Below are 131647 nucleotides of genomic sequence, written 5' to 3'. Positions count from 1 at the left end.
ACTATGGAAATAGGAGTTGGAGGTAAATTATATTCAGATCTCAAGGGCCAGGGAGGTTTCAATACCTGGTAGTGCAGATTTCATATCTAGTCTGGGAGGTGGGCAGTGGCAGTGAGAACCTTCTCTCAAAGAAGACTGCAGATTAAACTCTGTCTCCTGCTTTGCCCACTTGTTTCCATATTGTCTGTGGTGGCTTTGACTCAAGCAGAGTTGAATAGTTGTGATAGAGACTGGATCACCTGCAAAGATTTACTATCTAACCCCAAAAGCACCTCTGGCAACCCCTGACCTCGAGTATTAATGAGCCTTTCAGTGTGCAAAGAAAGGCCTGTATCCAGGTTGGGGGAAAGACAAACTTCTCAAGAAGAACATAGGTACAGAAGTCGCAGAAAGAGCGGGAAGGCCATGGGAAAGAGCGGCTCCAGCCCCCATGGCAGTCATGAGCACTTAAAATGTTTCCATGCGGGGCATCCAGTGATTAGGCTCGAACAAAGTTAACTGATTAACTTTTAAGAAAGATCAGAGAAAGGGCTGGTCTTGGCTAGAAACCTTGGCTCTACCACAGAGGAGCAATGATGGGAACTCTAGAGTGAAAACTGCAGAGGCCTAGAAAGGTGAGGACAGACAGAGGGCCTTTGAGAGCAGGAATAGGGTGGGGCTACAAATCTCTTGTTCATGTGCACCTTTGAGCATTCATGGGGGAAGTCTGATAGCAGTATTAGACATTCAAGAAAAAAACAGCTGGTTTACCAATGTAATGTGGTTAAAAGACGGTTCTCATCAGAATCCCTTCATTCTCTCCCCCCTCACCAAATCCCCTTGCCATCTGCTTAATTATTAACCCTTGGAAACTCAGCTTGAGAATTACTCCCCCCAGGCCTCTCCCAGGCACCAACTCTGCATCAGCATAGCCCCCATTCCAGACCGGTCAGGATGTCCTAGCTGTGGCACAGATGGTTATTTGCCACAGTGTTCCTTCTCCCCTTGTTCCTTGGCAGACCAAGTGGACACATGACCTCCCAGAATAAAAACTACATTTCCCAGCTGATATGGTTTGGATCTGTGTCCCCATTCAAATCTCATGTCAAACTACAATCCCTGATGTTGAAGGTAGGGCCTGGTGGGAAGTGATCGTGGGAGTGGATCCTTTGTGAATGGTTTAGCACCATCCCCTTGGTGCCGTTCTCGTGATAGAGTCCTCCCAAGACCTGTTTAAAAGTGTTTAGCACCACCCCTCGCTCTATCTTGCTCCCGCTCCCACCATGTGAGATGCCTCGCCCCGCCCCAACCCTTTGCCTTCTGCCATTACTGGAAGTTTCCTGAGGCCTCCCCAGAAGCAGAAGCTGCTATGCTTCCTGTACAGTCTGTGGAACCATGAGCCAATAAACCTCTATTACCCAGTCTCTGCTATTTCTTTACAGCAATGCAAGAACAGACTAATACATCAGCTTCCCTTTGTGTGGCCTGAAGACTTCATTCTGATCAACAGGAAGTAAGCAGTCGTGTTGCGTAACAACCCACAGCAAGCCTTACCAGACAGCTTGTGTGTGCCCTTTGTCCCTTCTCTTCTTCTGCTGTTTCAGAATATGAAAGTAGTAGCCAGAGCTCAAATCTCTATCTCTGTCCCTGGGTGGCATGCCAAGTAGCCACAACATGCAAGATGGATGTCTGGGTCCCTAAAGTGGCAGAGCTCCCATGCCTGGGGCTTACCTCTGGACTCCTGTGCCTAAGAAATGCCTCTCATTTAAACTACTGTTTTCCCCCATGAGGTGAAGCTATGTTTCTTTCTCCCGTTAGTACTACCACTCTAATTCCAACCAGAGAAGTACTACCACCCCAATTCCATCCTGAGAAGAGGGTGCTCAAAAAACAATCCCAGCACTTTGGGAAGCTGAGGCAGGAGGATCACTTGAGCCCAGAAGTTCAAGACCAGTCTGGGCAATATAGTGAGACCCTATCTCTACAAATTTTTAATTAGCTGGGCATGGTGGTACATGCCGGTAATTCAAGCTACTGGTGGGGAGGAGGTGAGGTGGGAGGATTATTTTAGCCCAGAGGCTGAGGCTACAGTGAGCCATGATTGTGCCACTGCACTCCAGCCTGGGTAACAGAACAAGACCCTGTCACAAAAAAAGAACAACAACAACAACAACAAAAAAAAAAAAAAAACATGGACAGCAATTACATCATGAAGCAGCTTCTATGCCCTCCAGCCACCTGCATTCCTGTTTTACTGATGTTCTAGGCTAAATATTACACAGGTTAGAATTTGGCATTAAGGAGATAGAGAATCCCAGAAAAACTTTAAAGCTACTCTTACCCCAAGGAAAAGGTTTTGAACACTGTATTTGATAACTTTCTCTTAAATTTTTAACATCACAATTGATATGGTTTGTATTTCTGTCCTTGCCCAAATCTCATGTCAAATTGCAATCCCCAATGTTGGAGGAGGGGGCTGGTGGGAGGTGATTGGGTCATGAGGGCGGATTTCCCCCTTGCTATTCTTGTTATAAACCTGGTTGTTTAAAAGTGTGTAGACCTCCCCAAGCTCTCTTCCTCCGGCTCTAGCTATATAAGACATGCCTGCTTCCCCGTCGCCTTCCACCAAGACTGTAAGTTTCCTGAGGCCTCCCAAGCTTCCTGCATGCTTCCTGTGCAGCCTGCAGAACTGTAAGTCAATTAAACCTCTTTTCTTTATAAATTACCCAGTCTCAGGTAGTTCTTCATAGCAATGTGAGAAAAGACTAACAACAATCAACTCATGGCTCTAACACAAAAAATATAGGTAAGTTCAAAATTAACATATTACCACATCCAACTTCTTTATTCTCGAGAAAACAAGAAAGTCCGAGATCAAAGGAAAGCACCCGTTTTTAGTTAAACCCTAATATCTTTCTCAGGGCTCACTGCAGTCTGGCCATATCTCAAGCAGGTCTGTCCCATGGCTTGGAACATAGACTTTTGCAGTGAAACTTTAAAAACATTACTTGAATTAAGATTACACAAAAAAACCTAAATTCTAAGTGAGCACAACTATCGCTGAGACCCTGAAATTTCAGGAAATAAACATGGTTCAAAACTCAAACTGTTCATCAAAATAATTACGCAGGTCAGCCACCACTGCAGAACCATCTCTGCTCAGAGGAATTGAGTCAGCAATGACCGATCTCATCATCTCTTCATTAGCACATAAGCGGTTCAACTTGGGATACGCAAGGAGTCTCTGCAGAGGTACGAAAAATTTATCTCCAACCCAGAAGGGTGTGGGAGAGTTCTCTATCTTGGCCTTTTCAACCTCTGTGAAGACTGGTCCAAAGCATGGGACAGGGGCCTTTGAGCCACCAATGTCTTTGGGCTTATCACCCTGTTCCCCAGCCTGTTCTTTCCGCCTTGGCAGGTGGCTCACTCTTAAGCTTTCCACTTGTTGGGACACCTCATTAACCAACACAAGTTTAAAGAACCTTTCCTGCTGTAAGCTCGGGTATGAGGTGGTAAAAACCTGAAGGGAAAAAACAAAACACTTATTATTATAAGTGTATAATAATATATATAAATTTTCAAAGCCATCAATAACTTTTTTGCCATGTAAGAATAAATGTACATATTGAATATATGTCAGATCCTACTAATCGTAAATGCCTCAATTATAATGGGAATCAAATCATTGACACATAGAAATTAACTATCTGATTTGCTTTCTAATGCTAATGCCCAATGTCTCCCAGCCAAGTTTCTACCAAGTCACATGTACCCAGTATTTCTACTTGATATTACAGGGGCAAGGGCAAAAAAAATGAAAAATGGTTCAGTTAAAAGGGAAAATGTGGGTAAGTGCAGTGGCTCACACCTGTAATCTCAGCATTTTAAGAAGGTGGGGCAGGAGGATTGCTTGAGGATGGAAGTTCAAGACCAGCCTGGGCAACATAGCGAGACCCTGTCTCTACGGGGAAAAAAAAAAAAAAAAAAGCTGAGCATGGTGATGCATGCCTGTAGTCCTAGCTACTTAGGAGGCTCAAGTGGGAGGATCGTTTATGCCCAGGAATTCAAGGTTACAGTGAGCCATGATTGTGCCAGTGCACTACAGCTTGGGTGACAGAACAAGAACCTGTCCCTAATTAAATAAATTTTTTAAAGATGGGGAGGATGTGTTTCTTCTTCTTCTCTCTTTAAACCAAAAGGGTCTGAGAAGTTTGTAGGCTCAAAGAGTAATGTCCTAAGCCAAGCTGGGGAGAAACTGCTGCTGGCTTTCCTTTTTACTACTGATAATCCTGACAGATTACAAAAAGAGGTTGCTCAACTATTGCTTTGAAGTATTCTGGGTGTTTTTTTGTAGAGATGGAGATCTCACTATGTTGTCCAGGCTGCACTAGAACTCCTGGGTTCAAGCAATCTTTCTACCTTGGCCTCCCAATGTGCTAGGATCACAGGTGTGAGCCACTGTACCCAGCTACTTTGAAGTATTCTAAGACTACCCCAGCAGATCATTCCCTTTAATATGCCTTGAAACACACCAAAAGGCCAGGCAGTCTCAAAGGACACCGTAGGCTAACTCGGACCGTAGTCATGGGGCCTGAAGAATTCTCCTGGAGTGAACCACAAAGCAAGGTCATTTACACTCATCTCTACTTTGGGGAGTCTTACTCCCCAAAAAAGTTCACCATCCTAATGTACCTCTAGCCCTGATAGATATCTCACAAAGAATACTCACAGCTTTAGGCCGGGCGTGGTAGCTCACGCTTGTAATCCCAGCACTTTGGGAGGCCGAGGCGGGCGGATCACGAGGTCAGGAGATCGAGACCATGGTGAAACCCCATCTCTACTAAAAATACAAAAAATTAGCCGGGCGTGGTGGCGGGCGCCTGTAGTCCCAGCTACTCGGAGAGGCTGAGGCAGGAGAATGGCGTGAACCCGGGAGGCGGAGCTTGCAGTGAGCCGACATTGTGCCACTGCACTCCAGCCTGGGCGACAGAGCGAGACTCCGTCTCAAAAAAAAAAAAAAAAAAAGAATACTCACAGCTTTATAAACATGCTGATCATGCTGCTCTGAAAGACATGATTCTGTTGCCTTTCCTCCATTTTTCCGGAAGATTCCTATCTGGGTACAGTATCCAACATTCTCAGCTCCAGCTGGTGGTTCCCCGACACCAGTAAACTCCACAGAGTAATCATAGCGATTTGCCACGTATAAAGCCCTGAAACCAAAACGAGGACAGCAATCATTTTTCTAAATGTAGAGCTACTGTTAAATAAGGAACCATTTCTGGTCAGCAGTAAAATAGAATGTGAAAAATACAATGAACATAAATACTTCTAAGTTACAAATTCCTAACCACCAGTGTATTTATTTCTAAGAGAAGTCAAGGCAAGGATATAGTGTCAGTTTCCAATTTACCCTAAGAATATGGAAGAGGAAAGGAACATTATGGGCAGAGTGTAGGGGTAGACAAGGAGGCCACAGGGGCTCAACCCAACTACCCATTTGGGTTTGCAATTACACCAGAAAACATGACTAAGCCTCAGGAGATACCCCGGGGAGGGGCATGAGGCTCATTCTCACTGTCCCAAACCTTCCCTCTGTTTTGTTCCTCATTTCCATGCCAGTACTACAGATGCCTTCACATAAAAGGTGCCCAGTGACCACACCCCCTTTCCACACTTGCCCAAATGCAATGGTTCCTTTGTGATCTTATTACATACTAAGTCACACATTGGAATCAATTTTATTGGAAGAAAGTACAAAACAATTTAGGTAATGTATGTATATTAATATTTATTTCCAAAGATTTTAAACTCCAACAGGATCCCAAATAAACAAAAACCCTTCTGAACTTACCAAGTCTGAAACTCCATTCTGGTCCACTCAAATTTATGATCTGAATCTCTTAAGGTCACTGATGGAAACAGGGGATTGAATTCAGAGTTTGGTGTGCTGATGACAATCATGGATGGAGACAGGTACCCAAATACCACTTCAGGAAATCTGGCCAGATCACCTGAATCCAAATGTTCTATTCTAAAATGGTTAATGACAAAGACATAATAAAATCTAGCTTCACTTGCACCTATTTTTCCAATTGATTTATTAAAAACAATTTCCATCTGTATATCGATTTCTCCCTTCTTTGAATATGTAATAATGCTTATATGACCTAAGAACAATTATTCGGGCCAGGCACAGTGGCTCACGCCTGTAATCCCAACACTTTAGGAGGCCAAGGTGGATGGATCACCCAAGGTCAAGAGTTAAAGACCAGCCCGGCCAACATGATGAAACCTTTTCTCTACTAAAAATACAATTTTGCTGGGTGTGGTGGTGCACGCCTGTAATCCCAGCTACTCAGGAGGCTGAGGCGGGAGAATCACTTGAACCCAGCGGGCAGAGGTTGCAGCAAGCCAAGATTGCACCATTGCTCTCCAGCCTGGGTGGCAAGCAAAACTCAGTCAAGAAAGATAGAAAAAGAAAGAAGAAAGGAAGGAAGGAAAGAAAGAAAAGAGATGAAAGAAAAGAAAGAGAGAAAAAGAGAGAGAGAGAAAGAGAAAGAGAGACAGACAGAAAGAGAGAGAGAGAAGAGAAGGGAAGGGAGGGGAGGGGAGGGGGGAAAAGAACAATTATTCATATATTCTCATCCTTTCCTACCCCCCAACTCCATCTATGATGCTCCCTTATCCAACTAAGGTCCTCTGTTGTGCTCTATGGCCTCATTATCAATACCTCTAAAAAAAAAAAGTCTCTGAGGTTATACCTCCCTGATATAATGCATCAAGGAGGACAAAATCACTTCTATGATATTCTTGTCAAAAATGCATGCCCTGAATCTGATAATGAGGAGACACTCAGATAGAAGGACACTCTAGAAAATAGCACATATTCTTCAGAAATATCAAGGGCAAATAGGACCAGGCAGAAAGGCTGCACAGACCTGCTTCAGATTAAAGGAGCCCAGGTAAACATGACAAATGCCTTGTGTGATCTTGGGCCATTTTAAATTATAGCTAAATTTTAAAATAGCTATAGAAAGACATTACTGAAACAAATGATGAATGCTGAATGTGGACTTGGATTAGGTAATCGTACTGTATCAATGTTCAATTTCCTGACAGAGTTACATGGTTATGGTAACAAGTCTTTGTTCTTAGAATATATATACCAAGGTATCTAGGGGTAACAGGACACAGTGTATCCAACCTACTCTGAGATGGTTCAGATAAAAAATACATGTAGAAAATTATATTTAGGGAAAAAGACAAAGTAAATAGGATCAAATATAAACAAGCAATAAATCTAGGTAAAGAACAGAGGCGAATTCCTTGGACCATTCCTGCAACTTCTGTAAATTTGCAATTATATAACAATTAAGTGTTACCAAAACAGGGTCTGACAAAGTCTGCTGCCATCCCATCTAAGTCAGTGTGTCCTAAGGAAACTAGACGTTGACAAAAATGCTTCACACAGGCCTGAGCTTCTATGCAATTCACAAGAAAATTGTGAGCCAGCCAGGCACAGTGGCTCACGCCTGTAATCCCAGCACTTTGGGAGGCCGAGGTGGGCAGATCACGAGGTCAGGGGTTCAAGACTAGCCTGGCCAACAGGGTGAAACCCCATCTCTACTAAAAATACAAAAAATTAGCCAGGTGTGGTGGCAGGTGCTTGTGATCCCAGCTGCTCGGGAGGCTGAGGCAAAAGAATCGCTTGAACCCAGGAGGCAGAGGTTGCAGTGAGCCGAGATCACGCCATTGCACTCCAGCCCGGGCGACAGTGCAAGAATCCGTCTCAAAAAAAAAAAAAAAAAGAAAATTAGGAGCCATATTGAGTAAGCTGTAGAGAGACAATCTCCTTCCCCAGGCTGCAAGGACATCCCCGTATCACCACTGGGCCTCTATTTCTCAGCAGGATGGTGATAGGCAGAAGCATCATGACTTTCCATCCAGTTACAGGGAGAAGCACTGAAGGTGAACTGATGACCTGTTTCACTAGTCAGTAACAGTCTCCAAGCTGTCAAATCTAGCCATTTCTTGAGTCTTCTTATTCTAGTTGGCTTCTTTGCATCACCAGCGCAAATACTACCTATCATAACCACAACTTGTGGTTACAAGATAATTAGAGGGAAAGTTATTGCTTTACCACACGCTAGAAAATAAGAAAAGCTGAAAATAAATGAGCTAAGTATTTATTTCAAGAAGTTAGGAAAACACGGCAAATGAAACTCAAAACGAGCAGATGCAAGGAAATACAGAAGACATTTTTTTTTTCTTTTTTGAGATAGAGTCTTGCTCTTGTCACCCAGGCTGGAGTGCAATAGCACGATTTCGGCTCACTGCAACCTCCACCTCCTGGGTTCAAGTGATTCTCCTGCCTCAGCCTCCTGAGTCCCTGGGATTACAGGGACTCACCACCACCCCTAGCTAATTTTTGTATTTTTAGTAGAGACGGGGTTTCGTCATGTTGGCCAGGTGATCTGACCTCAGGTGATCTGCCCACCTCAGCCTCCCAAAGTTCTGGGATTAGAGGCGTGAGCCACCATGCCCAGCTCAGAGGGAAATTTGTAAAAGCAAAACATACACACACTCTTAAACCTATGACCTACTCAGTAATCCCACTCACAAATGAAGTGAAATTTATCTTTGCACAAAACCTGTATGTGAATTTTTATAATCATTCTATCCATAATCACCCCAAGCTGGAAACAATCCAAATATCTTTAAATGGATAAAGAATGAAAGGTGGCACTTCCATACAATGGACTACTACTCAGAAATTATGAGGGACCAACTACTGACACACAGAAGAACTTAGATAACTCTCAAAGCCATCACAAAGTGAATGAAGATTGTCTCAAAGGTTACAAACTGTGGCCAGGCACAGTGGCTCACGCCTATAATCCCAGCACTTTGGGAAGCTGAGGTGGGTGGATCATGAGGTCAGGAGTTCAAGATCAGCCTGGCCAACATGGTGAAACCCTGTCTCTACTCAAAATACAAAAGTTAGCCAGGTGTGGTGGCACACTTCTGTAATCCCAGCTACTCGGGAGGCTGAGGCTGGAGAATGGCTTGAACCTGGGAGGCGGAGGTTGTGGTGAGCCAAGGTTGTGCCACTGCACTCCATGCACTCCAGCCTGGGCGATAGAAAGAGAATGAATCTCAAAAAAAAAAAAAAAAAAAGTTACAAACTGTATGATTCTATTGTCATATATTCTCAAAAGGACAAAACTATAGTGATGGAAAATAGAGGAAGATGACCGCAAAGGAGTAGTACAAAATAGGTGTTTGGGGTGATGGGCTGTTCTGTACCCTGACCATAGTAATGGGTACATTAAACTATCTGTGTTCAAATTTACACAACTATACCCCCTAAAAATCATCAACTTTACATGTTTTTTTTTAAGTCATTAAAAATAAAGTCAAAAAACAAAGTGGGGGTAAGTATCTGCTATGTGTATCATAGTTACCGGGCTAATTCCCCTAATGTAAAAAGAAAGCATATGAATTACTAAGAAAAATACTAACAATCCAATAAGAAAAATTAATAAAAAACACATAGTTCAGAGGAGTGCTCTGAACTCTGGAACAGGTGAAAATGTAATACAGGAAAAATATAAGTTGAAACTACACTGAGATTACTTTACTCCTATCAGACTGTCAAAGATCAAGTAGGATAAGACAATACTGGAAAAGTCACATGGTGAAGGGGTAGGAAAATAAACCCTCCTACATGAGCAACAGGCATGTGAATCAGTACAACTCCTAAGGAGGGCAGTTTGGCAAGGACTTCTGTGGTGGATGCTGCTAACTGTCCACCAAACTCTACTCTATTCTTCCTCCATAGTAAGAGTTGTCACAAGCATATGGCTGCCCAGTTACAGGATCCATTTCCAGCCTCCTTTGCAGCCAGGTGTGACCATAAGCCTAAGTTCTCACAGAGGGTGAATGGAAGAGATGTTTTCCCCTTCTGGGTCTTAAAATATTTAGCATACATGCCTCTGTGATTTTCCCCTCTCCTGTTAACTGGGAGAATATGTCTGTGACCCAGCTATGACCACAGATAGGTTTAACACTCCAGGGGACTGTAGAACAAGACACAGGAATTTGGTTCCTAGTGACTTCAAGGAGCCAAGCCACTGCCATTCATGGACCAGTCAGTGGTTGGTCCATAATGTGAATGTGAAATGGTGCAGCTGTTACAGAAATATAAAACAGTGTGGTAGTTCCTCAAAAAATTAAAAATAGAATTACCATATGATCCAGCATCTCCATTTCTGGATATATACCCAAAATAATTTAATATATATATATATATATACACCCAAATGGGTATTTGTATACCATGTTCAGAACAGCATTTTTTACAACAGCCAAAAAGTGGAAGCAACCCAAGTGTCTATCAACAGATAAATGCATAAACAGCCTATGGTATATACATATACCATGGATGATTCAGCCTTAAAAAGAAGGAATTTCTGACACATGCTACAGCATATGGGTGAACCTTGAAGACATTATGAGAGGTGGCATAAGCCAGTCACAAAAGGACAAATAATGCCTGATTCCACTGATAGAGACAGAAAATAGAACGGTGGCTACTGGGAGGCAGGAACTGGGAGTTGTTAGGTTGGTAATTGTTTTGGTTTTGCAAGACAAAAAGTTCTGTGGATGGATGGTATGGTGGCAGCACGACAATGTTAATGTATTTAATGCCACTGAACTGTACACTTAAAATGGCTGACATGGAAAATTCTGTTATGTGTATTTTACCACAATAAAAATAAAAATAATAGAAGAGGTACACGGGAAACTGAAAAACTAACTTTAAGGAGGACAAACTGGATATTTTTAAGTATGAATGATGAGACCAAAATACCTATGAGTAGATTTTCTCATTGCCAGTTGCTGTTCTAAACTTGATATATGGCTCTTTTGTTCTTCATTCAATTTTGTTTCTTGTAACTAATATGTTCCAGGCAATAGAAAATACAAAAAAATACAAAGTAAACTCTGCTTTGGAAGAGCAGTACATATTACTAAAAATTAGAAATCAGGCCAGGCACAGTGGCTCACGCCTGTAATCCCAGCACTTGGGGAGGCCAAGGCAGGCAGATCACATGAGGCCAGGAGTTGGAGACCAGTCTGGCCAACATAGCGAAACCTCATCTCTACTAAAAATACAAAAATTAGCTGGGCATGGTGGCATGTGCCTGTAATCCCAGCTACTCAGGTGACTGAGGCAAGAGAATCACTTGAACCTGGGAGGTGGAGGGTGCAGTGAGCCAAGATCGTGCCACTACACTCCAACCTGGGTGACAGAGTGAGACTCTGTCTCAAAATACATAAATACATACATACAAGCATAAATATATGCATAAATAAAAACGAGAAATCAACCTGAACACACAACCAGGCAAACTGACCACAGAGCAAGCCCCTTAACTATTCAAAGTCATTAAGAAGCACCTATCTTGAGTTCCTAAATATCAATCCCCATTTAAAGGAAACAGAGCTCCTTTGAGAAGTAAGGTATTCCAAGACCAGAGAAGGAAAATTAGGAGAGAGGCCTGGCACATCTGGGATGTCAGAGAGTACTCACAAAAATAAGAACTATCTCAAGACTCAGGAGCCAGCTCAATGGGGCCCCCGGTAGCCAACCCTGGGACAATTTGAAGAAGAAAATAAGTGCAGTAATAAATCACAAACCGTCAAAAAGTAAGAATTCATTAGTTCACTTACTGATAAATAAATAAGTGGGGAGAGGGAGGGCTCTTACTCCTGGTAAAATGCCAAGGGTTGACTGGTAAATGTCCAGAGGTAGTACTGGAATCACAGTAAACATCATTTGCCACCACTGTCATAAAGACTGAGTCAGACAAGAATCACTGATGACGCTAAATCTAGGGGGAAATACGAATGTGTGACAAAGTATCTGCATGGTCTCAGTATGTCTCCCTATTAGTCCTGAGAGAAAAAGGCAAAATCAAAACAGTAATTACACAGTGGAGCAAACACCTGGACCGGGGGGGCAGGAGAGGGGGAATCAAAATTAATATTATCAAGGAGGGACAGATGGACATTATGTGCTTCCAGATGGGAGGCCATGAGAAGGACCCAAATAACTTCTGTGGCATTCTGCAGTATTCCAAAGATGCAGAAGCTGAATCTAATCAATGAGAGCCCAAAATGAAAAAATATTCTTATTAAAAAACAGGGGACAGGGAACTGGTTACATAATACCCCTTGCCTTGGAAATAAGCTGAACTGTACATATTTATAGGATGCAGAGTGATAGTTTGATACATGTAGACAATGTGTAATGATCAAGTCACAGTAATGAGGATCTCCATCACCTCAAACATTTATCATTTCATGTTACAAACATTCAAAATCCTCTTCTAGCTCTTTGAAAATACACAACTGTTAACTATATTCACCCTACAGTGCTATAGAACAATAAAACGGTATCTAGCTGTAATTTTGTATCCATTAACCAATCACTCCCTATCCTCTCCTCCTTGCTACCCTTCCCAGCCAATAATAATTCTACTCCCTACTTAAATTTAAGCTAATTTTTTAGGCTCCCAGATATGAGAACATGTGGTATTTATCTTTCTATGCCTGACTTATTTCACTTAATGCCCTCCAGGTTCATCCATGACAATTTCATTCCTTTTTAGGGCTCAATAGTATTCCATTGTGCATATGTATCAGTTTTTTCTTTTTTTTTTGAGATGGAGTTTTGCTCGTTGCCCAGGCTGGAGTGCAATGGTGCGATCTTGGCTCACTGCAACCTCTGCCTCCCAGGTTCAAGTCATTCTCCTGCCTCAGCCTCCCAAGTAGCTGGGATTACAGGGGCCCACCATGACGCCCATCTAATTTTTTTGTATTTTTACTAGAGATGGGGTTTCACCATGTTGGCCAGGCTGGTCTTGAACTCCTGACCTCAGGTGATCCACCTGCCTCGGCCTCCCAAAGTGCTAGGATTACAGGCGTGAGCCACCATGCCCTGCCTAAATACCACATTTTCTCTATCCATTCATCTACTGATGGACATTTAGGTAGATTCCATATCCTGGCTACTATGCTGTAATAAACATTGGGGTGCAGATCTCTCTTCAATATAACTGATTTCTTTCCTTTGGATAAATACCCAGTAGTGGGATTGCTAGATCACATGGCAGTTCTATTTTCAGTTTTTTGAAAAACCTCCACACTGTTTTCCATAGCGGCTGTACTAATTTACATTCACACCAATTTATATGAGTTCCCTTTCTCTGCATCCTTGCCAGCATGTATTTTCTTTTTAATAACAGCCATTCTAAATGGGGTGAGATATCTCACTGCGCTTGAGTCGCACTTCCCTGAAGACTAGTGATGCTGAGCGTTTTTTCACCTACTTGTTAACCATCTGCATGTCTTTTGAGAAATATCTATTCAGGTCCTCTACCCACTTTTTAATTATTTGGGGTTTTTTTGCTGTTGAGATTCTTATATATTCTAGATATTAATCCCTTGATGAATACTTTGCAAATATTTTCTCCCATTCTATAGGTTCTGTTCACTCTATTCTTTGCTGCGCAGAAACCTTTCAGTTTCATATATTCCCATTTGTGTATTTGTTTGTAGCCTGTGCTTTTGTAGTCTGACTCAAAATCTTTGCCTAGACCAATGTCCTGAAGCATTTCCTGTTTTCTTCCAGTACTTTCATAGTTTTAGGTCTGCAATTAACTCTTTAATCCATCTTGAGTTGATGCTTGTATACAGTGAGAGATAGGAGTCTAATTTCATTCTGCATATGGATATGCAGTTTTCCCAGTACCATTTATTGAAGAGGTTGTCCTTTTGCCAATGTATGTTCTTGGTGTCTTTGTTGAAATCAGTTGGATGTAAATGCATGAATTTATTTCTGGGTTCTCTCTATTCTGTTCCATTGGTCTATGTCTCTGTTTTTATACCAGAACCACGATGTTTTTATTACTACTGCTTTGTAGTACATTTTCAAGTAGTGTGAGGCCTCCAACTTTTAAACTGAATTTTTTAGTAGAGGCAAAGGGCCATGTGTATACCCTTAATTGATTCAGAAAAAAAAATAACTCTAAAGGGAGATGGAAGAGGGGTGAACAGGAGAGCGAGGGTGCAATGTACAAATGATTTAAAAAGTGAGATGTTAACATCTGGATAAAGGGGGGTATAGGTATTCTTGGTACTACGTATTTATGGCAATTTATCTGTATACTTGAAATTTCTAAGTAAAATGTTGGAAAAGCAGAGTAAAAAGATATTCCCAACCAATGAGCAGTTTTCCTTACAATAATCAAGACCTAAATATTTAGGACACTAAGATCACTGAGACTTATTCAAGTTTTTCAAATGAACAGTTATATAGTGTATCAGTTTAAAACTTACAATTCAATACACGTTATCAAGTCAAATCCAAGCAAACGAGAGTCTCTCTCCACAACGGAGCCATGATACAATGTGATGGTCAAATTCAGATCCCGAGGTTTCAGGAAATCCCCCAAGAAAGGAGCTAACGAATCCCTGCAAAATAATTATTGAAGAAACTTTCTGAACACGATCTATTTGAAAATTCTCACCAGCTACAGAACTCAGATCCTCTGATAATTATCTTCTACCTCTATTGATATAAGTCTGACATGGTCTGTTTTCCTTGTCTTGATATATTAAACACCAGGTCATGGGGAAACTTCCTCTCACAGGGGGAAGTTACTGGCCAATGAAAAAAAGACTTTGAATATTTAATATTGTTATATTGTTTTCATTTGTAATACTTTTGGTTTTCCAGCTTACTTTGATTCAGTGATTTTGAGATTTTTGTTCTTTAGAAAAAGAATATTCTTGAAGCAATCTGTGGAAATCTAATGTATACATACTTATACACAAGAGACAGGAGAAATGCTATGGTTCAAAATGCAGGCGGTGACCTGGAGCCTTGGCCTCAGTGTTCTGGGGCATTTTAAATCATCTGCTATAAATTATCATAGTGTCCCCAGCATTAAAGTGATGAGATTTTGCTATCTGAATTTTAATTTGCAATGCTTTGACTATTATAATCATTTAATTGAGGCTATTCTTTAAGTTGGTAGCAATAAAATGCAGGTATTTTTAGTGTTATGGCAAAGCCTGATTATTCAGTGAGCTGAAGATCCCTAATAGCCTCAATCTTTTAAAACAAATATAAAATCAACACTTTCTCTAAACTCAATAATACCACTAGTTTTAGATTAATGCATAATTCTTTCAGAAACTAGGTATTACCCTCTCCATCGTAATTTATCCTCATTAATATCTACTCCAACAAGCAATTCAATGCATGGATTGACTTTTAGCAGCCTTAAGAGTGAAGTATCACCACATCCCAGGTCTGCAACCTGTAGATGAAACAGAATGTTATTTCAAAGACATTTATAGCCAGAGAAGTATGATCAAAAACTTTTTTTTTTGAGGAGAAGAGAGTATATCTCAGTAATAAAATAATAAAAGTATTATATGGAAGGATCTTTTTGGCAGAAGATTCTACACACGCGCACACACACACACACACACACACAAATTAACCTAAGACTTTATAAGCCCATAGGCAAATTTCTATTTGATCATAGTAAAATGGAAAGGTCCATTCCTATTCCAGAACAACTGTTATTGTCTATATTGAACTAATGAGAAACAATTACGTACACACAGTTTTCCCATTCAGGATCAGAATCCAGAGTCAAATATTCTCAGCATATTTCAGCAAATAAAGCTTTCTAAAACTTAGCTTTCACCCTTCACACATTTATTTGATTAAACAATTACCTCAAACCATCTGAAATTCCATACTGAACTCTGAGCTGCCAAAAAGCCAATTTTAGATGCTTTACCTGAATACACATGCCTAGATGGCTACAAAGATATAAACTGATACCTGCACCTTTGTGTGCAAGTGTAGAAACAGGAGTGGTGCAGTTAAGGGAAACCTGCACACACAGGAATCTTCACTGTCTTCAACATCAAGCAGAAAAGAAAGCTTTCATCTAGAAATTCACCTTACCCACATCTAATCTACATCCAATCCATTAGTATAGTAACCAGGTATGGATGGATGGATGTAGATTATTTGCAATTATGACTTTACTCTGAAGTTAACCGAGTAGGCTCATTATGATCTAATTTTCTTTTTGAGACACGATCTTGCTCTGTTGCCCAGGCTGGAGTGCAGGTGATAAAAGCTCACTGCAGCCTCAACCTCCTGGGCTCAAGGGATCCTCCCACCTCAGCCTCCTGAGTAGCTGAGACTATAGGCACGCACCACCATGCCCAGCTAATTTTATTTTTTGTAGACACAGGGTCTCACTCTGGTGCCAGGCTGGTCTCAAGCTATCCACCTGCCTCAGCCTTCCAAAGTGCCGGAATTAGAGGTGTAAACCATCGCACCCGGCCCATTATCATCTAATTTTAAAAGAACCACAATACCTGTGGCTACAATACCAGTTTGCCCAATATTCTAACTAAATGCTCTAGAAATACGGTACCTACAAGATCACATCCAACTACAAAATCTTAAGATTTTCTTCAAATTTGAACCTGACAATGCTGAATTCTATCTGAGCCCTGTGTTTCTGGCATCTGCTAAAGGAATCCACCTGTGCTTTGTATTCCAGGAAAGGGCTCACTGCAAAAAACCACCCTCCTCCATAAAACTTAGATAAGATTCCTTGTGTTTCCATTCTTTGCCTCAAATGATCATCATGAATACTTGTCCCCACTGATCAATGGGAAGAAAATTCCTTTTTTAACCATACTTTATTCAAACTTTCCTTCTTCCCCCAGGGCCCTGAACTTCTTCCCCCAGGCCCTGAACAGGGGCCTGAGGAAACAGACCCCTCCTTAAGGCTCCCCATTCTGCTGTCCTTTCAAATCACCCTTTCATCCCACCTCCCTAGTTTCTAGCTTTGTTCACTTCTCCAGTAAAAGAAAAACCCCTTTTGCTTAACTCTTGAGACACCTGCAGATCTTGTGGTTACGGCATTCTCCCTACTGCAATAACCCCTGTGAAAAGTCTCTCCATACTAATCCATTTGACAAAACACCTCATAAGACTAGTCTACTAGTCTTAATAATTAAATGTTTGGAAAGAGAAATACCTACCTTCTTAGGCTCATGTTGATCCACTAAATTTTTAACGAACTGGTACCGCTGTCTGTATAGTGGAGGTTTAAACTGAATTGCCGTCTCCCTAGGAACTTCTTCAAAATTACCATCAACCACACTACTGCACTGAAGTTCACAAACAAAAAAAGGTTCTAAATCATGCATGACTTCAGAAATTAAATAAGGGGCAAAAAAAAAAAAAAACTTTATTTCCCCCAATCACTTTGAAAAACACACTGGCCTTCACAAACCCTTTGTCCTAAAATCATTAGGTAGCACTGCATTTCCTCCACAGTTCATGTAAGCATCCTCTCATGCCTTTTAACAAGTGAGAATCTAGCTGTATGCTCCCTATAGCTTAGTTTCAGCTGAAGGGAACATTACTAATGAATGTATTCAATGAAAACAATTAGAAGACTCCTAACCATAAGGGACCTTTTGTGGAGTGAGTCGCCAAAGCCTGTGGTCCAAGTAGGCAGGAGGCTGGAAAATATTTATAATGACTGACGATATAGATATATATATATATATATATATTTTTTTTTCCCCCAAGATGGAGTCTTGCTCTGTCACCCAGGCTGGAGTGCAGTGGCGCGATCTGAGCTCACTGCAACCTCCGCCTCCCTCAATTCAAGCAATTCTCCTGTCTCAGCCTCCCGAGTAGCTGGGATTACATTACAGGCATGCAACACCATGCCTTGCTAATTTTTGTATTTAGTAGTGACGGGTTTCACCATGTTGGCCAGGCTCTTCTTGAACTCCTGACCTCGTGATCCACCTGCCTCGGCCTCCCAAAGTGCTGGGATTACAGGCATGGGCCACCACACCCGGCCAACACTCTCTTTTTAAGAGATAGGATCTCACTAGTCGCCCAGACTGGTTTAAAATTTCTAGGCTCATGCAATCCTCCTGCCTCTGCCTCCTGAGTAGTCGGGCATCTGTAGGAACATTCCACCATGCCAGCAAAAGACTCTCTCCCTGACCAAACTTTAGTCAGGTTCCTCTGAGCCATCTTCTTGAATAGACCTCAACTCTGGCCCCAATCCTATCTTTGGGCTGCCTAGCTCAGTTTTAATAAGAATACTTCTAAGTCAGTTTAGACAAAATCTTCTACCCCTGATATCTGATCACCCTATCTGGTCAAATTCTTCATCTTTGCAATGTTCTTATTGCAACAGTCCTCAATAAAGTCAAACTAATTTTTTCTTTAACATGACCCCAAGAAAAAACAGAATTTATAAGATTAATCTGTAATAGCTGTTACTATTCCTATACAGCAGTATTATAAAAGTAGTCCAAAGGGTATTTGATATCTGGTGTAGCACTGTCCAATAGATAAAATACAAGTAGGCAACTTTCTTGTAGCCCAAGAATTGGAATTATAATTGGAATTAGAATATTTAACCCAATATATTGAAAATTAATTTCTACATAAAATCAATATAAGAGATTTTAGATTCTTGTTTTTCACATTAAGTCTTCAAAATCCAGTGTGCTACATATTTTGTACTTCTGCATTTCAGTTCCAAAACTTTCATCAGAAATACTTGTCTGTATTGGATTTAAAAACTTTACATTTAAAATATACACTCACATACCCAAGTTATTCCAAACATACTTTTTTCCAATAATGTAATCAAATATCCATTTTTAAACTTAAAATTAAAAATGAAGTTATGATCCCAGGTGGTCAGCGCTGCAGTTAGCCGTGACTGGGCCAGTGCATTCCAGCCTGGGCAAAAGAGCAAGACCCTGTCTTAAAAAAAAAAAAAAAAGTTAAATTTCAGTTCCTCAGTTCCACTAGCCACATTTCAAGTGCCCACTTGCCATGTGTAGCTACTGGACAGTAGGGAGCTACACCTTAGATACTCCCAATGTGGTTTCCAAACCAGTGGCATCTTCACCTAGAAACTTTAGAAACACAAAAGCTTGGGCCTCACCCTAGACCTCCTTAAACAGAATCTGCAGCTTAACAAAATCCCCAGGTGATCCATATGCACGACCACATTGGGGAACACTACTTAGAGTGTTTTTAAAACAGATTTTGCTACTTTAACATCTAGTGATAAAAGTAAAAACATTTATTTTACTTACATACACAAAATGTGACTCTTTCATCTATGTATACCCTTGTTTACCTCAACCAACACCCCAGGAAATGCTAGGACCTAAATGTGATCAATTTTGCTTGCAATTATCTCACAATACATCCAGGTGATAATTCTTAAGAGTCAAATACGCAGCTAAAAAGGGTGGCATTACCTGTAGATTATTTTCTTCCATTTTGTTTCGAAGTTTTGTTGAAACAAAAATGAAGATTTATCCTTCAGGTTCTAGTTGAGAGAATCAGCACTGACTCAGCTGTAATAAATACAAAACCGTTTTTGTAAAGCGATGCCTGAAGGAAATAGCTGCCTAGCTCAGTAGGGAAGAACGAAAGCCTCTTTTTTTTTTTTTTTTTTTTTTTTTTTTTTTTTTTTTTTTTTTTTTTTGAGACGGAGTCTCGCTCTGTCGCCCAGGCTGGAGTGCCTCTTCTTACTCCTTACTACAGTATATAATTTAAATAGAACGCTTAAAAGTAAATAATGAATTCACCTCTGGATACTCAAAAAAAAAAAAAAAAAAAAAAACAGGAAAGCAGGACTCTAACAGATATTTATACACTGAAGTTCATAGCATTATTCACAGTAGCCCATCTGTGGATTAAATGTGGACTACCATTTAATCCACAGAATGTATCCAGTATTTTTTCAGACATTCACAAACAGGCTCAGAAAGTGTAACTTTTCACTACGTCAACCCCTACTAAGAGTGAAAACAGCCATCCTTTCCCTTTACTATCATGAATAGTTCAATTAGATACAAACGGAGCAATCTTAGGAGTTCTGCCCATTTCATTGCTAAGACCCTCAACTTCAAATTTTTTCAAAAATTTTTCCACACATCGTCAAAATGAAATTTCGAGGGGGAAAAAAGTGTCCTTGATAAACTAGAGATGCTCCAACATCTACCAATTCACTCACGAACTTGAATTTACATTTTGGTTCTCTATTGCACATGTGTCTCCAACAACTAGACTTTAGTCTGGAACCTAGGCAACATGCTAGTCACCAACTTGTATTACGAAACCCTGCTCACTGAAACCAACGCTTCTGTCTTTGCACGGGCCGTCGCTTCCATCACCTTGCGGTAAGACGCATGCCCAACCGAAAAAGCAAAGCTCGGCGCGGAGCCGCCGGCGTCCTCAACTCAGCACCGCCCTGACGCCCGCGCACGCACGGCCTCGCTGCGTGACGCTACCGCCGCGGCTACGCGGGCGCCCGCACCCGCGCTTGGGCCTCCCCGCGGGGCTCGCCAACCTCGTGCGCTCTCACGGTCGGCCCTGGGTCCCGGGAGCCTCATGGTGCGCCGAGCTCCGTCCCTCTAGGCTCTCGGCTCCAAGGCGTCGGTTTTGCGTCTCGTAACGGCTGCTGTGGCGCATGCCCGGAAGCCATTTTCAAGGTTCTCGTCCGAACCTTGGCGAGGACCCCTGCGCCCGCCGCGCCGTCCACCCCGCTAGCGTGCGGCTGCGACCCGGCACGGTACGGCAGTTGTTGGCGGAGGCCCCCAACTCCGAGCGCGTCCGCAGACCGCGAGCCGGAAGGCGGCTGTTGGGTTCGTGGCGCTCCCGAGGCGTGGCAAAGGCCTAAAAACGGTCCCGACCAGCGGAAGGCGGCAAGAGGAGCAGCAAGGCTCCACGCGAGGAGGCCGGCGGCTGGAGTCCCAGTCAGCCTCCGATTTCATCCCAGAGCAGTCCACGGGAGCCTTAAAGGAATGTAGGCTGGGTGAAGTTGGCCCAGTGACACCTGCGCTCAGAAAAACGTTCTTTCCGCTTCCAACGCCCCCCTCCCCCGCCACCCGACCCCCGAAATAGTTTTCCCCGAGTGTTGTGGATAGAACTGTCAGATCTCTTGGAAGAGTTATTGTATCCTGCCATCCTTCCCTCTGGAGACCCTACTTAATATATATAAGTATTTTCTTTCTTGTGTGTGATGGAAGAGTATTGGGGGGTGAGGGGAGGGACGAAGCTGCCTTCTTTAGGGAAAAAAGATTGACTTATATTTTAAAAGATGCAAAAGCTGGTGTTTTTGCTACTGAATTAATAGCCTATTAATATGCCATAAACGATGTATTGGAACTGTATTTTCGAACATTTAACACCTACTATATGCAAAGCACTATGCTAACAGCTTGAGGGTAACACAATGATAAATGACACCAATCTTGTTTTTGGTATTTTAAGGAGTCTAGTGTCATAGGTAAAGAAGTACATAACTAACAATAAGGTTCGAAAATTCAATTATAAGGCTCGGCGCCGTGGCTCCCGCCCGTAATCCCAGCACTTTGGGGGATCACTTGAGCCCAGGAGTGTGAGACCCCATCTCTACCAAAAAACAGAAATTAGCTGGGCATGGTGGCGCCTGCCTGTGGTCCCAACTGTTTGGGAGGCTGAGGCCAGAGGATCACTTGAGCCCAGGAGTCTGAGCCTGCAGTGAGCTATGATTGCACCACTGCACTCCAGTCTGGGCGACAGAACCAGACCATGTCTCAAAAAAAACTTGATAATTTCACATTACAGTTTGAGAGGTTCCTGTTGACTTGGGGAAACTAGTTTTAGCAGACTTCATTAAAGGAGTGTACACCTTACTACAGGATGTAATTTAAAATAGAATGTTTAAGAGTAAATAATAAATTCACTTCCGGGTATATACTCAAAGCAGAAATTCAAACAGGTATTTGTACACCAAAGTTCGTAACAGCATTATTCACAGTAGCCAAAATGTGGAAACAACCCGAATGTCCATTAAAGGATGAATAAACAAAATGTGACATACATACAATGGAATATTCAGCCTTTATTTTTCCAATCAGAGTTTCAGGAAAATCAACCTTTAAAAGGAGTGAAACTCTAACATTTGCTGCCACATGGATGAATCTTGATGACATTATGCTGAGTGATATATAATCAGTCACAGAAGGACAAATGCTGCATGATTCCATTTATATCAGGTACCTAGAGTAGCCAAATTCATAGAGACAAAGTAGAATGGTGGTTGCTATGGGCTGAGAGGAGGAGGGAATTGAGAGTTGTTTAATGGGTGATGGAGAAGTTTTGTAGATAGGGTGGTTGCACTGAATGCCACTGAACTTAAAAATTGTTAAAGTGGTTTTATGTATATTTAGCACAGTTTAAAAATTTTTAAGGAAAATGTAAAAGCTATTATCTATACAGCATTCCTGGATCTAGGGTTTTTGCCTCCCCTGCTGGTTAGCCCATTTATCAACTTGAACTCCTCATGTCGTTCCCTCTCCAGATTTGCCTATTTCATCATTCTCCTGGCCTCCTACTCTTATTAGAGTCTGAAAAGTCATCCTTGGCTCTGTCCACTTCTGTCCTTCCCACACTTGGACAATCACCAAATTTTGACCTCTTCAAGCTGTCATCTACCATCTGTTCCTTCCCACAGCTAATAGCTTAGCCTCTGTCATCTCATTTTGTCATTATAACTCATCTTTCCTTCGTACACAAGGTAAGTCCTACTGAGTTATAGACCATGTAACGTCTTTTAAGAGTGGATTTTAAGTCAAATAGGCCTTAAATCCTGATTTTACTATTACTGCATAACCTTTGGAAGTTGACATCCTCTCTGAGTGTTAGGGGTTTTTTTTAAGTTAAAAAATGAGAAATGATTACTTATTTGGTAAATGTGTATAGAGTATTTATTATGGATCAAGTACTGGTTTGAATTAAAAAGACAGATAAAGATCCTTTCATAGCTTTTACAGTCCAGCAGGTGTAGGTGTCTGGCACACAATAGGTAATCAAGAGTTATCCTGGGCTGAGTGAGGTGGCTCATGACTGTAATCCCAGCAGTTTGGGAGGCTGAGGCAGGAGGATGGCTTGAGGCCAGGAGTTCAAAACCAGCCTGGGCAACATAGCGAGACCTGTCTCTACAAAGAAAAAAACATTGTCTGGCCATGCTGGCAGGCGCCTGTACTCCTAGGTACTCAGGAGGCTGAGGCAGGAGGATTGCTTGAGCCTGGGAGTTTGAGGCTGCAGTGAGCTGTGATCATGTCACTGCACTCCCTGCACAACAGAGTGAGACCTTGCCTTAAAAAAAATTAATTTCAAAATTTAAAATTTTTTTTATATTTTAAAATGGAGTCTGGTTCTGTCACCCAGGCTGGAGTGCAGTGGCGTGATCTCGGCTCACTGCAACCTCCACTTCCCAGGTTCAAGCGATTCTCCTGCCTCAGCCTCATGAGCAGCTGGGATTACAGTCACGCACCACCATGCCCAGCTAATTTTTGTATTTTTAGTAGAGACAGGGTTTCACTATGTTGGCCAGGCTGGTCTCGAACTCCTGACCTTAAGTGATCTGCCCGCCTCGGCCTCCCAAAGTGGTGGGATTGCAGGCGTGAGCCATCGCGCCTGACTAAAAATTTTTTAAGTTATTCTGGATGCCAGCTTGAGCCTGATGCTTAACAGGATGGAATATTTGGAGGTCTTGAGAAGAGGGTGATTGTATATTCCATGTAAGAGGAATGTAAATAGTTTGTGTCTAGAAGGAAGATTGTTAACAGATTAAGATGCACGAATTCCTTCTCACCTATTGAGAGAAACGGGGTCTATTTCTTTTCCTTTTGAATCTGTATGGGTTTTGTGATTTCACCAATGAATAGAATACCTCTGCCAGTTTCTGGGCCTAGGACTTAAGAAACTGGCAGCTTCTACTTCCTATTTTTTAACGCATCCACTCTTGGAACCCAAATGACAATCTGTGAAGAAGACTAAGGGGCCCCACAGAGAGGCCCACATGGATAAAACTCAATCCCCCCTCACCCCCTATCCCAGGCTGTCAGCCAGCACCACCTTGTCTTGCCAGCCATGTGAGTGAGCCATGTTGGAAGTGAATCCTCCAGGCCCGGTGAGCCATTTAAACTGACTGAAGACAGCAGCTCTGTCAATGTGCACAGAGAGTGGGAAGTGCCTGAAAATTTACGTTTTCCTAGGTAGTGCTTTGCTAATGACTGACCGGTGTGGATGTGTAAAAGTCCAGTTCCGTGATCTCAGACTTCTGGCCTCCAGAACTGTAAGAAAATAATTTTTTGTTGTTTAAGCCATGTAGGCTGTGGCATTTTGTTACGGCCACCCAAGCTAACTGATAACACTGAATCATGTACATAACTGAATAACCACCTATGGAGCAATAAGAGCATATTTGGAGCATCTTCTCTACCAAGCAAGAAGCAAAAACGTTCTCACCTTATCAATATTCTACAAGTTAACCTCTAACTTCTCAGGGTTGTTAACTGTTTGGACTCTCTTGTTTGTAGGGAGTGACTCAGAGAAGTTACAATCCCCAAGACAGCCATATGCCTGTGAGACAGGCTTGATTCTCTGGCATGTTACTAAAATGTCAGCCATGTGCAGTGGCTCATGCCTGTAATCCCAGCTGTTTGGGAAGCTGAGGTGGGAGGATCGCTTGAGGCCAGGATTTTGAGACTAGCCTGGGCATGACCCTTGTTTCCAAAATTAAAAATAAATTTTTTTTAGAAAATGTTAAATACTGTGAAATAATCTATTTCCAAGTGTTGGATATTTTTTCTGCACAGTAGTGAAATTATTGCTGGCTGTCTTGGTGTAAGAATGGCCATTGAGCTGCCTCACATCCTGATGGGAAAGTGCAGGGCCAGAAGTTGAATCACACTATGAGTGTGTTTTATGGGCCAGCTCTGAACCTATGAGGGTAGCAAAGAAGAAATAAGATTTGAAATGCATGATTCCAAAAGAGTCTGGAAAATTCTTCCAGTTGTCAGACATGCAAAGTTGTAATTTCATATCCATAATTCTTTATGCTTTATCTTATAGCAAGCCCTGACATTGTATAAGCTTCAGGCCCCACAAAACCTGGATCTGCCCTGCCAAGATCAGCATCTAGAGGAAAACTACTTCCACAATAGCACAACCAATCTGATCATCCCTGCATCAGTCAGCATTCTCCAGAGAAACAGAGCCAACAGGATATGTGTATATATGTGAAGAAAGACTTATTTTAAGGAGTTGGCTCATGCAATTATGGAGGTGCAAGTCCAAAATCTGTAGGGCAGGCAGATGGGCAGACTGGAGACCCAGAAAAGAGTTGCAGTTCAAGTCCAAAGTCAGTTGGAAGAATTCCCTCTTGCTGGGTGGTGGTGAGACTGGGGAAGCAGGAGTAGATGGAAAGGGGAGGTGTCAGGCTTTGCTTTACCAAGGACTTCAACTGATTGGATGAGGCCCATTAACATTATGGAGGGAAACCTGCTTTGCTCAAAGTTTACTGATTTAAATATTAATCTCATCCACAAAAAAATAAATAACCTTCACAGAAACATTTAGAATATTTGACCAAATATCTAAGTCCCATGGCTCAGACAACTTAACACATAAAATTATCCATCACAATTCCTTTCTCCCAATATAGGTCGGCAGGGCCTTGGGCAGGCGGTAACCTCAGTCCTGGAGTCTACAGCAATACTCTCACACTTACCAGATGTAGTTCTGTGGGTCCAGGTCCCACTTCTCAAGACAGAATCTGATGGGCTAATTTCAACCAAGTCTCCTTTCGTAGTTTAGTCACATGTAAGGGTTAGAGAAAGGGTTGGGCTCACAAGGGACTTAGGGCTGCCTCTCTGGACTTGGGAGAGCAGGACTTCTCGGAGATAAATGGTTAGAGAGTAATATAATTTGGATATTTTTCCCCTATAAATCTCATGTTGAAATTTGATATTCAATGTTGAGGGCAGGTCTGAGACCTCCCTCCCTGCTTTTGCTCCCCCTCTCGCCATATGGCACAACTGCTCCCTTCACCTTCTGCTATGAATGGAAGCTTCCTGAGGCCTTCACCAAAAGCAGAGGCTAGTACCATGCTTCACGCATAGCCCGCAGAATCATGAGCCAAATAAACTACTTTTCTTTATAAATCATCCAGTTTCAGGTATTCGTTTATAGCAACACAAAATGGACTAATACAGAGAGGAAATATGTTGAGCACATTGAAGGCCCCAAAATATTGAGCTTTCTTTTTTAACCTATATAGTACTTTTCTTGCATCTCAGTTTTTTTTATCTATAGAATGAGGATTAATAAGACCTACCAACTTCAGGGGGTCATTCTGGTGAGATAAATGAAAAAATTTGTAAAGAAGTGTATAAATTTAACATTTTTTTTAAAACTAAAATGATCTCTAACACTAAATTGATAATCTGATCACAAAGATGGGGTAGATGAAATGAAGAGAAAAGGTTTCTGACATTTGTATACTTAGAAATGTATCCAGGCTGGGCATGGTGGCCCATACCTGTAATCTCAGCACTTTGAGAGGCCAACGCAGGAGGGTCATTTGAGGCCAGGAGTTTGAAACCAGCCTGGCCACATGACGAGACCCCATCTCTACAAAACATTTAAAAATTCGCCAGTGTGGTCGTCCATGCCTATAGTCCCAGCTACATGGGAGGCTGAGGTGAGAGAATGAATCACTTGAGCTCAGGATTTCAAGGCTGCAGTGAACTATGATCACACCACTGCACTCCAGCCTGGATAACTTGTGTCAGAAAAAAATAAAAATGAGAGAGAGGGAGGAAGAGAGACAGAGAAAAAGAAGGGAGGGAAGAAGGAAGGAAGAAAGGAAGGGAAGGGAGGGAGGGAAGAAGGAAGAAAAAGGAGGGGAAAGAAAGAAGGAAGGGAAGAAGGAAGAAAGGGAGGGAGGGGAGAAGAAATATGTATTCAGTCAGGGTTCTTAATTGCAAACAATGGAATTCACTCAGGCTGGTTTAAGTAGAAAATTAATTTTTTTTTTAGATGGAGTTTCACTCTTGTTGCCCAGGCTGGAGTGCAATGGTGAAATCTTGGCTCACTGAAGCCTGTGCCTCCCAGGTTCAAGCAGTTCTCCTCCCTCAGCCTCCCAATAGCTGGGATTACAGGCGCTTGCCACCACGCCCAGCTAATTGTTGTATTTTTAGTAGAGATGGGTTTAGCCATGTTGACCAGGCTGTTCTCAAACTCCTGACCTCAGGTGATCCACCCGCCTCAGCCTTCCAAAGTGCTGGGATTACAGGCATGAGCCACCACGCCCAGCCGAAAAGTAATTTATTATTGAACTCTCACCCAATCTCTTAGACAACTAAAGAACCCTACTCATTATTTTATTTTTTAAATTGAGATAATGTTTTGCTATGTTGCCCAGCCTGGTCTCAAACTCCTGAGATCAAGCAATCCTCATGCCTCAGCCTCTCAAGTAGCTGGGATTACATTACAGATGCATAGCACCATGACTGGCTTCTGAATCTAATTCTCAAATCCATGTATCCTAATGGATTCAGCCTAGGTTATTTCCAGCTTCAAGAGTCTTGGGTTGTAAAATGTTTTAGGTGGTGGGGATGGGGCTTCCATTTGGGTAAGATGAGTATCATTATGTGGGAAACTACTGAAATGTAGGGAGAGTGTTCAAGTCTACAAATAACAAATTTCTACCTCAGAAAAGTACACATTGAGCATCCCTAATTTGAAAAATACAAAATCTGAAACTTCTGAGCACCTGAAATGATGCCACAAGTGGAAAATTCCACACCTGACCTCATGTGATGGGTCACAGCCAAAATGCAGTTAAAACTTTGTTTCAAGGACAACATTATTTAAAATATTGTATAAGAAAGGGGAGTAAGATGGTGGAACAGAAGCTTACACTGTTTGCCCCCTGTCCGTTGGCAGGAACACCAAATTTTAACAACTATCTATACACAGAAAAGCACCATCACAAGAACCAAAACTCAGATGAGCTATCACAGTACCTGATTTTAACTTCCTATCACTGAAAAAGGCATTGAAGAGGGTCAGAGAGACAGTCCTGAACCGCCAACACCATGCCTCCCTCATCCCCTGACACAGAGAGTCTATGCACTTGGGGGAGGGAGAGCACAGTGACTGGGGGACTTTACATTGAACTCAGTGCTGCCCTGTCACAGTGGAGAGGACAGCAAGGCTGTGCTGGAATCAGGCAGTGCCTGCGCGTGGAAGGAACATTTGGACCACACCTAGCCAGCGGGGAATCACCCATCCCAGTGGTCAGAACTTGAGTTTTTTTGGCAAGCCTCGCCACTGCAAGTCAAAGTGCTCTGGGGTCCTAGTAAAGTTGAAAGGCAGTCTAGGACAAAAAGACTGCAATTCCTAGGCAATTCCTAATTGCTGGGCTGGGCTCTGAGCCAGTGGACTAGGATGGTATGTGACCTAGAGAGACACCAGGCAGGGTGGCTGAAGGAGTGCTTCCACAACCCCAGGCAGTGCAGTTCACAGTGGCAAAAGTGACTCTTTCCTTCTGCTTAAGGAGACGAGAGTGAAGAGTAAGGAGGACTTTGTCTTGCATACCAGCTCAGCTGCAATAGGATAGGGCACTGAACAGAGTCACAAGGCCCCCATTAAAGGCCCTCGCTCAAGGATGACATTTCTAGACATACCTTGGGCCAAAAGGGAACCCACTGCCTTGAAGGGAAGGGCCCAGTCCTGGCAGGATTCATCACCTGCTCACTAAAGAGCCCTTGGGCCCTGTATAACCAGCAATGATACCCAGGCAGTATGCCATGGGCCTTGGGCTCTGAGATGTGCTGACTTCAGGTGAGACACAGCACATTCCCAGCTCTGGTGGCTATGGTGACAGACTCCATCTGATTAAGAAAAGCAGAGGGAAAGGTAAAGGGGACTTTGTCTTGCCCCTTAGATACAAGCTTGGCCACAGTTGGGTAGAGCAACAAATAGGCTCTTCAGTTCCCAAGTCTAGACCTAGGCTCTTGGACAGCATTTCTGGACCTGCATTGGGCCAGAGGGGAGCCCACTGCCCTGAAAGGTGAGTCCCAGGCCTTTCAGCATTCACTACAGGCTGACTGAAGAGCCCTTGGGCTTTAAGTGAAAATCAAGAGTGGCCTGGCAGAACCCCGCTCTGGGCTGGTGGTGGCCACAGGCAGAGGCTCTTCTGCCTAAGTAAAGCGGACAGGGGAACAGGAAGGACTTTGTATTGTGGTTTCAGTGCCAGCTTAGCCACAGTAGACTAGAATATCAGATAAACGTATCAGATTTTTGACTCCAATCCCTGGCTCATCTCTGGACCTGCCTAGGGGAACTTGCTGCTCTGAAGGGAAGGATACAAACCTGCCTGGCTTTGCCACCTGCTGATTGTATAGCCCTAGGGCCTTAAGTGAACATAGGTAGTAGCCAGGTAGTGGTTACAGTAGGCCTTGGGCAAGACCCAGAGCTGTGCTGGCTTCAGGTCTGATCCAGTGCAGTCCCAGTGGTGGTGACCACAGGGGTGCTTGCATCACTACACCCCCAGTTTCAGGTGGTTCAGGACAGGGAGAGACTCTGGGAGAAAGTAAGGGAAGAGAACAAGAGTTTCTGCCTGGTAATCCAGAAAATTCTTCCAGATCTTATCAAAGACCACCAAGGCAGTACCTCTGTAAGTATGCAAGAAATACGGCTTTACTGGGCTTGGGACCCAAGTCCCTTCAAATACCTGGAAAGTCTTCTCAAGAAGGATGAGCACAAACAAGCCCAGACTGCAAATATTGCAATAGATACCTAACTCTTTAATGCCAGACACTGACAAACATCTACAAGCATCAAGATCATTCAGGAAAACATGACTTCACCAAACAAACTAAGGCACTAGGGACCAATTCTAGAGAGACAGGGATGTGTTAACCTTCAGACAGAAAATTCAAAATAGCTGTTTTGAGGAAACTCAAAGAAATTCAAGATGACACCGAGAAGGAATTATGAATTCTATCAAATAAATATAAGAGATTAAAATAATTTTTAAAAATCAAGCAGAAATTCTAGAGTTGAAAAGTGCAATTCACATACTGAAGAGTGCCTCAGTCTTTTAATAGTAGAATTGATCAAGTAGAAGAAAAAATTAGTGAGCTTGAAGACAGGATATTTGAAAATACACAAGACAAAATTTAAAAAATGAAGCATGTCTACAAGATCTAGAAAATAGCCTCAAAAAGGGAAATCTAAGGGTTAATGGCCTTAAAGAAGAGGTAGAGAAAGAGATAGGGGTAGAAAGTTTATTCAAAGCAATAGTATCAGAGAGCATCCCAAACCTAGAGAAAGTTATCAACATTCAAGTACAAGATTATAGAATACCAAGCAGATTTAACCCGAAGAAGACTACCTCAAGGCCTTTAATAATCAAATCCCAAAATTAAGGATAAAGAAAGGATTCTAAAAGCAGCAAGAGAAAAAAACCAACAAACATTGGAGCTCCAATACATCTGGCAGCAAGCAGACTTTTCAGTGGGAACCTCACAGGCCAAAAGAGAGTGGCATGACATATTTAAAATGCTGAAGGAAAAAACCTTTTACCCTAGAATAATATATTCAGCAAAAATATTCTTCAAGCATGAAGGAGAAAAAAAGACCTTCCCAGACAAACAAAAGCTGAGAGATTTCATCAATACCAGACCTGTCCTATGAGAAATGCTAAAGTGAATTCTTCAGTCTGAAAGAAAAGGATGTTAATGAGCAAGAGGAAACCACCTGAAGATACAAAACTCACTGGCAAGGGTAAGAACACAGAATAGTATAACACTAATTGTGTGTGTAAACTTCTCTTGACTTAAGTAGAAAGACTAAATAATGAACAAATAAAAAATAATAACTACAACAACTTTTCAAGACGTAGACAATACAATAAGACATAAAGAGGACCAAAGCTAAAAAGCAGGGGGATGAAGTCAAAGTGTAGAGTTTTTGTTAGTTTTTTGTGTGTGTTTGTTATGCAATCAGTGTTAACTTGTCATCAGTTTAAAATAATGGGTTATAAGAGTGTTTGCAAGCCTCACGGTAACCTCAAATCAAAAATCATACAACACATACACAAGAAATTAAATCATACCACCAGAGAAAATCACCTTCACTAAAAGAAAGACAGGAATAAAGGAAAAAAAAAGAGAAGACTGCAAAACAACCAGAAAACAAACAACAAAATAGCAGGAGTGAGTCCCTCCTCACCAATAATAACATTGAATGTAACTGGACTAAACTCTCCAATAAAAAGGCTGAATGGATGAAAAAAACAAGACCCACTGATCTGCTGCCTACGAGAAAGACACTTCATCTATAAAGATACACACAGACTGAAAATAAAAGGATCGAAAAGGATATTCCATGCCAATGGAAACCAAAACACAGCAGGAGTTGCTGTACTTATATCAGACAAAATATATTTCAAGATAAAAACTGTAAGGTGAGACAAAGAAGGTCAATATATAATGATAAAAGGGTCAATTCAGCAAGAGGATATAACCATTGTAAGCATACATGCACCCAACACTGGAGCACCCAGATATATAAAGCAAATATTATTAGAACTAAAGAGAAAGATAGACCTCAATAAGATAACAGCTGGAGACTCTAACACCCCACTTTCAGCATTGGACAAGTCTCCCTTACAGAAATTCAACAAAGAAACATTGGACTTAATCTGCCCTATAGAATGAATAGACATAATGGATATTTACAGAACATTTCATCCACTAGCTGCAGAATACACATTCTTCTCTTTAGCATATGGACCATTCTCAAGGATAGACCATATGTTAGGTCACAAAACAAATATTAAAACATTCAAAAAAATTGAAATAATTTCAAGCATTTTCTCTGACCACAAAGAAACGAAACTAGAAATCAATAACAAGAGGAATTTTGGAAACAATACAAACACATAGAAATTTAAACAATATGCTCCTGAATGACTAGTGGGTCAATGAAGAAATTAAGAAGGAAACTGAAAAACTTCTTGAAACAAATAATAGAAACACAATGGGCCGAGCGCAGTGGCTCATGTCTATAATCCCAGCACTTTGGGAGGCCGAGGAGGGCAGATCACAAGATTAGGTGATTGAGACCATCCTGGCTAACACGGTGAAACCCCGTCTCTACTAAAAATATAAAAAAAAAATTAGCCGGGTTTGGTGGTGGGTGCCTATAGTCCCAGCTACTCGGGAGGCTGAGGCAGGAGAGTGGCATGAACCTGGGAGGCAGAGCTTGCAGTGAGCCAAGATCGTGCCACTGCACTCCAGCCTGGGCAACAAAGTGAGACTCTGTCTCAAAAAAATAAAAATAAAAATAAAAATAGAAACACAACATACCCCAACCTATGGGATACAGTGAAAGCAGTACTAAGAAAAATTTATAGGTATAAAAGCCTACATCAAAAAAAAGGAAAAACTTCAAATAATAACCTAACAGTACATGCATCTAAAAGAACTAGGAAAGTAAGAGCAAACCAAACTGACAATTAGTAGAAGGAAAGAAATAGCAAAGATCAGAGCAGAAATAAGTGAATCTGAAATGAAGAAAACAAAAGATAAACTAAACCGAAAGTTGGGGTTTTTTTTTTTTTTTTGAAAAGATAAACAAAATTGGCAAACCTTTAGCCAGACTAACAGAAAAAAAGGGAGAAGACCCAAATAAATAAAATCACAGACAAAAAAGGAGACATTACCACTGAAACCACAGAAATTCAAAGGATCATTAGTGGCTACTATTAGCAACTATATGCCAATAAATTAGAGAGTCTAGAGGTATGGATAATTCCTAGACACAACTCACCAAGATTGAACCATGAAGAAATCCAAATCCTGAATAGATCAATAACAAGTAATGAGATCGAAGATGTAATAAAAAGTTTCCCAATAAAAGCCCAGGACCTGCTGGCTTCACTGCTGAATTCCACCAAATATTTGAAGAACTAATACTATGTACATTTTAAAATAACTAAGAGTATAAATGGATGGCTGGGCATGGTGGCTCATGCCTGTAATCCTAGCACTTTGAGAGGCCAAGGCGGGCAGATCACTTGAGGTCAGGAGTTCGAGATCAGCCTGGCCAATATGGCAACGCCCCATCTCTACTAAAAATACAAAAATTAGCCAGATGTGGTGGCGCACACCTGTAATTCCCGCTACTCGGGAGGCTGAGGCACAAGAATCACTTGAGCCCAGGAGGCAGAGGTTGCAATGAGCTGAGATCATGTCACTGCACTCCAGCCTGGGTGATGGAGTGAGACTCTGTCTCAATGAATAGATAAATAAATAAATAGTTTGTAATATAAAGGATAAATGCTTGAAGGGATAGATACCCCATTTTCCATAATGTGATTATTATGCATTACATGCCTGTGTCAAAATATCTCATGTACTCCATAAATATATATACCTTCTAGGTACTCATAAAAATTAAAAATTAAAAATTTTTTAAATGAAATATTGTATAAAATTGCCTTCAGGTTATGTGCACAAGGTGTATATGAAATACAAATGAATTTCATGTTTAGGTTTGGGTCCTAGCCCCAAGATATCTCATTATGTATATGCAAATATTTCAAAATCTGAAATCTAAAACACTTCTGGCACCAAAAATTTTAGATAAGGGATGCTTAACCTGTGTGCCTTCATGTCTCAAGCCACAAAATCCACAGGAAGAGTCCAGAAGAGCTGGATTACAGTCAATAATGACATAATTTTTAAAAATTAGTACTTTATTGTAACTTTTTAAATTTTAGAGATGGGGTCTGTATGTTGCTCAGGCTGGATTTGAACTCCTGGGCTAAATAATCCTCCTGCCTCAGCCTCCTGCGTAGCTGGGACTACAGGTGCATACTACCACACCCAGCTTTACGATAACTGACCTTTTGTAACCAACTACTCTGTGTACATTGTGGTACTAGATATTTTACATACATTAATCATTTAATCTTCATAAAAACTTGCAAGCTGAGTATCATTAATTCCTTTTTTCATTTAGAAATGGGATCTCACTATGTTGTCCAGGCTGGGGTGCAGTGGCTATTTGCAGTGTTTGTTTGTTTGTTGAGACAAGGTCTCACTCTGTCACCCAGGCTGGAGTGCAGTGGCACAATCTCGGCTTGCTGCAGCCTCAACCTCCCAGGCTCAAGCAATCCTCCCACCTCACCCTCCCAAGTAGCTGGAACTATAGGCGCACACCACTGTGCCCAGCTAATTTTGTTTATTTTTTGTAGAGATGGAGTCTCACTAGGTTGCCCAGGTTGGTCTCAAACTCCTGGACTCAATCAATCTTACCACCTTGGCCTCCCAAAGTGTTGGGATTATAGGCGTTAGCTACCATGCCTGGCCCTATTCACAGTCTTGATCATATCTGTTGACCTTAAGAAAGAAACAGAGTCAAAATTAATATGGAGAGTTTATTTGGGCCAAGGTTCAGGACAACTACCAAGGAAATACCTCCAAGAGGCTCAAGTTTTTTTTAAAGAAAAAAGGACAAATCAGGAGAGGGACAATTATAAAAGTTGTTTGCCAGGAATTTTCATTGGTATACAGAAATAACATTGACTGGTGATTGGCTATGCATTTTTTAACCATAGGGTATGAGTTATGGTGTCCAGAGTATGACTTCATTAGATTAATTTATGGCTATTGGTGTTGACACTCAGTCTGGAGTCCATATAGCAGGCAGATTACTTAGCTCAAAGTGGGGTGTGGGACATGACTTTCGATGGCTTTCTGGGTCTTATAATTTAAAGGGGCTTGCATTCCTCAGGTAAGTTTATTTTCTTTTTCCTAGAGTTTTTTCTACAGCTCAAACTCCTGGGCTCAAGTGATCCTCCCACTTCAGCCTCCCTAGTAGCTGGGACTACAGGCACGTGCCACTGCAGCCGGCTCCACTGATTCCATCTTACAAATGAGGAACTGAGATTTATAGTTACTCAAGATTATAAATTCCACAAGCACCAGAGCTGGACTGAGAGGTCAGGTCAGTTTGGCTCTCACCATGCTCTGGTTGGAGCTGGGAACTGATATTTTCTCCCTTGGTAAGGAAATACCCTCCAAGTGCTATGCACAATTTATATACAGGAGTGCAAAAAGGCTAGGGTTTTCAGGTTAGCTGATCTGACCCTCCCAACCTACACCTCTGCTACTTTTTACCTCTACTTTCTCTTTCATAAAACTTTTTTAGAATAAGGAAGAGTGAAGAACAATTACCTACAGTTGGTCCTCCATATCTGCAGGTTCTGCATCCACAGATTCAAATAACAGTGAATTGAAAATATTTGGGAAAGAAACAAGAAATAAGATACAACAGTCAAAATAATATATTTAAAAATACAGTATAATTATTTACAAAGTATTTATATTGCATTAAGTATTATAAGTAATCTAGAGATAAGGCTGGGATGGTGGCTCATGCCTGTAATCCCACACTTTGGGAGGCTGAGCTGGCAGATTGCTTGAGCCTAGGAGTTTAAGACCAGCCTGGGCAACATGGTGAAACCCCACCTTTACAAAAAATAAATAAGTAATCTAGAGATGATTTAAAGTATATGGGAGGTTATATGCAAATACTACATCATTTTATACAAGGGACTTGAGCATCTGAGGATTTTGGTATCCCGGCGGCGGGGGGAAACCTGGAACCAGTCCCCCAAGGATATCAAGGGATGACTGTACATAAGTGTTCCTTGCCTCTCAAAAACCTGCTCTTTCCTTTTTGTATTGCTGTAATAGGTTTTAACAATGATGCTTCAGGTCTGATATTGCCAGACATTGCCAGCAGGCTTTGGCTGTTGTTGCCATGGGTCACATGTCTTTCTGACCTAAGGAAAGGAAGTGCCCCCTTCCCAAAACAACAGATCCTTTCATCCTATTTTGGGTATATTAGATGTTAGGTGTTTGACGGGGCTTGAATTCAGAATCAACAAGACAGCTAACTCAGACAAATGGAGATTAAAATGGCATCTTTGTTACTGACAAAAGCTGGACTGGACGTGTTAACCCATTTCTTGTTTAGGAAAAAAAAAGTGCAACTCCGCTGCCAGTGCTCATTTCTCAGGGCAAACAGGAAATGGGTTAGGAAAAATTATCAGGCTGGGTACCGTGGCTCACACCTGTAATCCCAGCATTTTGGGAGGACAAGGTAGGAGGATTGCTTGAGTGCAGGAGTTTGAGACCAGTTTGGGCGACATAATGATACCCTGTCTTTACAAAAAATAAAAATAAAAAATTAGCCACGTATGGTGGTGCCAGCCTGTAGTCCCAGCTTCTTGGGAGGCTGAGGTGGGAGGATTGCTTGATCTTGGGAGGTCATGGCTACAGCAAGCTGTGATCACGCCACTGCACTTCAGCCTGGGCAACAGAGTGAGACCCTGTCTCAAAAAAAGAAAGAAAAAAATAATATCAAGCCTTAAAAATAAAGTAGGGGCCGGGCATGGTGGCTCACGCCTGTAATCCCAGCACTTTGGGAGGCCGAGGCGGGCGGATCACGAGGTCAGGAGATCGAGACCATCCTGGCTAACACGGTGAAACCCCGTCTCTACTAAAAATACAAAAAATTAGCTGGGCGTGGTGGCGTGTGCCTGTAGTCCCAGCTACTCTGGAGGCTGAGGCAGGAGAATGGTGTGAACCCGGGAGGCACACCTTGCAGTGAGCTGAGATGGTGCCACTGCACTCCAGCCTGGGCAACAGAGCAAGACTCTGTCTCAAAAATAAATAAATAAATAAATAAATAAATAAATAAATAAATAAATAAATAAAATAAAGTAAGATGACTGCATGTCCTTTCATTGTCAAACAATTTGAAAACCAATAGATAAATGTTTTTATCAGTCAATTCCTTTATCTCCACCTGAATAAGGTGCTTCAACTTTGTTAATGGTTAAGAAAAAAAATTGTAAAATTATGTGCCAGTTCTTCTCCAAGATTTCTTCAACAAGCTTATTTCAAGTTTCATTGCCTTTCTTGCTATGTTGACCTGCTTATATAAAGGCTCGGCAGCTAAATCACCAGCAAATTGCTTTCCCTTAGCCTCCCCAGTAGCTGGGACTACAGGCATGTGCCATCATGCCCAGCTTTTGAATATCTTTTCATATGCCTATTTGCCACCTGTGTATCTTCTTTGGTGAGGTGTTGTTTAGGTCTTTTCCCCAATTTTTAATTGAGTTCTTTTCTTATTGTTGAGTGTTAAGAGTTCTTTGTGGCCAGGCATGGTGGCTCATGCCTGTCATCCCAGCACTCTGGGAGGCCGAGGTGGGTGGATCACAAGGTCAAGAGATCGAGACCATCCTGGGAAGGTGAAACCCCATCTCTCCTAAAAATACAAAAATTAGTGGGGCGTGGTGGCGGGCATCTGTAGTCCCAGCTACTTGGGTGGCTGAGGCAGGAGAATCACTTGAACCTGGGAGGCAGAGGTTGCAGTGAGCCGAGATTGCACCACTGCACTCCAGCCTGGAGACAGAGCAAGACTCCATCTCAAAAAAAAAAAAAAAAAAAAGAGTTATTTGTATATTTTGAATAAAAGTCCTTTATTACATGTCTTTATGAAATATCTCTCAGCCATCTTTAAATTAATATCTGAATTTTTTCATCAAAAGTTTAAGTAGAAGACACAGAGATTGTTGAGGGAGTTCATTCCACCTTTGAGTCTTTACCCAGAGGAGCCCCGGTCCACGCGTGTGTGTGATATGATGAGGTTTCTCTTCAAATAATCTGATCAATCCTTTATTCATAATATACCCCCCACTTATTCCTTTTTCTCCTCTTTTCCTTTTTGCCTTTGTTAAATGCCCAGGCACGCCACAGTACTAGGCGTTATCAGTACCAGCTCACATTCCTTTCCTTATTTGGAAAGAGGACTAACTTCACAGCTCATTACAGACACCCCTTCCCTTCCTCTCTACTTTCTTTTACAGGCCCATCTTATCTCAAAAAATCCAATGTTTAGCCAACTGGCATTAGTTTAGATTGTACGACCCGACCCTGGCCAATGGGGAAAGGGTACAGGGGCAGGACTTGCATCAGGAATAAAGGCTCTCGTGCCCCTTTGTTCAGGTGTGCTCTCATGGCGACTGGCCAAGGAGGCACCCCTCTGCACAGAAGTAAAATTGTTTTGCCAAGAATCCTTTGTTCGAGTGTTCAATTTCCTTAGGATTTTAAGCGTTATTCCTAACACGTGGTTTAGATCCTGATCCCCCAGATTATGCTGTGTTTTAGGGAGGAATAATAACTGACTCTTGAGGGCCATGTGTGGAGGGTGCTTGGGGAGGTGTAGGAAGCTCTGAGAGATCCCTCAACATGGGGCGCTGAGGTTCCATAGTGGGATTAATGAGACGTTTAGAAGGTGGTGACCTGCTTTGTGTTCGCCTAGGGACTTTTCTGAAGAAAAGAGATCTATTTGATCCTAGACTTGGAAATGTTAAGTGTTACTAGTCCAGGCTCCTTTTTTTAGATGGTAGGAATAGCTGGTCCAGAGAGGGGATTTCCTGAAAGTTACATGCTAGTTTGGACAGATTTGGGGATGAGGACTCAGTGTTCTTTTCCCTGTATCCCTTAGTTGTAACCTGGAATAGCTAGGTCCAGACACAGGAACCTTCAAGTTTCAGATGGGAAATGGCCCTTGCATGGCCATTCCACTGCTCTATTCCCCTCAAATAAATAAGAGAAAGCCCACAGTTAGACTCACTACCTGTGAGTTTACTAACCCAGAGTCAGGCTGGCTGAGGCAAAAGGAAAGACCCCCATCTTTACAAAAAAACAAAAATAATTAGCTGGGCATAATAGCACATGCCTGTAGTCCCAGCTACTTGGGAGGCTGAGGTGGGAGGATAGTTCGAGCCCAGAAAGCGGAAGCTGCTGCACTCCAGCCTGGGCAAGACCCTGTCTCAAAAAATATATATATGTTTAATGATCTCTCAGTGGACAATTTGGTTAGGTCCTTCACCTATTTTATTGAAAGCAGCATATTGGAAACCACCAGACTTGCAAAAGGAAATTTTACCTGGTCTTTCCAACACCATTTTTTTAAAATGGCACTTTGGTACCTTGGGGTTTTTATACCTCAGGACAATGCACTAGATTTGGAAGAGTGAGATGTGTACCTTTCTTTTGCAGCATGGAAGAGGAGGAGGCAGGAAAAGAGAACCCATATTACATCATCACTTTTAGATACAAATATAGCATAGAAGTTGAGGACGTGGAAAGTGAAAAAGTGAATCCCTTAAAACAATCCGAATGTCCATGTATACAGGAGAACCTCACAAAACTATGTTATTGTACTACTTGTAAGTTATTTAAGAAATTTCTAAAGGGTAATATTGATTATGCTACGTTTTCTTAGTATACTGACTTGAGAAGTTAATCTTTTCTCCACTTCATAGCGCCTGCTTATTTTGCTTGCTCAGAACCTGGGTATGAACCTGAATGTTTCCTTCCCTATCTCATTCCATTCTTTCTGTTTTAGTGCCTACTGCTAACTGCTTGATTCTGTTCCCCATTCAAATTCCTACAAGGATCTGGAAACCCTAGAGGAATTCACAAGGGAGCTATATAACAGGTGACTGGCTAGCATATAGATTAGTGTCACAGGTGGTCCAACTGGCTGTGGTGAGAGAGCCAGGGTCGCTTGGTATAAATCATGGCCACATAAGTTTGCCCTGTCAATAGCACTGTGAATGAGACAATTTCACTTACAAGGAGCAATGGGCTTACAAAGGCCAAATAAAGAAGGCACCAGTCAGAACTCTTCAATCCTGACTTCATTTTGCAGCAAAAGCAATTAACAAAAGGATAAAAAAAGGTTTGGAATCCATTACCTAATCTCATCTGGGCCCGGGTGTGACAATCACCCATTCAGCCCAGTACTCTTTCTCTGATTAGACATACAAAGAATTGTCTTGTAAAAGATAGGCTGGGCCAGGTGCAGTGGCTCACACCTGTAATCCCAGCACTTTGGGAGGCCGAGGTGGATAGATCACCTGAGGTCAGGAGTTCGAGACCAGCCTGGCCAACATGGTGAAATCCCATCTCTACTAAAAATACAAAAAAATTAGCCAGGCTTGGTGGTGGGCGCCTGTAATCCCAGCTACTCGGGGGGCTGAGGCAAAAGAATCGCTTGAACCTGGGAGGCAGAGGTTGCAGTGAGCTGAGATCGCACCACTGCACTCCAGCCTGGGTGACGACAGCGAGACTCCGTCTCAAAAAAAAAAGGGCGGGGGGCTAGGTGCGGTAGCTCACACCTCTAATCCCAGCACTTTGGGAGGCTGAGGCAGGAGGGTCACTTGAGGCCAGAAGTTCGAGACCAGCCTGGCCAACATACTAAAACCCCATCTCTACTATAAATACAAAAACTAGCTGGGCCTGGTGACAGGGACCTGTAGTCCCAGCTACTCGGGAGGCTGAGGCAGGAGAATCACTTGAACCCAGGAAGTGGAGGTTGCGGTGAGCCAAGATCCCACCACTGCTCTCCAGCCTGGGTAACAGAGAGTAAGACTCCATCTCAAAAAAAAGATAGTGACAGTTATTCCCCCTTGTGTAATTTTTCCAAAGGTTTGAGATATAACCTCTGAATATTTCTTATTTCTTATCAGCAGCTTCAAATGAATCCAGTATCAACAAATTTATGACCCATCTGCTGAGCAGATCACTTCCATCTGTAACCCTGGCCATGCTACACAGTTGGCAGCCACACAAAAATGCCCCTGGCAAACGCTGTATCAGAATTTAGATTCCTCATGGGAATTAAAGTTAACTGTTAGATTTTTAAAAATAAGACTACTATAACATTTTCAAGGTGAATTTAAATAACTTCAATAATTTTCATGTAAAGTTTTCTAAAATATATAACCCCATTCCATAATCAAATGACCATAATTTAAATAATTCAGGTTCATTCTTATGTTATCTTACATTGTAATATTCCTCCCTTGAATAAAACTGCTGCACCTTTGAGACATATATCTTCTTTCCCCTGACATGGCTTTAACTGACTTCCTGGACTGTTCTCACATTCATTAAAGGCTTTGGATCAGTCTTACTTTCCAGCCACGTAGAACCAATAATTCTTTCATTTATTTGTTATCTCAATAAATAAATATTTACTTAGTACCTACTATATGTCAATCACTGTGTGCCTGGGGCCTGGAATGATTAGATGAAAGGCATAGACCCTTCCTCTGGTGGCCGGAGATGACAAACAGATATTCAGCCCCATTCTTCAGCAAGTATGCATTTGTATGAACCACTAGTTTTTATTTTTATTTTTTTTGAGACAGAGTCTCACTCTGTTGCCCAGGCTGGAGTGTAGTGGCACGACTTCAGCTCACTGCAACCTATGCCTTCCAGGTTCAAGAAATTCTCATGACTCAGCCTCCCAAGAAGCTGGGATTACAGGCATGAGCCACCACACCCGGCTAATTTTGGGGGTTTTTTTTGGTTTTTTTGTTTTTTTGGTTTTTTTTTTTGTAGAAGAGGGGTTTCACCATGTTGGCCAGGCTGGTCTCGAACTCCTGACCTCAAGTGATCCACCAGCCTTGGCCTCCCAAAGTGCTGGGATTACAGGCATGAGCCACCATGCCAGGCCACCACTGGTTTTTAATTTGTCCCTGAAAAAATAGCCAAGTGCCTTAATAGTGACAACCCATTCCAAACACATCATCTGTTCTTTCGTGCCTCAGAGCCTTTGCACAGGTTTGCCCTACCTAGAATATCTGTTCCCCTTTATTCACCTAGTTAACTCCAAGTAATTCTTAACTCTCAATTCATAACTCATCTGATTCAGTGTTTTGAAGTAATAACCAAGGAGATGGGTAGTTTTGTCCAACACCCTTGATTCTTCAACACAAACCACCAATTGCTTCAGATTTTTAGTTCTTGCGTAGTCAATGGCTTCTTATGTTACTCTAGATTTGCAGTTGTTCTGAACAATCAAATGTTCAGTTTCTGTTATTTTAGTTACACATGGTCATCATTTTAATCATTTATTCAAGAATGATACATGTTCACCGAGCACCAATACATATCAATATGCCAGGCTTTTTTTTTTTTTAATTGATGGAAATATAAAGGACCTAGAGTAACCAAAGAGACTTTTAAAAGGAAGAATCAAGTTGGAATACTTACTCTACCTGATTCCAGAACTTACTGTAAGCGATAGTAGTTAAGATGGTTTTGTATCAGTAAAAAGATAAACACAAAGATCGATGGAACACAGCCAGAAGTAGACCCACACATGGTAGGGTTGATTGATTTTTGACAAAGCGTTAAAGCAATTCCAAAGGGAAAGGAAAGTCTTTTCAACAAATTGTGCTGGATCAACTCAGGACCTGTGGGGGGAAAAAATGAACATCAACCCTACCTCACACCATAGGCAAAAATTAATTCAAACTGGATTTTTTGTAAAAATCCAAACTATGCCTTTTTAGAAAACATAGGAGAATATTACACTCTCCTGTCTGGTTGAGATTGATAGTTCTCAGAACACAAAAAGCAGGAATCACATAAACAAAACAAAAAATGGATAAATTGAACTTGATTAAAAAAAAAAAACTGCTCTTTGAAAGACATCATCAAGAAAATGAAAAGGCAACCCAGCACAGGGGCTCACACTTGTAATCCCAGCATTTGGGGAAGCTGAGAAGGAAGGATTGCTTGAGACCAGGAGTTTGGGACCAGCCTGGGCAACATAGTGAGATCCTGTCTCTACCAAAAAATATATAATTAGCTGCATATGGTGGCACATGCCTGTACTCCTAGTTACTCGGGAGGCTAAGGCAAGAGGATTGTGTGAGCCCAGGAGTTTGAGGTTACAGTGAGTTATGATCACACCACTGCTCTCCAGCCAGGGTGACAGAAAGAGACTCTGTCTCCAAAGAAAGAAAAAGAAGATAATTCAATAGCAAGACAAAGACTGTGCAAAAATACTTGAAACACATATATACACAGAAGACTTACATACAGATCATGTAACCAGCCCTTGCCACTCAACAATAAGACAAACAAAATAACAAAATGGGCAAATTATTTGAAGTTACTTCACAGCAGAAAATATATAAATGACAATAAGCACTTGAAAAAATGTTCAACATTAGTGGTAAGGGAAGTGTAAAGTCACAATGAGATACCACCTTATACCCATTACAATGGCTAAAAAAAAAGTTCTGTTTTCCTTTTTAGAGACAAGATTTCTCTGTCACCCAGACCGGAGTGCAGTGTTGGGATCATGGCTAACTGCAGCCTCAAACTCCTGGGCCCTAGTGATCCTCCCTCCTGTGCCCCTGAGTAGCTGGATCTAAGGCAAGCACCACTACACCTGGCTAGTTTTTTAATGTTTTTGTAGAGATGGGTATTGCTACGCTGGTCCGGGTGGTCTCAAATTCCTGGCTTCAAGGGATCCTCCCCCCTCAGCCTCCCAAAGCACTGGGATTACAGGTGTGAGCCGCTGCTCCCAGCCAGAATAGCTAAAATTAAAAATACATATATATATATATATATATGTATATAATGTGAAGTGTTGGTGAGGTTATGGAGCAACTGGAACTGTCATACACTGCTGGTGGGAATGAAAAATGTACAACCATCTCAGCAAACAGTTTGGCTATTTCGTAAGTGCTGGGTGAGGTGTCAGAGCCACAGCATTACAAAGTAGTCAACTCACAGGTTGGTAAGAATTTAGAGACAACAGTATAGGTTTAAAAAGGAAACTTCTATTAAATAGAATGCTGCAGAAGAGTGCAGTGGGGCGCCTCAGCAAGAGAGGACTGAGCGTGCAGGTGAATTTTTCCTTAGGGATATTTATGGACCTTAAAGAGGGAGCTTACGGGCAATTTGGACCATATTAGCCATGTAGGTCATGATGAGTGATTACATTTGTAGACATTCTGGTGCCTTAATGTCAGCAAGGGTCACACAATGAGTTTTGATATGCATGCATTCGAGAGATGCATAGAAATTCTAGTTACTTATAAATTTTGGGGAAAAAAAACTGGAACCAGATGCCTGTGTTAGATAACAGGGAAGTCTAATTACTTCTGAATTCCTCAGATAAGAAGTTTTTGTCTCCAGGGCCTGCTGGATGGTCATCAGGTAATTTTGCTCTGGTCATTTTTCCCTGACAAATATCTTGGTCAAATCTTGGACCCGTTATATTCCCCCATGCTCAAGTCAGCCTGCTGCATATCACGGTCTCAAGAAAGAGAAAATAGCATAGTGAAGAGGGGTGTCAAGTCTATCTGGCTACTTCCTGCTGAAAGAGGGCACTCCAGCCTGGGCGGCAGAGTGGGACTCTGTCTCAAAAAAAAAAAAAAAGTCCAGACAGTCTAGTCACAAATGTTCACAGCATTTTCAACAATTTGTGTTGTTTCTAATTTGGGGCTATTACAAATAAAAATGCTGTTCCCATCAATGATTAGATAAACAAAATAGTGATAAATCCATACTGATCAGTAATTAAAAACAAACACAACCTGCTGATACATGCAATCAGGAGGCAAAAAAAAAAAAAAAAGAACACTGTGTGGGGATAATGATTTCATTTATTTAAGATTTAAGAAAATGCAAACTAGTCTCTACTGACAGAAAGTGGTTGCTTCGGTATGAAGTTGGAAAGAGAGATGGATTACAAAGGCACAAGAAAACTTTTGGGAATGACAGAAGATTATGTTTATTGTAGTAGTGGTTTAATGGGTACACATATATGTCAAAACTGATCAAACCAAACTTACGGCTTTATATATGTGCAGTGTAGAGGTCTTCAACTTTAACTGAATAAAGTTTTTTTTTAAAATGGGGATAAAAATAACATCTTCAGCCTGTTGTAGGGATTCATTGAATATGTTAAACCACTTTATCATAATACCTGGCTCTGAGTTTGATGCCACTGACACTTAGATATCAAACTCAACCTCTCTAACAAGCTCTTCATCCAAAGAGACTAGGGGTAAAGACTGTCTAAGACTATACAGAAAGATCATGTATCTGAGGAATTAAAAATAGGGCATAAGATTTGGCAATGTGTCACTTGGTAAACTCAATAAACTAGTATTATCAAGGCAAAAAATATATACACGAAAAGTAAGAACTGGGTTAAAAAAATTTTTTTCTATGGACTTTTAACGTAATAACTCATGACACAGGGGTTAGGATCTTCAGTTTTCCTTTGGAAGTTAATAAAAACCACTATAGAGAAAAACAAGATTTGCTAGTAAGAAGGTGAAAACTGCTTCTCCTCTCAGGGTTCTAGTTCTCTTGCAACCTAAAACAAAGGAACCAGACAGGATAACCACTTTTGTACCGTACAGTTCCAAACATTAATCACTCCATTCACTTATCTTTTCTATTTCCTTGTATTGTCATACAACTGTCTCTTGGTTTAAATACTTTTCTGCTTGTCTTCTCTCTCTCTCTCCTCCTGGTTTATTTTCATCCAGATGTGGATTTTCCCCAAAGTTTCCATCTTATTCTCTTCTCCTCCTCTGTGTATGCGCCACTGAAGTTAAGATTGCCACATTCAAACTCCCCACATATTCACACCCCCATTCCCAATATACAGTATCTCACCCAATGTTTTTCACTCCGAATACATTCCTAGAATCCAAAGATCTGGAGCAGGGAGAAAAAGAAAAGGCGCCTACCAGATGCCTGTAACAGTCTACTAGGCGCTACAAGTACATTAGCTCTTTCGATGCTCACAACAGCCCAGTCAGATGTTATCTCAATCTTACGGTTGAATAAATTTAAGACCTCTGGCTGGACACTAGAGGCTGGCGAAGTACGTGACCTTTGATCAGAATCTCCTGGAGGAGTGGGGTCCCTGACCATTGTCTCTTCCAGAGAACCTTAAAACTGAGATCCCAGGAGACCCCTCTCGGATACTCTGCAGAAGTCAGATATTAGCAAGCACACCGCAGCCATGCGAACCCTTCCTGGCTCAGCTCTCGACAAAAGAAATCAAGCCCCCGGTCAAAATACAATAACAACGGATCAGGCCTACCACCCTCTCCCCTGGCCCCCAAATTCTCAGGGGAAATCTCCTAAGAGTCAGGTAGGGAGGTCACTGCAGCGACTTCAGGTTGCAGAGAACGCGGGGAACTAGGAAAAGGACGCTCCAGCCCACCTGGGCGTCTCTGATTGGCCGCCAGCTCAGCTTGGAACGCTGGGGTGCGTGGCGTCATATCCGCCGGGCCCGCCATCTTGTTCCCAGGGGCAGTTGGCGGAAGAGATCGAGCTCCCTGGCCGCCGGCTCGCCTTCTGCGTGGAGTTCTCGCGGTCTGGGTTTCGCTGTCTGCTCTCGGCCCGGGGTCCTTTTGTCGGCGTCCTGGGTGCCCTCTCTTGCTCAGCTGGGGCACAGCGAGGCGGCCCCTTCTCCCGACGACGTTCCATGGAGTAGGGTCCCAGACCGTTGTCCCGAAGAGCGAGATCGAGCTTGGCCCCCCCCCCCCCCCCCCTTCCTTCCGCCGCAACATGGCTAACAACAGCCCCGCGCTGACAGGCAACTCGCAGCCGCAGCACCAGACGGCCGCTGCTGCGGCTCAGCAACAGCAGCAGTGCGGCGGCGGCGGCGGCGCTACCAAGCCGGCGGTCTCCGGCAAGCAGGGCAATGTGCTCCCTCTCTGGGGCAACGAGAAGACCATGAACCTCAACCCCATGATCCTGACCAACATCCTGTCGTCGCCTTACTTCAAAGTACAGCTCTACGAGCTCAAGACCTACCACGAGGTGGTGGACGAGATCTACTTTAAGGTACGAAGCGTGTAGGCCTTGGCTTTGGGGGTAAGTTCGGAAGAGGGGATATGGAGGAAACGGGCGAAGGCGGCCCCCGAAATGTGAAGATTTGTGGGTGGGGGAACGTGGTTCGGCGGAGGGGGAGCTGCGGCCTGTAGTCTTGTCTGGGAGGGGTCGGACTGGGGCCGCCCTCTCGTTTCCATTTTAGATTTTTAGGGCCGGGAGAGCCCGCCACTATTGATCTCTCTCCTCCCCCAACCTCCTGCCCACCCCTGGGGGGAGTTGGGCAAGAGGGGTGGGGGAGAGGAGGAAAGAGTAACAGAAGCCTTTCCAGTTTACAGCTTTAACATTATTCCTTTTGACGTGGATCTACTGAGCGCCAACTTGTTGGTGCTTCTCCCGCTCACCCCTGGCCAGGGCGTGTAATGACTTCAGTATTGGCCTCGTGTTGTTGGTACTCACTATCCGATCCAGACAGGGAAATGGTCAGTGCGTGTGTGTCGGGTGGGGTGGGGGGATGAGGGTGGAGAGGTGCCATTTCAAGAGGTGTACAGAAGGCCTGGAAATTTTCCCAGCAGGAAGTCAGGAGTAAGAGGTCTCAGCCACCTGTGCGTTGGGCTAATTTAGAATTATCTGGGCCCTGGGCTTCTGCGGCAGGGTCGGTGCTGGCTTGGCTGTGCTGGGGAGCTCACCTGGCGCCTCCTCACTGCACTCTTGTCTCAGTTCTTGTTTCGTTAGCAGGATTGACTCAGTCTTGCAGCGAGGCTCGGAGCAGCCCAGGGTCGCAGGTAGAGGTATGCACTATTAATCATGCTCAATCGCCATAAATGCATTTCCCTGGTTAAATGAACGACTAATTAGATTTTTTTTTTTTTTTTTTTTTGGCCATTGCTTTTGGTCCTTCACCAATTAGGTAGGCTTTTTCCACTTCCCTGCAAATTATGTAGTATAAAAAATACCTTCCAGGCCTCCGAAGGTTAATTTCTATTTTAAAGAATATTAATAATAGCCTTAGTGGTCTTTAAAAATTTTATCCGGAGCATCTAATACACAATCCATTTTTGTCTATGTTGACTCTTAAAAAGTTGACAGACCACACAGTGTTTTCTGTCGTTTGAACGTATGTATAGAGATGGTAACAAAAGGACATTCTCTTTTGTTTTGCCCACCTTTTCCCCCAGTTAAGTAATTAGGTTATTGAAGGATTTTGAGAGATTAGTTGCTTTTTATAGAAAACATATCTTGAGGAATACAGTTCAACTTTGGGTTGATAAAGTACACAAATAAATTTGGAATCCTCTTACGAGAGTAGGTCTGATTGTAATTCTATGAATTAGTTTTTTTAGCTTTTAAAAGGTAAGACCTTTTTAGCATGGATACAGTATGGTCAATAACATTTAATCCTTAGCTTTATTTATGCAGTAAACTTTTTAACAGTTGAAAATTGGGTACCTGCTCTTTTTGCGGCAGGTTCTGTTTTCTAACATAGGCAAAATGTTAATGTAATAGAGGAAAGTCTCGTTTTTAAGTTTCAAATGTGTTTTGAAACAAGATTCTACCAGGAATTGTTTTTAAATTCCGTTAAAAAGCTAAAGACCCAACTTTTTACTAATATTATGAAGACTTAAGACATTCAGATCAAATACTCACTGAAATATGTAAGTTTCCAACTTTGTAATTTTATTTTGTATGCATCCAGCCCTGACTTTGGCTAGCTTTTAAGGAATTGAAACATCTTTTATTTAGCAATCTGTGGGGAGGAAAGGAAACGTTAAAGCACTGCAAAATAGTGTAGTGCTTAAACTTACATGCATGCTTTTCTATCTAAAGCCATTGTTCAGGACTACAAAATTTACCATGTGTGGGTGGAAGTAGAATTTTAGAAATACGCAGTGAAAAAACGGGATTTTTTTGTATGTTTTTTAAAAAAAGATGGGTCTTCTCAAAAGACCTTTTTGGATTCTATTTTAGAGCTAATATTCTTTTGTTGTTGTTGTTGTTGCTATTTTTAAATAAGGAATAGTTTCTGTAAGATGTTCCTCTTAGCAAATGTGATACTGTATCATCTTTGATGATACTTAGTATATGCCAGTGACTATTCGCACTCAGTTTTTGATACAATTTATATTCTGGGGAATAATTGGATTGGTTCACACATAATTAGGCTGAAGCTTAATTACAGCAATGATCTCTGTAAGTGTGGCCTTTGTAATTTTGTCTTTAATCAGGAATAAACCTGACCCTGGTGGAAAAAATATACAAATAAAAAAGTTCCGTAATTTTGCATCCCAAGTAACTTTTTACTGTTTTAGAAAATTTTCTTCAAGTAATTTTCCTTAATTTTATAATGTAGATTTTAAATTACAATAAACTATTGAAGGTATTTTGAAGTTTTAAAATTAATGCTTAAACTTCGTTAATACTTTTTGCTTTAAATTGGAGACTTAAATCCATTTTTAAAAGAAAATGTTTTAGAAGCAACTCATAAGTTAAATTATCAAATATTATCAAAGTTAAAATATTACCAAATAGTTTTTGCAACCAAGTGAGACTATAGAAATTTTCTGACTCCCAGATACAGATATCAGCTCTTTATAAAGCTAGTTTAGTGGGATTTCTCCTCTGCAAAGCGATTAAGGTTTTGTTAAACCCTGGTAGCTTTATGGGTGCTGTTTAAATATCTAAGCAGTTTTTCCAAAAACGATTTACACACTTAATATCAGTAAACATATACTTAATGCCAAAATAATTTTGGAAGAGCTGCTCTATTATGGACTTGGGTTTACTTTTATTAGGCTTTTAAACAAATTCGAAGTATGAATGTTTGTTGTGTTCCTCTTTTCTATTTTCAGGTCACGCACGTTGAACCATGGGAGAAAGGAAGCAGGAAAACAGCCGGCCAGACAGGGATGTGCGGAGGGGTAAGTAGAAGTACGTGCATTTTTCAGTTTTTCTGTGTCTAATAACTAAATTTATATTTAGAGAACTAGAGGCCTGTCAATTATACACTTGAGTGACAATTTTTTTAATCCAGATTCAAGTGTTCAGTGAAATAGGGTTAGAAAAGTGTTACTTTTTAATGCTCCTTTCTTAGTTCTGAATTATGGCTTGTTACTGATACCTAACAGGATTAGTCAATTGGTGTTAAGAGTCCATTAATTATTTTACTACTTTTTCTTAACTTGTTTCCCCCAAAGGTTCGAGGTGTTGGAACAGGAGGAATTGTTTCTACAGCATTTTGCCTGTTATACAAATTATTTACCCTAAAGTTAACTCGAAAGCAAGTGATGGGTCTTATAACACACACAGACTCTCCATATATTAGAGCGCTTGGATTTATGTATATAAGGTGAGTGTGCATTTATGTATATTTCCAGTAAATATCTCATTTTAATTCACATATGTTTAATAATAGTCTTTTGTAATTCTAGATATACACAGCCCCCTACAGATCTATGGGACTGGTTTGAATCCTTCCTTGATGATGAAGAGGTATGTCAACAAGGGTAATAATTTGTTTTCTTCTGATTACTCCCATATTTTTATTATCTTTTATTTATTGGTGGTTTAATGTCTTCAAGAACTTCCTGTAGTTAAATTTATTTCAGTCAGATAATTTTGGAATTAATGTCCTTTTACTGAGACCTGATGGCTTTTATATATTTTAGGGTAAATTTCTAAAGTTTATTTTCTTGTTTTAAAATTGTTTAAATGTGTTTGGTAACTATTGGAAATTTTCTCTTCTTAATTATGTTCTGTGTTATTGTATTGATCCTAAATTGTATAGTTAATAGTGACTTTTCAAGATGGGGCATGCTCAAGATCGAGGTGATAATAAAAGACATGCACATAGAATACTAATTGTAGCTTTTTTTTCTCCTGGAACATTTCAGTTCTTCACCCTCTAACTTCTTCCAAATATCAGTATTCCCACTTGCATAGAAGTGCAGAATTGAAGAGCTGGGTGTTACATAAATAAGCTAAGTGTTTGGATGACTTGTTCAAGGTGACAAAATTTTAATTCCAGCTTTCTGACTCCTAGTACACCACACATACCTTTAAAAAAGAATTTTTTTTTAATTGTAATTTGAGTCTCCCTAATTTGAAATCTGAAATACTAAGTTAGATTTAAATCGTGTATGCATTGGCTGGGCATGGTGGCTCACACTTGTAATCCCAACACTTCGAGAGTTCAAGACCAGCCTGAGCAATATAGTGAGACCTCATCTCTGCAAAAAAAAAGTTTAAAAATTAGCTGAGCATAGAGGTATGCATCTTAGTCTCACCTACTTGGGAGGCTGGGGTGGGAGGATCACTTGAGCCTAGGAGATAGAATTTGCTGTGAGCCAAGATCATTGCCACTGCATTCCAGCCTGAGTAACAGAGTAAGACCCTTTCTCAAAACAAAACAAAATATCATATATGCATTAATTTACTTACATGGTGAAGTCCAACTTCTCAAAAATGAAATGATGAGCTGTATTGTCCATTTGTCTACCCACTCTGCTACTTTGTGTTTTAAGGTTCATAAAGAAGACTTTTTGAGTGCTATGTGTCAGTAGTCTATTTACAGAGTTCATCCAAAGAATTTATTCAATTAAAGGATGGTTCTAATGGAAATCTATTTTGTTACTACATGCACACCTAAAAAAAAATCTCATTTAGACATGGAGAATTTTTATTTTTCTCTACTTTTTTTTTTTTTTTTTGGCCTGTTAACTGAGTTACTTAACTCAGAAGAAGCAAAACGTGTTTTAAATCACAATCTTTAAGGTCTTTTTATCTTTAGATGAATTTTTCAGACTGAAGCACTTCTTCCTTCTGTCTTTAAAAAAGCATGTTCCTCTTCATAATTGATGTTGTATTGGTTTTGTTTCTGGATGCCTCTATTTTATGTTTTTTATTGTGTTTACAAATCTGAGGTCCTTTATTTAAGCTAACTTATTGTTTTCTTCCTTAGATATCTGCAGCGATTATATTTGGAAATACTGTATATCTGAACACTTAAATGTGTGTGAGTGCAAGCAGTTTTACCTTTAGCTCTTGTTTTCCTGTTTAGATAACAAATCTCACTTTCCTTGTGTGCTTGCACTATAGGTTTGGGACTGACAATAGCTGACTAACATGTCCTGAGCTGTGAGAGGGCATAGCAAGAAGGCCTTCATGCGGTAATGACCCTTTTCAGAGACAATGGTCATCATGGATTATGCGTTTCCAATTATTTGTTCATTTATTTATTTTCTACATAACTAAATTAGAAACCTCACTGCTTCATGGCAGTTGGTTTGCTATTGCTTCCAGTTTTATTAGGGCTTCATTTTATATTAGAGCTGTTAAAAGATAACCTTTAGACAGGAATTATCTAAAGTAGATCATATGTAGCTAGGTTATGGTGCAAGGTATATGATGTGTGCAAATATGTCCACAGAAATAAATACATAGTAGGTATGTGGAATGTAAATTTAAGTCAGTCGTTCCGCATAGTTTAGAAATGTAAGGGGCTTTTTCATATTGTTAACTGAGTGAGATCAGTTCCCTTTATGCCTGTGAGGCTGCAGGGTTTGTTCTCACCTGCATGCACACACTAAGCCCAAATATTTCTGTTCATTCATTGTCAGATTAGGATATAAAAATAAAATTTTTCTGTTAGTTTTTTTTGTATTGAGATTCCAAAGATGGTAATATTTTTATAGTATTCATGTATATATGGAAATACTTTTTTTGACGGCTAGGGTATCTTTTGTGTTTCTGTAGGACCTAGATGTGAAGGCTGGTGGAGGCTGTGTAATGACCATTGGAGAAATGCTACGATCTTTTCTCACAAAACTGGAGTGGTTTTCTACCTTGTTTCCAAGAATTCCAGTTCCAGTTCAAAAGAATATTGATCAACAGATTAAAACCCGACCTAGAAAAATCAAGAAAGATGGGAAGGAAGGTGCTGAGGAAATAGACAGACATGTTGAACGCAGACGTTCAAGGTAATGTCACTCTTGAATTATGCTTATTTTTTATATATGCTTTATACAAAGTTAATGGTTCTGGGAAATAGCAAGTTCTTAGAAATTTGTTTTTACTGTTCATTTTATTAGTTTGTCACTTTTACCCCCCAAAGATTATTTACTTCCTTTCAGGGCTTTTTCTATAAAATTATGCATCTGTAAATGAGAACAATAAAATTTTTTGCTTTAATGATTCTTGACATGGACTTAAGCTTGAGGACATGAATAAATAATGCTGTTGAAAGTTTTACTGTGAAAAGAATTTCATGTTTTATTCATTGAAATTTTCTTTCTCCCTCCACCTTCCTTAGGTCTCCAAGGAGATCTCTGAGTCCACGGAGGTCCCCAAGAAGATCAAGAAGTAGAAGTCATCATCGGGAGGGCCATGGGTCTTCTAGTTTTGACAGAGAATTAGAAAGAGAGAAAGAACGCCAGCGACTAGAGCGTGAAGCCAAAGAAAGGGAGAAAGAACGGCGAAGATCCCGAAGTATTGACCGGGGGTTAGAACGCAGGCGCAGCAGAAGTAGGGAAAGGCATAGAAGTCGCAGTCGAAGTCGTGATAGGAAAGGGGATAGAAGGGACAGGGATCGAGAAAGAGAGAAGGAAAATGAGAGAGGTAGAAGACGAGATCGTGACTATGATAAGGAAAGAGGAAATGAACGAGAAAAAGAGAGAGAGCGATCAAGAGAAAGGTCCAAGGAACAGAGAAGTAGGGGAGAGGTAGAAGAGAAGAAACATAAAGAAGACAAAGATGATAGGCGGCACAGAGATGACAAAAGAGATTCCAAGAAAGAGAAAAAACACAGTAGAAGCAGAAGCAGAGAAAGGAAACACAGAAGTAGGAGTCGAAGTAGAAATGCAGGGAAACGAAGTAGAAGTAGAAGCAAAGAGAAATCAAGTAAACATAAAAATGAAAGTAAAGAAAAATCAAATAAACGAAGTCGAAGTGGCAGTCAAGGAAGAACTGACGGTGTTGAAAAATCAAAAAAACGGGAACATAGTCCCAGCAAAGAAAAATCTAGAAAGCGTAGTGGAAGCAAAGAACGTTCCCACAAACGAGATCACAGTGATAGTAAGGACCAGTCAGACAAACATGATCATCGAAGGAGCCAAAGTATAGAACAAGAGAGCCAAGAAAAACAGCATAAAAACAAAGATGAGACTGTGTGAAAATATTTTGTAAAAGTGGATCACATTGAATCCTATAAATGATTAAATCTGCTTTTTTTCCCCCAAGTTGAGATTGTGCAGTAGTTCGCACTCCTCAAGCTCTCCCTGTAGGCTGCATTTTCATTTCCTCCTTTGTGTAGGGAAGTGCCTTTGTAATTCCATTTATTGCATTGGTGTTTTCACACAATTGTTAAGTTTGATACATGATGCACAGATTGTTCTTGCATTTTTATTGTTTGTTTTTGAAATGTACAGTCTGTACATATGTCCTGAAAATGTTTTAATTCCTTTGGCATGGTTGCCATGTTGGTTAAATTTGTATAAGGCAATAAACTGCCACTAATCTATTTTTGTTTTGTAGGTGTGGGATTATGGTTTGTGTACTGAAGTTAGCATGGCTGTGCTTTTCGTAATAGAATGCTAAAGACTTTGAGAATGGATCTTGGGTGTCTATTATAGGAGAAATACGTGCTGCCAATGTACATGAAGGCAGCATTGTAGGATTAACATTCTTGTCCACTGTATATTATCTTGGAAGGCTCTTGTTAATATGTTACACTTAATATTCTCCACAGTTACCTTTAGAGAGAATTTATGAGAAGTTAGTTTCTGATGCAGAGGTTTTTAGGCTGTGATTTCATCAAGTCCTTTTAGCATTCTACCTCAAAGGGACACTTAGTATGCCTAAAATTTATTCACTTAGTTTTCCTTTTTTATTTGAAAAAATACATGACATGTAATCTTTTTTCTTGAATTCTTTCTCAGATTTTAAAGTACTATATTAAAGAAAAAAAATTAATGTCTAAAGCCTAGCATTCTTGCAGAACCCTATACTAACATGTAATTGGGAGAGGGTGGGGCAGATGAGTAGAAAAACAGATTCAAGCCTCAAGCTTCCAAAGCATTTTTATAAATGGAAAATCCTTAAATTATGAAACAGCTTGATATAGTGTCCTTTTTTTAAAATTCAGAACTTTTTTTATTGATAATGGAGATTGCTGTTTGAGTTTTTAAACTTAATCTAGAACAGAGGAGTATTAAAAGTAATGCTGTGCTGCATTATTTAAGACTATCAGCAAATTATTTGATAGATTGTTCTTATGACTTGTATTCTGATTACAGAGAACCATCATGAGTGTGGAATAAATACTGGATTAAATCCTTTATCCTGGGTCTTGGCTTTTCCCCCATTTGTTAACTTTTTTTTAACATACTTATATTGTGGAAATTGATGAAACGTCAGTAGAGTCACACTTTGTGTACAGGGATGTCTTAGTGCCCAGATGACAAGTGAATTTTAAAGAAATGCATAGACTGGGATTGGGCATGTGGTAATCAATAATCTGTATTAGAATTCTTGATAATGGCAGTTCCCTTTGTCAGTGGTTGTTACATGTGTCACTTGATTAATTTGTTCCATGTCAAAGATGTTTATTGGGATACCTTTTACTTGGACAATATGTTAGCATTTTTTAAAATTTTTGGACTTGAAGGAAATTCTTTAAGATAATTCACCCAATTCTTTTTAGAAAAGAAAATAGAGGCCCAAAGTAATGATGTCAGTGCTAGGGCTAAAACTGAGTATTCTGACAGCGAGTGAACCTGGCACGCACATTGATGTTTGTTTTATCTCACTGGTTATACTGGCCAACTAATGCGCACTCAGAAGCCACCTTGCAAAAGTGTTAAATGGAGCAAACGAGTACACTTGCAAGAGTCCTCCATATGTGAGCTTAACATTTGTACCACTCCATTTTAGAAAAATCTCATTAAATGAATTCTAAAAATGATACGCTTTTTTCTTTTTTAAGAAAATTCCTTTGTCTTTTAAATTGAACATCAAGTGAATTAGTACTATCGACACCCAGAAGTTAGCAAAACCTGTTGTATAATATGAAAGCCACTAAATTTGTCTTGTGTTGAAAATCTATTTTTAGCATACCTAGATCATGGAGCTACTACTTTAGATACGGTTCCATGTGAAATGTTTATCTGACTGTATTTTAGGTAAAATGTGGAAAGAAATTATTTCAAATGGAGGTGAAAGAACTATCACCTTCATTGATAGATTGATGATAGTCAGCACATTTGATTTCTTGTGGGTTTTTTGTTTGTTTTTGTTTTGAGACGGGCCTGGCTCTGTCACCCAGACTGGAGTACAGTGGTGCAATCTCTGCTCACTGCAACCTCCACTTCCCTGGCTCAAGTGATCCTCCAAACTTGGCCTCCTAAGTAGCTGGGACCACAGGTGCATGCCACCACACCCAGCTAATTTGTATTTTTGGTAGGGTTGGGGTTTCACAATGTTGCCAGGCTGGTCTTGAACTCCTGGCCTCAAGTGATCCACCCACCTCAGCCTCCCAAAGCACTGGGATTACAGGTGTGAGCCACCACGCCCATCCCTTCCTATGATTTTTAAATATGTTTGCTTTTGAGGAAAATTATGGTAGGTGTGAGAACATGTAAATTGTGCTAGTTATTGCTATATATATGCATGGTTTATTTGGAGAGTGGCTTCCTAAGAAACTGAAAACAAGTGGCTATGAAAGACATCTCACATTTCTTGAAACATGAGAACATTTGGACACGAGGAACATCACACACCGGGGCCTGTCATGGAGTGGGGGCTAGGGGAGGGATAATATTAGGAGAAATACCTAATGTAGATGACGGGTTTATGGGTGCAGCTCACCACCAAGGTACGTGTATATCTAGGTAACAAACCGGCACGTTCTGCACATATATCTGAACTTAAAGTATAATTTTAAAAAAATTTTAATACAGCTTAATATAATTAGCATCCTCCATCCAGTTTTTGTACTCACTGAAATGATTTCACCTTTCCATGTATTAATATCTTTTGCCTGTTTTTAATGTTCAATTTGCAATTAAATTCTATACATGGGCTAGTATATCATTAATCTTAATATAAAGTGTTCATTTTAATGTTGCCCTGTTTTTATCTCTTACTCTGATTTAGTTCCTCAGTTCCTCTAAGGCAATGGTTCTTTTGAGTTCTGGGCCCACTTTTTAGTAATCTAATGAAAGGTACCATCCTGTCTAAAAAAAAGTACCCCGCTAGGTGCAGTGGCTCACACCTGTAATCCCAGCACTTTGGGAGTCCGAGGCCAGTAGGTCACCTGAGGTCAGGAGTTTGAGACCAGCCTGGCCAACATGCTGAAACCCCATGTCTACTAAAAAATGGAAAATACGGGCCGGGTGTGGTGGCTCATGCCTGTAATCCCAGCACTTTGGGAGGCCAAGGCAGGCAGATCACAAGGTCAGGAGTTCGAGACCAGCCTGGCTAACACAGTGAAACCCCGTTTCTACTAAAAATACAAAAATTAGCCGGGTGTGGTGGCGTATGCCTGTAGTCTTAGCTACTTGGGAAGCTGAGGTAGGAGAATCCCTTGAACCCAGGAGGCAGAGGTTGCAGTGAGCTGAGATCACGCCACTGCACTCCAGCCTGGGTGACAGAGCAAGACTCTGTCTCAAAAAGTCAAAATACAAAATACGCCAGGTGTGGTCGTGCGCGCCTGTAATCCTAGCTACTCCGGAGGCTGAGGCAGCAGAATCGCTTAGAACCTGGGAGGCGGAAGTTGCGGTGAGCCGAGATCTCACCACTGCACTCCAGCCTGGGCGAGAGAAGGAGACTGTGTCTCAAAAATAAAAAGTACCCTAAAATTTGTGTGTAATTTCAAAGGAACTCACAAACTGCCCTAGGACTTTGGTTTTGTTCACTGATTTTTTTTAAGCTATGCTTAGATGTACAGTGCTTGGGAATTAACCAGAAACTTAAGTTCCTAAGAGTAGTTAGTTCCAAAGGCAGTATCTATTTTATTTTACTTAAAGGTGCAGAGGAAGAAAAAATGACAATGGTATTCACTGAATTCTCTTCCCTAAAAGTTGTCCTTTATGAATATAAAGTTTTTCGTTAGTAGAGATGAGGTCCCACCATTGGCAGTTTATACATCTTTCAACTGATGCCAACGTGCAACCTCAAACACTGACTAGTTGACCAATTCTCAGGTGATATTGGCCAACTGATGGGCGTTAGTTTGATTCTATTCTGGCCCTAGTTTGATTCTATTACGTAAATGCTATTCTGGCCCTAGTTTGATTCTATTACGTAAATGCTATTCTGGCCCTAGTTTGATTCTATTACGTAAATGCTGAAATCAGCCTTGAATGACTAAATTATAGGACCTCTAAGTAGAGATGACTTTATGTGGCAGGAAAGGCTTGTTGGTAGTGTCACTCTGAAATTCCGCCTTCGTCATTCCGTCCTATAAAGTCCCACAGCACTTTGCAAGTACCTCTGAAATGGCATTTATTGGGACCATTGTCACAACTGGAAAATGTTAGCTTCATGGCTGACTTAAAATCCATTATTTGATTTCTCAGAGTATTGATATTCAAAGCATTTCTATTTACATAATCATGATCCACAATGTGTAGCACAGATATGTATCCAGAAGTGTGTGTTAGGGGGTGGGGGGTGCCTTTTCAGCCTATTGTATAAACAGAGAACTGACCTTACAGCATTTCATGTAAGCCCTGAGGTTTTGCCACAAGGATTGGAAAAAGAACTACTTATTGTAAAGAAATCCTCACATAAGCTTCCCTGATCTGCAGGTACTTAAAGTCCACCAATCTTCAGTTGGTTTTCCTTGGCTGATTCTTGCTCTGACCATTCTGAAGCTGAATTATTTCTCTGTTTCTTGAGTCAGTGCAATTAGTCACACACATCCCTGCCCCCGCCCTCCAACAAATTCCATCAGCTGCGAACCCCTGACATCCAAAATAAACATATAATCTAAGTGAAAACAAACAGCGCTTGCTGAGCAAATGCAAGGGAAGACCTCTTGTCTTCTCCTTCCCTCTTATTTAGAAATTTTGAAGTCAGCGTCCTGGATATTTGACTATACCAATAGAGGGAAAGTCTTAAATGAAACACTCATCCAGCCAATCCAGGTACTGGTTCGGTGAACATTTCCTGAATGAAGTGTTCCATGGGTTATGCGGAAACTTGTGCAGGGACAGCCAGTGATTTGTGGATGTGCCAGTTATCTATACATTTTCTAGCTCCACATCCACCTTTTATTTCCCTGCTTCGTGATTCTGGAGCTGGGCCTTGTAAACATTTTCCCATTGCCGGCTGGCATAATGTTAAGCTTGTCAGTGGAGTATGCTGGAGGGAGCTGCAGCAGAGAGGTGTGTTTTCTTTTTTCTTTTTGCTTCTTCATTGTGTAGGGGCCAGTGGCATGTAGAGCACCCAGCAATATATATCCCCCAGCAAATTTCAGTACCAACTCATTGAGAGAAGTGGGAGTTCCCCGCAAGTCCACGAGCCCCCCTGCCAGCTTCCCAGCAAGTTTGCTAGTGCTCCAGCAGGCAGCTGCCCAGGAGTTTTAGCAGTACCTCACAGGTTTCCCAGTAAGTCTCAGTGGCACCCCAGTGGGTGGCCTCCTAGCTACTTTTGTTGACACCTCTGCTCTCCAGCTCCAACCTTCAGCTTCTCAGCATTTGCTGAGAAGCCACAACTGCACCCTTACCAACAAGGTCTGAATCTCAGTCTTGCAAGGGAACGTCTCCTAACGTTTTCTTTTTTTGTTTTGTTTTGTTTTGGTTGTTATTGTTGTTTTAGACAGAGCCTTGCTCTGTCACCCAGGCTGGAGTGCAGTGGCACAATCATAGCTCGCTGCAGACTCAACCAGGGCTCAAGCAATCCTCCAGCCTCAGCCTCCTGAGTGGTTAGGAAGGATTATGGGCAGGTGCCCCTACAACTGGCTGATTTTTATTTTTTTTCATAGGAACTGGGTCTTACTGTGTTTCCCAAGCTGGTCTCAAACTCCTGGCCTCAAGCAATCCTCCCTCCTTGGCCTCCCAAAGTGCTGAGATTACAGGTGTGAGCTACTGTGCCTGGCCATTTCCCCCACGTTTGTTCTTTTCTTGGGTCCTCTGCCTCAGCACTAGAGGTAATGGCTGCTCCCTACATCCACTATTACTGTATTTTTTTAGAGTTCTCTTTACCTTTAGTAGTTAACCCCATTACTAGTTAATAATTCTTTGTATCAGACTTTCCCTCTTGGAATTACTGTGTGTTTTCTGTCTCTGGACTGGACCCTGAATGGTACAATGTATTAAAATGATGCCAATCATGTGGATGCTTCCTTCTTTGGCTGGCTGATGAAGTAGTCTAGTATAAAGGGCTCAGCCCAAGAAGTTTGTTGAGAATTATGTAAGTGAATCAAACAGGCTTCTTTCAGAATTTTGACAGAAAACTAAGAATTGGCCAGTCCTTAGAAGAGTGGTCAAGATGCATAGTTGTCTTACAACAGTGACTGTGTAAAAGAGTCACCGGACCCTGAAGCTGCCTCACTTCCTGCTGGCTTTCTAGTTTTTTCCCAGTCTGGTCAGTGGATATCCTTGCGATTTCTCTGTTTTCCTTAAGGTGGCCTGAGTTTCTCTTCCCTGGAATCCAGGAGCCTAACTCTGGTTTCTTTTATTGTAATAATAAGGAATCCCTGATCAGAAAGGGTCTTCCTGATATTTTCTAACATTGGGTTTTTAATCTGTTTATCCTTGGTTAGTACCAGCAAGAAAATATCATCTACTTAATTTGAGCAAAGAAGAAAAAAAAGTGCGCTTTGTTTGTGACGAAAAGTGGGGTCTGTTTGTTTGTTTGAGACATGGTCTTGCTCTGTTGCCCAAGCTGGAGTACAGCAGCACAATCACAGCTCACTGTAGTCTCAACCTCCTAAGCTCAAATGATCCTCCTACCTCAGCCTCCCAAATAGCTGAGACTATAGGCACACACCAACACGGCTGGCTAATTTTTTGTAGAGATGAGATCTCACTGCATTGCCCAGGCTGGTCCGGAACTCTTGGGCTCAATTAACCCTCCCACCTTGGCCTCCCAACATACTGGGATTACACACATGAGATACCATGCCTGGCCCAAAAAGGAAGTTTTATGCAATTCTGGTTTTTTTTGACGGAAATCATCCACCCTTGGCGGAACTGGGGGGGTGTAAGGGCATGGTGGAAGACTACATTATGGATTAGGGCCACTAAAAATCTTGCAGTTTCCAATGTTTTCCTGGAGTTAATCCTACTCTATATTCCTTCTATATCCCTAAATATTTCTTTTTTATATCCCCTACAATGGCCACTTCAAATCTTTACTAGTTTCTGAAGTTCCTACTCAATCTCCATATTCATTTCATATCCATATTTACTGCAGCCTTGACCTCCCTGGGCCCAAGCACTCCTCCCACCTCAGCCTCCCAAGTAGCTGGGGCTACAGGCACATGCCACCACACCTGGATACTTTTTTATATTTTTGGTAGAGATGGGGTCTCTCCATGTTGCCCAGGCTGCTCTCAAACTCCTAGGCTCAAGTTATCCACCCGCCTTGGCCTCCCAAAGTGTTGGGATTATGGGCGTGAACCAATGCACCTGGCCACCTCTCTCTGTATCTTTCTGTTACATGTCTTAAATTCTGCCCTTGGCTAATCTACCTATGCACGAGATCACATTTATTTATTCATTCATTTGTGTGGTAGACTGCCAATTGTTTCCCCAATAGAAATTGCTGGAATGTATCGTTAGTCTCTTCTATCTCCTCTCACTGAATTCTCCTGCTTAGAACTTTAATGTGATAGCTGGAACTTTATCTTGGACCAGGAAGGAGGGCCTCATCCTAGGGATGGCAGACTAAAGAGGAAAAAGGTGCCTGGGTCTCTCAAGACTCCATGGAATAGAATTGCCATGCCACTCCTGGAGGCTTTGCCTCTACTATTTTATATCAGGAAGAAACTTCTGGTTAAGCCACTGTTATAGGTTTTCTGTCCACTCTCAGCAAAACCTAATCCTGACTAATCACAGTTTTGATATCTGGAATTGCACACCAAATAACAGAAGCTAAAATAGTGGGCATGAGCTTAGTGAAGGAGGTTGGGTGTCAGGAAGCATCGACACAGGCATGTGTGGGCTGGAAAGTGGATGATTCTTGTGTGGAACATCCTTACATTTTCTCCCTCTTCCATTCCAGACTGTTGTCTTTATCTTTTATTTTCAGTCCCTTTCCTGGCCTTTGCATTATTTACTAATCTTAAATTTCCTGGTATTACCTTATTAATACACTAATAATGTTTAAATAGGCTTACTCTTGTAGCTGTTTCCCCTCTTGGTTGTCTTAGCTCCATTCCCTTCAGTTATCAAAATTCATGCATTCACTGCTTTGCAGAATCTCATTCCTGAAGGGAGAATTTCAGACAGCTGGTAAATTTAGTCATTCAAAGCTTTAAAGTAAATTCATATTACAAAAGCAACCGCTTTATTTGCATTGTTTCCCAGTGGAACAGTTCAGTGATAACACTCATTACCTATTTTGACAACCAAGAAGTTGACATTAGCCAGAGATGGTTGCTAACACAATAATTATCCTTCCTAACTCATTTCTTTAAAATCATTGTACTTCCAGACCATTGTTTCTCTCTCTTTCCTGAATCCCCTAGGACCTATAAAACACGTCATCAGATTACACCATCTACTGTCCCTCAGTTGTCTATATCATCCATACCCAAAAGATACTCCCCTAATATTTTAATACTTACAGAGTTTAATAGATGGCTCAATACCTCTTTCACCACTCTTGCCATAATTCTTAGTGATTCCAATATCCATTGAACAATCTTTCCAATACTCAGACCTCTCAATTTTTTGACCTCGTGACCTCCAATGATTTTTTTCCTCCATCTGACCTCAGCTGCAAGTTCCCATGGTTACATCAGAGACCTGGCCATCATCAATAACTGGCACTTCTCCACAGTTTCCATTTCAAGCATCCCATTCTCTAATCACCAACTCCTATATTTCCTGCTTACTTTCTCTAAGATACTCTCCAACAATTCTTTAACTCCCTTGGGTCCTCCGTTCTATTGCTCCTGCCAACTTTTCATTCCATTGCAGCCCCTTTAGCCTCCATTGCAGTGAGGTACTGCAAGCCACAGTTCCTTGCTTACCCAGCTTAGTTTCCACTGTACAATATTATAAATCACATCCTTGAAAACACTCTTAACGCCCTTGATGCCGTCTCCATCACACTTGTCTAGTAATACCCCAATCCAAGTTAGATACCAACTCTCTGTCTACTGTGTGCCTGCACACAAGTGACTGAACATGACTGGCCCTGTTTGCCATCACTCCCAATGACCCACTTGAGGGGTTTGTGCTGCCTGCCTCTGGAACTCTGGGCTTCAGCGAACTGGAGAGTGGATGTTCTTTAAATGTTGCACCCTAGGTGCCTCCGTTGCCCTGGTGGACACCATGGTGTACCATCCAGATCTCCCCTCCAGAGTTGTCCTGAATCCGGGCCAGGAGCACTAACATTCCTTTATCCACCAATCATTGGATATAGGTGGCCCAGGGAGCAGGTATGACTTTGAGCCAGGCAGCTCTCATGAGCCAAGAGCAAGTCTGCGAGAGGCTGAGCAGGAGCTGTCAACCACCAACACTCCCTGCTGCTGGGGGCATAAGTGCACGGGCTGTTCTAACTAAGCTGCTCCCTCCTCAGGGCCTTTGCACTTCCTCTTCCTTCTGCCTGGATGTTCTTTTCCTAAGTTTCCAAAGGGTGCCCCTTCACTTCCCTTAGGCCTATGCTCAAGCATCTGGCTGCCAGAGAGGTCTTCCCTAACAGCTGTATTCTCTCGTATTACTCCGCTTTTTCTTCATAAAATTTAGCAGCACTAGACGTATTTTATTACTTAAGCTGCTTGGTTTGGCGTTCCTTTGCTAGAGTGCATGCTCCAAGAGGACAGGGTTCTGGTTTGTTTGTATCTCCCATGTCCTGAATAGTTTCTGGTCTTCATTAGGTCCTCAATATGTCAACATATATTTGATGGGTGCACAAATGGAAATGCCTTAAATTCATAGTAGTCAGCTCATAAGGCAGAGTGGTTTAGTGGAAGGAGCTTAGGGTTTTGGAGTTAGACTGATTTTTGAAAACACCTTTATTTAGATATAAGCAGCATGTAATAAGTTGCACATATTTAAGACATAAACTCAATACATTTTGACATATGTATACACTCATAAAGTCACCACCACAGTTCACATAATGAACATGTTCTTCATCCCCAAGAGTTTCCTCTTGCACTTTTGTAATCCCTGCTTCCTGCCATTCTCCATCCCCAGGCAGCCACTGATTTGCTTTCTGTTTTTAAGAGTAGTTTGCATTTTCTAGAAATTTATATGATTGGATGAAACCATCTGTATCCTTTTTTTGTATCTGACTTTTTTTGAGATTCATCCATGTTTTTGTGTGTTCCTTTTTTGCTGGGAAATATTTCATTTGTTTATTACTTACTTTGGCTGACAGACATTTGGGTTTTTTTTTTTTTTTGAGACGGAGTCTCACTCTGTCACCCAGGCTGGAGTGCAGTGGCGTGATCTCGGCTCACTGCTAGCTCCACCTCCTGGGTTCACGCCATTCTCCTGCCTCAGCCTCTCTGGGACTACAGGCGCCCATCACCACGCCCGGCTAATTTTTTATATTTTTAGTAGAGACAGGATTTCACCGTGGTCTCGATCTCTTGACCTCGTGATCCGCCCGCCTCGGCCTCCCAAAGTGCTGGGATTACAAGCGTGAGCCACCGCGCCCAGCCCAGACATTTGGTTTGCTTATTAGTTTGGGGATTATTAAATATAATGCTACTGTGAATATTCCTATATGTTTTTGTATGGACATATGCTTTCATTTTTTTTTTGAGTCAATACCTAGGAGTGAAATGGTGAGGTACGTGTTTAACTTTTTAAGAAACAGCCAAATTATTTTCCAAAATGATTGTACCATTTTTCATTCTTACCAGGTAGGAGATTTCTGATTGTTCCACATCCTTGCCGACATTTAGCGTACGCAATCTTTCTAATTTTATTATTTATTTATTTATTTATTATTTGAGACAGGGTCTCATTCTATTGCCAGGCTGGGGTGCAGTGGTGCGATCACGGCTCACTGCAAGCTTGACCTCCTGAGTTCAAGTGATCCTCCCACCTCAGCCTCCCAAGCAGCTGGCACTACAGGTGGGTGTCACCACATCCAGCTAATTTTAAAAAATTTTTTGTACAGACAGGGTCCCACGATGTTACCTAGGCTGTTCTCAAAACACCTGACCTCAAGTGATCCTCTTGATTTTGTCTCTCAAAGTGCTGGCATTACAGGCATAGCCACAATGACCAGCTTCTAATTTTAGACATCCAATAAGTATGTAGTGGTATCTCACTGTGGTTTTAATTTGCATTCTGTGGGCCCAGTGCAATGGCTCATGCTTATAATCCCAGCACTTTGGGAAGCCAAAGTGGGCAGATGGCTTGAGCCCAAGAGTTTGAGACCAGCCTGGGCAACATGGTGAAACCCCATCTCTACAAATAATACAAAAATTAGCCAGGTGTGGTGGTGCACACCTGTGGTCCCAGCTACTCAGGAGGCTGAAGTGGGAGGATCATTAGAGTCTGGGAGGTCAAGACTGCAGTGAGCTGTGATTGCACCACTACATTCCAGGTTGGGTGACAGAATGAGACCCTGTCTCCAAAAACAAAACAAAAAAAACCTGTTTTTCATTCTGCTAATGACTAGTGATGTTGAGGATTTTTTCCATCCCTTATTTTCCATGAGTATGTCTTCTTTTGTGAAGTGTTTGTTCATATCTTTTGCCCATTTTATATTGAGTTGTTTTCCTATTACTGGGTTTTGAGAATACAAGTCCTTTATAAGATATATATTTTCCCCCAGTCTGTGGCTTATCTTTTCATTCCCTTAATAGTGCAGAAATTCTTCATTTTAATGAAGTCTAATTTATCAAATTTTAAAAATGGATTATGCTTTTAATGTTGTATATAAGAAATCTTTGCCTAACCCAGCGTCACAAAGATTTTCTTTTGTGTTTTTTTTCTGGACATTTTATAGTTTCAGGTGCTACATTTAGATCTATGATCCATTTTGAGTTCATTTTTTAATGGTGTGAGGTATGAATCAAAGTTTATGTTTTCTGCATATGGTTATCCAGTTGTTCCAGCACCATCTGTTGAAAAGTCTATTCTTTCTCCTTTGGATTGCCTTGTATCTTTGTTGAAAATCAATTATCTATATATGTGTGGGTTTATTTTTGGACTCTGTGTCCCATTGATCTATTTATCTATCTTCATGCCAATACCACCTGGTCTCTATTTTGTTTTAGCTTTATGGTAAATCTTAAAGTCAGGGACGGTAAATGCAGTTCTTGTCCCTTTTTTGTAATCCTATCTTGGTTGAAAGTAGAAATCAGACTGATGCGTTTTAACTCCAGTTCGATCATTTAATTCTTGTGTGATTTCAGATAAGCCAATTAATTATGTTTATTATTCATTTATGTATCCGTTCATTGTTAAAATTATACACTGTAATTATTAAATTAAATGCTAATTATTAAGAGTGTGAACTAGGAAGACAGCTCTGGAAATAAAAGGAACTAGCCAGGCACAGTGGTGCATGCCTGTAGTCTCAGCTACGCAGGAGGCAGAGGTGGGAGGACTGCTTGAGCCCAGGAGTTGGAGGCTGCTTGGCAAAATAGCAAGACCCTGTCTCTAAAAACATGAAGAAAAAAAGAGGTACTGGAACTGCAGGGTGGTATAGAGGATGGGTAAATTTAATGTGCTCACCAGGGACCTCTCACTATCTTTCTCAGTACAGGGACATGCTCCTGCCCTTTCATATTCCTTGTTGAAGTTTTGCAACAAATTCTTCCTGACAGTAGGACCGATCACTTACTTTGAACTAAAAGAACAACAACAAATAAAGGTGAAAAAGAAAAATAAAACTGGTCAGCATCCCCGAGTTTAAAATAATTATTCTATCACATCAACAACTTTCTGTGCAGCTTTCGAAAATTTTTATTTAGACAGAAATTGTTTTAAAAAGAAGGTTACTTTGAAACCAAGGTTACAGTAGCTTTTTGGCCCGCTTACCGTGGCTTTCTCCAACTCTCTTCTTTTCAGTCTTTGCAATACCTGTCCCTGCCAGTCTCCAAGTGCCCCTGGTTACAGGTCAGCTCCACACTGAAGGGAAGGAGCTACTTCCTAGGGTCTCTTCCCAGCATCACAGCCCCACATCCCAGCGACCAACGGTGTTATACTTCTGGGGGCCAAAGAGGACCCCGATTGCTTTGTTTTGTGCCATGTGAGTACTACGTCCAACAGGATGGCTGGTGGACGAGAGACATGTTTGACTTTGATTGGATTCATTCTTATCTGTCTTAAAATGGTGAGTTCATCATTCCAACTACCCACAACTATTTAGGGGAAAAAAGAAAGACACATTATTTTTCTCTCTTTTTTTTTTTTTTTTTGAGGAGTTGGGGAACAGGGAGATAGAAATCAGAATATTTTTGGTTTGTACCCAGGTTGTATGTGTTTGCGTGTTTGAAATTTAATGCCATATAATAGAGAAAGAAAACAAGATTATCATTATATTTTAAAAACAAAGATTTCTGAAAAATCTGTCAGCAGCTACTGACTTAGTTCAATAGGCAGATTCAAAGGGAAAAAAAATGAAATAGTAATGGGATCTGCCTCCAGCCTCTAAATTCTATTTAGAGTTGCTTTGTGGTAGATTTGGGTGCTGGGAAATGATTTGTGTGGAGAAATACTTGTATGGATTGAAAGACTGCTCACATTAGGTATAAAAATATTGTGATTAATTTATTACCGCTTTTATTCATGTTTTACGTTTGTTCAAGTTGTGTTTTTCTGTATGGTTCTAATTTTCTAAACTTTCCTTTTCAGGTTGCTCCAGCAAAATCAGGTACAATTTTCTGACCTGCAAGTTTTTCCTCCTCGTATTTGATTTTAATTTCCATTGTTAATTCACAGGCTACCCTGAAATATGCAGGCTATATGAGAAAAAAAATTCAATATTTTCTGAGCACTCACACTGGGTGCTAAGCACTATATTGGGTTCTGGGGAGATGATGACTGGTAAGACAAATAAATAGATTGAACTTGAAAGACAAATCTTCATAAAGTGTTCTAGCTGAGGACTATAATGTACAGAGTCATGTAGGCATGCATTTTCTCATTACAGTTAGCCATGTGTGAAATATTGCAAAGATCATCATTCTAGTTAAGATATTGTACAGAGTCTAATTTATACAAACGTTCTTGTTTATCTTCTGGGGAATTAGAGGGAAAATGAGAAGTGTTATATTTGATTAAATTGTCCATATTCCCTACTTTAAAAAGGACTTTATACTTCTAATATTGCATATTTGAAATATAGACAATAGTCACTCAGGGCTGAAAGGGGGCCCTCTTTTAAAAATAGTTGATCTCCATCTTTCTTGAGTAGATAACTGAAGGCAAAAATAATTTATCTAGTGGCCCCTCCTAGCTCATTTGTGCTAGAAATCTAAGTACCTGGAATGGAAATTTATTTTTAGGAGGGTTTAGCTTACCTGTAGGAACCACATAATATCAACCATATCACCGATAAATTCTCATAGTGATTCAACATCAATTAGAAAAATTTTTATTTATTATTTTGTCTAGACCATAGAAAAGGAAGTGAAATTAAGACAGTTAAAAAATTTGATATAGATATATGTCTGAGCCATGAAATTTCATAAAATTCATGCATATACAGTAAGTTTTTAAAAATTTCTATTTCCTGGCCAGGTACTATGGCTCACGCCTATAATCTCAGCACTTTGGGAAGCCAAGATGGGAGGATTGCTTGAGCCCAGGATTTCAAGATCAGCCTGGGCAACATAGCAACATCCCATCTCTTGCTTTATTCTTATTTACTTGTCTTATTCTTGAGAGATCTTTAGGATTAGCCAGGAAACTATAGGAAGGACTGCTTGGCCATATACAAAGTGGCTTTTTTGTTGTTTTTTTTTTTTTTGAGACAGAGTCTCTGTCGCCCAGGCTGGAGTGCGGTGGCGCGATCTTGGCTCACTGCAAGCTCCGCCCCCAGAGTTCACGCCATTCTCCTGCCTCAGCCTCTCCGAGTAGCTGGGACTATAGGCGCCCATCACCACGCCCGGCTAATTTTTTATACTTTTAGTAGAGACAGGGTTTCACCGTGGTCTCGATCTCCTGACCTCATGATCCGCCCGCCTCGGCCTCCCAAAGTGCTGGGATTACAAGCGTGAGCCACTGCGCCCAGCCAGCTTTTTAAATACGTGGCCTTTGGGTGGGCAGAATCTAACTCTGCCGTCTCATACAAGGTCCTAGCACACCCAGGACAGACCGAGCCCTCAGAACAGGCCCCTTTTTGGTGTTTATAGCATCTGCAGTATTCTAGAGAAATGGTAGGTCAGGCTAAGCTACTGATGCTGCTGCTAATTGACTCAATTGCTAATTGAGTCCTGGCTTTTCAATAGATGGAATGTGTATTAGCTACACTGTATAGAAGGTTTCATTTTGGTTGTGTGTATTTTGATTCTTCTTGGGCTCTGGTATTGCTGTGTATCTGTGTCTGGTCACTGGGGCCTCGTGGGCTAATTTAGATCTCTTTGAGCTGGTGGAATGCACAGTTGCTGAGAATCAAAGGGTTCATTTTTGACTGATCAGAGTAGTTGGTTGCACATCTAGGGAATAAAGTTTTCTCTTTCATCAGTCTAGTCAGTGGGCTAAACATAGAAGTACGAAAGAGTAAAGAACTGCTGCTACTTTATGGACTTTACACTCAAGTTTCTCATCTATTAAAGGGCAACATACTACATAGGTGTTGATCTCCTTTCATTGTTGATGCTTGTCAGAGCCTGCCCTAAAATCAGGTGTAAAACAGACAATCCGTCTCTCCAGCCTGTGTTTGCTGCAGACTCCTCAGAATCCCACTTTCACAGGACCCCTCCATGACAGCGCCATATGGTCTGGCTTTTCCGAACCCATCAAAATTTACTTGTCTTGGCTCATACACAAATGTGCGTGCACATACACACACGCACACACACACTTTCCAAGTCCCCTAACATACATTATTTCACTTATTCTTTACAACAATCCTAAAATGCAGGTATTTTAAATTTCAAAGTAAATCCTAATATGTAGGTATTAATAATCTACTATATTTGTCAAGGAAGGTAACAAGTCTAGAAGAGGTACAATGACTTGCATGCCTTCACACACAAAAGTAAATAGCAGGGCCAGGGCTCGAACCCAGAGCTCCTGAATCCAAACCCTTTGCTATTTTCCCACCACACAACCCCGAGTTTCATTCTGCGACACTGGCTTCCTGCATTATGACTTCCAAGCAAATGTGCCTCTCCTAGATCAATTCCATGAGGCCAGTTTTGTGGAGCCCTCGGGCCCCGTGACAGGCCTGTGGGGGAGAGGGTCTGTGTCATGCTAGCCTTTTAGATGCCTTTCAAACCGTTCCGTGAATGCATGATCCGGCCTCCTGTGTCTGTGGCTAGTTTGGTTGTCATTTTCCCAGGAAGTTAGTTCATTCCAATGAACAGAACTGGTAACAGGAGATAAGATTAACTCTGGGGACACAGGAAACAGAAGGAGTTGAGAGACACCAGAAAATTAGAGGAAAGAAGGCATATAGCACAGGATCATTAGCTGGGGGAGCAGAAGAGGGGTGTGTGTGTGTGTGTGTGTGTGTGTGTGTGTGTGTGTGTGTGTGTGTTGGAACAGGGAGCCCCTGCTGGGGCTTTCTCTTCTGTAGGGGAGAGAGAGAGCGAAGCCCTTTCCTACAGAATCGGCTTCCACTGGCAAGTGGCTATGACGAGCAAGCCTGAGACTTTCCCCCAGCATATATAACTCTCATAATTTTCTTTCAGTGGCAAAAGAGACTATCCTGGGTGATGTTCAAGGAATGTCTGGCCAGGGCACAGAGGAGACTTTGTTCATTTTTGCAGCATGGTTATTTCTGAGATGCTGCCAAAGCTAACTCTCCGGGCTATTGGTACAGAAAGAGAAAGTTGTCTGTATTGTGCACATAGGGACTTGGCTCTGGGAGAAGGGGAGCTGATACTGGAGAATCACCTGTCTGTCTTTACTCCTTCTCCCTCTTTGCCCTATAGTTCTGCTTGTTTGTCTTCCCTTTAGTTTTGAGTTTGACATATAGTGATTTTACCCAGCAAGTAGAGTACATTAAATCTGAAAGGCCAAGGGCCAGCTTAAAATAAAACCCAGCTTTTCTTCCACTTAGATCTCCTATATCCAAGACATTTTTGCATCTATGGAATTCTGTAAAGCAGTCAATCTGATTACTATGCTATATGTCCTATTCCATACTCTCGAGTGTAGGAATGCCTTGTGTAAGCCCACGACATAAGCATTCATATCTCCCTGGCAAACCATAGCCTGGCCCGTCGCATGCTTATGCTGAGGCAGATATTGTGATAGAGAAAGGGAGAATAAAGTTTACTTTTATTTTGCATGGAAGAATTTGAGAATTATTCCACTCTGATAATATGAAAGAAAGTGCTATGGAGTAATTATAACAAAGAACTCAATCCTCCCTCCTTCCTCCATTAGATTAAATGTTACCTGGAAAACATGTAAAGTGCATGAGAGAGTGACCACAGCCACGGGGCGGAGGCAGGAGGAATGGAGATGGGTCCAGCTGGAGGCAGTGGAATGGCTGTGGGACCAGGAGGGGAGATCAATGGCAAAGCAGCCTGCAAAATTCACAGAATGCCCAACTGGAGTAGAATGCTCTGGAAGAAAGCCTCTCAATTATTCTCTCTCTCTTCCCAGAGTTCTTTCCCGTAATTACTTCTCATTCTTATTTAGCTCTTTTAAAGGTACAAAAAGTGCAAATTACCCCACAGGCAACTGGGGAAAACTTTGAAATCCCATACCTGAATGAGAGGTTTGAGCTTTCTGGATCTCTTCTGGAGAGTAGCTTTGTCTTTCTTTTTTCTCTGTTTTTCCTTGATCTGAATAATAAGGGCAAAACTTATGTCTGAAGGAAGGCATGAGAATGATTTGGCTTGAAGGTAAAATGATGAAAGAAGTCATCCTTGTAGGTATCTTGGCTAATGTACAACTCTAAAACCTCTTTCAGCTCCTGAAATACCCACTATTGATCAGGCATATTCAAAACTCAGCAACAGTATCACTGTAGAATGGGCTACAGTGCCAGGTGCCACCAGTTACCTCCTCACGGCTGAAGACGGGGACATGGTCATTGAAACCATGGTGGCCAATTCCCCAGGCACTGTGACAGGACTAAAGGCTGCAACCTTGTACGAAATCACCATCAGATCCATCAGCGCTGCTGGGAGAAGCCAGGCATCACCTCCAAAGCAGGCAAAGACAGGTGGCTTGATGGATGCTCTTCCTCCGTTGAGTGTTTGCTTGTGACTTGGATCAGTTATTCTGGTGCTGCAAATGCAGAATGTGATTTGGTGTCACATGAGTGCCTACAATTCAAGGCCCAGAAGTGAAAGCTACCAAATGATGCTGTTTGAGAATTCAGCTATCTGTGGAGGAGGTGGCATTTAAATGCCAGATGCTTTGCTTTGGAAAATAAAGCCCATTTCTGGGCATCTTTAAAAGCATCCCAGCTTTTAAATCTCTGAAATAGGGATTTCTGGTTTTAACATGCCAAATGAAGAACACAGAGAAGGGATTTTGCTGCACTCTGACCAGATGGCATATATGTTAACAAAACAAATAAAAGCATTTGGAGTTTGTCGTCAGCATTACTGAAATTGATTTGATACAGTTGTACCTAGGCATATTTCTGAAAAGTTATGTGCACATTAAAATAGTGTAACCCCTCATTTTCCCATTGATTTATATTATGATTATAGGAATGTTTTATTTGATTTCTAACTTCAGTTAAAAGTAGTGCCTGATATTTAGCATTTCTCTGTTTCCCATTCCTCTGCCAAGTCATTTATGATTAGTATACACTTAAATAGCAATTATTTAATGAAACTTTGTTGTGAATGCTCTTATAAAGCAAATAATTGTTGTATATTATGGATATCAGTTTACTTGCTTCTAAATTTGAATCATCCTCTATCGGACTTTGGTAACACAAATGCATGTGTTTTCATTTTTTTAGTGTTGGCTGCACCAATTCTAGAAGTAAGCTCTCCAAGTTCAGACTCCATTCTTGTGCAGTGGGAAGCTGTATATATGGCAATTGGATTCTCTGTGTCCATTATGCGAGCCAATGGCTTGGGGAGTATATGGAAAGAGAATACTACAAACACCTCCTTGACATTCACCAGTTTAGAAGCCGGGACTCTCTACACCATAAAGGCCTATGCATGGAATGCCAACGGAATCCCTGGGGATGACTCCACCTGCAATCAGAGAACAAGTAAGAACTTCTCAGCTCAGCCTCGAACAATTCCACTTTTGGTTAATGAGGGGGGCTGTGTGTTGCAGCCATCAAGGGCAGTGTTACATGACAAGTACAGAGCAGCTGGCAGCAACTATTTAAATTTATTATGAAGTTATTTATAGTTCCTTGTCTATTCCTCCTCGGTAGTTTAAACGCTTCCTGCATGGATAAAGAAATGCTACTCAGAATGCACACAGCATGGCTCCGCCCTCTAATATCCAACTCAATTTCAGCATTCAACATTCGACATCACACAGAAGAAGATGATTCTTGTTAGGTTTACCCATCACCCCTTGTCCCTTTCTGGGTTCAGGCCAATTAGCATAAGAATTGGGCCAAATAGGAATTCATTTGTTCAGCAGATACTGAGTGAGTGTGTGCCAACTTTGAGCTGGCATTGTTCTAGGGATACAGCAGCAAGCAAGGCAAGGTTTCTGCAGGCACAGTGCTTGATGCTGCAGTGGAATTAGTGTTTCAGATCTGTTTCCCAAAGGCCTCAGCTTGGGTCTGAAGTCAGCATGGGGCTTCCCACTATTGCTCCTCCAGCTGTGGGGAGAAGCTGAAGCTTGGTGTGCGTTTTCTCACCATCCCACCTAGAGGTCCCCCGAGCAGAGGACTCTGCAGCATTACAACTGGAGGTCCAAATTGAGCTGCTGGAGTGAGCCAAGCGAATGAGAGAGAGAGAGAGAGGGAGAGAGAGAACGAGAGGGGGTGTTTTTTCTTTCCTTGAGGCAGAGTAAGCCATCCACTGGCAATGTAACCTAAATAGATACGAGAATCTCACCAACTAGATTAGCTGTTTCTCCACTTGGGGAGGACACAGGAAAGGATGGAAAGAAACCAGAAATGTTCTCTCCAACTTTCCCTAAGTTTGGAGGGGAATGGAAGCCCCATAGTGTATGGGCCAAGGCAGAATGTAGGGAGAAGAGAGAGGTTTGCCTTTTATACTATTTTCCTAGGGAGGTAGTATAATCATAGCCCTGAGGTGATTCGTGACAGGCTTGGTGAGTCAGGATGTCTGTGACAAGTCAGTCTCCCTGGGCCTTTTCCTAGGCTGGCTGGCTTGCTTTCTTCCCTCCTTCCCGTATCTTCCCCTCCCGTCCTTCCCTTTCCTTTCCCTTTCACACTGCTTTTTCTTTCCACATTTGTTGAGGGCCCACTGTGTGCTGGGCATAGCTTAGCTGATGGAAATACGAAAGCAAATAAAGCATGATCCCTCCATTCAAAGAATGGATTATGTCAAAGGAGAGACCAACGGGGAGTCAGCGTTTCCAGTTTCACCTGACCAGTGCTTTGGCAGAAGGCTGCAGACACAGCAAGGCACAGGAGGGAGCATCTTCATCAGGCTGGGGCACTGAGACAGCATCTCCTAGAATAACTTGTTTCTTAAAGACTTCCCCTTCATAGGTTTCCCCATGCTTTACAAAGCTTTACAGAGTTTAGATTTCGCCTCTGGATTAGTTTCCTAGGGCTGCTGGAACCACAAACTGGGTGACTTGAACAATAGAAATGTGTGGTTTCATGGTTCTGGAGGCTAAGAAGTCTGAAATCAAGGTGTTGGCTAGGTTGGTTCCTTCTGAGGGATGTGAGGAACAATCTGTTCCAGGCCTCTCTCCTTGGCTTGTAGATGGTTATCTTCACATTCACATGGAATTTTCCCTATATATGTTTATCTGTGTCCAAATTTATTCTTTTTATAAGGAAATCAGCCATATTGGATGAAGGCCCACCCTAATGACCTCATCTTACCTGATTACATCTGCTATGACCTTATTTCCAAATAAGGCTACATTCTGAGTGTACCAGGGGTAAGAACTTCAACATATGAACTTGGATGGAACCCAAGTCAACCCATAAAAGGCTCTCACTACGCTACTTATTTTTCCTAGTTCTCCCATGCTCCCTGTGGGAAAAGCAAGTTGCCCTAAAACACTGCAGGCTGCCCCTACCAGCCCTGGGCCCAGCAATTCCCTAAAGCAGAACTGCCTCTGCAGACAAGCTGACCATGCAGTGGGAAGGAGCCTGTCGAGATGGCCCACGGGAAAAACATGGCAGATGCCTGCCTCACAGAGAATGAGTTAGGTCCTCATGTCCTCAAAGAGGCCTTCCCGGCCGGGCGCAGTGGCTCACGCCTGTAATCCCAGCACTTTGGGAGGCCAAGGTAGGTGAATCACGAGGTCAGGAGATCAAGACCATCCTGGCTAACATGGTAAAACCCCGTCTCTACTAAAACTACAAAAAATTAGCAGGGCATGGTGCCGGGCGCCTGTAGTCCCAGCTACTCAGGAGGCTGAGGCAGGAGAATGGCATGGACCCCGGAGGTGGAGTTTGCAGTGAGCCAAGATTGTGCCACTGCACTCCAGCCTGGGTGACAGAGCAAGGCTCCATCTCAAAAAAAAAAAAAAGAGGCCTTCCCTGTTTGCCCCAGACATGTCCAGAGGATGCTGGTCTCTGCTCACAGACTGTTTAAGCAGTTTCCTAAGGCCTGCTGCGTGGGCGTTATTACAGTACAGATTCCAAAGAACTGAGGCCAATTTCTCCCCTCCCGAGGCCAGCACACCTTCTTATGCTTTTTTAATGTGGTAACTCTTAAGAAAGGAAGGTATATTTACAAGAATGTAGGGTTAAGTGTTTTGGAGACACTAAAAGACTGCCTTAATATGTATGCATCACACTTGATACCTTCCTTCCTTTTGATAATGAATGGAAAGAAAATCTGCTCCTCTAGAAACAATTATGACTGAAAAGCTATTGCAGTAAAAGTTGTAGCAGATGTCAAAAGTAACAAAGGGATATGTTTAGTTTCATTGATCAATAACAGAAAATATTTGACCTATCACTTAATAATAACATACCCACGTGGCCCTTTTGGTTCTCTCCATTTATAATTTCATTTAACTATTTTAACTACTTATTAAATAATGTGTTAATTCATTCAAAATATGTCTTTTGGCACCTATAGGTGTTAGGCATGGATCTTATTAGATCTATTTACATATGAGAAAAAGTTAAATAACAAAAAGGGTAAATAATATGGGGTCAAGGTCACACAGTTTATTATGAATTTGCACAGTAGCAGATGAATTACCAATTCCCAGGCATCATCCTAAATCCCAATTTTATGCTTTGAACACTTGTAATTATCCAACTATTGGGTACCTTATCCTCCAGGCTCTGCAACATTGTTATGCCAACTCTTAATTAGTTTGTAAGGCTACTACAAAATCTTAATTGTTTCTCAAAAATATAGGTCCTCGGGCCCCTGCCAACATTCAAGTCTCTTTTGATAGTGGAGATCTGAAGGCATCTTTTTCATGGGCACTGGCAGAAGGAGCTTTCAATTATACTGTGATGGCTTTGAGTGACTCTTCAGAGCTGACTTGCAGTACAACTTTCAGTTCCTGCACCATCTCTTCCCTCCAGTGTGGAACTGAATACTTGATTTCAGTTTTAGCAAGTAATGATGCTGGGTCTAGCAAATCATCGTCAGCAGTGACCCTGAAAACTGGTATGTAAACAAGAGTGAGACTGCTGTAGGGCTTGCAGCAGTGACTGCTGTAAGGGAGACATTCACTGACAATGTTTCTGAATACTCTGGAAAAAATGAAAATGAAAGCCTGGTCTAAATGAAAGCATTGAGTTGGACATTCTCGTGAGTTTGAATAATATCGATAGTGAAGCGAGATATTGTGTATTGCAAAAAGCACTTTTTGGAAAATTAGGAGGCCTGGTTTCTATTCCAGATCTTTCATTAATTAGTTTTTTCTTTTTCCTTTGTAAAGCTGTGAAAATTCTAAGATGTGGTTTGAGTTGTACACAGCTCTAACTGTGCATACAGATAACTGCGTCTTCTTTACGTCATGTCTCATGTCCTAGGCTTGGTGGGAGCCGCCATTTTTTAAGAAAAAGATAGGATATTTCTAGTTCTGAACATGTGTTTAGATATTTTTCCATTTTCATTCTTATCAGAGAGATAACCATATGTACATGTGGAAGTTGACTCCTCTATTTAGAAATATCTATGTGTCTTGGGGATGGAAACTAACACTTAATGAAACTAACACTTAATGAAGACCTACTATGTCTCTGGAACTATAAGTATATTATTTCATTTAAATCTCATGACAACTCAGTGAGGTGGGTTCCGTTATCTCTTTTTTTAGATAAGAAAATTGAAGCTCAGAGAAGTTAAATAATTTTCCCAAGGGCACACTGATAATAAGCGGTAGAGCTGAGATTCAAGCTGCTCAAGTTTGCCTAATTCCAATGCTTAAAGCCAAAGAAAATGTTGACAATTACAATAATATCTACTTTATCTAACAGTCAGTTATGTCATTCTAAGTTTAAAAAGCTTCTGAACAGAAAGAAAAGGAGCTGTCACCAAGTTGATGCACTCCATTCCACAGGAAAACAATTAAAGCTATTCTTTCAGGCCCGCACTCTCTTACAGTTATGTCAAATTAAGGTCAGTGATAACAAACTTGATGATTTGGCTTCTCTTTTGACAACTGTGATTTAATGTGAATGGTACATTAGAAGTGATTATGAGGACAAGATAGCTGACAGTGGGAGAAGAGAGAAAAAACACTTTCAAAAGCATAGCAGTTCTGAGTTAGGCAGTTAGGCATTTAATGCAGGGGAGAACCATGCAGAGTTTCTAAATCTTGGACACACATTAAGAGTATCTGGGGAGCTTTTACAAAATCCCAATACACAGGTCCCACTTAAGACCAATTGGAGTTGCTGGGAATAGAATTTGGATATGAATAGTTTGTAAAAGCTCCCCAGTTGATTCTACTATTCAGTCAGGGTTAAGTGCCATTGAAATAGTCCTTCACACTTACAGGTCCAGGATGTTCTAAGGCAGTTTGTGTATAACACAGTCATGATCATGGGGATGACCTTGATTTATTAATAAAAGAACTATGTTTACAAAGTACTATGTGTCTCCTGGGGCCCAGAAGTGTGTAATATATTTTGGGAAGATTTCCACTAGAGAAAACTAAAATTTTTAAAGCTTAGCACTTGAATGAACAAACTTTACTTGAATTCATTCTTTCAGAAGACTTTGTTCCATCAATAAATGAGGCATTATGTGGATAAATGAGGTATTGCCTTAACACAGGGAAACAGTCAATATTAACCAAATCAATACATGCCTGCTTTTGACATAGTCTAGCATTTAACTTGTGAGATAAATTTTAGAACATCTGAGAATGTCTCCTGGGTTTGTACTGAGTTATACATACTATTTGATTTGTTCCTTATTCGTAGCATCTAGTATCTTAACTCTATGCTCAAGATGCTCCCTGGAGGACACAATGGGCATGAGAATGTATTCTGTCATTCAGTGCATGAGAGGCTGCAGTTAGAAGAACTTTCCAGGTTGCACACGGAGGCTTATGTCTGTAATCTCAACACTTTAGGAGGCCAAGATGGGTGGATTGCTTGAGTCCAGGAGTTCAAGACCAGCCTGGGCAACATGGCTAGACCTGGTCTCTACAAAAAATACAAAATTAGCTGCTCATGGTGGCATGCACCTGTAGTTCCAGCCACTCACGAGGCTGAGTTGGGAGGATCACCTTAGCCTGGGAGGCAGAGGTTGCAGTGAGCTGAGATCACACCACTGCACTCCAGCCTGGGTGTCAGAGCGAGACCTTGTCTCCAAAAACAATTAATTAATTAATTAATTAATTAAAAAATAAATTTAGGCTGGGCGCATTGGCTCATGCCTGTAATCCCAGCACTTTGGGAGGCTGAGGGGGGAGGATCACTTGAAGTCAGGAGTTCAAGACCAGCCTGGCCAACATGGTGAAACTTCGTCTCTACTAAAAGTAGAAAAATTAGTTGGGCATGGTGGTGCACACCTGTAGTCCCAGATACTCGGGAAGCTGAGGCAGGAGAATCACTTCAGCCCAGGAGGTGGAGGTTGCAGTGAGCCGAGATCACATCACTGCGTTCCAGCCTGGGCAACCGAGTGAGACTCTGTCTCAAAAAAATAAATAAATAAAATAAAAAATAAATTAAAAAAAAAGTTTTTTTTTAAAACAGAACTTTCCATGCTATAGAGGCTTTACAGATAAACCCCCAGAAAGACCCAGCTCCATTCCTTCCTACTTATGTGATCTTAAACAACTTGCCAACCTCTATAAGCCTCAGTTTCCTCAATTGTAAAATGATGATAGTTGCTGGAAGAATTAGAGAATATATTAATATAAAACACAATGAATGATGTCTGTATTTTAATCTCTAAAACAGGTAACTTCTGGGATATTCATTATTCCACTCAAGCCAGACTAGCTTCATCTCTGGATGAAGTCAAATATTTCAACAAATAATCTAACAATGAAAATTTTTATGTCTTAAGATGACTATGAATCTCTGATGGCTCATTATTTCAAACAACATTTCATAAACAAGAGAATGTGAGAGGTCATTAAAATTTGTTGTAGTGGTTTGGGGCCTATAACATAGCTTTTGGTCCTATAAAGAAAATCTTCTAATGCTTCCAGTGCACAGTTTTGTATTTTGTGCACCAAATTCACAAAGCTCAGAGTTGCTGATTTGGGTTGTATTGAAATCTTGGATAATTGCAAAGATGTGAAGAAAATGTCCTGCAGTAGTCTCATGTTTATTATTGATCATTTCCTAGTTGCTTGTGCACCTGGAAGAGTGACGATCCAAGAAGATCCCCCTGGCCACCTGTCTGTGGCTTGGTCCAATGTAGATCTGGGTGACTACTATGTGGTCTTTGTGAAGAGTGATGACGGCTTGGAAGTACACTGCAACACATCTCTCACTCAGTGCAATTTCTTATCTGAGTGTGGCTTCACTTATTTTATTAGTGTTTTTGCCTATAACAAGGCAGGGCAAAGTCCTTTGGGTGACATATTCAATTATACCACAGGTAAGTCCCATTTGATGCTCGTCAAGGGAGTTCTGAGATTGCTAACCTCAGCAGCAGAATGGATCACCTATTCCACTTATTGACTTACCACCTGGGAGTCATTCTAGAGCCAATAACAGAAAGTAATCTCTTATCTCACATTCTTTCCAGACTAGGGAATTTTGGCTTTGTGGACCTAAGCATAACTAGACTGCAAGGTTTGGGAGTGAAAAGAGGAGAAAGAATGTAGTTGTTCAACCTTGCTCTGAAAGATTGAACTCTCCATAAAGATGTACTCAGTGAGTGTTCTAGTATGTGCTGCTGCCAAAGAGAGGGCAGTGCCTCCGTTTCAGGAGGTCACTCTTTCCCTGAGACCAAGACAGACATACAATGGCCAAGATGCTACATGGTGTGGAGGGCTTTGGAGTAGGACACCTGAGTTTACACCCTAACTTGACCACTAATTCATTCCTTCAGTGAGGATAATGATGCCCACCTTGCTAGTTCCTTAGTATCCTCTACTGCAAAATGGGACAAATCATGAGAACATGAATGTAGAAAGGTCTTGTGTGTGACAAAGCATGATGCAAATATTTTTATTATTAGCATCACCATCGCTGTTGCTATTATTCTCCTCCACTAGGCTTGCATCTTGTACAAGGCAAGAATTATGTCTTATTTATCTCTTCATCCTCAGTGCTTATAATAGTGTGATCAGCATATGGGAGATGCTCAAGTTTTGAAGAATGAGTGGAGTGATTTGAAATTAAATAACTGCATTACAAATAAGAATACTCAAACATAATTAAGTAAAAGTCTAGCTGAATTACAGTAAATTTTGACAGGATGAGGGATCTAAATCATTGGTGCCTTTGGAATGTGGAATAAGAGGCTATCGATAAGGTCCTAACACGAGAGGGCCCTCCAGAGTGGCCTTGAACTGGATCTTGAAGGATGAATGGGAATGTAGGTGGGGCAAGAGCATCCCAGGGAAACTCCAAGCTGAGTCAGACATTTGCCAGTGGGGTTCTTTAGGGTCTCTTAGGACCTACCTATATATGGCCGGGCACAGTGGTTCACGCCTGTAATCCCAACACCTTGGGAAGCTGAGGCAGGCAGATCACTTGAGGTCAGGAGTTGAGACCAGCCTGGGCAACATGGAGAAACTCTGTCTCTGCTAAAAATACAAAAATTAGCTGGACGTGGTGGCATGTGCCTGTAATTCCAGCTACTCCAGAGGCTAAGGCCTGAAAATCACTTGAACCCAGGAAGCAGAGGTTGCTGTGAGCTGAGATCACACCACTGCACTCCAGCCTGGGTGGCAGAGCAAGACCCTGTCTCTTTAAAAAAAAAAAAATCTACTTATGTAACTATGACCCCTACCCCCCAGTTTTATTTGGTTTAGTGTCTGGAAAGGCTGACAGGATCTGAGAAGTCAGACTGCATATTATTTTACCAGGCTTTCCAGTGGAGGGGTCAGCAATCTTCTCTGCATAGAGAACAAGGGCGCACATGGCGTGGGGGAATTGAGGAGTCTGGTGTGGCAGGGAGGGGGGGAGTACAGCTGAACCTTATAGCTTGTAATGACCTTCAATGTCATGCTGAGGATTTACCCTCTATGCAGTGGCAATTAGGCCAAGATTGGACCTTGACAGACCCATAGGGAGTCACTGTAGTCATTAGGGAGGGCAGTGGCAGAGGCTCTGGGCATGGGAGGTCAGGACTCAGTGTCCCCCCTGGCTGCATTGCTCTTGATGGGACCGCCATTTTCCTTCTGCTCCTGCTTTCAGCTCCCTGTTGCCCTAGTGACATTAACCCCGTGTTGGTGTCCAGTGACACAGTTGAGATTGTCTGGTCTCCTGTCCGTGGTGCCGAACTGTATGAAACCAAGGCTGTAGATGGGTACAACATGGTTGAGTGCAATGACACTGCTCCTGCATGCACCCTTTCGGCTCTAGAGTGTGACACCAAGTACAACATCACGGTGTATTCATTCAGTGAAGTCCGAGGCAGCAATATGTCATGTACTCCCCAGTTCATAACCACAGGTAAGGCACAGCTATCATTCCACTCACTGGTGTCCGAATGATTCACCCCAGCTGTGAGCCTCAGGATGGGCATTCAGTGAGACCAATAAAAGGGTTAAATCTCATTAATCAATCTTTGTGAAGACCAAGAGAGCCCCTGTTGTACGAAGGAGAGGCAGAGGAGAAGGCAGAAGAGGAAAGTGGAAAAAATGAAAACAAAAGGGGAGACCGTGGGGAGAGTAGAAGGTATTGCCCATGATTACTTCAGCCATTCAGTTCCTCCTATCTTTGAGGGGCCTGCCTGTACTCACACCATGAAGGTGTGTAAATATGTTTCTTACTTACTTTTGCTTTTGGAGTTCACAATGCTCTTAAACATTTTCCAGCTAGTCCAGTACTCTATGAACCCAATGCCCTGTGTTAATGTCAACAGTTTTCCACGTATAGGCACTATGAATTTGGCCTGCATGCAGGACGTGGTTGAAAACTATGGTGATCTCACTGGGGGCAAATCAATTTTAGTCCAAATGGCACAAGTGATATTTTTGACTCATGCTGTTTCAATTAATAGTCTAAAATCTCTTAGCTCCTTGCAGTCCTGAAATAAAAAATGTTTCAAGGGATGCATTCTCCATGATTAACGTGCACTGGCGATCCACTAATGATGATGCTACTTACACGGTGACTGCCCAGGGGGAGAAAGGACTGTATCAGTGCAGCAGCATGGGAGAGTCCTGTACCATGTGGGGCTTGCCCTGTGGCTCAGTGTTCTCTGTCACTGCTGTGGCCGAAACACAGGCAGGACGGAGTCTGCCCAGCTACAGTGTGCCCCTGGAAACAGGTATGTAGCAACCACCAGCCTAAGTTGACTTCAGTGGGGTCCTTAGGAAGTGTTTCAAGGCATGAACTTCTTTATTTAATCTACCTTCAGTGCAACAGAAATACATTAAACTCAGAGCAGAGACATTTCAAAGAGTCCCGGTCATAGAAAATAAAATTTTCAATATTTTACAAGTTCTGTAAAAATATCCTCAAGACTAGTATATCCACTCACTGGCATCAGAGAAGGAATACTTACTCATTCTGCAAAACATTTTTTTGAATTCATATTCTCCTATGATATAATCTATTGAAACAGCTAACAAATGAGTAGCCAAATGAGCTGGGTTGTTACTTATTTCTTTGGCTCAGCCGTTTCAAATTTTTCTCTTTAAAAAATGCTTTCTGGCCAGCCCGGTGGCTCACGCCTGTAATCCCAGCACTTTGGGAGGCCGAGGCGGGCAGATCACGAGGTCAGGAGGTCGAGACCATCCTGGCTAACACGGTGAAACCCCATCTCTACTGAAAACACAAAAAATTAGCCAGGCAGGGTGATAGGCACCTGTAGTCCTGGCTACTCAGGAGGCTGAGACAGGAGAATGGCGTGAACCCAGGAAGCGGAGCTTGCAGTGAGCCGAGATCATGCCACTGCACTTCAGCCTGGGCAATAGAGCGAGATTCCGTCACAAAAAAAAAAAAAAGAAGAAAAAAAATGCTTTCTGACTTTCAGTTTCCTGATAGGTAAAAGGGAGATAATGGCCTCATAGGGTGGCTGTGAGTATTAAGTTGGCTAATGCTGCAAAGCACTTAGCATAGTGCCTGATGCACAGCAAGAGCTCCATAAAAGAAAACTATTATTACAGCGTAGCATCGTGTATGAATGAAACGTGGCAAATCACTTCAAGCCTGTGGACATTAGTTTGTCTTATATACAGTGATAGATGGCACTTTGGGCTATAAAAGTTGAAATACCTAAAAAAAGAAGCCAGCAGTAAGATAGAGACCATACAAAATACTGCATACATGAAGATGTTAGGTATCCTATATTTGGGTAATGGGTCCCTGAAAAATCAAGATGGCCGTGGTATTTTAGACAGCTAAGAAATCAAGCTTTTATATCAGTGATGTACTATGAAATTTTCAAGAAAGGCAAATTATACTTAATTGCTAATGCTATGAAATGTTCTATTGGGAGAAGTGAATGCAACCGTTACTTTGAAATTTGCAGTTAGAATTGTTGAAGATGGGCCGGGCGTGGTGGCTCACGCCTGTAATCCCAGCACTTTGGGAGGCCGAGGCAGGCGGATCACGAGGTCAAGATATTGAGACCATCCTGGCCAACATGGTGAAACCCCGTCTCTACTGAAAATACAAAAATTAGCTGGGCATGGTGGCACACACCTGTAGTCTCAGCTACTTGGGAGGCTGAGGCAGGAGAATCGCTTGAACCCGGGAGGCGGAGGTTGCAGTGAGCTGAGATTGCATCACTGCACTCCAGCCTGGCAACAGAGTGAGACTCCATCTCCGCTCAAAAAAAAAAAAAAAAAAAAAAAAATTGTTGAAGATGGGGGCAACAAAGGATTTCTTTCTTATTCTGAAAAAAAAAAAAAAAAAATGGTGGAAACCTTCAACAGCCAGTGGGTGCAGTGCATTCTTGGGGAAAACACCCACTGTATACAGTGAATGTTACATGACGTATCAGAGGGAATGAACAAAAGGAAATTTTTTATTAACAATGGAAAGTTGGGGAATGCAGGATATTGAATGAAACACAGGCAAAATACCATTCTTTATAATTTTTCACAAATAATCTTCAGTGGAAATAAATCTCCAATTATTTTTCTTTTATCCCATTTAAGTGCCATGCTGTCCAACTGGTCTGACAGTATCTCAAATCACCCAGTCAGTAATCAACGTGAGCTGGACTATTGGGAGGGTGGCTCAAACCCATGTTGCAGTTCTGGAGTCACACACTGGACAGTCTAAGTGTCACACTCATCAAAACCACTGCCTCCTGGGATGCATCACATGTGGCATCAATTACACAGTGACATTAAAAGCAATTAGTGCCACCGGGTTGACTGCGGATTGCTCCTACCAAAGTCATTTCTCTGGTAAGTGAACTGTAGCTCTAGAGTAGCAGTAAGGACGTGACTATTGTAAATCTAGGCATAAGCCTTTCCTCCTCATTTAAAAAGACGCTGCATCTCCATCTAGTTTGCATTATAAACTCAGATTACTTTCTGAAATGGTTATAGTTTCCCTTTGACTTAGAACCTCAAAGTTTCAGAGGCTTCTGTTGGTAGTTGGTGAATTAACTCCCCTAGTAACAATGTTCGTCTATGCTTTTTCTGAAAGGACCATGTATCTTTATGTGACACAGCTACTTGCAACACAGAGTAACGCAGCCTGGCAGAGTTTTCTGAAAGCTAGATCACACATTCTGTTTGGTTTGCATTTTTTTCTTCTCATTATTATTGTGCTACTACCTCTCTTTTCTAAGCTTCTTCAGCTGCTTCAATGGTTTCTTATTTCAACAGGCTAAGAGAGCAGAGGCATCTGTCTACTGACAGTATTGTAACTTGTTCTTCACAAAGACCAAACCATTAGGGAATAGCAGGGGAAGGTAAAAGCAGTGCAAGGTTACCAAATCTCTTGCATGATTCTAATCCACTGAAGTGGCTGCTTGTAGCATGGTTTTGATAAAACTCGTGAGGATGCTTCCTAGGCTTAAGGAGAAAGAGTACAATGATAAGTTACCTCTGCCTGGGGCATGGGATGGAAGAGTTGGAATATAATTTTGGCATCCTAGAGGTAGTAGAAAGAGTCTTAACTGGGAGTCAAAATTAGACATGGCTTCTTATAAGCTGTGTTGCCTAATCTTCCCTGATTCTGTCTCCGCATTGAAAAAGACAGGAATAGTAATATTTTCCTTCAAAGTTGTTTTGAGAATCAAAATAAATCATAATGTGAGAACATTCAGAACATGCTGCACGTATGTCAGCTGGTATGTACTTTCTTTTGACCCATTATCTCGTATTAGATTTACTGCCTAAGTTCTCACCTTGATATCCAGTTCTCAGAATATGACCCATTGCTTATTCTTTTAAGAATAAATCAAGTAAGCCTGACTATAATAACTTTTAAAAATTATACAGTAGGATCTTTAACTTAGTTACTAAGGAATCCATTTGATGCCCTTATTGGCACCTAATGTGTGGCTTGCTAAAGGTACTTAGAAAAGGAAAAAAATGCTAATCAGCTACCATGGATGAAGCGTGGACCAGCAAACTTGGTCACTGGCATGTTGTATAGATGGCTGCACCTAAAGTGTCATGCTACTCATCTCGGCAAAACTGGTTATTCAATTAAGGCTGAATGCAGTTAATTATACTTAAGTTTAATGCCACCAAAATCAAATAAAGCCAGGGCATTATGAGGGATCTTGACAAGGATTCTGTGCCTTTGACTCACAGTTTGAATCACGTACAATATGTATCTGCCAATTTTTGGACCTTTCTGACTCACCATTGTTCTATATTAAAAATTCATACTGCACACCACCTTCACACATGGATTTCTCTCTCTCTCTCTTTCTTTCCCTCCCTCCCTCCCTCTCTTTTTCTCTTTCTTTCTTTCCCTCTCTCTCTTTCTTTCCCTCCCTCCCTCTCTTTTCTCTTTCTTTCTTTCTTTTTCTTTCTTTCTTTCTCTTTCTTTCCCTCCCTCCCTCCCTCTCTTTTCTCTTTCTTTCTTTCTTTCTTCTTTCTTTCTTTTTCTTTTGACAGGATCTCGCTCTGTCACCTAGGCTGGAGTGAGTGCTGCGGCACAATCATAGCTCACTGCAGCATTGAACTCCTGGCCTTAAGCCATCTTCCTGCCTCATCCTCCCAAGGGGACCACAGGTGTGCACCACGACAACTGGCTAATTTTTTCTTTTTTTTTGTAGAGTCAGAGTCTCCCTGTGTTACCTAGGCTGGTGTCAAACTCCTGGGCTTAAGCAATCCTCCTGCCTTGGCCTCCCAAATTGCTCGGATTATAGGCATGAGCCATCATGCCCAGCCACCCATGGATTTCTGATTATGTGGCCCACCATGAAAATAACTTGAGTACCCCTTCAAATCTTGCTCTGATCTAACCAGTAATTAATCCTGTTACTTAGACTAGATTGCTTATATTTTTTCCCTGCAGTAATCAAGGCCATTTTTGGATGGTGATGGAATAAAACAAGTGATTTTGTGTTTCTTTATTTTTATTGCCTAGGTGCCTGCTGCCCTTTGGGGGTGAAATTATATAGGCTGGGCCCTAATGGCATCCGGATCTACTGGCAAGCCTCCAGGGGCTCTGCCAATTACAGCACTGACCTCTATGGCTCCAAAGGCATTTTCACATGCATCCCGAGTGCTGGCCTCAGTTTCTGTGATGTCACTGACATACCCTGTGGGGATGTATACACTGTGATGGTCTCACCAGTTGCTGAAACAGGATTGAAGCTTACTTTCTGTCCAAAAAAAATATATTCAGGTAAAGCAAGTTATGACAGTTTATCTAAAACTAACCCTGAACTCAGATCTGTGAATTAAGATGCAATCAAACTTATTTGCTATGTATGAAGGGCACAGAGGGCATAAAATTTCTTTTTTTTTTTTTTTTTTTTGAGACATGGTCTCACTCTATCACCCAGGCTGGAGTGCAATGGCACGATCTTGGCTCACTGCAACCTCCACCTCCCAGGGTCAAGCGATTCTCCTGCCTCAACCTCCCGAGTAGCTGTGATTACAGGCACCCGCCAACATGCCTGAGTAATTTTTGTATTTTTGTAGAGACGGGGCTTCAGCATATTGGCCAGGCTGGTCTTGAACTCCTGACCTCAGGTGATCCACCTGCCTCAGCCTCCCAAAGTGCTGGGATTACAGGCATGAACCACTGCACCCAGTCGAGGGTATAAAATTTCTACACAGCGCAGGCAGATTCTGGCTGTGGAAGACTCCAACATTCTTTGGAATTGTGATGCTTTATTTTTATTTAATTTAGAGATTATCTTCTCTGTCCCACTCTTCCCCTTCCTAAAAAGGACTAGATGCTTGCTGCTTAACTAGCAAATTTAAGATAATTTTCTGCTTTGAGATTTAGGGATAGATTTTTTAACATATTCTTATTAATAATGATAGACATCCTGGGATTTTGGAAACTAGGAAACTTGAACTTTTATTTGCACAGACTGAGAATTATGACTGAGGAAAAGTTAGAGGATCAGAAAAAATGAATTCATAAATCACAAGCTAGGCTTGGCAATATGAGTGGGCAGACAGTCTGTGATCACAAAACATGGCTGTCAGCAACTACCATCTCACCAGAGCTGGCAGGAAAACATTAGCAATTCTCTGCTCTCTGTTCCAGCACCTTCTGCTACCTTGCCCAGGGCACAGTCATATATTTTTCATATATTCCTAGAAGAAAAAAGATGATGAAGCCCTAGAATTTTGCAGGTGAACACGGAAAAAAGAATAAATATTGGCTCACAAGCCCTTACTGATAGCCAGAATCTAAAATTTCGAATGATATGTAGGTGACAGGAGGTTCAGGATGGCCCTTGGTGATGGAAGGAGGACAGTTCCTCCCAAGGGGCTGTTCTCGTTGTCCCTGGCTGTCATGCTCTGATTCCTTGTTTTTCCATTATTCGGTCCACAGGACAAGCTGGCCCAAAGCATAGTCCTATGGGAAGGGACAGGAATAGGCTCCTGGAGTAAGGCTGAGCTCTTAGGAAGATGAGTCTACAGCTCAATAACAATACTGCATCATAACTGCATACTATTTGATAATTTATCCAGTGGTTTCATATTACAAATCTCATCGAATGCTCAAAATATGCTATGCTGTAGGCTCAACATATTTCATTATGTCCACTTTATAAATGAGAAAACTGAAGCTCAGAGGCTCCCAAATCTCTATCTACAACTCTTCTCTTCTCCTGACCCCTAAATCCATATTCAAATTTGATACCTCCACCTGGAGGTGCCCAGGCATTTCAAACCCCTCAGGGGCAAAAGGAACTCCTGATCCTCTGCTGTTTCTGATCTTCCTCCCATTGTCCTTGTTTCAGGCACATTAGCTAAAAACCCTGGAGTCAGCTTCTGTCTCCCTCACCCTCCATATCTAAGTAATCTTGAATTCTCGTCCTGGTCACCTGCGTGATGGTTCCTAAATCCAGAGTCTTCTCTTCATTCCCACAGCTACTGCTATGCCTCAGGGCCCTCACCACCTCTCCCCTAGACTACTGCACCAGTCCCATCTCCCTGTCCTCACTCCAGCCTCTGTATGGTTACCAGAGTTATCATTCCAGGACACTGGTCCAATTGTGTTACTTTTATGCTGCCACATCTTCAAAACTTTTCCATTTCCCCATAAGATAACATTCAATCCTCTGGGCATGGCGTTCACAGTCCCTTATAATCTGTCCCCTGTCTACTTATACCTGCACTGTTCAATGGAAATTTAATATGCGCCATGTATGAAAAATTAAATTTTCTAGTAGTCATATTAAAAAAGTAAAAAGAAAGAGGTGAAATTAATTTCATAATATATTTTAGTTAACCCAATATATCCAAAATATTATCATTTTAACATCTAATCAATGTAAAAATTATTAATAGATATTTTGTGTATTTTTCATACTGTCTTTGAATCTGGTGTGTCTTTTGTACTTATAGTACATTTAGTTCAAACTAGCCACATGTTCAGTAGCTACCTGAGTGTCCACTGTACTGGACAGAGAAATTGTTTTTTTTGTGGGGTTTTTTTGTTTGTTTTTTATTGAGAAAGGATCTTGCTTTGTCGTCCAGGCTAGAGTTCAGTGGTGCAATCACAGCTCACTGCAGCCTTGACCTCCTGGGCTCAAGCAATCCTCCTGCCTCAGCCTCCCAAGTAGCTGGGACTATAGGCATGCCCCACCATGCTTGGCTAATTTTTAAAATTTGTTTGTAGAGACAAGGTCTTGCTTTGTTGCCCAGGCTGGTCTCGAACTCCTGGGCTCAAGCAATCCTCTCGCCGCAGCCTCCCAAAGAGCTGAGATTACAGGCATAAGCCATTGTGCCTGGCCTGAACAGAGAAACTCTAGGCTCATTCCACAACATCTGTCCTGAGAGGACTCTATTCTCTAGTCTAGGCATCTGGCATCATTCACGTTTGCCTGCTCCTGCCACACCTCCTATTCTATGTCATGTTCTGGAGCTACTGCAGTGCTCTTCTCTTTGCCCGGAAATCCACCCCACTTCCACCAGAGAAATCTACAGACCCCAATTTTTCTTGTCTGTGAAGACTTCTCCAATTATCATAAGCGGAGTTAGCCCTCTCTCTCCCTCCTTTATGACCCCATAGCACCCTTATCTGTACTGCAACATATTACTGTGAATTGAATGTGTGTTATTTCTCCTAATAAATGATTATCTATTTGACTCCCAGTACGTAGCACGTAACTGTTGCCTGATATATTTTAAATTTAAAAAAGAATGAATCAATGAATTTATGCACCTATGATCATACAGCTAAGTGAGTGATGGAAGTCTTTTGTTCTTTCTCCTGCTCCATGCCCACAATTTCACCCTTAGAGAGTCATTCCTCTGAAGGCTGGTTAGCCACCAGAAGTCCTTGTGAGTTAGAACTCAAGTTCTTTGATGGGATGCCATCTCAAGCCTGTAGCCATTTCAGCTTAGTAACATTAGGTATCTAGACTCAAGTTAGGAAATCCTCCTTTGCTCAGTGTCCCCGGTAAAAGCCATACATTTGGGAGATGTTTTTTGGTTTTGTTTGTTTGCAGTATCAGTGATGTCTTATTCTGATAATCAGGACAATATTATAAATGACAATAACAACTAATATTTATTGAATGCCATGTGCCAGGCACTGTTCTAAGGGGTTTACATGTATTAACTCAGTCCTATAACAAACCTATCAGCTTGGCATTCTTTTTTTTTTTTTTTTTTGAGATGGAGCCTCGCTCTATCACCCAGGCTGGAGTGCAATGGCGCGATCTCGGCTTACTGCAACCTCCGCCTCCCGGGTTCAGGTGATTCTCCTGCCTCAGCCTCCTGAGTAGCTGGGATTACAGGTGTGCACAACCATGCCCGGCTAATTTTTGTATTTTTTGGTAGAGACGGGGTTTCACCATGTTGGCCAGGCCGGTCTCGAACTCCTGACCTCAGGTGATCTGCCCACCTGGGCCTCCCAAAGTGCTGGGGTTACAGGTGTGAGCCACTGCGCCCAGCTGAGCTTGGTATGCTTATTCTTACTGCTTTTCAGATAAATTGAGGCACAGTGAAGTGACTTGCCCAGGTCATACTGCTAGTAGTATCTCCTCTTATCACCCAAGTTCGTTCTTGTTCATTTTTTGGTTTATTTTCCTTTTATTCTTTCTTAAGTTAAATCTTCACTATCTTAAATACATAAATGAATATATTTTATTTTAAATGCTTGTGTTTTTATTACAGTAACTTGCTCTGGAAGTACACTTGGAATGGGTAAGTCATTTTTCTCATGAATAAAATAGAACAGGATTTGTGTTGCTCCATTTGGGGGTTACTTAATGAAGTCAGCTGACTTTGCAATGAGAAAGCAAATGCTTTCTTTCTTTGATACAAGGGGCTCCTGCTCTCTTATCCCATAACTTTTTCTCCCCATTGTAGTGCCTCCTCTCAGATTCCACCAGTTAAAATGAATTTCTTTGAATTCTGAAGTCTTTTTAGTATTCTAGGATCCTACAGGAAAATGTAAATAGTTTTGGGAGGGGCGGCGGCTTCATCCCTCACACTTCAGAAAGTGATTCCTAGCTCAACTGTAAACTGGAGTCACCTGGAGAGCTTAAAATTAACTGATGTCTGGTTCTGTCCCCAGAAAGTTTGATTTAATGGGTCTGGGGTGAGAGCTGGGCATCAGGAGTTGTAAAAGCTCTTCAGTTGATTCTGAAGTGTAGCCAAGGCTAAGAACTGCTACTTTAGAGCCGTGCTTCTCAAACTTTATTGTGCACACACATCACCTGGGTCCTCGTTAAAGCCAGATTCTGATTTGGTCGGTGTAGGAAGCGTCTGAGACTCCGTATTTCCATAAGGTCCAGATGATGCTGGCGATGCCGAAGCTGCTGGTCTGACCACACATGGAGTAGGCAGGAGTTAGAGAGACTCTGTTAACGGCCTGCAGAGAGCTACGATGTTTGCTCCTGGTTTGCATGGGTGGGTATACCCCGTGGAGAGAGAGGGTGCTGAAAGGGCAGCTGGAATAGAGAGAACCCTCACTGCCTCCTTGGTTTTGCTCAGGGATGGTCTTGTCTAGGCTATTTTGGTTGCCCCCACAGAGATGACTCTTGGCAGGGCAGTGGAGATGAGCAAATGGAGCCATGAGTGCTGACCCAGTGAGCAGTGTATGCTGCCTCATGAGGAGTCCTTGCAACAGCCTTTTAGGGGACAGCTTGGTCTGGGGCCTTAGGAAAAAATCCTCTGGGAATATTATCAACCCCAAACTACAGAACTTCTCTCCTGCCCACCCCCACCCCACCCCTCCCCATTCCATTCAAACATGGCTGATTTCGAATGGTGTGAGGGTAAATGAAGCCTTCCTGCCCATAAACCCCACTGGACAGCCTTCCAGTTGGGGCCGGCTCCCCACCCACACCCCCTTCCACTGGCAGGAACTGGGTCTAGAGTCTCCACTCCCTGTCCTCTGCCTGGGCTCCCTTCCTCTCCCAGTCTATTGCTTCTCTGAGCACAGCAGGATACACACTTTTCAATTCCTGTCCCACCTGCAGGTCTGAAATAAGCACAATCCTTATTAATTTTTCAAGAGTTTTTGTTTTCTATGACTACAAAAAGGAACAGACTTGGCTTGCTGAAAACAAACTGTGAGGACACTTCTAATTATAAAAAACTCTCCCAAAGTACTAGAGACCATAAGCCCTGGTCTTCAGTGAAAGGTACATGGACCTAGGTCTGCATTCTTTAATCACTATCTCCCTGAGACATAGAGGTGTGGTAGAAGTGTCCTAGGTCCCCAGGGGAGAGGAGTGGTGTATGATATATTGGCCTTGCCTATGATTTTGTTAAAGGAAGAGTTTCAAATGAAAACAAAAAAATAAAAATTTAAAAATGTAAAAAAAAAAAATTTAAAAATGTTTGAAAACAAAGAATGTCTATGTTTTAACAAAAAACACAAAAGGTGGGGTGGCAAGGAGAGCAGGCATGGTGGCTCACGCCTGTAATCTCAGCACTTTGGGAGGCCAAAGCGGGATTGCTTGAGCCCAGGAGTTGGAGACCAGCCTGGCCAACAAAATGAGACCTTGTCTCTACAAAGTGTAAATAAAGTAGCCAGGCATGGTGGCATGTGCCTGTAGTTCCCCTGTAGTCCCAGCTACTTGGGAGGGTAGGGTGAGGGGATTGCTTGAGCCTGGGAGTTCAAGGCTGCAGTGAGCTATGATAGCACCACTGCACTCCAGGCCGGGTGACAGAGTGAGACACCAGCATCACCAGAGAGCTTTTTAGAAATGTACAGTCTTGGGCCCCATCCTGACCTACCAAATCCCCAGGTGATTTGCGAGTGTATTCAAGTTTGAGTAGCACTGCTTAGGTACTGCTCTCAAACTCTGCTGTGTATTAGAATCTCCTGGACAGTCAATAATGAATGCAGAGGCCCAGGCCCTGGCCCAGTGAAGTGCCTCTATATTTCCATCAGGTTCCCAGGTGATTTTGATACACGTGAAGTTTGAGGAGCACTGCTTTAGGTCACTAATGTCCTCTTTTCTGTCCTTCTAGGCTTCAGCTTATCTTCACCGTTCCCTTCCTTAGGCAGGGCTCAGTCTTTAGCCTGAAATCTGCCACTCTCTTGAAGTAGATACTTGTAGAAATCCTGTAGGAGCCAGGCACAGTGTCACACACCTGTAGTCCCAGCTATTCAGGAGGCTGAGATAGAGAATCACTTGAGCCCAGGGGTTTGAGGCCAACCTTGGCAACAAAGTGAGAGCCCCCCTGCTCTCAATGCCATCTCTCTAAAAAAAAAAAAAAAAAAAAAAAAAAATCCTGCAAGGCCCTCAAAAAACAAGAGTAAGCCAGATTATTTGAGGGTTTCTAAGGTCATATGGAAGTCATTATATCTAGGGGGAAATTCTAAATTGCTGTCTTCAATTTCAGCATTTCCCCTCCCCAAACATAGGGCAAGTCCAATCAGGTCCCTGGGCTGACATTGGAGCCTCTGGATATGCTAAGGGGAGCCATGGGAATCTTGCTGGTCTAAGACTTTGGGTTTTCTTTGACTCTTGGAGTATCCTAAAGCTTTTCGAACTTTTTTTTTTTTTTTTTTTTTTTTTTTGAGATGGAGTTTTGCTGTGTCATCCAGGCTGGAGTGCAGTGGTGCAATCTCAGCTCACTGCAACCTCCACCTCTGGGATTCAAGTGATTCTCGCGCCTCAGCCACTTTAGTAGCTGGGATTACAGATGTGCGCCACCACATCTGGCTAATTTTTGTATTTTTAGCAGAGACGGGAGTTTCACCATGTTGGCCAGGCTGGTCTCGAACTCCTAGACTCATGTGATCCACCTGCCTTGGCCTCCCAAAGTGCTAGGATTACAGACGTGAGCCACCTCACCGGCCATAAACAGACTTTTTAAGAGATCTGGATTCAAATCCTGCCACCATCACTTGCTCTTAGTCAAGTTGTGTAAATTCTCTCTAAGCCTAGGTTTCCTCATCTGAAAATTGAAGTAAATAATAATCCCTCATAAAAGAAAATAAGAATTAAATGAGAATGTAAATTATTGGACACAATAATAGGCTCATAACAACTACTTAATAAATGGTAGTTGTTAATTCATATTCAGTCTAAGCTCATATCACATTCTATTATGTACCAATTATTAACATTTTAATGTGCTACTTCTAACTAAGACATTTGAATTTTAACCTTGGTCCTCATAATACACTCCCTCATTGATTCTCTAAGTGTGGTCCTGGGGCCAAAAGCATCAGCATCAGCTGGGAACCTCTTAGAAATGCAATTTTTCAGACTCTTCCACAGACCTATTGAATCAGAAATTCTGGGGCTAGGGCCCAGCCTTCTTTGTTTTAACAAGACCTCAAAGTGCTTCTGATGCATGCTAAAGTACAAAAAGCATGGCTTTAATTCAAGAAAGCTATTTCAATGCTCGAAATTTGATGCAAGTTGGAAGGGAAAGGAAAAAAACAACCTATTTGAGGTGATAGGGGCTCTAACAAGAGGTAGATAGATGGGAGGGGTTTGTGCCTGACATCACACCATGAGCAGGGGCTGGGGGTGTTCCTTCATCTTTAGGACCCAACATGTTTCAGTGTCACCTGCACATCCTGGGCAACTTTGAGGAAGTTTCCTCTCTGTGACATACTTAGCAGCTAAACAGGTTTATATTCTCCGTATAAAACTCCCTGAGTCATTAAAATTTTGGAGTTCCCTGAGGAGCACAGCAAGTTGGCCTGGGGGTGGAAAGGAAAGTTCTTTTGTTTTGAACCAGCAGTCTGGGATTAAAGAGACTCTGGGAGGATTCATTTGGTGAAGCAGGAGAGAGATTTCTCTGGTTAGAAACTGCTTATCAGTTTGAACACTTTGTCAGTTGTCATAGTTTCATGTTTACTTGCCGTGAAGTGCTGCAAAAATAGCATTTCAAATCAACATACACATAAAATCTCAGACACTGGTGCTTTTTAAGAAAATGTCTGCATATTGAATGCATCTTTTACTGCTTCCCTTCCTTACCCTTTTCAGTGATTTATAGAGGGAAGAGAAATGAAGAATGACAAAGTGAGCCCCAGATAAAAACAAAAACTTGACCAAGTGAGTAATGTAAATTGATTTTGTGTGATTTTATGGCAAAGTTTTTGGACTTTGTTTAAAATGTTTTCCCGTTTGTCTTGCAGAGTTGTCTCATTTGTTAGTGATTAGAGATGGAAAAGATCTACTAGAATGTAGAATAAAAATGCCTCTAAGATAGGAAAAGCTCCTTTGGCCTTTAGAAGAACAACTCTGACTCTGCTTCCTGAGGGCAAGGTCAGGTGTGTCCTCACCTGCATAGCAGTTGGAGATCTGCTATGTGAGGACTCTGGAGAGAAATGAATCCAGAAAGTCCCCTGGACAGCTGCTATGAGAACCCTGGAAACAAGAAAGGTCTGCTTAGCAGAAATTCTGAGATTTCACATCCAGACACACCACAGACTTCAACACATCCACTTCATGAGTGTTTTATTGACAACAGCACTCGCCTGCAGCCCCCTCAGGGGCTGGAAATGTTCACTCCCAGAAAGTCAAGCCACCCACATGCAGACAGCACTTATCCCAAGACAAACCTCCAGCAGGACTTCAGTATAGGTTGGAAAGCAGTAGCTGCCAGGGCAACCTGAGATAACAAACGCCCTCACTGCAAGTTAGGAGCAAAGCTGAGCTGCTTGCAGGCTTCGCTGAGCCAAAGCATCAGGTGGCGTGACATCTATGGGAGCATCTGGGAAAGCAGAGCTGCCAGCCTGTTGCTAGAAGGATTGCAGTTATGCTTTCTGCATGAGAGATGTCAAATGGAGAGCCTCAAATTGTGGCCAACTGACCTACATGCATCTTTTGGGAGGGGGACCATCAATCTTATTGGCCGTATCCCCCACTCATACTGTAATTACTTTTTTCATCTTTGGAGGGGGAAGGCAATGAAATATAACATAAATCTCTCATACCCAAAAAAAGTTTGTCCTTCAAATATCAGTAACCTAATTTAAAAAATGTGAGTAGACTTGTATAACACACACACTCACATGCACACACACAGTTACAGTGCTTGCTCCCCAAACACATGGCTACGGAGCCAAGAATGTCTGTAGTTAGGAACAACCATCAAACTCCGCCCAGGGGGAATTGGACCATGGAATTAGGCTTGAACTAAGCATGGAAGAAAGAACAAACTTCCCTTTCTGTTCTCTCAACTTCCTATCAATGCGCGCTGCAAGAGAGAAGTGATATGCTTTCTCTATGAGACTTATCAGAGATACGTAATGGGTCACTAATAAGAGATCTTCCCCAGAACATCTGTACATGAACGGAGACAAGCCAAAGGTATATATCTCTAAAAATGGAGTTGAAAGCATCAGAGAGCACACCTAATACCCTACAAATACCAAGGCACAGAAAGTGAAATAGCCATCTGCCTAGCTAGGCACCTAAGGCTGAATTGTTTTGGTCAGAATGCCATAGAAGAAAATGTGATCCACAGTGGGTAAAGATAAAATCAGGTTATTTAACGTGTATATAGCACAAACTACTGGCTTGTAAGTGCTCTCCATATGCTCGTTTTATTCTCATAACAACCCTACAAGCTAAGTAGTAACACTATCTCCTTTATACAGGTAGGGAAAAACAGGCCCAGAAAGGTCAAGTAGCCCACCCATGTTCACACGGCTAATCAGTTCAAACACAAAGTTTCAGGGAGAGAAGTAAGTAGCATTGATTAGACCTGCTAATTAATGCTATCTTTTAGTTAAAATTTTAATTTTAATTCTTATGGGTACATAATAGTTGTATATATTTATGGGGTACATGTGACATTTTGATACAGGTATACAATGTGTAATGATCAAATCAGGGTAATTGGGGCATCCATTACCTCAAGCATTTATCATATCTTTATGTTAGGTACCCATGATATCTTTTGTGTGTGTTTTTTTTGTTGTTTTGTTTTTTTGTTTTTGAGAAGGCGTCTTGCTCTGTCACCCAGGCTGGAGTGCAATGGCGTGATCTCAGCTCACTGCAACCTCCGCCTCCCAGGTTCAAGCGATTCTCCAGCCTCAGCCTCCCGAGTAGCTGGAACTACAGGCACCCGCCACCACGCCCAGCTAATTTTTATACTTTTAATAGAGACGGGGTTTCACCATGTTGGCCAGGATGGTCTCGATCTCTTGACCTTGTGATCCACCCGCCTCGGCCTCCCAAAGTGCTGGGATTACAGGCGTGAGACACCGCGCCCGGCCTCCCATGATATCTTTATGGAAAATATTTCTCTAGATTATTATGAATAAGTGATCGCTTATTAGAGGAGATCTGGGAATAGGATAGTGAGTGAGTGATCTGCCCTAACTCAAGTGCGTGTACATTCAACCCTCAGTTATTTTGGCCATTTTCCTGCTCTGAATTATACAAAGCAGCTTTTCATCCCTGGCCAGTGTTAGCAGATTTTACCTTCTACTTTGCTGTGTCACGTTTAGGGAATCCAAGTTCATCTTTCAATTTGTTTAGGCAAGCAAACTAGAGGAGACGTAGAGAAACAGCTTAGGGAGCTTATGCAAAACTAGGGGAGCCTGGGAGGATACGCAATTTGGTACACTAGAAAGAGCAGTGGCCTTGGAGTCAGATGGATCCAGATCCTAGCTCATTTTGAGATTTTTCATGATTTATTTAACCTCCCTGAGATTCAGTTTTCTCATGTGTAAAATGGCAATAGTCATCTTGCTGGGCTGTTGCGAGGTTTGAGATAATATATTCATATTCAGCACACAGGTGCAATGAAACTGAGGTGTTTGAGGTCACACTGCTAGTAAGAGGCAGAGGCAGATTTTGTGGGATGTAAACCTAGGCCTACGTGCAGTTAAAGACCATGCTTGCTCCACTATTCCGCAGTGCCACCAAGGACTGTGGCTTTCAGGAGCATGAGCCAGAACTGCACCCCATGTGACCAGAGTCAAACTTCCAACCCAGAGGGACCTTGTGTTATTCCCTGGCACCTGGTCATTCTCCTGAAGGGTAAGAGATGGAGGCACCTCACCCATCTCACTCTTCCCTCTTGTTCTGGCTCTTCAGAGCAAGGGGCTTCACCTCAGAAGGGTGAATCTTCCCTGGCACATATTTTTCTTATGGATTGGGGCTTCACCCTGCTAAACTAAGCAGAACCTAACTTAAAATGAAAAGGGAGAGGGAAATCATTATGTGCACTTGTTTAAAATATTGAGCAACTGAATCAATTTACAGTAGGTTTAAAGGAGGTCAGGGCTCCAGCTTCTATTCTCATATAAGCCTTGAACAGAAAAACCACTCATGCCATAGGTTGTGCCAGAACCCATTTTATGGCCGTTTTTATTGTTAGAGACAGGGTCTCATTCTGTTGCCCAAACTGGAGTACAGTTGCATGATCACAGCTCACTTCAGCCTGGAACTCCCGGGCTTAAGCAGTCGTCCTACCTCAGCCTCGCAAGTAGCTATAACTCCTCAGCTTGCAGGTAGCATGTGCCATCATGCCCAGCTAAGTTTTTTATTAATTTTTTTTTTTTTTTTGGTGGAGACAGCAGTCTTGCTATGTTGCCCAGGCTGGTCTTAAAACTCCTGGCCTCTATCAGTCCTCCTGCCTAGGTCTCCCAAAGTGCTGGGATTACAGGTGTGAGCCACCATGCCCAGCCTGTTCTTAATTCTTAATTCTCCTTTTCTCCCCTAAAAATTGCAGGTTACCCCACAGACTACTCTATTGCTTTCCATGTAGCCCAAGCCTGATCTTTGTTCCCACTCCACCACTGAGTGCATCCTTGGCAGGTTACTTAACTTCATTAAGAGTCAGTTTCCTTGTTGTGAGTGTTGCTTTGAGGATCAGTGAGGTAATCTACTTAGCATGGTGCCTGGCATATGGTAAGCAAGCACTCAGTAAATATTAGACATTGTTAGTAGTAGTAGTATCTAACTACTTCTACTTCCCTGTGTGACCAGTTTGAATCGTTACAGCCACTGGTTCTTTGCAACTCCTTCTAGGAAAGCCTACTTTCTGCTAATGTCATATGGTTATCTCACAGTTAGGGCTCTTAGCAACTAAACTGATCTAACTTACGTTTGATGACTTTGATTTAAAGTCCCAAAAGAACCATCTCAGTAAACAGATCTCTGCCTAAACTTTCTGAGCTCAGATCTCCTCCTCTGTGAATCAACTTTCAACGATAATTTTAGATTCTGAAGCATTAACAGGCCCTCCCTACATTTGTTGCATAAATTTGTTAATAAATGCTTATTGTTTTGTTGGTTCATTTATGTATATCTTATCATTAAGGCATTCAATTTTTAAACTAAGTTTTAACTACCTGCAGCATTCCAGGAATTGTGCTCTTTAATTAATTACAAATTCTTCAGGGGAAAGAGTCGATCTCTCATTTCTCTGAGCTTCCTAAAAGTCCAGCACAGTTCTTGGCACACTGGAGGGTACCTCAGTTCTACGCAATTACTGTGTCCTTGAAAAAATGAATGAAATAAACATTTGGGGACAGTACATTTTCCACTGGGTAGTTGGGCTGGCTACTGAGTGAAGTCTATTATGAATCGCCTTGCGAAGTGAAGAGTTCTGAAAAGGGGAGGATCCTCCAGTCTTCGTGTCTGCGTGAACTTGGAATTTCATAGACGGCCTTGGCTCACCATCGGTTTGGCACTTCGCGTTCCTAGGCCACAGGACGTCGAACCTCGGGCAACAGCAGCCTCCCGCGAGGGGGCGCCCGACTTCCCACGGAGGTTCCACCTGTACTGCGCAGCCTCCATCCGGGAGTGGGCGGAAATTCCCTTGCGGACGCGCGTGACGTCGCCGGAGGGCGAGGTCTGCTAGAGGGGGTGGGGCATGCCCCTGCAGCAAGGGGCGGGGCCACCCCAACGCCACTTCTGCGGCCAAAGTAGGTTGGGAGTGGAAGGTGGTGGCTGCTGCTCCGCAGTGTCGGGAAGATGGCGCCGCCGGTGGCAGAGAGGGGGCTAAAGAGCGTCGTGTGGCAGAGTGAGTGCGGTGGGGTAGGGGTTGAGAGAGGGAAGGCCGGGAGGCTGTCGTGCCGGGCGGGCCTCGTTTTGCAGCCCCAACCCAGCGGTCTGTTGAGGAGCCGCCGCGAGCACTTGTTGCTTTGGGACCTGTATGAGGACTTCTTCCTGCTTTCCTGCCCTGCCTTGTTCCTTGCCAGCACCAGGGATGGGCGGGGTGCGACGGGACGCGGCCTTCTCGTTGGCGTCGGGCACCCCCTCGCCTTGGCCGCGCTCTGGCCGCGAAGCTCCGCCCCGGGTGAGCCGCCCGGCCCGGCTTTCCCTCCCGCGGAGCCCGTGCGTGTCCTCGGCCGCGCTCCCCACTCTTCTCCGCTCCCGGCTGCTCTGCACCAGTTGGGGATGTCTCTCCATCCGAGACAATCCGGGCGCTGTTTATTCTGCCCCCATCTCCACCCGACACTGGAGTTTGCAAGGACTGTTTATTCTGCTTATTCGTGTTAATATCAACCGTGCTTTTCAAAAAACCTCACTGTTTACAGACTCCTCTTCCCCTATTCCGAGAGGAGCCTACTTTCTGAAAAGTTCTTGAGAAGGGACCATTGGAATGACAGGTGTCCAGCCGTGACATCTTCCTGCATAGCCTGGGCAAGAGCCGCTCCTTCCCTTTTCCCTACACTCTCGGGGGCCCCTCCCTGCTGTTAGGACCGGACTTCTTATTGGTTATTGATGTTCTGCGGTATCATCCACAACTTTCGTAAACATGGCTCCAAACCTAGGTCTGGCAGGTTAGAGAGAGAATGAAACCACCCAACAGGAATAACCATCATTGTTTGGCACCTCTGAGTTCAAAATAATTATGGCCTAGTAGTGGAAAGGGAGTAGCATCTAATTAGTATTTCGTAGTCCAACTTGTTGAACAAAAAAACAAATGATTTAGTCAGCAGAATTCTGGGAGTTAGAGTTCCTTGTCTAAAATTAAAAATCCAAATCAGTAACTGAGATAGTGCTTAGCATATAGCAGGCACTAAGCAAATGTATAAGCAGGTGAAAAATATGAAATTATCTTTTAAAAGATTAGATAATTTTAAGGTTGGCATTTGCTTTTTCAGGATTTACATGGCTGACTTAAGATTTGAGGATGTTTTAAAACAATGGTATTTAAATACATTTATGTGAAAATGGGTAACAAATTGTGTTGTATAAATAATTTCCAAGATATATATGTGATTAACATCCGCATGTATGTATTTAAGCCAGTTTTTTACATATTGAACCATAAGCTTTTTCCCTTTTTCACATTTTCCTTCTGATCCTCATACAGATAAAGACATTGTTTTTATTATCTGTCATTCTGTGACTTCCTTTTTTTTAAACAACTGACATTGACTCAACGTTTTTCGTGTTGCTTCACAATCTCGTAATTAACATTTTAAATTGCTTTTTAAATACCTTGAGGTGGCAAAAAATTTTGATAGCAGAAAAGAAAAGAAAAAATTATGGCCAGGTGCAGTGGTTCACGCCTGTAATCCCAGCACTTCGGGAGGCCGGGGCAAGATGATCACCTGAGCCTAGGAGTTCAAGACCAGCCTGGGCAACATAGTGAGATCCTGTCTTAAAAAAAAAAAGTAAAATTAGATTTAAAAAATTTTAAATAAAAATAAAATTAATCTTCCTCCCAACCTTCCTCTCCAGAGACAGTCACTCAGGTTTCTTATAAATCCTTCCACAAGTTTTTTTATGCAGATACAAGCATGCATAGAATCATATGTTTTTGTTTTATTCCATTATCTTTGTTTTATGTATCTTTTCATTCTGGTTGCTTTCTCTTTTATTTTGTTGGGCAAAATTTTCTTTTTTTAATTTTTGGATATTTACACCGTCATTTGTTTAAATCAGTGTTTATTGAGTATGTACTCTGTTCTTTGATTTCCTAGAATTGACAATTGAGTGGGAGAAGACAGGTGCACAAGTACTTAATGACTGCTGTATTAGCAGTATGAAATTTTGGAAGAAGAGAGGAAAAAGGAATTATTTCCTCTATGGGAGGAGGTCAGGGAAGGCTCAAGAGGAAGTGGCATATAAGATGTTTCTTGAAAGGTAGTAGGATTTTGACAGGCAGAGGGACATCTATGTCAAACCCTAAAGGTGACAAAAGTAAGTGGTTGATTATGGAAGAGGGAACCATTCCTTTTGATCAAGTACAGGGTATTCATTGCAAGGGACAGGCGGACGTAGACCAAAAAGTAGTTTGGAGCCAGATTATGAAGGGCCTGGTTGCTGTATTATTTAGACATTCTGTAGGCAGTGGGGAACCATTAAAAATGATTTTTTCTCCTCCTTTTTCAAAGAGCAGTCACTAGCATTTTTGGCATTCATTAAACAGTGCTGAGAGGAAGCAATTTTCTTGTTCCTATTTTGAAGAGAAATTACTCTTAAGATTTAGTTAACTGTGCTGGGCACGGTGGCTCACACCTGTAATTCCAGCACTTTGGGAGGCCGAGGTGGGCGGATCACGAGGTCATGAGATCGAGACCATCCTGGCCAACATGGTGAAACCCCATCTCTACTAAAAATACAAAAATTAGCTGGGCATGGTGGCGTATGCCTATTGTCCCAGCTATTCGGGAGGCTGAGGCAGGAGAATTGCTTGAACCTGGGAGGCAGAGGTTGCAGTAAGCCAAGATCGCGCCACTGCACTCCAGCCTGGGCAACAGAGTGAGACTCCGTCTCAAAAAAAAAAAAAAAAAAAAAAAAAGATTTAATTAAATGTAATGTTAGTGTGAAGTGTACTAGTGATAAGTGCACAGCTGGATGAGTTTTTTACACATGTAAATACCATCCAGATCAAGATAAAAGAATGTTTCCAAGCACCCTATGACTGACCTTTCCCAGTTCAAGCTCTACCCTCTCTCCTAGAGTAACCAGTATTCTGACTTTTATCACCACCAAATAATTTTATAATGGTGGCTTTTTACCCTTACACTGTTATGTTTACAAGAAATCCTCCATGCCCTTTATTGTAGTGTTTTCTTTAATAATGAATTGTGTGTGCCTATAGTCCCAACTCCTTGGGAGGCTGAGGTAGGAGGATCGCTTGAACCCGGGAGGTGAGGTTGCAGTGAGCCGAGATTGTGCCACTGCACGCCAGCCTGGGCAACAGAGTGAGATCCTGTCTCAAAAAAAAAAAGAATAAATCTTCAATTTACTACATTTCTACCTAGAAATAATTGCTTTAGTATTTACTTTTGTTTATATTTAGTTGGTCATACAGTAGTCTTTGGTTTTGTGTGTGTGTTTTGTTTTGTTTTGTTTTTGAGTAGCTGGGATTACAGGCATGCGCCACCACGCCCAGCTAATTTTTCTATTTTTGGTAGACACAGGGTTTTACCATGTTAGCCAGGATGGTCTCGATCTCCTGACCTCATGATCTGCCCGTCTCGGCCTCCCAAAGTGCTGGGATTACAGGCGTGAGCCACCGCACCCGGCCTTTTTCTTTCTTTTTTTTTTTTTTTTGAGATGGAGTCTCACTCTGTTGCCCAGGCTGGAGTGCAATGGCATGATCTCTGCTCACTACAACCTCTGCCTCCTGGGTTCAAGTGATTCTCCTGCCTCAGCTTCCTGAGTAGCTGGGACTACAGACGAGCGCCACCATGCCCAGCTAATTTTTGTATTATTAGTAGAGACGGGGTTTCACCATGTTGGCCAGGCTGGTCTCGAACTCCTGACCTCATGATCTGCCCACCTCTGCCTCCTAAAGTGCTGGGATTACAGGTGTGAGCCACCATGCCCGGCCATGTTTTAGTTTTCTGAGCATATAAATTCCCTTATGGCCTATAAGTCTGATTTTTTTACTTTTGCTATTTGATTTTCAAAAACATTGTCATTATGCACTATTTATAAAAGCTTGGTTTATTATTTCTCCATACTGAACTAGTCATTGCAAGACTTGGTTTCTAGTCCAGGTTACACTTCTGTTTCCTAACTTAAACCATGTGGGATTTGGACTACATTTTCTTCAGCATGTTTTCTTCAGCTTGAATTCTCCACGATTCCATTTTTTAGATCTTCACTTTGTTATATTTTCTTTATTTCTGCTTGCATTCCTGATAGTTTTCTCTTATGTCATAGTTTTATGTTGTTTTGTTTGGGACATAAATATTTACTATTAGGTTTTCGTTTAAGGCTTTTTGCCTGGCATCTTTTTTTTTTTTTTTTAATTGTGCTTTCTTGCTCCTCTTTTATATACTTACGCATGATCTTAGTCCATCTCCAGCAAATTTTTAAAATTCATATATATCAAAGATCTAAAATATAAAAAGTAAGGCAATAAAATGTGGAGCAAATATAAGATAGTATGCGTTAGACTTTAAAAAAATTCACTGGTAACTCAGATGCCATAAAAAAGATTATATGAAAATTGTAAGCCAGATACCCTGGCTCATGCCTGTAATCCTAGTACTTTGAGAGTCTGAGGTGGGATGATCCCTTGAGCCCAGGAGCTCGAGACCAACCTGGGCAACAAAGTGAGACCCCATCTCTACAAAAAAATTTTAAAATTAACCTGTGTTCCCAGCTACATGGGAGGCTGAGGCAGGAGGATCCCTTCAGCCCAGGAGGCTGAGGCTGCAGTGGACATTGTGTCACCGCACTCCAGCCTGGGTGACAGAGCAAGACCCTGAGTCTAAATAAATAAATAGCTAGCATAAGCCCGGGCACAGTGCTCACGCCTGTAATTGCAGCACTTTGGGAGGCCAAAGCAGGTGGATCACTTGAGCTCAGGAGTTCGAGACCAGCCTGAGCAACATGGTGAAACTCTATCTCTATCAAAAATACAAAAATTAACCAGGTGTGGTAACGCACACCTGTGGTCCCAGCTACTCGGGAGGCTGAAGTAGGAGGATTGCTGGAGCCGGGGAAGTTGAGGCTACAGTAAGCAGTGATCATGCCACTCAATTCAGCCTGGGTGACAGAGCATAACTCAGTCTCAAAAAACAAAAACAAAAATTATTTGGGTAACTTTTGGACTAGTGGAAGATTAATTTAGAGATTAGGTAGAAGCCAGTCAGTGGAGGATGTTGAATAGTAGAGTTTAGATTTTATTCTGTACGCAAGAGTGAGCATTTGAGGGAATTTGGAGGTGTGTATTAATATAAACAAAGGGTTGTATTTCAGGAAGGTGACTCTGACAGCAGTGTGAAAAATGGATTGAAATAGCAAAGGTGTTGGAGGTGGAAAGCAGGAAATCCAGATAGGATTCTATTGCAGTACTTCAGTGAGAGAGAAGAATCAAGTCGATGCTGGGTGACAGTGGCAATGAAAAATAATAGCTACCAGGGAGAGCGATCAATATGCCTAATAGGTGGGTGTGGGGAAAGGAGGAAATAGACAAAGCCAATGACTAAGAAAATGACAATAATACTTAGAGAAATAAGTCTAGAGTAGTTTTCAGGGTGCTGTAATCTCAACTTGAGACATGTAGCTGCTTGTATCTGTATTGCATAATCGAATGAAGTTCAAAGAGAGAAGGGCTGTAAGATTGTTGAAAATCAAAGATTAATATGATAGATGAAACTTTGATGATGAATATGGTCTCTGAGGATACCAGCCACAGGAGCAAATTCTCTTACCTTTACTCTGAGAACAAGCAGAGCAAAAGTAAGAGAATTGAGTCTTGAGGTATATCCATATTTAGGATGCTAGAGAAACAGATATAAGGTCAAATGATTTTCATTAGTATTTAGAGGAAATACCTCCTTAGTTCTATAGTATTTGTTGATATGATTTCCTTTGACTCCTCTCTAAACATACCTACCTGTGACTGTGTCACTTTTCATGGGTGCCCTTACTATCTCCATAAAACTAGTTCTTTCTTTTAGACAGTAACACTGACTCTCTAGATATCTTCAGATTCTTTTTTTTTTCCCTCTCTGGCAGACACAGATCCAAGTTCTTCCGATTCCCAGACAGTTCTATCATTAGAAATTTAAAGCAGGCTACATATGTAATTTTAAATTTTCTAATAGTCACATAAAAAGGTAAAAAGAAAAAGGTAAAATTAATATATTTGACCTAATAAGTTTTTTACATTCCTTTTTTTGTACTAAGGTTTTTGAAGTCTCATGTGTATTCTATACTTACAGGATATCTCAGTTCAGACTAGCCACATTTCAGGTGCTCAGTAGCCAAATGTGGCTGGTTTCCACCATCTAGGACAATGCAGTTCTAAGGTTTCAAAGACTGTAATGAGATGACTTCTGCTTGAGGAGCTTTTCTCCAATCTGCTCCATCATAAATTCCATGAGCATTCATTTCTTAAGAGAAAGACACAAATAAATCTGATAAAAACAAGCAAATGTCTTCAATTTTCAGCTTGTTTGAGGTATAAGGAATGAAGCTAGCTTTGAAAGGAAAAGCAGCATAATATTTCTGTATCTGAGCTCTACCTGAGAAAATCCTTAATTTTTGCCTGTAGGGTTCTAGAAGCCAGCACTTTTGGCTTAAATTATGGTTAAATATTTCAGACTTTCACCATAATTCTCATATAACACTATAATCCTCCTAGCAAACAATATATAATTATCTCAATTGATATTTCATAACACTTCCAAATCTTCTCAATCACAATACAACCTTCCAGATCACAATTCTAAAAATGACTATAAATAACTGAATTGCTTTTACTAACAACATTTCTGACACCAAATATGTGTTTTATTCCCCCCTCACACCAACCAGTTCTCCAACTCTGGACACCAACTGTATTAGTGTCAGAATTGAAATGAATTGTAGGATATCCAGTTAGGAACTAGTTAGCTAGGAACACTAGTTAGTGTCAGACTCCACAGGTTTAAGGGCGCAGTCTCAAAATACTGCCTTCACTTCAAATGCCAGTACCAAGTCCCTAGGTTACCCACACTTCTGTCTGTCTTGGCTACAAAGTCAGGAATTCCCACAACCCCCCTTCCCTTTCAGGTTCATTAATTTGCTGGAATGGCTCACAGAACTTCAGAAAACACTTAACTTACTATTACCAGTTTATTACAAAAGATATAAATGAACTGCCAGTTGGAGAGGTACAAAGGGTAAGGTCAAAAAAGGTCCTAAGCATAGGTGCTTCTATCCACAGGGAGTTGGGTGTCTCACCCTCCTGGCACATGGTTTGTTCACCACCTTGGAAGCTCTCCAAACTCTCTTAAGGGGTTTTTATGGAGGCTTCATTATATAAGCATGAATGATTACATCACTGGTGATTGCACTCAATCTCTAGTCCCTCTTCTTTCCCAGAGGTCCTGGGGTGGGGCTGAAAGTTCCAACCCTCTAAACATGGCTTCGTCTGGTGACCAACCCTCAATCTAAAGCTATATAGGGGCCCCTTACCCAAGAGTCATTTCATTTGCAGACGGAAGAGACGCTATCACTCAGGAGATTCCAAGGGCTTTAGGGGCTCTGTGCCAGGAACAGGGGGTAAAAACCAAATATTTTTTATTGTACCACAGTAACTGTTATTATGTATACCCTCTGATAGAAGAGCCATCATTTTTTAACATGACTTGTTATCAAAAACTTGTTGATAAATTTCCCAAAAGCATTAACTTAAATATAAATTAGGAAATGGAAAAGTTTAAGTTAATGAAATAACCATCTCATTAACAAGAATTAATGAAAAACAGGTTACTATAATTTATATCTTAATTATATTTTATGTATTACTATGTGTTACTACCGATTTTAAAATCAATTGAACATTAATAAAACTGTGGGAAATTGTTTTATTAAGTAGAACAGATATTTGTATAAATTGTCCACATGAATTATCAGTGAACTAATTTTTAAAACATATTTAGATAATTTTGAAAATCATTGTAAGGAACATATTTATTGATTATAAATCAAGACTGAATATTGGTATCCAAATGCTGTGATATGTATTGTTGAAAAGCATAATGTAGTAAATCAGAATGAAAAATGTTTATGCAGATTTGATCGTCAGATTATAATTTAGCAGTGGACAACTTAAGGATGTTCCCGTGGGTTTTTTGTTTTCGTCTTGTTTTACTTGGGATTTAAGTAGAATAGGAGAAACCAAATCAGGTAATAATTTTAGAAATATTTTCTTGGTATGTTCATGTACTTAAATATATTAACCCTTTTTATAGTACCTTTTAAAGTTAAAAAATTGATTACAGTTTAAATGTACTGTATAGGCTAGGTATTAGAATTGGATTTTTCCGTAAAGTTTAACAAATATATATGCTTTTTATGTAGTTTAACAAATTTCAAATTGGATTTTTCCTTAGCCATTTTGGACCCTTTGAATTACTATGCTTCTGTTTATTTAATTCCTAAGTAATTCCTTTCTTCTTTAAACAGAGATAAAAGCAACAGTGTTTGATGACTGCAAGAAAGAAGGCGAATGGAAGGTAGAGTTTGCATACCTTGCTCTTATAAAAAATAATACAAACTTTAAAAACAATACAGTATAAAAGCTACATAGTATTTACATGGTATTAGGTATTCTAGTATAAGTAATCTAAAGATGATTTGACATATGTGGGAGGATGTGTGTAGGTTATATGCAAATACTACACTATTTTATATAAGAGATTTGAGCATCCATGGATTTTTGGTATACACAGGGGTCCTCGAACCCCCATGGATACCGAGGGATGACTATATAGGGTCTGGAATCACACTGCTTGGCTCCAAATACTAACTTCACCACTTAATAGCTGTGGCTCCTGGCACAAGTTACTTGACCTCTCTCTGCCCCGTTTCCTTGTTTATAAAAATGGTGATAGTAATAACTCATATGGTAATTGTAAATATGAGGTGAATTAATCCATGGAAATTACTTAAAACAGTGCTTCGTGCAATAATTGTTCTACAAGTGGCAATTGTAATTTTAAGAAAATTTGATGTTAAACATAATGTCATTTAAAATGAATAAGCTCTGTGCTTCAAATTAGAAATATTTCTGTTTGCTTACTTATGTACAATACTATATGCATGTATACTGAGAAAATCTCTAGCTCATGCAAGATAAAAGATGAGATCATTTTGCCTACTGTCCTGATATTTTATGTTATAAAAGGCTTATAAAGTTTAATGGATAAAATTGTTTTTTTCATTCTTGGTAATAGGATGCTTACAGTATTTTTGAATTTGTGTTTGTTTTAAGATAATGCTTTTAGATGAATTTACCACTAAGCTTTTGGCATCGTGTTGCAAAATGACAGATCTTCTAGAAGAAGGTATTACTGGTAAGTGTTATTCTTGGCATGAACTCTTTTTAATTGTAATTGGGGGAGATCTGAGGTATTAAATTTTAGTTAGTAATTGTGTTTCTAAGGAGCTTATTTTTTTAAATTACTGTAGCCATAACAATTAGATTTAACATTCTTTTCTCTGAATCTTGTCAGTTTTCTTTTTCCCTCGGCTGAGACATACAATTAAGACCTGTAACCAAGCCTAACTCAATTGCTTTGTTGAGGTTGTTCTTTAAATGTTTTACTCATATCTATATATAAACAATTTTGTATATTGATACACAAGCTTTACTTCAGTATTTTGATTTAGTTTATGGTTTCACATATTGCTTTAAAATGGATATCAAGATTTATGTCATAAAATCAACTGTTGTACATGTTTACAAATGCATAATGCTGACTTTGTAAATTTATATTTATTACCAGAAATGAGACAAATAAGTTTAAATCAGTTTTAGTATGAAAAGTTGAAATACTTAAACAGATTCTGAAAAAAAATCATAATGTCATAAGAAGTTATCTTCCTCTAGGTAGGATTATGTTATTGAGATACTAATCTGTATTACCTATTGAGGAAAATACCAATATCTTGTAACATTCATAATCATGTTATCCTTAATTCATCATCCTTTAACTCACTTATTAAAATTTGATCTTCATAATAACCCTATGAAGACAGATAAATACTCTCATTTGTAATGAGGAATCTGAGGCTCCAAGTGAAATATAATTCATTTGTATTTTGGATCCTAATGTAGTTTATGTACCGTCTGTTACTCCTAACTTAATGAAGTTCAAAAGTATACCCAGTATTCTCAAGAAAGTCTGACCATATAATATTTATGTTTTGATGTTTATACATAAAATAATCTTTTTTTTTTTTTTTTTTTGAGATAGGATCTCACTCTGTCACCCAGGCTGGAGTGCAGTGGTGCGATTTTGGCTCACTGCAGCCTCCTGCTCCCGGGTTCAAACAATCTTCCCATCTCAGTCTCCCAAGTAGCTGGAACTACAGGCACACACTACCACACCCAGCTAATTTCTATATTTTCTTGGATAGAAACAGGGTTTCACCATGTTGCCCAGGATGGTCTCAAACTCCTGGGTTCAAGTAATCCACTTGCCTTGGCCTCCCAAAGTGCTGGGATTACAGGTGTAGGCCACCATGCCCAGCCATAAAGTAACCTTTATTGTTGATTACATATTCAATTGTGGTCTTTCTGACCCTCAATGTAAAAAGCTCTAAACTAGAAATTAGAAAATTGAAGCCTTGATTTTTCTACTACTGGATAAGTAAAATATTGATTAAGCCACTTAAGTTTTTTAAGTTCCGAGAGGTCATTCTGATGTGAAACTAGGGTGAGAACCATTTGATAATATATAAAAGTTCTGTGGAACTGCAGAGCCATTATGCACTGTAGGGAGGTTTTATTGCATTTTGTAGACCATTGTTTCTTACTGTATGCTCATTATTAATAGATATTCTTTAAGGAAGGGATTCCGTGGCCAGTACATTTCGGAAACAGTATTAAACAGAGCTCAACAGCTTTCTTTAGGACTTCAGAGTCTTTATATGCCAAGGTATAAGTGGATCCCCTGGGTAAAATGATAGTATTCAGTTTTCTAAACTTATTTGGCCACAGAAAGCTATTTTTGAGAAGCATTTCATAGGACTGTACATCATAGAGCTCGCTGCTGTGGGATACCTTTGATATCCTCCAGAACCACCTAAGTTTGCTATGGTTTAATTGTAGTCATATCTTCTAACTTAAACTCAAAACAGTCCTTTTGAGTTCCACATTAGCTGTCCTGAAAATCCCTCTATGAAACTGGTCATTGGCAGGTTCAGCAGTCAGACTTTCTGTTGTCATTCAGGTCATTCATGAAAATATTTAGTAGTGTCTTGGGATTAAAACAAAATCAGGAAAAAAAATGCTCTGTCAGGATTTGCTACTTGAGTGGAGAATAAAGTCAAGTGTAAAACCTTAAAAAAAATAAACTGAAGCTGGGTGCAATGACTCATGCCCTGTAATCCCAGCACTTTGGGAGGCTGAGGCAGGAAGATCACTTGAGCTCAGGAGTTCATGACCAGCCTGGGCAATATAGTGAGAGTTTGTCTCTACTAAAATCCAAAAAAATTAACCAAGCATGGTGGCACATACCTGTTATCCCAGCTACTTGGAGAACTGAGGCAGGAGGATTGCTTGAGGCAGGAGGATTGCTTGAGCCAGGGAAGTCAAGGCTGCAGTAAGCCCTGATTGTGCCCCTACACTCCAGCCTGAGCGAGAAAACGAGACCTTATTTCAAAAAAATAAATAAAAAGTAAAAAAAAAAAAAAAAGTAAAAAACAGACTGGGAATTAGATTATTCTTTTTCACTATTAAAGACCTTTCTCTTTGTTTTTTTAGTTGTTTGATAGATGTGTATTTTTTGGTGAATGGAGAAGTGACACTTTCTGTTATTAATAAAGAGATTTCAGAATATTTTCAGAGCCTGAGCCCTAGATCATATCTATCACAGTATTTTCAGTGTTTTAACATGTGCATTATTCACCAAACAAAATAATATGTATAGCATGACTGTAAGACACTCCATTTTGAGCATTAAACAATTGAAATAAATGAAAACAGATTAAACCTTAATTTTTTCAAGTGAAACTATAATAGTTGAGAATGAAGATAAAAAGATTAAATTCTTTGGGAGGCCGAGGCGGGCGGATCACGAGGTCAGGAGATTGAGACCACGGTGAAACCCTGTCTCTACTAAAAATACAAAAAAATTAGCCGGGCGTGGTGGCGGGCGCCTGTAGTCCCAGCTACTCGGAGAGGCTGAGGCAGGAGAATGGCGTGAACCCGGGAGGCGGAGCTTGCAGTGAGCCGAGATTGCGCCACTGCACTCCAGCCTGGGTGACAGAGCAAGACTCCGTCTAAAAAAAAAAAAAAAAAAAAAAAAAGATTAAATTTTTCCTTGGAAATATTATTTGATTGTCTAGTAGTAGTTATGGTAAACCTATACATTACTAATATACATTTAGGAATGAGAAAACGAAATCACCATATTTAAAAGAGAAGTCCAGCGGTAACCTCTCTTGCCAGTCACATTAATGTTAATTCTTTCTAGGCCCTTTGTCAACATGAATCTTGAAAGATGGTTCTCTGGATTTGTTGAAGGATACTTTAAATTAGTTTTAAGAAATATATATGTAGCTTTAAATAGTTAATTTGACAAAGTTTATTAACTTTATATTCACTTTGCTTTAGCTAATCTTATAAACTGCATAATTTCCGTAATAAAAAATGTAATTGACTAAATTCTAGTGACGTTCTGTTGTTGAAAAAATACTTTATAAATATGTGTGGTTTTGAAAGAATAGGAGTTAATTGGCAATTTATTTAAACAGCATTGTGGCAGGTAAAAACTTGGGCTCCAGAGTCACATCTGGGTTAGAAGCCTGCCTGTTCCACTTCCTAACTGTGTGATTGGATAAGTTACTTCTTTAAGCCTCAGTTTCCTCATTTGTAAAATACTTGCAAGGTTATTATGAATTTTAATGAATAATTCATGTAAGAAAATGAATTATTCATTTAAGAAATGAATAATTTCTTACATTATTCATGTAGGAAAATGAAGAATTTTCATTTTTCATTTTTCAGGATTTTAAAATGTATCCAGTGAAGACAAAGAAAATGTTAAACCCAGTAAATGTTTTTGCGTTCATATTATTTGTAAATGTATTTTCATATTTTATAAATGGAAAGTACAGTAAAATTTATTTAAAAATTAAGTATATAAATATTTGGTTATATAAAATGACCTTTTTTCTTGTTAGTTGTAGAGAATATTTATAAGAATCGTGAACCTGTCAGACAAATGAAAGCTCTTTATTTCATCACTCCAACATCAAAGGTGAGTATTTTGAGGCCTTAAAAAGTAGGTTTATCAATATTTCACCATTGTTATGGTTTACTAACAGAAAATTCAAAGTAATAAAATACCCTTTAGTAGAAAAATACTGCCATAAACTAGTTTGCTTAGGAAGGTTTTTTTCTGTGTTAGAAGATTATTTGCATCTTTCCCAATGAGAATGTGTAAGTAAAAGGATTCCTTTTTTCCCCATATGTGAGAGCAGAATTAAATTGTATAAAATAACATTTCTTTGCATGTTTTGTTTTTCATGCAGTTCCTATTGAACTATACCTTTTGGGGGGATGGTAATGTAGGTAAAAGAAATAATCTATAGTCTTGGATTACTTCATCTCAGTGACTTTCCTGTAGCTTATTTGTATGTCTATATGAAGATGGGTATATATGTGCGTATATATATATTTTATGTGAAAGGAAATTCTTTAGTTTATAATCTGACTCTATGACCTAACTCATACTTGATGCCAACCTTTTAGAGCCAAATTATCAGATTTCTTTATTCTGTACAATATCTGAGAATGCATTTTTGAAAACCTGATCTCTCACTTATTCCCATGTAGAACGTTAATTTGGCAATCTCTGTTTCATTTCACTTCTAAAAAACTCTAGCAGACATTTTAAAAAAAACAAAAAGATACACACTTTTTAGTCTCTACATGTTGGCTGCTAGTGGGTTTTAATGACATTTTATATCTTATCTGTAATATAATTCCATAAGAGAAAAATTCATGATTGGAAAAAAAAATGCAACTTAAAAGCACCATTTTTCACCTAGCAAATTGGCAGAGGGATTTAAAATATATATATGGGTGTGTATGTGTGTGTGCATTCTGGCTATTCTGGTTGTCAGTGGACAATGGAGCAGAAACTACCATATACTGCTAGTGGGAGTATAGATTGATACAGCCTTTTTGGAAAATAGTTTGTAATTTTTTATCAAGAACCTTAAAAAATGTTTTATATTTTAGAGTTTATTGTTAAGAAATAAATAAATGGTCTAGCTAAGTCTCTAGTAGTAAACAAATCTAATTAAATTTTAGCATTAATAAATAGTAGACCATATGATGATATCTGAATGAAATATATGAATAAAATGATAAATAAACGAAAACGCATGTGGCAATTAAAAATAATTTTTCTAGGGTTTGTCAGTGACCTAGATAAATGTTCATTTTGAATGTTAAGTGACAGAATCAAGATACAAAATTGTATATTCCTCATTCTTGCAGTCACCTACCAAGCTTTGGGTCTTTCTAATCACTTGATAGTTTAAGCTTCTCACTCACTGTGTCTCACTTCAGCACTTCTCCAGTCATAAGTCTTGGTGGTTCGTTATCCATGTAGATGATACTTACAGTATGTTGGTTTCTAGTTCCTCAATCTGTTATCTTCCAATAGTCTTGTCTTCTATGTTGTGTCAGTTTTCCTAGACCTCTTCATTGCCAATAAGAGCATCCTGTTCATACATATTACCTTACTCTTTTTTTTTTTTTTTCAAAACCAAAACTGGTTAATATTACCTTACTCTTTTTACCTTACTACCTTATTAGCTATCACTGGCTGGAGAACATAGCATCTTAAAAAAATTAGTTTATAAATTAAACTTTTAGCCAGTAAGGTTTTATTTTATCAATGAAATAAAATCATCTTAGTCGTTTCAAAAGGTAACATATTTAAATTAATATTTAATAAAATGTGTATTAACATCTAACCTTTTTTAAGTCTGTAGATTGTTTCTTACATGATTTTGCAAGTAAATCGGAGAACAAGTATAAAGCAGCATATATTTACTTCACTGACTGTAAGTCTTTTAAAAAGTTATTGCTTCATTGTTCAAAGTCCCATTGGTTTTAAACTGTCAACTTTTAAAAAATCAGCCCAAAATGTCATTAAAGTATCTACTTTTTATAATATTATTTCAGTCGTGGTGATTTTCTCTTTATCGTTTATTCTAATTAGGCTAGAAAGAATCTAAAAATGTAAGATTATATCTATCCTAATTCATATTAAGGTGATAGAAAATTAAAAGAAACTATACCCAACTGCTTTCAAAAGACAGTGATTTTGCTGGGATGCTGGGATGTGAGGGATGGGTGGAGAGGGCTAGCCCTCAAATCCTGTGCTGGTGACAGGAAGAAATATTTTTAATCAGCGTTTCAGTTAGGGATTTGATTCTCTTGTGAAAAACAAAGACCTTTTGAGAGGGCACTGAAGAAAACAGCCATCTGTTTGGCAAATACAAAGGGAGAAAATCTGTCACATTTATCTTACTCTGCCATATGATCACTTAGAAAACTGGTAACTAAAGAATCACAGAGAAGTCCAAAGACACATACAATTCTGTCTTATGTTACATGTTATATAATATACTTCAAAATAAAAATATCATTTATCTAAGTTAAATCTTGGTCTCTGCTATTAGAGGTTCCTCACTTTAAGTAAGTAGTATATCATTTTCCTATAAATTTTTATCTCATGCCTAATAGTTTGCATTTTTAAAAATGTCACACCATAAGTATTTGTAATGTAACCTTATTATATAGAGCATCATGTTTATGGAATTGATGAAATTTAATGAATGTGAACCCTCTTTTAAGGAATCTTAAGGCTAAAGAATATCACGTTAAAAGATACTAGGAGCCAATGGTTGATATTCCAACCTAGATCTAATGGAATGATAAGCTCTTTGATGAAAGGGGAAAAACACTGGCTCTGAGTTCCAGAACTTAGTATTATAGAGTCTTAGAATTTTCTAATGTTAGAAAGCTGCCTTTAATTGAAGGAAAAATTAACCATTTGTGTTGTATGATTGTAGTATGGATCACTTAGTGGCAGTTTGGAAAAGCAGTATAAATTTCTAAGATATTCTAAAAGTGCTGCTGTTTGTTATGTCATAAGTTTGGACGTGATTTTTCTTCCTAACAATTTCAGTTTGCTCTGTTAGCAGATCTTTAAGGAAATACATCTGAGGTTATGGTGGATGTGAATGGGAAAGATGGAATTTCTGTTACAGTCCTTTTCACTAGAATATATCTTTTGTAAAGCAAATAACAATATTTATATATTATTTATGTCCTCATAATAACTCTGTGAAAGCCAGTAATTATGTATAACTATTCTTGGATGTTGGAATGATTTATTTAAAAGGAATAAAGATCTAGATGTAACTCTATGCTTTGTTTTTTTTTTTCCCCTCAGTTTGCCCTGATAATCTCTTTAACAAAATTAAGGCTTCTTGCTCCAAGTCAATAAGAAGATGTAAAGAAATAAATATTTCCTTCATTCCACATGAATCTCAGGTACTTTCTATTTTTATTTTTTAGTTCATGACAGGTTTCAAATTTGGTTTTATGGCTTATTGTTAATAAAGTATATTCTGAAGATATTTTTTATATGTATTTGGTGAATTTTGAACCTAATCCACAAATAGACATTTCCCATGATGAAGTCAGAAGCATGAGCAATAAATTGGAATTAAAAATGAATAGCAGGGCTTAAATTTCGTATCTGCCACCAAGTCCTGGGTTTGTCAAATTACAGAACTACCAGATTATGAAATCAAGAGAGTTCTGAGCACAGTCTTTGTTAGATGACTCCAAAAAAAATGTTTCATTTAGCTTGTGTAACCTTTCGTGATATTAAAACAAATGCTCTTTAATAAACTTTTTATATAATATTATGTACATTATTTTAATTTATAAAATGAAGGGATTTTTTGACTTGTTTTGCCTTTAGAACATTGAGCCTTCAATTAATAATAGCAATGATTATAATGATACAAGCAAACACTCATATAATACTCCCTGTGTCATATACTTTCCTGAGTGCTTTACATAAATTTATTCACTTAATCCTCACAATAGCCATAGGAATAGATTGTACTTCTCCATTTTGAAGATCAAGAAATCAAAGAGGTTAAGTAGCTTGCCTCAAATCACACAGCTAATGAATTGTTAAGGTTTGTTTTGCTCTGCTCTCTGTGTTTGGATTCTAGCATTTTATAGAATTGAAATAGTTGACTGTTGTTTAGAACTATGATCAATATTTTAAAGGATAGACAAGTCCTAGATAAGGGATTTCTACGATATTGCTTTTAAGATACTGCTGGGTTTTTTGTTTTTGTTTTTGTTTTTTTCTTTTTTTGAGACGGAGTTTCGCTTTTGTCACCCAGGCTGGAGTGCAATGGTGCAATCTCGGCTCACTGCAACCTCCACCTCCCAAGTTCAAGCGATTCTCCTGCCTCAGACTCCCAAGTAGTTGAGATTACAGGCATGCATCACCACACCTGGTTAATTTTTAGAAGAGATGGAGTTTCGCCATGTTGGTCAGGCTGGTCTCGAACTCCTGACCTCAGGTGATCCACTAGCCTCGGCCTTCCCAAGTGCTGGGATTACAGGTGTGAGCCACCACGCCCAGCTGATACTGCTGTTTTTGACAAAGAAAGATAATAATCCAAATTATAAGATTTTAACATATCTGCTTAACATTAAACTTTTTTCCAAAAGTTTCCTTTAAACTTATTATTTTAATATGTAAATTTAGTATAGGGTGAAAATGAGCTTCTGAAAATGATGTAGGATTTAAGTGGTAGTATGACAAATATTACAAACATTTCTAGAACATCTCGCTTCACAGAAGATAAATATCATTTTAGCCCCAGAATTTATTAAAATTCTGCAGTTGCTGTATTTGAAGGAATGATTTGTGTAGATATCTGAATAATTTGATGGTGAATAGAAATAACCTGTCTTTGCTTGTCTAGAGAATGCTCTTGAGAAGTTTCTACTTATCAGTCTTTACAAAATATTGTGATTATGTAAGGTCCCAGCTGGAATGGTTTTCCTATAAGAATTTTTTTCTTTTAATTTACTTACTTGAGTCTTAGGAGGGTATACTTGACTGGGCACAGTGGCTTATGCCTATAATCCCAACACTTTGGGAGGCCGAGTTGGGAGGATTTTGAGGTCAGGAGTTCAAGACTAGCCTGGCCAACATAGTAAAACCCCGTCTCTACTAAAAATACAAAAAAAATTAGCTGGGCATGGTGGTTAGCACCTGTAGTCCCAGCTACTTGGGAGCCTGAGGCAAGAGAATCATTTGAAGTGGGGAAGCGAATGTTGCAGTTAGCTGAGATGGCACCACTGCACTCCAGCCTGGGCAACAGAGTGAGACTCCATCTCCAAAAAAAAAGAGGGTCTACTTAATAAATGTAACTGTTTTAGAGAAATTGCATTGAAAATATTTTGGATTTTTGATTGTTTGCAAGTGAAAATATAAATGAAATCTACTAGGTGCTTCGAGCTATGAGCAAAGGCCTACTGAGCATTTATCAAGATTATGTTCAGTGGACGTTGTTTGTTAAATGCAAAGCAGTCTGCTGTAAAAAGATGAGCAAAATATATGTCCTACCCTCATTTGAATACTATAAAGAGATTAAAACGTATTAGACATCTTCAAAAACTATTTCAATCATGGTTAAATCAAGTAGGACTAGGCTCAACTAATTAAAAGAAAACTCTGGACTTTCAATGGATTGAACGACATGGAAATTTATTTCTTCCTAATATACAGGAAGTCAGGAATAGGCTATATAAGGTGATAATGCTGGCTCTATGAAATTGTCAGGGGTCTAGTCTCCTAGGCATGGCCCTTATGATCTAAGATGATTGTAAATTTTTTTTTTTTTACTGTTACATCTTTTTTTTAATTTTAAGGAATATTATTTTAAAACAACATTATAAAAAGCATAGGCTTATTTCAGTATTTTAAAGTATCTTCTGTAACATTCCACTCAGAAGGTAGATAACAAAATTCTTCCCATAGGAAGAGTGCCAATGGAATGTGATATTATATTATTCAGTTATTCCATTTTTTCTTCCTACCTCATTTTTGCTGAAGAACTGCTCACTTAACATCCTGGGAGCGATCTTGTTGAAATTTGCCACCATCATGTTGGAGCGATGAACCTTCACCCATAGTATAATGAATGTGACACTGCTTATATCTATCCTGTGGGACAGCTAAAACGACAAGACCTCAGCATCACATGCCAACCAGTCTATTAGAGCAATCACACACATAACTACTTTTGCCAAAATCCTCCAACTTAATTTTTAAATAGCTGAAATATAGTCAAGGCCATATGGGTACTGTACCTGGAACTACAAACATACCCTTTTCACACACATTCAGTGTTATAGCAGCAGCATCCTGGGACAGGTTAGGACACAGTCACATTTTTAAAAATCAAGAGTAAGAAGTAAACATAAAAGAATATTTGCACAAGGCACAGAATCCTGTTTCTTGGCAATAGACAGAAAACAACTGGCTAAAGAAATAGGTTTACAGATAGATACAATTTAGAATTTGATTCTTTGAGTATTAAACTTGGAGACATAGCTATATACATTCCAACATACAATCTATTATTTTACATTAGTAGTTTCTTTCTTTCTATCCAATATTTAAAAGAAAAATCTATCAAAAACCAACCCAAATTATATTTATTAACCATTGGATAACCCCTTTTATCCTTTATCAACCACTTTACTCCAGGTTTGATTAGTGTAATCATGAGATTGTCTAGCCTAATGGTTTAGGGAAAATTCTGTGGTTGTAAGATGATGCCTTGCTGTGGAACCATTAATTATTAAGCTCCAAGTGAACTGAAGCAGATATTTATAAAATGATGATATATTTCCAAAAATACGAAAAACAGATAAGGCAGATGGTAACTCTAATAAGAGTCACTGAAGTATTATAATGACACTGGAAATGGCTCATAGCAAAACCCAACTTTTTTTTTTTTTGAGACAGAGTTTCACTCTTGTTACCCAGGCTGGAGTGCAATGGCGCGATCTCAGCTCACTGCAACCTCCACTTCCCGAGTTCAAGAGATTCTCCTGCCTCAGCCTCCCAAGTAGCTGGGATTACAGGCATGTGCCACCACGCCTGGCTAATTTCTGTATTTTTTTTTTTTTTTTAGTAGTGACGGGGTTTCTCCATGTTGTTCAGGGTGATCTTGAACTCCCGACCTCAAGTGATCCACCCACCTCAGCCTCCCAAAGTGCTGGGATCACAGGCATAAGCCACTGCATCTGGCCCTAACTTTTTTTTGTTAACTTTTAGGTTTGGAGTACATGTGCCGGTTTGTTATAGGTAAACTCATGTCGAGGGGGTTTGTTAAACAGATTATTTCATCACCCAGGTACTAAGCCTAGTACCCAATAGTTATTTTTTCTATGCCTTTCCCTCCTCCCACCCTCTACCCTCAAGTAGGCCTAGTGCCTATTATTCCTCTCTTTGTGTCCATGTATTCTCATCATTTAGCTCCTACTTGTAAGTGAAAATATGCAGTATTTGGTTTTCTGTTCCTGCATTAGTTTGCTAAGGATAATGACCTCTAGCTCCATCCATGTTCTGCTAAAGACATAATCTCATTCTTTTTTATGGCTGCTTAGTATTCTATGGTACATACATATAGAGAGAGAGATACCACATTTTTTTTTATCCAGTCTCCTTCTGATGGGCATTTAGGTTGATTCTGTGTCTTTGCTATTGTGAATAGTGCTGCAGTGAACATACATGTGCATGTGTCCTTATGATAGACTTATATTCTTTTGGGTATATACCTAGTAATGGGATTGCTGGGTCAAATGGTAGTTCTGTTTTTTAGGTCTTTGAAGAATCACCACACTGTCTTCCACAATGGTTCAACTAATATACATTCCAACCAACGGAATGTTAGCGTTCCCTTTTCCCTGCGGCCTCACGAGCATATGTTATTTTTTGACTTTTTAAAAATAGCCATCCTGACTGGTGTGAGATAGTATCTCATTGTGGTTTCGATTTGCATTTATTTAATGATGAGTGATTTTGAGCCATTTTTCATATGCTTGTGGGTCACCTGTATGTCTTTTGAAAAGTGTTGATATCCTTTGCCCACTTTTTAATGGGTTTTTTCTTGTAAATTTAAGTTCCTTATAGATGCTGAATATTAGACCTTTGTCAGATGCATAGTTTGCAGATACTTTTCCCATTGTATAGGTTGTCTGTTTACTCCATTGATAGTTCCTTTTGTTGCACAGAAGCTCTTCAGTTTAATTAGATTTCATTTGTCAGTTGTTGCTTTTGTTGCAATTGCTTTTGGCATCTTTGTCTTGAAATCTTTGCCAGTTCCTACATCCAGAATGGTATGTCTAGGCTGTCTTCCAGGGTTTTTATAGTTTTGGGTTTTACCTTTAAGTCTTTAATCCATCTCGAGTTGATTTTTGTATATGGTGTATGGAAGGGGTCCAGTTTCAGTCTTCTGCATGTAGCTGGCCAGTTATCCCAGCACCATTTATTGATTAGGGAGTCCTTTCCACATTGTTTTTGTCAGCTTTGTCAAAGATCAGATGGTTGTAGGTATGCGGCCTTATATATGGGCTCTCTGTTCTGTTTCATTGATCTACGTGTCTGTTTTTGTACCAATGTCATGCTGCAAAACCTTCTTTTCTGTTAGGTTCATCACATGGGTGAAACCATTGTCAGTAGAAAACAAACAGGAGGCTCCATGGGTAGGCTCACACCAAGGGAATTTTCCTCTTATGGATCCACAGAAGACAAATAATTTTTGGTGCCAATGTGGCTTGTACTTATCTCCAGCAAGACAGTCTAGTTCCCTCAACCCCATTATGTGTCTGGGAAAAGATAGTGAAAATATTTCCACAAGAGGCAAAGACTATAAGAAAGCTATAAGCTCACTGTGCAAAGGCGTGAAAATGTCATGGTAAAAAGCACCACATGCTAATTTTTTTTTTTTTTTTTTTTTTTGAGACAGAGTCTCATCCCATCGTCCAGGCTGGAGTGCAGTGGTGCAATCTCGTCTCACTGCAACCTCCACCTCCCAGGTTCAAGCATTTTTCTTGCCTCAGCCTCCAGAGTAGCTGGGATTACAGACACATACCCCCACACAGGGCTAATTTTTGTACTTTCAGTAGAGATGAGATTTTACCATGTTGACCAGGCTGGTCTCAAACTCCTGACCTCAAATGATCCAACCCTCTCACCCTCCCAAAGTGCTGGGATTACAGGTGTGAGCCACTGCTTCCAGCATTTTTTTTTTTTTTTTTTTGGAGACAGAGTCTCACTCTGTCACCAGGCTGGAGTGCAATGGTGCGATCTTGGCTCACTTCAGCCTCTGTCTACTGGGCTCAAGCGATTTTCCTGATTCAGCCTCCCAAGTAGCTGGGATTACAGGCATGTGCCACCAAGCCCAGCTAATTTTTTGTATTTTTAGTAGAGACTGGGTTTCACTATGTTGGCCAGGTTAGTCTCAAACTCCTGACCTCAAATGATCTGTCCGCCTTGGCCTCCCAAAGTGCTGGGATTACAGTCATAAGCCACCATGCCCAGCTGATTTTAACAGCTTTTTTTTTAACTGGAGAAATCTATTTGTTATGTACACACCACAGAAAAATTGCCCCTGAAAAAAAAAAGGTCATGCAAGAAAATCAGATTCATAATATAAAAAATGTATGTATCTAAAGTAGGCAAAAATATGGTTTATGTTTTAAGAAGAAAGTATGTAAAATTTCACTATGAAATGCTTTGATTTGCATGTGACTTAGTACTTATTTCATATTAACCATATCCAGTTGCTATGATAAGTCTCTATGTTTTAGAATAGCTTTTCTTTAAAAATATCTATTTTTAAGCCAGAACATATACGTTACATTTGTGCATCCATGTGTAAGCTATCCTGCTTGGTATGGAACCAAGATACTAAAATATTAATAAAATAAGTTTTAAAATCTTCAGTCACAGACTAGCAAAGAATATATTTCCTCAAGTTTTCTGGGCCACACTGCTGACTTGTATTAATGCAATCTGAATTTTCAGATGTAAATACCAGTCAGAGGTTGGTTGTCAAAACTTAAAAGCAGTTGAGTTGGGAGGACCTTCACAATATCGGCTCTTAAATCATAAGTAAAATTATTCTTAGAACTGGACCATAGTAAGCAGAAAGCCTTAAGTTTTCTTAGCTCAAACCCTCCAAATGGACTCTTAACATTCATAATCATGCCCTTTTAGGTGCTTTAAGAGGCCATACTTACTTTGCGGTCTATACTTTGTAAGAGAGCAGGTAACTCTAGCACAAAAAAAACTGTAATGTGGAACTGGGGAGGACTTCAGTGGCACTATTCCAATTTTATTGATCCATACTATTGCTTTCAACCCTCCTTTGAGACCTCCTTGTGTGTCGCTTTCTAACATGTCACCAACCATCACACAGTCCACAGGTTGTACTCCAAGGAGATTGCAGCAGTAATAAAATATGGAAGGTGCTGGCTTCTCCTCCCTCTGCTGTTCACCTACAACAGCTTGGACATAGGACTGACAGACACAAGCCTCATCTTCTCCCTCTGGGTCTGTCTGACCCCATTCATTACTAAAAGTAGGCAGACCTCCTGTCTAATTTCAATGAGCATAGCTTTGACATCTCACTGACCTTAGTGTCATGTGCTATAAATGTGTGGTTTTCCAAAGGAGGTAACGTTCTTCAGCCAATTTCCTATTGGCTGCACCATGTTTTGTTTCCTGGATTGCTTCCTCCCAATGTGAAGTCCTTAGATCAGTAATGCATGTACTGTAATTGTGAAAACATTCCTTGTTGAGTTCAACTTGAGCTTTATCACAGGTGAATTCAGCCTCCTGTTTATAATGGTATTTTGATTGTAAGAGCTTTATCACCTCCAACATGCCTCTCCTGCTTGCCACACCTGTGTCGATGAGTGTGTTGTCCAGGTCAAAGAAAATGGCCTGCACATGGCTCAGCCCCATAGCACCTGTGCCCTGCTGCAATCTGCCATGTGTCTGCCTGCACATGCGCAAGGTGGGCGGCCCAATTTTGTTTTTTTCTTTGAGAGAGGGTCTCGCTCAAACAGTCCTCCCGCCTCAGCCTCCCAAGTAGCTGGGACCACAGATGCATGCCACCACGCCCAGCTAATTTTTTCTTCATTTATAGTAGAGACGAGGTCTTGCTATGTTACCCAGGATGATCTAGAACTCCTGAGCTCAAGCAATCCTCCTACCTCAGCCCCCCAAAGTGCTGGGATAGGCATGAGCCACCGTTCCCAGCCATACTGTAGAATTATTACATCATCATTTGAGGATATACAACAGAATGACAGAATAATTTTCGTTTTTATCTCATTAGCTAAAATTGAGTCACATGGCTACACATAAGTGCCTGGGAAACTGAGAAAATTTTTCAGCTGGGCATATATGGCTGTTCTTCACAAAGAACTGAAGTGCAGTTACTGAAAAGGAGAGGATGTTTGTTGGGGAGCATCTGGTAGTCGGCGACAAAAGGAGGGAGATTCTCTTTTTAAATATTTATTTATTTGACACATTGTAATGGTACCTATTTATGGGATACAATTTGATGTTTTGATACATATCTATGTCGTATAATGATACAAGGAATGTATCCGTCATCTCATGCATTTAGGAGCCAGGTTTTGTTTGTATTTTTAGTAGAGATGGGGTTTCACCATGTTGCCCAGGCAGGTCTCGAACTCCTGGGTTCAAGCAATCCACCTGCCTCGGCTTCCCAAAGTGCTAGGATTACAGGAATGAGCCACTGCACCAGCATTGAGAGAGGCTAATTCTTACTGGGAGATTGGGAAAATATTTGAAGAATGGATATATTTTTATAAGGTAGTAATGAAGAGGGAAAGAACCTAGGAGGTAAAAATAATCTAGATGTAAAGATACAGAATCAGAAGAGTGCAGGAGAGCAGCAGGAATGTGGCTTATAAGAGGTGAAGGAATGAAAGATAGGCTCTCTGTAGGTAGGTTGGGACTGTATTGTACATAGGAGGCTCCTGGTTCCACCAAAAATAATAACAGAAAATTAGCTGGTGCAGAAAACTGGAACTGGTCATAAAGTCCATAATGAAAAATAGAGTCCTAGAAGTCAGGAGATCATTGCAGAGAGATTGGTAAAGTCAGATGTGATAGTGCTTCAAAGAAATAAAGTTGGACATCAACACATTTAGAAATTACATGGAGAGGAAGAAGATTAACTCATTCATGGGATTCCATGAGTCAAAGGGATTAAAGAAAGATCTTTCTTTCCCTTTCAGAGGATTTAAGGTAAGTGATGCTGTCACATATATAATAAGGCAAGTAGAGTTGATCCTTGAATAACATAGGGGTTAGGGGCACCAACCCCCTGTGCAGTTGAAAAATTTGTGTATAACTTTAAACTCGCCAAAAACTTAACTACCAATAGCCTGCTGTTGAGTGGAAGCCTTCCTGATAACATAAACAATAGAATAACACATATTTTGTATATTTTATTTACTATATTCTAACAAAGTAAGCTAGAGAAAAGAAAATGTTATTAAGAAAATCAAAAGGAAGAGAAAATATACTTACTATTAAATAGAAGTGGATTATTATGAAGGTCTTCATTCTTGTCATTTTCAAGTTGAGTAGGTAGAGGTGGAGGAAGAGGAGGGATTGATCTTGCTGTCTCATGGGGTGGCAGAGGCAGAGGAGGTGGCAGGGGAGGCAGGCACACTCTTTGTAACTTTTATTGAAAAAGATCTGCATATAAGTGGACCTATGTAGTTCAAGCCCTTGTTCTTCAAGGGTCAGACAAACATAGAAAGCGTTCAAGAATATGAGGGAGTTTGTTTACAGTGAACCTTAGTGAGTACGGAGAGTCTGGTACAGTTAGTAGAGAGGATGCTAGAAGGGATCTGGTAGAGATAGAAACAAGCTAGCTATAGATTAGCATGAAGAGTAGATGGAAGACAAGATCTGTATTTAAGGAGCTGATTATGGGTTTATAAAGATGAAAAAAGCATGTGGCAGTAGTCTTAAAAAACTTTTAATGATGGTGATGGAAAATGGGGAGGAGGTAGAGGAAGAGGGAAATGGAGGAAATGTGAGTATAGAATGAGAACCAGCCCCCAGATTATCTTTGGTACATTGGGGTATTAGATAGCTTAGATTAATTTGTGGTAGGAACCCCCCAGATCTCAGTGCATTACTACAATAAAGGTTTATTTCTCATTTGTGTTGTCCGTTGTTGTTTGGCTGGGTCTTTGCTCGACATCCTCTACATTGTAGTACTGAGGCCAAAGGGCTAATCTGGGACATAGCCGAGGGAAAAGAGAAAATAGTGGAGCCACACAATGACTTTTAAAGCTTCAGCTGGGAAGTGGCACGTGTATCTTCTACATACATTCCAGGCCGAGCACAGTGGCTCACATCTGTAATCCCAGCACTTTAGGAGGCCGAGGCGGAAGGATTGCTTGAGCCCAGGAGTACTAGACCAGCCTGGGCAACAAAGTGAGACCTTGTCTCCACAAGGAAACTTAAAAAAGGAATTAGCCAGGTGTGGTGACACATACCTGTGGTCCTAGCTACGTGGGAGGCTGAAATGGGAGGATCACTTGAGCCTAGGACCTCAAGGCTTCAGTGAGCCATACCCATGCCACTGCACTCCAGCCTGGGTGACAGAGTGAGTCCCCATCTTAAAAAACAAAGACAAAAACAAACCTACACATGACCATGGCTAAACCTGGTATCAGTGAGTGGGAGGGAGAAGCCTTGGGCGGTTGTGCAGTAAATGTTTTTGAACAAATAATGTTATCTCCTGCTGTGGGATATTATACTATGAGGAAGCCACAGTTCAAGTGTAGGGTGCTTGTTGACAATTAAAACAGCATCCTAGCCTTTGGGCAGGAAAGAGATAAGTGGATGAGCCACAGCTAAATTTTCATCTATATTCAGGCTGCTGTTGTTGGTGCTGGGTTATGTCCAGAGAAATGAATGACTGTGTGTAAAAGGAAATGCAAAAGCCGGGCACGGTGGCTCATGCTTGTAATCCCAGCACTTTGGGAGGCCGAGGCGGGTGGATCACGAGGTCAGGAGATCGAGACCACGATGAAACCCCGTCTCTACTAAAAATACAAAAAATTAGCCGGGCGTGGTGGTGGGCGCCTGTAGTCCCAGCTACTTGGAGAGGCTGAGGCAGGAGAATGGCGTGAACCCGGGAGGCGGAGCTTGCAGTGAGCCAAGATTGCGCCACTGCACTCCAGCCTGGGCGACAGAGCAAGACTCCGTCTCAAAAAAAAAAAAAAAGGAAATGCAAGAAGTTTATTCATAATTCATTACTTAACCTATAATGTTTATTACTTGCCTACTTTCAGTTACAATAAATTTTCGTAGTTTAAGAGAAATTATCATTGTTTAAAAAACAACAAAATTTAGTTTAATGGGGAACTCTCAATACCATTTAGAGAGCTCCTGCTTTTGTATCCTCCAAATCCTGTAATCCAGTTCTTTGTACATAAGTAAATTATTTTGTTAATTGAATGAATGAATGTATCTGTGAGGTTTTGCTGTACATACGTATAGTAGATTTATGTTATGTCTAGCACAGTGCCATGTCTTTTGGGGAAGTATGTCTCTTATTTTAAGGACATGAAGAGTATAAGCTAAAGAACTGAAGACATGTATCAACTATGGGAGATTTTTGGGTTACTCTCTAATGGGTTAAGGTTTTTAATTTATATCTGAGATATAGGCCGATTTTGGTACTGTTGTGTTTTTCTGTGCTAGGAGTTAGATTTTTATTTTAGTCTGACTATCTCAGATTCCTTCATCTGTTGCACTGGTAGTAAAAAGATAGTACAATCTGTATATGAAACAAGAATTGAAAGAGAGAGGTAGACTAAGCAGGAGAGTGAGAAAAGAAATAAAGGATGAAATCAAGATGACAGAGAAAATGAGATTTGATTAAGGTAAAGACACCATTGTTTCAGGAAACAGCATGGTTAGTGCAAGTATTTTTTTAACTGCCCCAAATAGTTGCTGCATTTTCTTGATATATATATATATATAATATATGATATATAAAATATTATATACATCTATATATGATATAAATCATATATCATATATACATTATATATAACAAATATAAATATATATATTTTTTTAAATCAGGTCTCCAGATTAACAGTGAGATTTTTGTCTTAACTTAGGTGTATACTCTTGATGTACCAGATGCATTCTATTACTGTTATAGTCCAGACCCTGGTAATGCAAAGGGAAAAGATGCCATTATGGAAGCAATGGCTGACCAGATAGTTACAGTGTGTGCCACCTTGGATGAAAATCCCGGAGTAAGATATAAAAGGTGAGACACTGAGCGTCTGCACATGTTATGCTTCCTATTTACCATTCATTATAGAGGTAAGTAATGTCTCTGTGTCTTTGCATATTGGTACAAAATTTATTTTCTTTGTATAATTACCATGCTCTACATATAGGAGATTTAAAGCTTGTGGTTTAAATTTCAGAATAGCAAATAGCTTCTGTTACTGAATTTCAGAGCCTAAATTTGGTACAATTTACAGACAGTTTTTCATCAGTTTAAAGAATGCTTAGAGGAAATGTCTTTATAGTCACATAGGGAATACAGTGTTACAGTTAATGTTTTTCATTAAATCACCAGCAAATTTAAATGACCATATTCTCTGGATACCTGTTACAATGTCTAAGTATCTATAGTATCTAATATCTGTGCCTATTCTAAAGAAATTTTGGGGTTTTCTTAAGGGGTAAAATCTAACTTTAGTACTATATACCTTGACTTATATACTTCTTTTTAAAAATGAAGTTTACTATAAAGTGCCTAAATTGTCTATACAGTAAGTCCTCACTTAATGTCGTTGATGGTTTCTTGTAAACTGACAAAACCAGTTTTACCATAGGCTAATTGATATAAACAAGAATTAAGTTCCTTGGTTATGTAATGTCACCAAACTTCTACATAAAGACCTGAAACACTTCTAATATTAAACATTGAAAGATATCTGACTATATGTACATTTAAGAAAGATTAATAAAAGCAGGATCATTTTTTGCCCAGTTATTCTAGTTCAGGCTCATTAGAAGGATGGCCAGAGCTCATCCCAGCAGCTCATGGCACAAGGCAGGAACTCACCCAGATTAGGATACCATCCCATTGCAGGGCAGACTACACACACATCCACGCTCACTCAGACTGGGACAGTTTAGACATGCCAGTTAACCAAACATGCTGCACATCTTTGGGATGTGGGAGGAAACCGGAGTACCAGGAGAAAACCCATGCAGACGTGGAGGGATCGTGCAAACGCCACACAGACAGTGGCCTCAGCCAGTAATCTTTTTTTTTTCCTCAGCATTATATTGAGATGACGAACAAAATGACATTATTTGAGGACGTGCTAGATATGGCGTAATAATTCATTCCAAAATGAACATATCCCTCTAACCCTACCAAGGTCAAAAAAATAGAACATTAACAGCATCTCAGAGGTCTCTCTCGTGATCCCTCCCAGCTCTCCCATCCCTTTTCTTCCCTAGAGATGACTACCATCTGACTTTTAACACATAGTTTAATTTTGCCTGATTTTGAACTGGTATAAATGGAACCACGTGATATTTTTTGTTTTTGACTTCTTTGCTCAACATTATTTTCTGAGAGTCATCCATGTTGTTTGTTGTGTGTGCCAGTCAGTTTTAGTTTTAATTTTGGTCTGCTAGTTCATGTGTGACCCTCTCGCCTCAGTTTCCTTATCTATGAAATAAGAATGATAATAATACCTACTATATACAGTTGTTTTTAGAATTAAATGAATTAATATCTGTAAAGCATTCAGCACTAATAAATATGGTAGTAAATATATTGCACTACTCATAATTATTACTCATTTGTCTTTCAAAAAATCCTTTAATTTGAACATTGGCATTTGTCAGGTTAGCTGGCTGAACTGTTTAATTTTAAATTCATGTAGTACTTTAAGTCACATTACTCTTCACTTACCATTTAAAAATTCCACTATTAGTACTTAGAAAAAGTATAGTGATCTCCTTGGAGATTAAGTTATCTCCTTAATTCAGGTATTAGCAGACAAGCTCTTTATTCATACCTTGGGTATTAGAAACATTCTTTTTCTTTCTTTCCTTTTTTTTTTGAGATTGGGTTCTCTCTATGTTGCCCAGGCTGGTCTCAAACTCCTGGGCTCAAGCAAGCTGGGATTACCTTTTTCTTGTAAGAGATGTGCTAATTACATTCTGGACTCAGTGGAGCTGAGCTAAGTGGTTTGGCTCCTGTTAAGAGTTTAGTAACTGTTGAAGCTTCTACTGTTGGTGATTGGTTACGTTCGGGGAAATGAGTAAATATAGCCAATTTATAATTTTATCGCTCACATAGGGGCTAGTTTTGAGTTATGCTAATAAATAATCTGTAATCCTGTCTTTTAAAATTCTACCTGTTTTAACAAAATATTCCTTTACGCTTTATAGACTTTAAAGTATAATTTTAAAATGAAGTTTCTTTCTTTTGAAAATATTGTACAAAGAGTTTAATGAATTACCCTTTATAGATGTTACATTATTTATTTTTAAGGTATAAAACCTAAAAATTCTGTAAAACTTTGAAGCCCTCACAATGAGACCTCCCATTTTTGAGGTTGTTGTGCTGGTGAAGAGCCTTTTTCTTTCTCTCTCTCTTTTTTCTTAAATAATTTTTGTGGATACATAGTAGGTGTATATATTTATGGGGTACATGACATATTTTGATACAGACATTTAATGCATAATAGTCACATCAGGGTAAACAGGATATCTGTCACCTCAAGCGTTTATCCTTTCTTTGTGATAA

At 40.7% G+C, this 131647-nt stretch overlaps 4 protein-coding genes, 1 long non-coding RNA gene and 1 pseudogene across 11 annotated transcripts in view; 4 read left to right on the top strand and 2 right to left on the bottom strand.

The window, feature by feature from the left end:
* Positions 1 to 2797: 2797 nt before the first annotated feature.
* Positions 2798 to 20785, bottom strand: HENMT1 (HEN methyltransferase 1). 7 transcript variants are annotated; one of them, XM_058439520.1, is made up of 8 exons: positions 20496 to 20785; positions 19399 to 19497; positions 17134 to 17262; positions 15262 to 15374; positions 14389 to 14523; positions 5834 to 6013; positions 5015 to 5192; positions 2798 to 3499 (listed from the first exon to the last, which is right to left on the bottom strand). In XM_058439520.1, exons 2-8 carry the CDS (start codon positions 19417 to 19419, stop codon positions 3074 to 3076), a joined length of 1182 nt encoding a protein of 393 aa, XP_058295503.1. In that variant the 5' UTR covers positions 19420 to 19497; positions 20496 to 20785; the 3' UTR covers positions 2798 to 3073. The 7 variants fall into 7 exon arrangements, with proteins under 7 accessions (XP_058295503.1, XP_058295500.1, XP_058295502.1 ...); XM_058439517.1 differs by lacking the exon at positions 20496 to 20785 and adding an exon at positions 20320 to 20461; XM_058439519.1 differs by lacking the exon at positions 20496 to 20785 and adding an exon at positions 20275 to 20460.
* Positions 20786 to 22050: 1265 nt separating this feature from the next.
* Positions 22051 to 26142, top strand: LOC131383533 (uncharacterized). Its single transcript, XR_009213673.1, has 4 exons — positions 22051 to 22185; positions 22491 to 22706; positions 24190 to 24269; positions 25049 to 26142. It is a non-coding gene; the product is annotated as an uncharacterized LOC131383533 (long non-coding RNA).
* Positions 26143 to 46432: 20290 nt separating this feature from the next.
* On the top strand, positions 46433 to 55696 carry PRPF38B (pre-mRNA processing factor 38B). Its single transcript, XM_032155179.2, has 6 exons — positions 46433 to 46755; positions 49590 to 49658; positions 49935 to 50086; positions 50169 to 50229; positions 52492 to 52715; positions 53048 to 55696. The coding sequence occupies exons 1-6, from the start codon at positions 46477 to 46479 to the stop codon at positions 53904 to 53906; spliced, it is 1644 nt and encodes a 547-aa protein (XP_032011070.1). The 5' UTR covers positions 46433 to 46476; the 3' UTR covers positions 53907 to 55696.
* Positions 55697 to 67120: 11424 nt separating this feature from the next.
* FNDC7 (fibronectin type III domain containing 7) lies at positions 67121 to 96718 on the top strand. The gene is made up of 13 exons (XM_032155178.2): positions 67121 to 67209; positions 67731 to 67749; positions 71968 to 72222; positions 72976 to 73236; positions 76511 to 76768; positions 79913 to 80167; positions 81937 to 82194; positions 82760 to 83014; positions 84852 to 85106; positions 87253 to 87513; positions 91476 to 91505; positions 95765 to 95833; positions 95917 to 96718. Exons 1-12 carry the CDS (start codon positions 67147 to 67149, stop codon positions 95794 to 95796), a joined length of 2202 nt encoding a protein of 733 aa, XP_032011069.1. The 5' UTR covers positions 67121 to 67146; the 3' UTR covers positions 95797 to 95833; positions 95917 to 96718.
* A 3873-nt stretch (positions 96719 to 100591) lies between these two features.
* The window catches only part of STXBP3 (syntaxin binding protein 3), a 65651-nt gene continuing 34595 nt past the window's right edge, over positions 100592 to 131647 (top strand). The window contains exons 1-7 of the mRNA XM_032155177.2: positions 100592 to 100763; positions 109112 to 109161; positions 109920 to 110001; positions 113837 to 113913; positions 115654 to 115732; positions 117130 to 117230; positions 128979 to 129133. Coding sequence (XP_032011068.1) covers positions 100715 to 100763; positions 109112 to 109161; positions 109920 to 110001; positions 113837 to 113913; positions 115654 to 115732; positions 117130 to 117230; positions 128979 to 129133 — 593 coding nt within the window. The 5' untranslated portion in view covers positions 100592 to 100714. The remainder of the gene's footprint in view (positions 100764 to 109111; positions 109162 to 109919; positions 110002 to 113836; positions 113914 to 115653; positions 115733 to 117129; positions 117231 to 128978; positions 129134 to 131647) is intronic.
* LOC116469679 (N-acylneuraminate-9-phosphatase-like) lies at positions 124011 to 124755 on the bottom strand (annotated as a pseudogene).

This window comes from Hylobates moloch, unplaced genomic scaffold (assembly GCF_009828535.3).
Source record: "Hylobates moloch isolate HMO894 unplaced genomic scaffold, HMol_V3 SCAFFOLD_5, whole genome shotgun sequence".
Taxonomy (NCBI): domain Eukaryota; kingdom Metazoa; phylum Chordata; class Mammalia; order Primates; family Hylobatidae; genus Hylobates; species Hylobates moloch.
This window is presented reverse-complemented; position numbering and strand designations above follow the sequence as displayed.

What these genes read in the sequence shown, in the direction of transcription:
- HENMT1 (XM_058439520.1), bottom strand. Translation starts at nt 19,419, where the DNA reads ATGGAAGAAAATAATCTACAG. An exon ending in TTGATAACGTGTATTGAATT is followed by an intron (nt 6,014 to 14,388) that starts GTAAGTTTTAAA and finishes TAACCATTTTAG; the next exon opens with AATAGAACATTTGGATTCAG. An exon ending in ATCAGCATGTTTATAAAGCT is followed by an intron (nt 3,500 to 5,014) that starts GTGAGTATTCTT and finishes TTTTCCCTTCAG; the next exon opens with GTTTTTACCACCTCATACCC.
- FNDC7 (XM_032155178.2), top strand. Translation starts at nt 67,147, where the DNA reads ATGGCTGGTGGACGAGAGACATGTTTGACTTTGATTGGATTCATTCTT. An exon ending in TCCAAAGCAGGCAAAGACAG is followed by an intron (nt 72,223 to 72,975) that starts GTGGCTTGATGG and finishes TCATTTTTTTAG; the next exon opens with TGTTGGCTGCACCAATTCTA. An exon ending in CACCTGCAATCAGAGAACAA is followed by an intron (nt 73,237 to 76,510) that starts GTAAGAACTTCT and finishes TCAAAAATATAG; the next exon opens with GTCCTCGGGCCCCTGCCAAC.
- PRPF38B (XM_032155179.2), top strand. Translation starts at nt 46,477, where the DNA reads ATGGCTAACAACAGCCCCGCGCTGACAGGCAACTCGCAGCCGCAGCAC. An exon ending in TGGACGAGATCTACTTTAAG is followed by an intron (nt 46,756 to 49,589) that starts GTACGAAGCGTG and finishes TTCTATTTTCAG; the next exon opens with GTCACGCACGTTGAACCATG. An exon ending in AGACAGGGATGTGCGGAGGG is followed by an intron (nt 49,659 to 49,934) that starts GTAAGTAGAAGT and finishes TTTCCCCCAAAG; the next exon opens with GTTCGAGGTGTTGGAACAGG.